At 42.2% G+C, this 144179-nt stretch overlaps 5 protein-coding genes and 1 non-coding gene across 8 annotated transcripts; 4 read left to right on the plus strand and 2 right to left on the minus strand.

Moving 5' to 3' along the window:
* Positions 1–38069: 38069 nt before the first annotated feature.
* Positions 38070–43304, minus strand: LOC122784295 (allantoicase-like). Its single transcript, XM_044049500.1, has 11 exons — positions 43212–43304; positions 42946–42996; positions 41259–41346; positions 41062–41181; positions 40766–40845; positions 40506–40638; positions 40256–40411; positions 40096–40169; positions 38838–38946; positions 38643–38761; positions 38070–38325 (listed from the first exon to the last, which is right to left on the minus strand). The coding sequence occupies exons 1-11, from the start codon at positions 43302–43304 to the stop codon at positions 38167–38169; spliced, it is 1182 nt and encodes a 393-aa protein (XP_043905435.1). The 3' UTR covers positions 38070–38166.
* An 11137-nt stretch (positions 43305–54441) lies between these two features.
* On the plus strand, positions 54442–82949 carry vta1 (vesicle (multivesicular body) trafficking 1). Of its 2 annotated transcripts, XM_044049232.1 has the most exons (9): positions 54442–54662; positions 56232–56326; positions 60873–61000; positions 61443–61518; positions 61865–61982; positions 66846–67085; positions 67519–67578; positions 68041–68213; positions 82930–82949. In XM_044049232.1, the coding sequence occupies exons 1-8, from the start codon at positions 54572–54574 to the stop codon at positions 68184–68186; spliced, it is 954 nt and encodes a 317-aa protein (XP_043905167.1). In that variant the 5' UTR covers positions 54442–54571; the 3' UTR covers positions 68187–68213; positions 82930–82949. The 2 variants fall into 2 exon arrangements, with proteins under 2 accessions (XP_043905167.1, XP_043905166.1); XM_044049231.1 differs by lacking the exon at positions 82930–82949 and having other exon boundaries at positions 68041–68894.
* LOC122784524 (adhesion G-protein coupled receptor G6-like) lies at positions 68965–88597 on the plus strand. The gene is made up of 13 exons (XM_044049826.1): positions 68965–69071; positions 69463–69616; positions 71915–72003; positions 80636–80983; positions 81371–81510; positions 81744–82023; positions 82107–82280; positions 82403–82450; positions 83267–83332; positions 85681–85776; positions 88008–88085; positions 88224–88401; positions 88504–88597. The coding sequence occupies exons 1-13, from the start codon at positions 69044–69046 to the stop codon at positions 88595–88597; spliced, it is 1773 nt and encodes a 590-aa protein (XP_043905761.1). The 5' UTR covers positions 68965–69043.
* Positions 88598–88821: 224 nt separating this feature from the next.
* Positions 88822–90976, minus strand: LOC122784525. The gene has a single exon (XM_044049827.1). The coding sequence runs from the start codon at positions 90974–90976 to the stop codon at positions 88916–88918; it is 2061 nt and encodes a 686-aa protein (XP_043905762.1). The 3' UTR covers positions 88822–88915.
* Positions 90977–109679: 18703 nt separating this feature from the next.
* On the plus strand, positions 109680–128368 carry gopc (golgi-associated PDZ and coiled-coil motif containing). Of its 2 annotated transcripts, XM_044049485.1 has the most exons (8): positions 109680–110127; positions 118674–118838; positions 124744–124767; positions 125605–125780; positions 126201–126366; positions 126448–126543; positions 127886–128050; positions 128132–128368. In XM_044049485.1, the coding sequence occupies exons 1-8, from the start codon at positions 109867–109869 to the stop codon at positions 128351–128353; spliced, it is 1275 nt and encodes a 424-aa protein (XP_043905420.1). In that variant the 5' UTR covers positions 109680–109866; the 3' UTR covers positions 128354–128368. The 2 variants fall into 2 exon arrangements, with proteins under 2 accessions (XP_043905420.1, XP_043905421.1); XM_044049486.1 differs by lacking the exon at positions 124744–124767.
* Positions 123943–124015, plus strand: trnac-gca. The gene has a single exon. It is a non-coding gene; the product is annotated as a tRNA-Cys (tRNA).
* Positions 128369–144179: the final 15811 nt, after the last annotated feature.

Consider the following 144179-nt stretch of genomic DNA (forward strand, 5'->3'; position numbering starts at 1 on the left):
GAAAGCTGAGAAGTTGCAGGTCAAAGCCCAAATGTGGTTATTATGGTAGTTTCACTCGCGCTGCTGCAGGAAGCCGACAAATCAGCGTTTGTATCACCAGAAAAGGAAAAAGTTGGAAAAACACCTGTACATAGTATAATGTATTTTAAATATGTTTTGCAAATTTGAAATTTAACACACAAAATCTGGTGCTCAGGTTCAACAACTGTGTTTTTAAAATTGTTAATACACTACAATAACTGCCAGATATTGAACATTATTCAGGGAAAAAGGGCAAAAGCGCTAACAGTGTTACAGGGTTAAAGTGCTTAAATGTAAATGGAAGATCTCATCAAGTCATTCTCACAATAGTGATTTAATTACCTTCATTTAAAAGCTTCAGAATTTAAGAGACAACTTTTGTCACTGTCATAAAATAAAATGTTGTGTGGTTTTTTTGAGTGGGCCAATGTGCTCCTTGTTGCTTTTGTTCACCTGAACCATTTCTACAGAACTGACGTTGTGTTACCATCAATGTTTCTATTCAGCGTGAACACAGATTTCATGCACTGTTACCTGGCGTCTGAGGGCCAAGTCTAATGTCAAGACGCCCCTGTCTTGATTGAGTTTACCCCTTTTTCTTTCCATCCATCCAGCCAGTGAATTAGACTACAGCAGCTGAGGCTATGCAGAGAAGCTAATTGCTTCATCGCCTCAGCCAGAGTCATTGCTTGATGGAGAATCCACCGAGAGCCAAGGAAGGACTTGCCATCTGGAGTAGTGGGAGTGTTCCCGGTTGACTGACAGGCGTAACATCATGACATCTCATGTGTCCGTCAGCCTCTCTAACCCTATGGTTGCCTTTGTGAACAGTGTTTTTGGTGACTTAACTACATTCTGCATGAATTTGGACTCATACATTTTTGTGCCTTCAGGTTGGAGTCATAAGTATATTTATGCCTCTTCCCACACACATGACAAAACCCACTGTGATTGAGCTGCTGAGTTTACTCAGGTAAAACGAGCAGCGACCCTGTCACAAGTGTGCACACAAACACAGAAACAGACACACTCACACCCTCCCCTCCGTCCTCATTCCATCATCACAAACTTTCTCAACTCAAGCATCTCTGAGTTTCTTTTTTCCTGTATGTTCACACTTTTTGTGTTTTTGTAAATGTTGACCTTGGAAGGCAGGTTTACAGTAAATTACCCTTAAGGTATTTTTCTGTGCTGCTGACCTCAAAGTAAGCTGGAGAGAAGCCTGTGACAATCTGCAGATTATTCTGATGGTTTAAGTTGTTTTTTTGTGGAATGAGATGACTCTGTGTGAACTGTTGGGGTGACAGTGGCTGCTTAGTTAAATGTGAATCACAATTCAGTCTTTGTTTTTTTGAGTATATGTTCTCCATGCACCCTGATGGTGTTGAGCATAAACACATTACTCATGCCAGTAATAATTAAACATCCTTGAACATAAATATTTTTATGGGCTGAGTGTGCACTTACTACAACAAATATTTATTTTTTTATTACATTAATATAAATGTGCTGCTACAAGCACCTCCTGCCCTGTAGCACAGAGTTGAAGTGCAGAGCCTCTTTCTTTTTTTAAAGTGTGGCGCACAGTATGTAGCTGTGCAAGAACTGATGTGATGATAATCTGCACGGCATTATAGCAAAGATTTGTGTGAGGATTCCCATTCCCACTGGTCATAAAGCCTGTGTAATTCCAGGTTTTACATCGTTTTTTCCATCCATGGCTGTCTCTATCAGCCTCTGCTGATATGCAATAATTGTTCTGCATCTGCAACTTTTATTACAATTATGATTGTATTTAATCTATCTGATCAACTAAAAGAGTGATTGAAAGACAAAACAAATAGTAGCCATCTTAACAGTGCCACTGTGCTGCATGGTGTTGTTTTTTTCTGGCACATCAGTGACATTTCAATTTCTGCACCAGATGATTCAGGGGAGAAAAATACACCAACCACTGGTAATTGGTTGGTCTGCCATCATTATTATTATTATTATTTTATTTTTTTTCATTTTTTGCAGCTTCACCCCGGTTCAAAAATCCTTGGTACACTCACTAATTTGTATGTGAAAAAGCATGTAGTGTTATTGGCTTTCTTTGGAAGTGAACTGGAGGTTATGAATGAACAAGTATTATCTCTGTATATATTGCATGAGCTGTTAAAGTAAAGGAAAAAGTTTAAAGCTTGACACAAATACCCAGCTAGTTTTCACTTGTTTATTTTGAGTCAATCTTTTCAGCTTACTGTCATTATCCATTATCTGACTGCAGCACAGAAACAAAGCTTTTGTTTACGGATGTTCTCAGGGGCAGATTATTGGCAAGTATTTAATAACTATGCCTCATTACAGTTGAGTAGTCATGTGTGAGCTCTCTATGAAGCTCACCAGCACAACTGGGACATGTCGAGTTGTCACAATCTGGGAGCAGCTTTGTCCTGATATGACCACGTCCAATACAAACCAGTCCGTCAAGTGATATGGGATCACACCAGCTGCGATGCCTGTCACCGCAGTGATGTTCTGACCCATGAGTGTGCTGCAGTACCCTGGAGTCATCATTATTACCCGCTGCGACAGTGGGGCTTGTATTGTTTTCACCTTGTGAGCCTGCGTGTCTTTGTGTGATCAGAGGAAAATGTGGTCCTGTGAGACAGCTATTGACGACATCGGCAGGTGTTTATCTGCCTGCTTGTCTGTCTACGGACAGATTCTGCCTCTGCAACAGTGTCACAACTTAGGTGTCTCGCGGCCAAGTTGCAGACTGGATTCATTTGCTTCTTAAAGCTTTTGCTATACCTGAACCTTTTTTACAGAGTGGATGTCATGATTTTTTTTTTATTTTTTTATTTTTACCATCAATGTCCTCGGCTTGTGAGGATAACAGAAGTTCATGTTCATCACTCCATCATGCACCTTGATTTCCGTCGCCCTCAGCTCGACTTTTGTTCATTTATACTCAGTTCACCCCCTTCCCCGGCAACTCAGACAAGCAGGACTCACAATAGGAAGTGAGCATATTCTGCATGAAAGCCGAAAAGGCTGACTCTGGCACATGTCGAACAACTTTCTGCCGTGTTATTGAGTAAATCGGTCCAAAACTTTTTATTATCAAACTGAATTTGACCACAATTTTACTTTTTTCTGTGTCTGTGTGCGATCATGGTAAAATGTGGTCCTCCAGGACAGCCCTTGTAGAAGGCACTACTGTAACTCACAGGCGGCTTTGCCGACCTTGGCAGGTGTTTATCTGGCTGATGTGTGTCTTTGGACAGATTTTGCCACAGCGATACAGTGTCACAACTGTGCAAGTTGCAGTCACAAAACATCTCAGGTGTGTAGCTAAGATCAAAATGAAGGCTGAGCTCTTGTGGTGCCACCTGCAGTGACAGGAACTGTCCACAGACAGATGGACGTGTAAACACCTGCCATGGCAGTGAAAGGCTTTCACTGCTTTGTACTGTTGTCACTGCACTAGCTGCAGGGACTACATACAGTGGAATGAAAGGTAAAACTGGCAGTAACAGGTTAAAAAAGGGGGGTTAATCAAACCTAGCTGAGCTGGTTGCCTGAGTATCAATCACATGCTGTGATTTACTGATACCATCAACCTACAGCAGTGATAATATAATGTGTTTTCTTTCCTTTAAGAGCTCTGTCTAGGATCCCTCTGTTCAAAACAGCATGCAGATTGAACACTGTACAAACCTATTAATCAACCCTTGTCGGTGCTAATCATTATAGGTCAGTTCGGATCAATCGGGTTTCCGTTCACAATGCCAGCAGCCTTGGCATAACAGAACCACATTTATCACTGCATACCCTTTCGAAAAATGGACTAAGAATTAAGAAATTCAAATGACTTATTCATAGTCCCTTTTCTACTTTATAATTAGCTGATTTATTTTGGCTTATTATTACAATGCTCTGTGAAAAGTCATTTTTGTAATCAATTCTATTTCCTGGTGATTCCATTCCATTTTTTTTTATAGATTATATTTTTGTGTTATGATGATGGTGGGAAATGCTGTTTATTATACAGCAGGCCTGCGTAAAAATGTAATTTTACTTACAGCAGCAAAAATGTGAAAAATGGATCCTACGAACCCTCCCAAAAAAGAGGCTGTTTGATAAATAACCTTTGCAGTCTGCTGGTCAGGTTGAGAGCTAATGTAAGCATTATGCTGGGGACGGAATTAAATATTGTCACATTTAAAAAAATGCAATTTCCTCCACGTCACACTCTATAACAACATTTTCCTGGGTTGCGACTGTAAACGCCTGTGGTTGGATTTGTTTTAATTCAACATGCTAAGAAACGTTACAGTTACAGTGACGATCATGTGAGATGGCCAGTGGAGCCATAAACACAAACACTGTAAGTGTTCCTCAGGGCGATTCCTGAGGCACCACAGTGCTACAACATACCTTCTCATTTTTCAAGTACTGACAGGAAAAAAATGTCTTATATAAAATAAGTGCAATGTTATTAAGTCTACAATATAATGTTATATAATGTACCATTTTTTATTAGCATAAATGTTAGAGACATAATAGATCTATTACCAAACAACAACACCTGACAGTGCTCACATTTTGGGATTTACACATAGTTGGGGTTTGGGGATTTACTTGTCATGTAAAAGGAGACATCATCATAGGGCACTGCATATCTGATAACATCCATCTATTGCCTACTGCTTTATTCTCCACAGGAGTGTCGAGCGGGCCGCTGGTGCCAATCCCAGCTGACATAGAGAGAAAGGCGGGGTACACCCTGGACAAACAACTATTCACTCTCACAGTGAAAGCTGATAACAGCTGAGGTATAATACATTTAAAAATGTGTTTACCTGTTTATGGTAATGATGGCTATATACATTCAGTGCCACACACAAACGTCTTTACTGCCACCTCTGAGGTTCTTTTGATCAAGAAGCTGGCATCGTCTTCACTGTATCATCCTTCTTCGCTAATTGGCAAGGAGTCAAGAGTGAAAGTGCACTTTGTCCCGTCTTTAAAACAGACACACATTTGTACCACCGCAGTGACAAGTGAGAAGTACAAGATGGCCAATTTCAAACAGAGAGAAGTGTGAAATCCAATAACTGCTCAAACACTGAGCAGAAAACTGAAGATTTGCTCACAAGTGTGTTTTCCTGCATTCACAAATGTTTATTCATAATTGTCTTTTTGGTGACTGAGTTCATTATTGTGACTATTCATCTGTAAATATGATATCAAGCATTTGCATTATATATTTTGGTTTTTTGAATAGTGCATCCCCTATTCTATCAAGTGAGAAAAGGTCCAATACGCCGGTTCTGCTATGATGAAGGTCTAAAAAAAACGCTATCGCTGCCTTGATCTTATAGCCGACACCTGGCTGGGAGGCGTGTGTGTGTATATAGTCTCATAAAGCAATTCTTGTTTCTCGCGGGACCCAAGACTTAACGAGACCTCAGATTTTGGGCCTGCGGCCCTGATCTTGCAAGGCTGTTTTTCTGCTAATAGACAGAAGGGGGAATGGAAACAGCGCCAATCTCCCCGCAACAAGCCATTAAATCATCGTTGTTAAATTAAGGTAAAAATACTGCATAGTTCTGCTTTAATATTCTAGCCACAGCTTTGAGGACATATTCTACTTCATATTTCATCCTGAATGTGATCTAAATACCAGTGTTTAAACACATTTGGCTGGAGATTTTTCATGAAGGTTACAAAGGGGTTAAAAAATGACATATCTCTCATAATGGCTTGTACAAAGATGTTAATTAATGTCGATGACAGCCACTGAAAGTGAAGGAATTTGCTTAAGGTTGTAAAGCAACATATATCCAGATGACCTCATTAATCAAGAGATTTTGATTGGTGATGAATAGGCGGTGGAACACAATATCCACAGTCCACAGGTTCATATCACGCTTTTAAATAAATTTTTTACACTGTAGAAATACCATACGTCAGCATTAGATGTATAGCTTAATAATCCACCATTTACAGATTTAAAAAAAAAATCAGCAATCATGCAATTATGCAAAAACTGAAAGAAATGGGGCCGCTTGATTATTACAACAATCCTAAATCAAAGACGATGGGAGATGTTTTAACAGGAAGAGGGGAGACATTGTTACATTTGTACACGGAGTTTTTCTCACTCGATGTGAGGGTCTAAGGACAGAGGGTGTCACTCACTGTAAATTGTGTTTGTGTAGCTATATAAATAAAATTGACTGGATTTGAATATAAACTGTTCTGAAAAACCTTAAAAGAACAGGTTTTCTTGTCACTAAAAAAAAAAAACAGACCGACAGCAAACACTGAACAGACTGAAAGATAAACACCCCATTGCTTTAGTCATGGCCTTTGCCCTGTCTGACGTCTGGCTGTTTAAATGCTGCGCTGAGTAGAAGTTGCCCTTTCTTACCCCAGTCTCTCCTCCTTATGCTGTCAATTGTCACACTGGGGTGATGTCTCCATAGATGAGCAAACACATTTGAAGTCTTGCCAGTAGCATAAGTAACATGTTGCACAGTGCTTGCATACAAAGAGGGTAACAAGTAGGTAACAAGGAATCCAAACGATCCTGCTGGCACACCCTCTAACTCTGGCCCTTTTCTTGTGACTTCTCGCCATTTCTACAACTGACTCGCAGCACTCAACACTCCACGCCTCGGCTCGCCTCGGACCAAATGAAAATTAAATAAATAAATGAAATGAAAATGAAAACTGGGTTACTAGCACAAGGTGTAAGACCATTTATACTAAATTTCTAAACGTTTATATCCCTCTGTCTGTCCCAAATGTAAAGTTGCAATTGCTTTAAGACAGCAAGTGAAGCTCAGCTTCCTCTAAAAGGTTATCAAATATGAACCGTGTTGTATTTACATTTCAATACATAAGTGTGTTAGAACGCAATTAGAATGTGACACTCGTTCGTTCAGAATCACCTGTTTATCACAGATGGTGGATCGCCTTACGTGATTTTCATATTCCCGTATCAGCCTCCGCATTAAAAACCACTTGAAGCTCAGCTTCAATTGTTCTCTATGGGACAACACAGAAACGTTTTATTCACTGTGAGCTCAACGATGATTGGACAAATGTGGCGAAAACAGGACTTCCTGGGAAGCTCAGCTTCTCTCGGACACTGGGCTTTTGCATGATGATTGGAGAAACTGTCTGAAAGGCGGAACCAGTTTTTGATTGACAGCGTTGCAGGAACATACACAACAGCGGAGCCTTTTGTGCCACAGTGCTGTGTGGATTATAACCAGTCATTGTGTGTTATTCACTCGAGAATATAACCCATTTTAATTTGTACATATACATGCACTGTAAATAAAAACACTATTATAGCATTTCAGTTTTACATAATTATCACCTTTGTTTGCATCATTTCTATTATATATTATATATATAATTATATATGTGCAGTATAAATAACTGGGCCTGAAATGAGCTTCCCCTGATTCAAGGACCAGCAACCGTCATTGTTATTATTATTATTTTAATGTCCTGTTGGTTTTAAGTTGGTCTTAGTGTTTTCGTATGTTGTTTTATGTCGAACTGTACAGCACTTTGGTCAACTTTGTTCTTTTTAAATGTGCTTTAGAAATAAATTTGGATTGGACTGCTCTGTCACTACCCTACATGCCTCTGTGCGTCTTTTTGTTGGTATGGACATTATGTAATGACCGAACGGACCGAACAATACACACATGCCCCGAACCATGACATACTGAGTGGGACCATTCCACCCCCAGTGATGAAGTGTTCGGGCTTTCAGAGATTTTGTTTCGCTGATAACAAACCCTGAGCTTTGCAGGCAGTTTTTCCCTCACTATCCAAAGTCCAATTCCCAAGTCCATTACATCTGTCCCGGAGACGTAAAACTCTAAAGGCAATTAGCCTTCGCCTCCCGGAGGATTGTCCCCATAGGGACTGACATATGTTTATGTTTGTTACAGTCTTAATGTGGAATTGACAGAAATAAATTAACTGTGTGCACATTTTAGGTCAGAAACACAAGCATTGTGTAATCTCAAATTATCTAACTCCTCCTATTCCTCAGCAGTATCAAAGCCTTTTTCAGACTTTGATATAAAGTTTTAATTGGCCTCATTACTGCATTCACTGTCTCCTGAGTTGTATCTCAAATCAAAACTCTAAACTTTCAAACTGGATAAATGCCCACATATTGATTTTATTTCTTTCCTATTTAATTCCTCTGATAGTACTTCAGCAATTTGCGTGTTTGACTTTCCTCTAATATACCCAATGATTTACAGCAATGTCACTGCTCTGCACTGCAGATATACCACTGTCTCCAAGTTAACAGGACTGTGTGTAACAGGGCTATTCAACACCAGCAGGTGGGAAATAGCTGGCGGTTTGTGGTCCACAAAGAATATTTGTCAAAACAACAAACAAACAAATAATACAATTAATTTGGCTAAAAATAACAGTATAATTATAGCAAATATATTGCTGCAAGGAATACATACAGTATATACCTCATCTTTCACTTTATTCTGGCAGTAAAATGGACTGGCCATTTTACCAGTAGGACAGAGGTGGACATTCAAGAGACGTGCAAAAGTTAAAGCCCATGCCAACGGACAAGAATATGAGGCATTTTAAAAAGGTCCATAACATTTGCAAAATTAGTCAAATAAGTAAAGTCAAAAAATGGTGCCATACAGACCAACAATAAAGGAGCCTGTTCATAATGCTACTTAAACAATTTCAAACAAATTTAAAGACATTTGAATCAAAAACCGATCAATAATCTTTGAATTTTAAGATATCATTACATCAAGAAAAAAGGAGATATTAAGTATTTTTGACAGGTCTTTATGAACAAATGTAGACAACAAGACGAAGATAGTAAAAAGCAGGTAAGCCTGTTCACAATGACACAAACTGTAACATAGTGATCACCACTAAGTAAACATCTTCAAAACATCAGCTATTTTGAGCCTATGAAAGAGGAATTATAGTGACTGACACAACGTCACTGTGTTGAAATGATGATTTGACTTGTATTGCACTTGTAATGCACGGTGTGGTGCTTGTATGCGCTGGTAAAGTAAATAAATATTTCTTTCGCTCTGGAACTGAGGATATTAAAAGTCAACTTTGCGTCGCTTTAGCTTGGAGATCGACATTGGACTCACTTGAGTGTCTGTGACCTATCCCGCCCACGAAGAGTGCAAGCGCAGCGTGAGTGACTGTGCATCCACCTCCATTTCTTCAAACAGATCTGGATCACAGCCCAGCCCTACGTTACACGCGTAACATCACATATAGTCGTACCCAAATCAGGTGAGCGCCGTTGAGACTCCGTTCAATCTGCTCAGAGACGAGTTTTATCATGTCAGCTTAATTTACGGAGAGTTTGTAGGCCAGAGGAAAATTAGAAAGGGCTGTATGTGACCCCCGGGCCGCTATAATCTGCAAGGGCACTTAAAGGCAATGTGCACACCAAATCCTTTTAGAGGCATCCGTCACATCAGACATGGGGAACCTTACAGCTTGTGCCATCCTGAGAATGTCATAAAGCTTGAAAGTCGTACATTGTGTGGGACAGATTATTTCATTTTGTTTACTTTGTGGGTTGCTGTATGTGCATGATGTGACTGTGGATCTCTCTTGAGCTCTTGACAATTACATGAAACAGAGCGAGAGATTCCGGGTGTGTCAGAAAGTTTGTGTTCTGCACAAAAAAACATAATTTTTTTGCTTCAGATTAAAGTGCCATTAAAATGACAAAGGTTATTTTTTTGTTAACATTATTACACGGTCCTGTAAAATTTGCATTACACCATGAATTGTATTTTACTTCATCTAAATGCAAAACATGTCAATGAATAGATGATGTGGGAGTGGTGAGAGGATGAGAAGAACACCATTGGAATAAAGTGCGTGAGACTTAAATTCAATGCATTCATGTTCACAGGCCACATGTGGATGGCAGTCACATAATATGAGGTTTTCTTGATCACTTCTGAAAAGTCGGATTACTGCAGCCTCACTGCATCTTTGTTGTGATGCACTGGAGTGAACTTCACCGTAATTTCACAGGTTTTCACCCCGCATAGAAATCAATTAAGCAGCGTGCACTTACATTATCTCCTCTAAGACAAAAAAGTGATGAGACCATGTCCCTTTAATAATTCATGCTAATCAGACCATATTCACTCGAGGAGGTGACTGTTGTGCCTCGATGTCACATCAGACTCTAAACTCTAAAGAACTTTGTCTCTTGGAATTTTCTTTTAAAGTATCTTCTCCACCATGACATATCACTGGCTTGCACATCATACTTACATGTGTTCAATGAACGACTCGGCTCGGCGGAACTCATGACAACATGGCAGAGGATGTCTTCATGTTTCCATTATTTATTTCTCAACACAAACACAAGCGCAATCAATCACACCACTGTGAGTCATCCCTGAAAGCCACGTCATGTCCTCCTGTCCCTCTGTTGCCTTGGCTGTATGTTCATTTAACAGAAGGCATGGTCTCTGCATTTGCATATTTTATTTATAGAGCCAACTAAAGGAATAATAATAATCAAAATCAACAAACCAGCAGTATCACAATGAAAATAATGTGTTAGGAATCAGTTGTTTAAAACAAAAAAGATCAAATATGAGCAACAATAGGGTCCAATGTGAGAAAATTTAGAGATTTAAATGTATTGTTTTCTGAGATACAATTCATTTAAAAACTGTTTGAGTCTGTAACTTAGTTAATGGCTTGGCACCACTGCTCAAACACCACTAGTTTGTGATGTTAACTTTTAATGCAAAGGCAGCTGCAGATGAAATGTTTAATTTGAAGTTTTGGAACTATACCGAAGAGTTTTCAGATAAGTCAAAATTGAAAAACTGGAATAAGTCAAAAAGCCCCTTACCAGAGAGACAAGAAGATTTTGTACAAAATAAAATGCTGTACTGAACTATTGCATTGCTGGAACTCTCTACCCTCTATATACTCAAGCTTACACTTTTCACAAGTAGACAGTCGCCATAAAGAGATGGAGGGAGGAATTAAGTGCACTGAGAGTCACTGGCCATTAATCAAACCATGGACCTTATCATAATAGAGTATGTGACTTAACCACAAGGCTGCACATACAACCAAATGTTACTATTAAACTGAGCGGACATCACAACCAGTTACAGCAGGATCTGCACACCAAGCACTAAAGTCTGCTGTGAAGTTACTGTTTACTCCTCTAACACGTGATGAGTTTATACATGCACATGTCATTATTAGGGCTGTCAACAGATAAAAAAACAAACAAAAAAATGTATCTCACATTTTGAAATTCGATTAAAAGTTTGCTTTTCTTCTAATGACTAAATTAGATAGAGCTGAAACGATTAATTTATTAATCGATTAGTAAATTAATCAACAACTATTTTGATAATCGATGAATCAGTTTGAAGCTTTATTCATGATTAAAACAAGATTTTCAATTGTTTAAACCTCTTAAATAGTAGAAGAGTATTTTCTTCATTTCTTTGCTCTGGATAACAAAGAAATCATTAAAAGTCCATCATTTTGGTTTGTGGACGAAACAAGACATTTGAGAACATCATCATTTCCAGGTTTTACAAACACCGATCAACATTTTTTAAGGTTTTCTGATATTTTATGGACCAAATGATTAATCGAGAAAATAATCGACAGATTAATCGATTATGAAAATAATCGTTAGCTGCAGCTCTAATGCTACAAGAACACGTGTTAACATCACAACAACAAAAATCCACCTGAGAATGTACTCAGACATTCACATTTGTCATGAGTGAGAGACAGAGACAGAGACAGAGAGCACAGTCAGCCACGCAGGGTAGGTGTCCAAATGGAAGTCTCCGGGCAGCTGCGTTACAGTAGTTCATTTGCCACTTACTTTCCACTCGTTGGCGATGTGGAAGAATTCCTCAACAATTAGTCCCGCTTGTTTTTTGACAGTCAAGGCAAAGGGTCGCAACTTCCAGTCATTGTCAATAAATGACTGCGGTGCGGTGACACCCAGGTAGTTGTCATACTGCATAAAACATTTGTTTTATCGATGGTTCTGTCGCTCAGCTTCTTAAAATGAAACCTTCCGCCCAACAATCCCTCACCTACCATCTCAGTCTCTCCTACAGTGACTGACTGACTGCAGGCAAGTGACTGTTTTGTGTGGATAATTCCCGGCTTTCATGTCGGAGGTCAGTGCACACCACAAGTAAACAAACTTGCTGTATTACTGTATTAATACCGATGATTAACAGCTCTAGTCTTTATACATGAGAGAAAGAAAGATACTACAGTACTTCGGTAAGTTACATGTGGTTTATCCTTTTTACTCCAGCATTACTTGTCGAGACTGCATCCACAAAACACAGGCACAGTTTTTGTGGGTCAGGGTTTCTCAGTCCTGATCTTGGTTTAAATATTTCCCTGCTCCAACACACCTGATTCAAATAAATCAGGTGTGTTAGGGGAGCATTGTTGGTGGAGCGTGTGATATTTTCAATATCACACAATCACTCTAAAACCGTGATCATGCTAAGAATACAACTGTGAAGTCCTCCTAAAACACCTAGATATATTTTTAACAGTAAAATCCACCTCTGAAACCTTTCATGGGCACTTCATGGTCATAGTGCTCTGCGCTTCTTCCGTTTATTCCTTATATAAAATGTGTCAATCTGTGTGTGGCGTGTTGCAACATAGCCACAGACACGGAGACAAAACAACCGAAAATACACATGTGGAGCTGTTTGAACTCATTTTGGCAATGGTTTGAATGAAATGCATTTTTTTTATATATATATATTTGAAGGTTTCAAACTGCAGCTTTAACTGTTCTGTGACTAAAAACTAAAAACAGGCCGTGTGAGCATTTGAATCAAATAGCGTAGTTAAATCCACACTCACAAAGCACTTCAGGACGGTAAAAAACACCTGCACATCAACATGTGGATGTTCACTGCGCTGCTCCTGTCACTGTCATATGAAGTGCTCCTGCCAGCTGTGCATCTCCGTACCTGCGTGTAAAGTCTCTTTTCTTTGTCACTGCTTACTTACTATGACTGAAAACAGAGCTTAGTTACAGTAAGTGATTTGATTCTGCAAACAAACTAACATGCGACAGAGAACTGGTCAAAACTGCATGAAGGTTGGTGAAATACAAATCTGTGGTTCAAAAGTCCAACAAACCTTACTTTATGAAGCTCTTAAAACTGTAGTAACTTTACAATAATGGAGCTGTGGTTGCATTAAAGTTAAAGGGTTAAAGTGACAATTTTGTTCCAGCCACTCACTCATGTCATATCACTCATGTCACATGATATCTTAATATTATCCCAGCCTGGAGTAAATGATAACAGAGAAAAAACTGAATATTATATCATAGAAAAGTTTAGGTCATTTCCACTTCTACTGTGACCAGAATGTTGACTTTCTTAATATGCAAATTGACTAGAGTTTGAAATTAATTCATCTGTGTTGGTGATTATATCTGCAATATTCCAAGCGGCCTTCACTCCGCAAACCGTAAATGACTATTTTCTATGCAGGCTTTGTATTTGATTAACACGTTTATCTTGGGAACATGCAATTATGAAGCCTCCATTAGCTCCCCATTGTCTTCCCCTTATTGAAATGGATTTTTCTCCTAACCGTTCGTGTGGTGACCGATGCTTAATTTAATCTGGACGGTGAAGTAATATGAAAACATCAAAGGTCTCTGAGGCTGTAGCCTGCTCCTGGTCAAAGTAAAGCCATGCTAACTCTCTTTCGAAAATAAATGCCCCTCAATATAATTGGTGACTGAGGCTCCGGCTCATGCACACTCTTTTTTTTTTTCCTTTCTGCCAGAGCCTCCCCTGTGAAAACAAATCCTCCATTCCCGAAGCCGCATTACTGCATAGTCACTGCACCAGAATCCCCATGGCAACAGACATGTGCAACAGCCTGCTTTTCCCTCTTTCCCTCCGCCACAGAGCTCTTTCCCACTAAGAAACTCAGTGAGCTCGACAGTGCAAATGCACAGCATCTTCCACAATCATGTACAGAGGTGGATGCAGGAGAAGGGAGGCAAATATATCTCTCATAAGAATCTGTCAACTGAAAAATCTCTTTTAGTTCAGCTGGTTGCTATTGGAAACTGCATGAGGACACGGAGTAAGAAGCAACAAGCATTGCAGGGCTGGAACGGTGGTATACATTCACTGTGACAAGGAGACACAGCCTCTTGTTTTTAAATGGTAACTATCTGCATCACTTCAAACTTCATTCAATGTGTGTTACCATAAACTTACTGGACGACTTCATGACACATACACCCACAAGTCCATACCTTCTTATTCTGCCTGTATCTCTGTCATTTTCCTCCCTTCCTTCCTTCCTTCCTTCCTTCCTTCTTTCCTCTGAGTCTGACCTTAACTATAATAATGATGCAAATCGTGTTTGGTGCAAATGAAGAAGTCAGGCTGGCCGGCAACCCCTATTTCCTGTTCTCATAGCACCTCATCACAGTAGAAAAGACAGATGCTTTTTCAATCTCCACCTTGCAGAGTCCCACTTATGCTGCTGGTTCTCGTGTAGAGCTCTGAAGCAGAGTTCTCTCGTTCTTATCTCCAAATGAGCTAAATGGCATGAACAGAGATTTGTATTGTAAATGGACAATGAGGCAGTCAAATGATTCTCATAATGTCCACATCACTGGAGGAAGGGTGCAAAGTAAAATAAATAAATAAATAAATGAATAAATAAATAAGACAATCAACTATTCTTTCTCAAATACATCATTTACAAACTGCTGTATCAGCCTCTATTCTGGCCTCTATCATTTTTAAAAACACAACAAAAGACAGCACTCAGCAGTGCAAACTTTGCCACTTCATTTCCAACAGTGTCAGTGCAAGGTTAACAGGTGTGTTAAAAAAAAATTAAAAATCCTGAATTTGGATGTGTATTTGGGTCGCTACTTCATCCCAAGGTAATTTCATCTGAATTCTTCCTTTACTTTGTTTTATGCTGCTCACAAACGAGACAGCCAAACACAGATAAACACAACCTCTCTGGGGGATGTAATAATACAACAATAATTATCAATTCAAAGTAATATATAATACGCATTATATGTCTTGGATTATTAAATATATTTGTGGTAATTTACCCAGCATACACTGCTCAGAATTGCTATACATCTATACCTTTTTATATTGCAGTACAACTTCAATAAGCTGTATTTCAGCCGAGTGACCCACTACGTTATGTGCAAGTGACACAAAAGCCAAACGCCCTTGAAAGTGGTGGATTGCCCATTGTATCACACTGGATCTCTTTTTTTCTTTTCTTGTGCAGCTTGATTTAAAGGTACCAGGATCATCAAGCTGCAGGACATCCAGTTCACTAAGCCTCTGTTCAGACCTGGTATTCACATTCATCCGGAGTGATCCAACCACATTGCAGACAGAGTAAAGCACTATTGTTCACACTTGGCATTAAAATGCATCCTGTAAACACATGAGATCAGATCTGGCTTCTCCTGCCCTTTACATGGATCAAAATTGTGTTTTTAACCAGTTTGACTGTACAGACCAGTATGTCAACGTATTTCTGTGTCTGGTTATCTGTGTGTGTGTGTGTGTGTGTGTGTGTGTGACAGTTAGAGAATCAGGAGACAGCCAAGAGGAGCTGAATGGATCAAATCCCTACTTGAGCTGCTGCTTTTTACTGTGCATATATTGTGTCTTATGTAACATAAAACAAGATTTTAGATAAGATTTTAACCATGAGAGGAAAAAAGCTTCAATATTGTGGTTATGACTAAAAATAAATGAACATGATGAGTGGGTGCTGAAAAGCCTAAAAAATGCTGTGAAACTGCAACAGGTCAGAGGACATGAGCCGAGGAAGGACTGTGTTCATGCATGATCAGGAATGTGGTCCAAATATGTTTTTTGTAAACAGATCTGAGGGCAGTGTTCAGACCTGGACTTAGGGCTGTCCACATGTGATCACATCACTCAGGATGAATGTTAATACCACGTCTGAATGGAGCCTATAGCGGTGATTAATAGGAGCACTAGATTACTTCGGTTAGTGTATAATCATCTCTGGCATTAGAGATGAACAGACTGACAGCTGAGTGATTCTCAAAAACCATCACTCTCACGTCCAGCACTACCAAAGGAGCACTGCCATGTGCTCCTTTAGGGCGTTTCTGTCCGTGACGTTACAGTGCACACCACTTACAGTACATCACTGTCCTCACATGCCATTTACATTTTCCATGTCATTGCTGACATATGACCGCCACTTCTGGTTCATCGCAACAAAATGTCAAATCCCATGACAACATAAAAGGTCACTAAAGAGCAGTTTAGAGACTGTATTTGAATATAACTGGGACTGGCCGTAAGCTGACATCATCAGCACAGCCAGAAAATAAATGATATTACGGAAGCAGTGTCCAGAATGAGACGTTGATCAGTGACCATGAGTAGATTCATTGCAATTATGAATTTACCTTATTCAGTATTAATTAATCAACCAACATCTGTTTTATTTCATTTGTGTCCCTTTTCTGGACCTCATTGTTATGATTTATACCAGCAGACGGTGTGAATCAACCACAGCACTGATGTAATTAACAGAAGAAGAAGTCAAAGTACATGAACACGAATGTGAGACATCATAGATTAAAGATAAAGTGGATTTCCACCGAGGCCAACCACAGCCACTGGTTGCAAAATGAAGTCAGTTTGAATGCCTAATTCTCACTTAATTTACAATGTCAGTAAAAAATGTTCCTAAGGGGTTAATGGTCTCTACTTCTAGTATCAGGTCTTACACAATAGCACACACACACACATATATATATATATATAGATATAGATATATAGATATACAGTATATACATATAAATGAGTCAGAATGATTGTAATTCCCATCGTTTGGTGACCTGGATCAGGGTTGCTGTTCAGAGGCAGAAAAGTCAAAGGCATGACAGATGTTTTATACTTATTTTTTTATTTTTCATGTGCTTAATTTACTTCTTTTTTTGTTGTTTGAACTGTGCATTATCATACCCCACAGCTGTCATTTTTACACGTGCAAGCCTTCACTAAAGAGCAAATCCTGGGAGCTTGTACACGCACAAATGCAATTCTACCTCAGTCTTCCGACAGATTTACTTTGTTGCACAGAAACGAATGAAAGGATAAAGAAATATTTTGGAGCACGATTCATTAGAGCAGACCCCTGTGGATTATATGTTGTTTTTCCAGATGTCATTCCAATTTAGGAACAGCCAAAATGAGAATTTTTTTTCTCAATTTATTTTTATTAAAATGTCATGCAACGTATAAATCACAAAGAATACGAGTGAGGTAGGAGGATAAACGAAAAAGTAAACAAGCAGCAGGTCTAATTTTCAAAATCTCCACCACAACGTAATCTTTCTCAGCAAGGGATCGCTTGTGCCAACAGGGTTCCTCTCCAGCAACTATGAACATGTTTTGGTTGATCTCTCCCACATTAGTTGTAATTTGGAGGCAGAAGAAACCCTATGCCCCCAGTAACCTATCTTTGGAGATGCTATCTCTGCCTATTTTACTAATTATGTTGTCTTTTCATCACAGGGCTCTCTTCTTACACTGTCAAAAATAAACAAGATGAAACAGCTTTTTATCTGTGCTACACTTTAATGACAGGAGTACAGTACTTTACCCGTGTAAAATGCAGAACAACATTTAAGGAAGGAAATAATATGCAGATTATGTCCCTGTGCGGTCTTTATTAACTTGTTGAATCACCTCTGCTGTTGTTTATAAATAGGCCAGGCCATTTACTCATTAAAGCCCATTAAATTTGCTGCCCAGCGCTTTGTCTCTGCTAGAGAGTTTACAGCTTAATTTACCAACATATCAGCTCAGCTTGGCTGGTTTGATTCCTTTGCACTTCCTTGTCATTAGTCAGACGACATGTGACCGTATGACTCAGCTCGTAATAACTAGACTTCACTGGTGAGTTCAAAATCATAGTTTTCACTTCAGGTTCCTGTTGATTTGTCTGTTCTTGTGACACTTCCTGAGCCATTTGCTCAAATGCCTCCTTAAATCTTCAAGAGTCAAAATGAGTCACAGCCAAACGATACATGCTTTATGTTGTGCGCGTTTCTTAATCAACACAAATGATCAGTGTGACTCAATAGTGATTATAACTGATCACTTTTAAGACTGATTACGGGATGCTACAGTGAAGAAGGTGACCTTTGTTCAGGTCTACTGATTCAATTTAAAGACGCGATGCATTGCTGCAAATCTCTGTCGCTTTACTTTGTGTTTGTCTCGGTGACAGAATGGTAACTATTACTCTTGAAAAACATTCTTTCAAATAGAGAATGTCATACACAATTATGGATAATTGAATGACAAACACAGCCACAGTTGCCTTTTGTGTCTCATGGCTCAATGTATATAAAGGATTTCCTTGTTCCTTTACTTCCACTTCCAAGTTCACTTTATGTGTTTGTCATCTTGATTATAGACTGGAGGATTATAATTGAATATTTATTGGTCTTTGTCCATGCACAACTCAACATTAATCATGTCTCTTCTAATCCAGCCTGTCTTTTATCTTCCCACAGGAAGGAGAGTTAATCCCTAAATCCCTGTTTATAGCACATAGCCATTTCCCCTGCTGACTTGGTGAAGTGCCATTGGCTAGTTCTGTCAGGTAATGATTGCAAGACACGTGGATATGCACAGTAATGGACGTTCATTTTCAAACCGAAAATCTGACAATCGTTAATGGCTTGCAGTAAAATCAACTTGATCCAGTCGACAAGTGAGTTTTCTCTCTTCACATTCAAATGTATTCGGTGTCCTAAAACAACTGAGCTTCATAGAAGTCTATGCACACACACTAATCAATATCTGGGATAATGATGCAACTTTTCAGCGCCTCTCCATCATGTGGGATAATGTAAGCTTTAGGTGTGCATTTCCCGAGCTTCCAAAAGGAAAGGAAGTGAGTCGAATCTGGCCTAAAAATTCATGAGTGCTGAACTTTTGATCCCGCTTTCAGGAATCCTTTTTTAACAGTTTCCTTAACCAGGGGAAGATGTCTGTGCCCTTCAGTATTCAGCAACGCTTCAGAGCCGTTCTAGGAGACGTTTCTAGAAGGATGATGAAGATAACGCAAACATGCAGACGCAGTCCCACAGGTGAGAAAGTACAACGTAGAACAATATAATTAAAACTAAAAAGGCCCCTCAAGGCTTCTTGATGGATACAAACTTAATACAGCTGAACTGCAGGATTACAGTAATTGTTTCTTAAAGGATTAAATAATCTCTCACCACAAAATGTGAATCAGTGTTGATATTGAGTCCGATGATGCCAATCAACCATGCAAGAGTTTAAAATGAAGATTTACCTATACAGTATTGCATACATTAACAACGCTGACTTTGGTCCAGTAAACTCATCTACCTACACAAACTCAAGCCAGTGACATGTTATCATCACACTGTGGATACAGTAAATTGTGGGTATTTGGATGAGTTGCATCTCTTTGTATTACTGATTATTGGCCTTCTCTCTTTGCACTGGACAAATAATTACATTTTCCGTCTGTCGTTTTCAAGTGCATAGGCAATATGATTGGTCCAGTGTGAAACTCTGGTTGAAATTATGTTCATGTTGCAGAAATTGAAGATGAAATATTTATACTTGAGGCAGATAGTTTGTATGAATTGTTTTTTTTCAGCCTTTTACGCTCATATCAGGAGCTATATCAGCTCAAAGAAGGTCGCCATAAAATAGCTCACAATGAGGAACAGTAAACATCTTTTGAGTTTTGATACTAACTGAAGGTTTCAGTTCTCCAACACACTCAAAAAGCGAATGGTATGATGAATGTCACTAACACTGTGTCAGTACAAGATTTATGTTTTCCTTTTTACAGTCACATGACTCTGACACTATCACACTCCACCTGGATTTGGTGTTAATGGTTATACTGTGGCGAGCTAAACTTCTATTATATTTTACATCGAACCAGTTCAAATTCATAACACAGCGGTTTTCATATCCGTCGTCACAAACGAACGCTAGAAGTCTGAATAAGCACTGCAATGATCTAGTTTCCCCTCGAGCTGGTGTAGGTCATGTTTTGTATGTAATTGGCTGCGGTGATATAGATATTAATGATATATCACATGTGGATATTCTTAACCTTGTGAGTTATAAATCATAGAGCAGAAATAGACTTGGAGGAGCAGGCGGCGATGGTGGGGGTGGTGTGTCGTTGTCTGTTGATTCAAGGCTCTCTGTAAATATTTATAATGACCCAGTTATTGGAGACGGTCAATCAGATTGGCAAAAAAAACCAAAAACCTTACTCTAGAGTGATTAATTAATCCCACACTCTGACTTTGACGCTTTTTAACACTACACTGGATGATGTTTCACATTGTGTATCTTTAATTGTGAAGAGGACAGACAGCTGAATGGTTATAGGATGCATGCCACGTGGGTTCATGTGCCTTGAGCAGTAAGTCCCGGTTTGACTCATTTACTGCACATCAAACCCCACTCGCTCTCTCTCTTTCACTATCTCTGTCCACATATAAAGACATACATATACAATCAGATTCTGTTAGAGGCTCATAAAATAACCATTGTGTTATACTTTTACAAGTTATCTTGAGAAACTACATATTTAAACGTGTCATGTCAAGGTCCAAAAGAATTGACCCCCACTAATATTCTTTTTACAGCTTTCTGGAGGTCACAGAATGCAATATCCTTCATGGTGCTAGTATAAAGTAGAGTGCACACAAGCTCAATGAGATTCAGTGACTTTGTGCTGACTTACTGTCCCTCATGTAGTCATACATAAAATCAAAATATCTAATAGTGCTATATGTATGCATTTGACTGTGTAGAAGGATCATGACAACACCATAAAAATGCCATAATCTATGTCTGTTTTGAAGCAATAGCTGCTACTCAACAAACTCTTAAAACCTGAACAGCTGTGAACATCAGACCTTGATACTTTAATGCGCCATTATTTCCATTTAATACCAGGCTGAAACACATTGGGACTGATGGGATAGATATTTCGAGACATGCTCCAAATATGTTGTGTGTGACTTGAGTTATTCTGTTCTGATCAGCAATGAAATAAATGAAAAATATGAATGAACATTTGAAAGTGGCTACAAAAGCTCAACATACAATTGTTGAAGTGACCTTAACCGCGCTGATGCAAAACCATCACAAAAGAACTCACGACTCTCATTCCAGTGTGCGTGACTTCTACATTCATGCAGAGACAGCAAGAATGAAAATGAAATAAAGCGTTGGTCAAGGTCACAAAGATGCGTAAGAAATCCCAAGGTTGCTAATGCAAGAAGATGATTTCTCATTTCTTTTACATGTAAAGGTGATGCGATCCTTGAATGCGTTTGAACATGATTCAAATACATTTTTTTTGTAAATATGCAGCTCAACATGTCTCTGGATATATCGAGCAGCTTTTGCAGATTGTTCAGAATACATTGCTGCTAAACCAAACCCCTGAATGAACTTGCAGCAGCAGCAGCATCAGTCAGTGGTGCCAGCGATGGCACGCTCTCCAAAGTCAGAGGAAATAGGTTTGGCTGGTATGATCTGTTTTGACTGCCCAGGTTCTTTCCCCCCTAGCAAATACTCTGTTATTCAGAAGCTTCAGGTTGGCTTTTTTGTTTCAGACTCATGCAGTCTCTTCTTCACTAAATCTACACTGCCGTGTTAAACCACTGTTGCTGAGATTTTAGTGACTCATTTGTGGAGCCTGTTTGGAGTCAATAAATACAAAATCTTCTCTTTCTGATTTTTTAAAAGAAAATGACAAAGGGTTCAGACGGTTACATCCTTTTCTGGGTGTAATTAAAAACGAAAAAACAAAAGCACTTCTTTGAGGAGTAACTTGATAGATGACAGGGTGCCGTCATTCATAACATTACTGCCAGAAAGACAAATCTTATCATAACACTCGAAGCTGATGCACAAATTAAACCCAAACTGAGAAACTGTACAAGCATAAAGCTTGGACTCATCCTGGACTGCAGTTACTTTGCCTCTCTGTAAATATGGACTTACTGTAGCGTGCACCATTCACTACAGGAGACTGATATTGTCACTTGATTAACAAACTAGTCAGAACGAACATCTGGTAGCAATTAACCTTCAGACCTGCGTTCATGCCCATGGACCAGCATGCATCAGTGGAGCTGGGCTAAGCTCCAGTTCTCTAAAGCCCGTTTCTTTCTACAACAACGGTTACTCTTTAACGACAAACACAGACACGGGTCAAGGTAATGCAAGGGTTTGGCTGATGGTAGAACTGGAGGTCAGAGGCCATTTCCCCTGAGAGCCGGATAACATTCCAAAAACCAAAATCACACAATTATTTATTTAATTTAACATTTATGAACAGCTGTTCGTGTATCTTTAGAAATAAGCAACCTTATACAGAATCCGCCCCCTTCAAAGCAGAGACACTGACGACCACACTGAATTAAAAATGCCCAACAATTAGTCATACTGCAACTCCTTTGACCTTGTTGCCATAGAGGATGATTTTGCCAGGCTAGTACAAATCATGCAGCTCCCAGCGTTTAATCTTGCCATTTCAGAAATGCTGTGTGTGCACGGTACGCCGAGTGGAATAAACAACATCACTGACGCTGCCATCTTTATCCACCTGATCCACTATTGTGCAGCCATAGCCTTGTAGCCATACACGTATACACAATTCTGAGAGAGTTGTGTGTAATATTATGTAGGTCCTCTGTGTCAGTGGGTGCACATGCAAAGCTTGTGTGCTGGCAGCCAAAAGACTCTGGAATCACAAGCAAAACTATCACATATTTAATTTTAGAAAACAAATAAGAGGTAAATGTATTTACTATCCATGAAATGTATGTAGATTTATCTATATTGATTACCTCTGCCAAGGAGGTTATAGTTTTGGCCGTGTTTGTCTGTTGTGAGCAGCATAAATCAAAAAGTAAAGGACACATCTGAATACATTTTCTGGGAATATACTGAATGGCCAAGGAAGAAATTATGTGGTCGTAGTGATAAGGAAATCAATTCAGACTCAGGATTTTTTTCCAAAATAATTGTTTAACTTGTGAGATAGGGGAGTAGGGCTGAGTATCGCTACTGATTTCCTGAATAGATTTGATTCCAATTCACAAGGTCTTAATTCTATTCTACTTGCAATTTGCTTCCATTCTATACGGTTCAATATCAACTAATTTACAGCTGTTTCAGTTTCCATAGCAATTTTGCTTGGTTATTAAAGAGATCTTCACAGATCTAATGCTGTAAATTGGACATAATTTGGGTCTCACCATTAAAAATATTACTGTTTACATTACAATTTGACCTCAAAGTAATTACATTAATGCACTTATATTTAATTTGACGACACGGTGTAACACTGCACTAAAGTCAAAGGGGATAATTCAAACTTAAAACCACTGAAATGTTGTTGCCCATTTTTTCAGAATAGCTTTCAATATCTCGCAGTTCTTTACAATTTACTGCAATGACCTGCAAAAATGAAGAATAACAAACAAAAACACTGTAGTTGAACATGAACACCAGATTTTGCGTGTTAAATTTGAAATTTGAACCGTATAAAACATATTTAAAATAAAAAGACGCTGATTCGCTGGCTTCCTACAACAGTGCGAGTGAAATTACAGTAATAACCACATGGCTTTAACCTGCAACTTCTCAGCTTTCAGAAACCATCGGAATTTTTCCGATAGCACAAACCATCACATAATTACCAAATGATATATATATATATATATATATATGTATATATATATGTATATATATACATATATATATATACATATACATATATACATATACATATATATATATGTATGTATATATATATATATATATATATGTAAATATTTGCAAATGAGACACTGCCTCCAGAAACAGGATGAATGGGAAAGTATAAGCAAAGAACCAAGCAAGGTTGAAGAACTGCTTATGTAATTTACAGAGGAAAGGTCAAAAAGAGGGCTGATTTCAAAAATGTATAAAGCACTACAATATTAATATGGATGTTACAGAAAGATGGTAATTGGAACATCTGATCTATGTTGGAGGAATTGTGGCATGGTGGGCGATTTCACTCACATATTTTGGGATTGCCCAAAGATCATACATTTGTGGAAATGTGTGAAAAGAGAAATGAAAAGAATTCTGGGTATTGACCTACATCTTGACTCAACCATGTACATACTTGGGATATTACCTGAAGATCTGATAGACAGAGAATGTAGATTCTTATTGAGAGTCCTGCTCTTGATAGCAAAGAAAATGATCATGATTAACTGGTTGAAGTCACGTCCCCAACATAGTGCAATGGACAGAGTAAAAAAGGTTTTTATTATGGAAAAAACTACTGCAAGATTACAACAGAAATTAGAAACATTTCAGAGATGATGGAAACCAGTAACGCAAGCAATACCAGAGCTCTAAATACCTCTTTTTTTGTTTAAATTATATTTATTTTGTTCACATGTGTTGCTTTTTGATTATTTATTTTTATATAACCAAAATATATTATATATTACTGTATAAGTATTTTCTTTTTCCGGGTGTGATTTTGTGCACATCATCATGTGTTTTAAAGCTAATGTGGAGTAAATCAAAATTTAAAAAAAAAAGGGCTGTGATTTATCAGGAGGGCGAATCGGAGAGCACGCGTCAGTAACGTACACAGATCCATGAAGAGCAGCAGACATCAGTGACATAAAACACTCGTCTTGACGTAACAACACTCTGAAGTTTGAAGGTTGTCTTAGAAGACATTGACTAAAGAGATGAAAAAAAAACCCCGATCTTTTCATTTTGATGTGCAACAGAGTGGTGGATGTGCTGTAATGTTTCCCAATAACCGACTGTAGTCTGTATTATCCAAACAGACCTGAACAAACAGCACAGCACCCTCAGACCTGGAGTTCTGGATCTATTCCAGTCCAAATTGAGCTACCCATCAGCCATGGAGTGCAAGGAGCAGCACTTTATAGCTGCAAATGCTAAAGATACACTGAACCAGATCTAACAGCTAACCACTAAAGTGGTGTGTCTTTTCACTGTGAAAAACAGTTTACACAATATAAGGTTACAGGCACCAGAGAGCAAGGAAACCTTAATAATAACAGACGCGAGGAACAAGTTTCACGGGGAGAGTTGGTCAATTCAGAGAATTCCAGACGCTGAAAAGAAGAGAAGCAGCAGAAATATCACAACATATGTCATTTTCTTCTCTACTTTATGACAATGTGTGTTTTGCTTTGACTGGGGCTTTTGTTGAGCTATGAGTAAGAAATACATGCTAAACTTGTTTTGTGTAAATTTGAAAGTTGTCAGTATGACTCAGCCTGAAGTGTTCCCAGGATTATTTGCATTACATGAATCTTGCGTTGGTGGTTTTGATTGAAAGTGAAGAATTACTGACTCGGTTTTGTCTCACTGTAGAATATGATGACTGTGCATACACACCTGTGCACACCTGTCCTTGTACAGGGACAACCTGCTTCCTATTCATTTAAGTTTTATATATATTTAATGACACATAGATTAAAAAAAAGGTTCATGTCCAGGTCAGAGCAGCACCTTTGCTTTGACAACTCAATAGAATTGAATTCATCAGAATGTAATGTAAAGGCTGCTGCTGCAAACATGAACCTCTGTGGACTTGACTGTACAGCCCGTGGCTGCTAATAATGGTAGATTATTTATTTGACTGGAGCACACTGAAAAGATCTTTGAAGCTAAGTCACAGATGTCAGTTCAATTTTTATTTGGCACCATCTCTATAAAATGTAAAATAAATAAATCTACTTTTACTGGATGTGCAAGCATCACTCACACAGCCTCAAGTGCACACTTGGATTGTAAATACATCGGGACTGAAGCCACGATGAAAGTTAGGTGCTCTAAAACATTTTATGTTAGAACTGGAAATTAGAATATAATATACAGTGCATTTCATGTTCTACAACCAAAAGCCATAACAGCTGCAGTTATAATACTCATTATCTGAGGGGTACAAGGTGCAGAAACTATTTCTTTCTTTGCCTGCAGGTGTCCACATCAACTTGTAAAAAGCTGCAGTTATGAGCTGCTGTCGTTATGTAAGTTATAGGCGGCGACAGAAAATGTACAGCTTCTATACTAGCAGTGAATCTGCATCTTAATAATGACTAGTTTTTGAGCGTGTGATGCATTAGTATGCACACAATAACACTAATAATAATAATAATTAAAAGACAAAGGTTGAGGGAGGAATGAAGGGTTTACCATTTCCCTTTGATTGGATTCATGCAAATAAGGGTTGGACATTGTAATTGTAAGAAACGACAGGCTAACGGCTTCCAGTAGCCAAGATAATAAATTCAGAAATCCATATTCACCTGCAGGTACCCTACAGGTAATCATATGGTTTTCTCCATCTAATTTCCAAAACCCAATTAGTTTTTTCTTCCCTCCGAGTGCAACATCTATTTACATGAAACATTATGCACAGGATATCAATGAGAACCTGCTCCTCATTTTTCAGACTGTTTAAGCTGCTGTGACATACACTCACATTTTCAAGTACACTCATTCTTTCTGGATGGGAAAAGCGTCGACGAACAGATGGCTGCAGCAAATGAAATAAAACACTTTGTCTCCCCTCACAAGTTTGATTACCTGCTTTGCGTAAGGATCATGGAAAATGTCATGACGAACAAATGGAATTGAAAAGAGAATTCGAACTAAAGCTACATTTCTGATACAAGCACATGGAGACAAAAAACAACAACAACAACAACCGCCATATGATTAACTGTGAGTGTTTAAATTTGGCCACCATCACTGATTAGCTGTGTCCTTACCCCCCCACCTTAAACACTATCTCTAATGAAGATGAAAAACAACAAATGAAAAGGGCAAAAGAAGGTGAAATAAATATGTTCCAGTTAATTCTATTAGATATAAATAACATAAAAGTCTTGGGGTTTTGTTCTTTTTCCACTTCATTTAATGTTTTGAAGGCTGCTGATGAATATTAAGTGTGTTTACTGGCTTCCTTTTGTGAGTGGAAATGGCTTACCATAATGACACTGCCAAGATTGTGTTGTTCTATTAATTTGGTAAACAAAAGCGATTCATCATTGTTAATCTGCATCTATCAGGCTATTTAACACACAGGTGTGAAGTAGAGCCCGATAACAAAGAGATGTGTTCGTCCACGTTAACAAGACATTTCAGAAGGTCTGTCATTAACGTGACGTCATACTGTACAGAGCGACAGCCTTCAACCTCCACAATAAAACAACAACATAAGGACAGAAAACCTGGAGATGTTTTCTAAATATTACTCCATGTGGAGAGAGGTTCCCGCTGTTGCTCTGAGAAAACAATTTCATTTCTGCAAATACTAAACTTTAGGAAAAGCCAACGAACAACAAAAAGCTCATAGTTAGGCTGCTGGTGTTGATGTTAACATTCTTTCCAGTCTCTCAAAGAGTATTCGATGCCTCCTCACATTCTAACGCAGATTTCCCTTTATCCTTCATATCCAAACCAAATCAATATTACCTCAGTTTCTTTGAGAATGTGCTCTCCACACACATCAACCGAGTATCAGTGTCTCAGAAGCACAAAGCAAAAATCCTTAGTGGAAGTCTTTGCTTGTGTTGGCATCTCAGGTGTATTTCTAAGGTGTTTCAGATTTTAAAATATACAGAGGAAAGAGGGTTGTGTCATTGCACAAGCTGGTTATTTAGTGGTGTTATCTGCGTATACTCCCTTGATGCAAAGAACAAATACCTCTCTCTTAATGCACAACCATATCGAATATCAAACATTTAAATCGTCCCATTCTTTCATTATGAATGAATTTCCTGAAGTTTCGCCCAATGTCTTGGTGGTAATTATTAATGGTGCCTTTAATGGAGGTCAGTGAGGTCAGTTCAAACCATTAATCTAATTGTGTGTCATTTAAATATCATAAATCAAATTGTACATGTTTACGTTTGACATTTCTTTGCACTTAACAGTGCAGTAATACATTTTCTTGCTCCCTGTAATCATCAGTGCATGAATATTGATGTGGTATCTCTCCAGGCCCTTCATTTAAAATGAATGAAGACGGGCCTCCAGCTCAGACAGGTCTGCATAAACATGGCATGCTCATTAAAGACCAACTGTATAATAATGTGCACCTGTCTGGAGAAACAAAAGCCTGCCTTTTGACTGAATTCTACAGTGCACGCACATTTACATAAATAAGTTTTCATCCATTACATGAGCAGTGGCTGTGCCAGTTATTTTTAGTTTTTCACAGGTATGTGCAATTAGCTTCATGCTGAATGGTATGACTTAAGGGGGGAAACAATTAAATGGGTTTAAGTGGTCATTGGTTTCCTACATCACAATAAATCAAGTCACAATTCAAGCCTTCACGACAGAACTGATCACACCAAAACATATTATTATACATATTATAAAACTTAACTTAGACTTAAATGATGCATGTTTTGGTGCAGCTTTATATTTCTGAATGCAGGGGCCACAGAAATAAAAAAGTATGTATATATATATATATATATATACACATATATATATATATACACATATATATATATATATATATATATGTATATATATATACACATACATACATATATACATATCTATATAATCAGGCATGCAATTACTGTCTAAATAAATGGTTTGGTTCAGACCTTGATGTGCTGAACCACAGTAAAATAATCATCGCAAGCATAGAAGTAATACTTATAATAAGAGAGAGCGTTTGTTAGCGTTTACTCCGTTCTCTCGGTTGTGCACGTGTCAAGGAATTGTGTATTTTACATGACTGTGGTTTGTCTTATCTCTCTCTCACAGAGATGAGACGAGATCGGTTTGAAGTGGCAAAGAAAATGATGTTTGTTGGCGTGTGATCTTATTCAATTTACACATTAAACTTTACATTTCAAATGTCACATCACTCAGTGTATACAAAATAAATTACAGACAGGTTACTGGTAACATTCGAATCAGAATGACCTGATTAAATGTTTTGTGCAAAAGACATGTCTTTGAGAGTGTTCCTGCACCAGGTCCCACTGTTGTTTTTAGCTTGGTTGTGAGTTTGTAAATGTTTTTGTGTGACAGTATTGTGAACGCTGTTTGTACTCATACCACAGAAATATAATATTAGCTCAATCTGAAACCAAATGATTAACTATTTTGACAAGAATCTCTTTTTTTTTTTTTGACAATGTGTGAAATTTTAAAAGCTTTTTCGTCGCAACAAAACACTGGAAACACGTTTTATTTCATATCATTCCGCCTGATATGTGCAAATAGTCTGCATCTGTTTGTTTCACTGTCATGGATAATTCTACTTCCATTAATGAAGCCGTTCATCTCAGTTCATCTCATCAGGGGCCTGCTCATGGTTGTTAACCTTGTAAGAAATGCATATACCCTTCAGAGGACGAGTCTCTCAACTAACTGTCTGGTCTTTTGTACTTTGCAATGTGTCTAAAGGATGATGTTACATTACAAACTTAACTCACAAACACATAAACTAACCGAACAGCTGCTGTAAACATTTATTTCACTGGTCAGTCTGGTTCAATGTCGTGCTCGCTTAAAGAAACTGTAGGTCACATGTGTCAAACCCAAGGCCATACAATTAGATTCGGCCCACAACATTATGTCTTTCCTGCTCCTCCACTGACACACTTATAAGTACCACATATTAAGTTACCTCGCCTGTAAAAGAAATAAACAAATTAAATGTGGACTTTGAAAGCCCAGAGGGGAGGTTAGGAGGTGGCTCAGCGCCTCATTTGTATTTTGCTCCTTCTCGTTCAGCTTTATATGTCAAGTGTCAAGGTAAAAATTATGAAGTACAGCAAAGTGTTGGCTAAAAACATGTATGTGCTGTTTTACTGGAATACAGCAGAGGAAAATCAGGTAAGACCCATGGAAATTCCATTAGTATACTTCAGCAATTAACACCTTGTTTTTGTTCGTTTGTGAGGTCTCCAACTTTGAAACAGTAGTCAATTAGGTGATCAATTAATCGGATTTTATGAAAAAACTATCCATTGTACTCACTAATATATCTTAACCTCAAACATCTTTCATTTCAAATTTGATCTCTGATTTGTTTCTTTATTTAATCTATACGCTTGCTTTGTCTGGCCCTCGACCTGGACACATTTCTTAAGTTGGTCCCCCTCTGTAATTGAGTTTGACACCCCTGGTGTAGGTGATGCAGGAATAATATAAATTGTTTTATATAAACAGCTTTCAAGAAGCACTCAGGCACAGCACTAAACTCATAACTTGAATTATATTTTCCACTGCAATAGAGATGCTGCAGTCTGTGTTCACAACGCTCATGGTGACTGATAAAAATCAACATTTCTGCATCAGTAACTAGTCTTGTCTGCTACTGCATCTGTTCTGTTGACACAGTTCTCTTTGAAGCTCACTGAGTACAGGCTGTACCAAAATGCTATTCTTCCTTTATTGAGCTTCTTATCACTTTCATTTTTTTGCTTGGAGACTTTCCAAAGAGCTAATTCTTTTTTTCTGGATGGCTGAAGGCAGTCAAGCCAATCTCGTGGAGCAGCTTCTGCCATGCTGCACTGCACCTACTACAATCCAAATAGGGTCATGACTAGAGGGTATCTGCATGCTGTTGAAGTGACATTCCTTTCTGCTCAGTTGATGTGTGTTGTACGATTCCTGCAGCTGTCTGATGTCAATGTTTTTTGGAGGCCATGGCTCAGGACGCCATAATAAACTGCTCAAAATAATCAGCCATTTTCTAAATGTGAACGCTCCAGACATATTTACTTTAAAATACTGCCCATTACATACAGTATACGTACTAAGTCCGGACCGATGTTGACAGATTTTGTACAAGCAGTGTACCACTACAGTACAAGACATGAAGATTTGGCAGGAAGAGGAACAGAATTTAAAGATTTGATAGTGTAGTTATGATTAAAAGGATTTTAATATGGATTGATGCCTTTTATTTTGAAGGACGTGGTTCAATATTTTCATAACTTTTTTTTTTAATGGTAAGCAAATTCAAAACTATGTACATTAGTATTTTGGGACTAGGTTTCAGTTACAATTTGTGAAAAAGCTACTGTGCTGTAGTGTTGCTTGCATGACAAAATTGTAGCATGGGGCGTTTGGTGCCTTTAAAGCTGATGGAGTATAAAAATGGCACATACTGACTCCATCCACTAAGGCGCAACAGTCTCCTTAATTTCAATCACATTTTTGACAGGTAACAGTAGGAAAAGCACAGGTGTACATAATTAAAGGACAGATGGTGGATTTAGCTTCCTTGGTTTCTGGATGCATGGTGGTTCACTGCCACACTGTACTGACTAATATGAACAGAGCACGGCCGTCGTTAATTTTATGAGTCACACCTGTGGTTTTCCATCTAAAACATGTAAAAATGTCTGCCGTGAAAAAAGCCATCATTAAAAATGGCCCATCTTGCAATGTCAAATATAATGTTCATGTAAAAATTCTTGCATCCACTGTCTGCACCAAATATTCATTTGGTCCAGTGTTGTTTTCGTAAACGATGAAATCATTTCGCTGACGTCGCTTTTTTTTCATGGCGATAACGAGACAGTGGCGAGATAGCCATGGACCTTTGATGACTAAAACATGACGAAACGTGTGTGAGTTTTTGTTGATGAGACGAGAATGTTAGCGAGTGGTCTGTCAGACGTTCAAAATGCAGGACATTTCTGCTTATTAGGTGCCTGCAGCCACAAGGCATACTAGTCAGAACCCTAGGGTTCTCACTAGAATGCATTGTGCTGCGAGCACATCTTGTTATCCCAACGGCGTTTATTAGGTGCCTGCAGCCGCAAGGCATTCTAGTCAGAACTCCCTAGAGTTCTCACTAGATTGCATTGCGTTGCAAGCATCTATTGTAATCCTACGCGTTTATTCCGTTTCTTCTTATTATTCTCGCACCCTCCCAAAAGTTTGCCGCGCTACTCCTCCCGCAGTTTTGAGAAACCCCCAACACAAGTTACATCAAAACGTGCGCCTTGACCGGGAATCGTGTGCTATGTCTTTTCTAAGACTTTCGAGTAACCATGGCGACACAAATCGCGAAAAACTGCGATTAATTTCCACTCACACAATAATGGGAAACGGCCAAAATTTTGAGAAAAACCAAGCCCGCTTTGGAGCATCACAGTGTCGTCATACTTTAACGTAGAAACGTGGTTGAAACTTTAAACGAGTCACAAGACTTGGGACTTTTCTGACCCAAGTCAAAGTTTTGATACATGTTACGGTTTTTAAACAATCGCAGTTTACGTTTTGTACTTTTTTTCGACGCTTTCTGATTTTATAATGATTGTGTGAGTGGTTTGTGAAGTGTGTGGGCGGATCGCTAGAGTGGCCCACTCTAGCGAGATCCAACAAAATAATCACCAAAAATCTCTAAACAAACTCCTCTCCTGCCCACAATTTCCAACCTACACTGATAATTTTTACATCAAAACGTTGCCATGGGTGTCGTGTAACCCTGTGTGTGTTTTCATGTTCATATGACTTGTAGTTTTTCTTCAAATCACCTCAAAGCGCAGAGAGTCATGGTCACACTCTCCATTGACTCCCATGTTAAAATGTCTGCTTTTGAGTTCTGGAAAAATCAAGACGAGGGTGATTTTAAAACTGTGATTTCTCTGTCAATTCACGTCCGTTTGTCACCAATTTAAATGTGGGAGTTGCCGAAAGCCTCCTGACGCTCACAAACCAAAAATTGTATCTCTATCATCAACCGTTCTTGAAATATGACAATTTTAAAACATGCTGTTTTCTCAGCTTTCTCTGCTGGTTTTGGAGAGATAGAGACAGAGTGTGTGCGTGTGTTTGCGTGTGTGTGTGTAAGGAGCAGAGGGGACTTTGGGAGGGGCTTGTCAGTCTCTCTGTATTCTTCCACCCAAAACTTTGACGTCTAACTCCTCCCACAGTTTTGAGAAAACCCCCACACATGTTATATCAAAACGTGCGGCTCGACCGGGACTTGTGTGCGATGACTATTTCTAAGCGTTTCAAGTAACCATGGCCACAAAAATCGCAAAAAACTGCCATATAACTTCCACATACACATGAATGGGAAACAGAGGGGCTTGTGAATCTCTCTCCCCCTCTCTCCTTTAAAACTGGGTGACTCCACCAAAAAGTACTTCCAAGGTGGATTGGATCCAAATCATATAACTTCCACATGCCGCAAGAACTGCAGGCACCCTCGAAATTTCGGCACGGAATTGCCGATCTAGTTAGGTGCCTGCTGCTGCAAGGCAAACTAGTCAGAACCCTAGGGTTCTCACTAGATTGCATTGCAGAGCAAGCATCTATTGTAATCCTACGCGTTTATTCTTCTTATTATTCTCGCATCCTCCCGTTTTTTGCCGCGCTTCTCCTCCCGCAGCTTTGAGAAAACCCCAACACAAGTTATATCAAAACGTGCGCCTTGATCGGGAATGGTGTGCTATGACTTTTCTAAGACTTTCGCGTAACCATGGCGACAGAAATCGCGAAAATGTAAAATAATTTTCACTCATTTCCACTCACACAATAATGGGAAACCGAAAACAACCAAGCCCACTTCGGAGCATCACAGTGTCGTCATACTTTAACGTAGAAACGTGGTTGGAACTTTAAACGGGTCACAAGACTTGGGACTTTTCTGACCTAAGTCAAAGTTTTGATCCATGTTACGGTTTTTAAACAATCGCAGTTTACGTTTTGTACTTTTTTTTTACGTTTTCAGATTTTATAATGAGTGTGTATTGCGTTGTGTAGGCGGCAGCTAGAGTGTGCCACTCTAGCGAGATCCAGCAAAATAATCACCAAAAATCTCTAAACAAACTCCTCTCCTGCCCACAATTTCCAACCTACACTGATAATTTTTACATCAAAACGTTGCCATGGGCGTCGTCTAACCCTGTGTGTGTTTTCATGTTCATATGACTTGTAGTTTTTCTTAAAATCACCTCAAAGCGCAGACAACTCCGGTCACACTCTCCATTGACTCCCATGTTAAAATGTCTGCTTTTGAGTTCTGGAAAAATCAAGACGAGAGTGATTTTAAAACTGTGATTTCTCTGTCAATTCACGTCCGTTTGTCACCAATTTAAATGTGGGAGTTGCCGAAAGCCTCCTGACGCTCACAAACCAAAAATTTTATCTCTATCATCAACCGTTCTTGAAATATGACAACTTTAAAACATGCTGTTTTCTCTGCTTTCTCTGCTGGTTTTGGAGAGATAGAGACAAGCGTGTGTGCGTGTGTTTGCGTGTGTGTGTGTGTGTGCGTGTGTGTAAGGAGCAGAGGGGACTTTGGGAGGGGCTTGTCAGTCTCTCTGTATTCTTCCACCCAAAACTTTGACGTCTAACTCCTCCCACAGTTTTGAGAAAACCCCCACACATGTTATATCAAAACGTGCGGCTCGACCGGGACTTGTGTGCGATGACTATTTCTAAGCGTTTCAAGTAACCATGGCGACAAAAATCGCAAAAAACTGCCATATAACTTCCACATACACATGAATGGGAAACAGAGGGGCTTGTGAATCTCTCTCCCCCTCTCTCCTTTAAAACTGGGTGACTCCACCAAAAAGTACTTCCAAGGTGGATTGGATCCAAATCATATAACTTCCACATGCCGCAAGAACTGCAGGCACCCTCGAAATTTCGGCACGGAATTGCCGATCTAGTTAGGTGCCTGCTGCTGCAAGGCAAACTAGTCAGAACCCTAGGGTTCTCACTAGATTGCATTGCAGAGCAAGCATCTATTGTAATCCTACGCGTTTATTCTGCTTATTATTCTCGCACCTCCCAAAAAGTTTGCCGCGCTTCTCCTCCCGCAGCTTTGAGAAAACCCCAACACAAGTTATATCAAAACGTGCGCCTTGATCGGGAATGGTGTGCTATGACTTTTCTAAGACTTTCGCGTAACCATGGCGACAGAAATCGCGAAAATGTAAAATAATTTTCACTCATTTCCACTCACACAATAATGGGAAACCGAAAACAACCAAGCCCACTTTGGAGCATCACAGTGTCGTCATACTTTAACGTAGAAACGTGGTTGGAACTTTAAACGGGTCACAAGACTTGGGACTTTTCTGACCTAAGTCAAAGTTTTGATCCATGTTACGGTTTTTAAACAATCGCAGTTTACGTTTTGTACTTTTTTTTTACGTTTTCAGATTTTATAATGAGTGTGTATTGCGTTGTGTAGGCGGCAGCTAGAGTGTGCCACTCTAGCGAGATCCAGCAAAATAATCACCAAAAATCTCTAAACAAACTCCTCTCCTGCCCACAATTTCCAACCTACACTGATAATTTTTACATCAAAACGTTGCCATGGGCGTCGTCTAACCCTGTGTGTGTTTTCATGTTCATATGACTTGTAGTTTTTCTTAAAATCACCTCAAAGCGCAGACAACTCCGGTCACACTCTCCATTGACTCCCATGTTAAAATGTCTGCTTTTGAGTTCTGGAAAAATCAAGACGAGAGTGATTTTAAAACTGTGATTTCTCTGTCAATTCACGTCCGTTTGTCACCAATTTAAATGTGGGAGTTGCCGAAAGCCTCCTGACGCTCACAAACCAAAAATTTTATCTCTATCATCAACCGTTCTTGAAATATGACAACTTTAAAACATGCTGTTTTCTCTGCTTTCTCTGCTGGTTTTGGAGAGATAGAGACAGAGTGTGTGCGTGTGTTTGCGTGTGTGTGTGTAAGGAGCAGAGGGGACTTTGGGGGGGACTTTGGGAGGGGCTTGTCAGTCTCTCTGTATTCTTCCACCCAAAACTTTGACGTCTAACTCCTCCCACAGTTTTGAGAAAACCCCCACACATGTTATATCAAAACGTGCGGCTCGACCGGGACTTGTGTGCGATGACTATTTCTAAGCGTTTCAAGTAACCATGGCGACAAAAATCGCAAAAAACTGCCATATAACTTCCACATACACATGAATGGGAAACAGAGGGGCTTGTGAATCTCTCTCCCCCTCTCTCCTTTAAAACTGGGTGACTCCACCAAAAAGTACTTCCAAGGTGGATTGGATCCAAATCATATAACTTCCACATGCCGCAAGAACTGCAGGCACCCTCGAAATTTCGGCACGGAATTGCCGATCTAGTTCTGCTTATTATTCCTCTTCCTCCCGTTTTTTGCCGCGCTTCTCCTCCCGCAGCTTTGAGAAAACCCCAACACAAGTTATATCAAAACGTGCGCCTTGACCGGGAATCGTGAGCTATGACTTTTCTAAGACTTTCGCGTAACCATGGCGACAAAAAACGCGAAAAACTGCGATTAATTTCCACTCACACAATAATGGGAAACGACCAAAAACCAAGCCCGCTTTGGAGCATCACAGTGTCGTCATACTTTAACGTAGAAACGTGGTTGAAACTTTAAACGAGTCACAAGACTTGGGACTTTTCTGACCCAAGTCAAAGTTTTGATACATGTTACGGTTTTTAAACAATCGCAGTTTACGTTTTATACTTTTTTTCGACGCTTTCTGATTTTATAATGATTGTGTGAGTGGTCTGTGAAGTGTGTGGGCGGATCGCTAGAGTGGGCCACTCTAGCGAGATCCAGCAAAATAATCACCAAAAATCTCTAAACAAACTCTTCTCCTGCCCACAATTTCCAACCTACACGGACAATTTTTACATCAAAACGTTGCCATGGGCGTCGTCTAACCCTGTGTGTGTTTTCATGTTCATATGACTTGTAGTTTTTCTTAAAATCACCTCAAAGCGCAGACAACTCTGGTCACACTCTCCATTCACCTCAATGTTAAAATGTCTGCTTTTGAGTTCTGGAAAAATCAAGACGAGGGTGATTTTAAAACTGTGATTTCTCTGTCAATTCACGTCCGTTTGTCACCAATTTAAATGTGGGAGTTGCCGAAAGCCTCCTGACGCTCACAAACCAAACATTTTATCTCTATCATCAACCGTTCTTGAAATATGACAATTTTAAAACATGCTGTTTTCTCTGCTTTCTCTGCTGGTTTTGGAGAGATAGAGACAGAGTGTGTGCGTGTGTTTGCGTGTGTGTGTGTAAGGAGCAGAGGGGACTTTGGGAGGGGCTTGTAAGTCTCTCTGTATTCTTCCACCCAAAACTTTGACGTCTAACTCCTCCCACAGTTTTGAGAAAACCCCCACACATGTTATATCAAAACGTGCGGCTCGACCGGGACTTGTGTGCGATGACTATTTCTAAGCGTTTCAAGTAACCATGGCGACAAAAATCGCAAAAAACTGCCATATAACTTCCAAATACACATGAATGGGAAACAGAGGAGCTTGTGAATCTCTCTCCCCCTCTCTCCTTTAAAACTTGGTCTTTTAAAGGGTGACTCCACCAAAATGTCCACGTACTTCCAAGGTGGATTGGATCCAAATCATATAACTTCCACATGCCGCAAGAACTGCAGGCACCCTCGAAATTTCGGCACGGAATTGCCGATCTAGTTGTTAAATGTTGTTTATGTTCAAAGAGTGAACGAATAAATGACATTCATGTGTTAGTTCTAAATTAGATCTATTCATTTTTATCACTTGTGGCTCACAACGGTTCACCTTTGACCTGTCTGTCTCTGTGTCTTTGTGTCTCCATGTCTGTCTCTGTGTCTTCATGTCAATGTCTGTCTTCATGACTTTGTGTCTCTGTGTCTTCGTGTCTGTGTCTCTATGTCTTTGTGTCACCGTGTCTCTGTGTTTCCATGTCTTTGTGTCTCTGTTTCTTCGTGTCTCTGTGTTTCCATGTCTTCGTGTCTCTGTGTCTCTGTGTTTCCATGTCTTTGTGTCTCTGTGTCTCAGTTCAAAGAAATAAACCACGCTTCATCTTTGATTGTCCAGCTTTATTTCTCGTCATCAGATCTTGGATCATTTTTGCCACGCCCCTGTTTGATAGACAGGTCATGTGACTTCCTGCTAACTTTTCTAACGCGTGGATGCTAGTGTCTCGTGATTGACAGCTCGTCCCCACAGTCTCAGCCGGCTCACGCCTCCGTCCGGAGCGATGACCAAACGAACGTGAGTGATGGGGTGGGTCAGCGTCAGTGCCGCCGTGTCGTACACGTGTCTGTGATGAGGGCGGAGCTACAGCACAGAGCAACACCCATGTGAGGAAAGTGATCGCCATGACAACCACACTGAAGACAGATGAAGATATGGAGACAGACATGGACATGGAGACAGACATGGACGTGGAGACAGATGGGGACAAGAAGACAGATGACAGGAGACGGACGAGAACATGGAGACAGACGAGGACATGAAGACAGACAAGGACATGGAGACGACGAGGACATGAAGACTGACATGGACGTGGAGACAGATGGGGACAAGGAGACAGATGACAGGAGACGGACGAGAACATGGAGACAGACGAGGACATGAAGACTGACAAGTCCTACTTTCTGAGAAGGAAGAAGAACCTCCCACTTCCCAGAATTCCACTTGGTCCTGACGCTCCGCCCCTCATCCTCAGGGGTCAGTGCACATGCCTCCACTCTGCAGGAATCTGGGAAGTTACCTGGAGACACAAACATCGAGTCAAAGGTCACATTTGCGTAGAAATTGTCTCCAGATGATCTGAGATGTTTCTCCACCTCTGAAGTGGTTGGTGTCGACCTCTATGCTGCTGATCACTCCACAATGACCTAGACCAAAAACTGCCCACTCACAGCCAGGAACCTGCAGGACCCCCTGTCCGTCCACCTGCAAGACCAGCACCAGTAGTGAGACCTGCGTGTCGGGTACATACCTGTGTGTGTCAGTCACATACCTGTGTGTGTCAGTCACAGACCTGTGTGTCAGTTACAGACGTGTGTCAGTTACAGACGTGTGTGTCAGTCACAGACCTGTGTGTCAGTCACAGACCTGTGCGTGTCAGTTACAGACCAGCCAGTTACAGACGTGTGTCAGTTACAGACGGTGTCAAATCACAAGCAGACGCAGGCCGTCACAGACGCGGCAGGTGTCAAGTCACAGACATGTGTGTCAGTCACAGACGCGGTGTGTCAGTCCCAGACCTGTGTGTGTCAGTCACAGATGTGTGTCAGTCACAGACATGTGTGTCAGTCACAGACGTGTTTGTTAGTTACACACGCGGTGTGTCAGTCCGCAGACCTGTCAGCCACAGATGTGTCAGTTACAGACGGTGTGTCAGTCATCAAGCAGATGTGTGTGTCAGTCACAGATGTGTGCCAGCGGAGGACCCCGGTGTGTCAGTTACAGACTCAGGCCGCTACAGACGGTGTGCTCAGTTACAGTCGTGTGTGTTAGCTACAGACGTGTGTGTCAAGCTACAGACGCAGTGTGTTAGTTACAGACGGTGTGTGCTAGTTACAGAGGTGTGTGTTAGTTATAGATGTGTGTGTCAGTCACAGATGTGTGTGTCAGTCACAGATGTGTGTGTCAGTTACAGACCTGTGTGTCAGTTACAGACCTGTGTCAGTTACAGACGTGTTGCTGGTCGTGGTGTGTGTTAGCTACAGACGGTGTGTCGTGTTTGCACGGTGTGTGTTAGTTACAGAGGTGTGTGTTAGTTATAGATGTGTGTGTCAGTTAAGCAGACTTGTGTACAAGTTACAGACGCAGGTGTGTTAGGTTACAGACGGTGTTAGTTACAGACGCGGTGTGTGTCAGTTACAGACGGTGTATGTTAGTTACAGACATGTTTGTGTCAAGCGCAGATGTGTTGGTTACAGACGTGTGTGTGTCAGTTATAATCATGTGTGTCAGTTACGAACATGTGTGTGTGTTAGTTACAGACGTGTGTGTGTTAGTTACAGACGTGTGTGTTAGTTACAGACGTGTGTGTCAGTTACAGACGTGTGTGTGTCAGTTACAGACTGGATTTTGAACCTTGAGTTTTTTGGGTCTGTCCAATCGACGAGCTGTTTCCCACCCGTCAGCCATGTTAGCAGCTCGGCCCAGGCCTGTAAACATAGCACACAGGGGTCAGGGGTCAGGGTTCAGGGCTCAGCAGGGTCAAGTCTAAAATGTGTACATCTGTTAATCGAACCAATCATGTTGCGTGGATGACCAAAGTGGGCGTTGCTATAGCCGAGACACACTCCTCCATTGGTCAAAGCCACCAGATCGACATCCTGGTGAAGTGAGACGGACGTCCAGTCTGTCTGTCCAACACCGTACACCCTCATTCTGGAAATCCCGCCATCTGAGGACACACACGTGTGTCTGTGTGTGAGTGTGTGTATGTGGGTGTGTGTCTGTGTCTGTGTGTGCGTGTGTGTGTGTGTGTCTGTGTTTACCTGGGTACATGTTGAGGCGCAGGTGTGTTACTCGTTGCTTGAAGTTGACTTTAAAGTAGTTGTGGCAACAGTCTAAGTATCCAGGTTTCAGCTCTGACACGCCCACCAGCTCTGGCCAAGCCTCCGAGTGCAGCTGTCAATCAGTCAAAGCCATGTGATCACAGTGACCAGCTGATTGCTATGGTAAGTAACGGTCGCACTGTGGCCTCTTCTCTCTCTTTGTTGCCATGGTGATCACACAAATAAATAAATTGGGTTACCTTGGCGACAGCAACTAGCTCTGCATGGGAGGCAGCCACGCCGGTTCGGTCTCCCTCCAGGTTGAAGGTGGGCGGTTCCTCTGGTGAGAAGACGGAGGATATTTCCTTGTCACTTGTGTTTCCATGGTAATTGTTGGTTGTTTGTCTTAAATTTACATCACAATTAATTGTCATGAATTACAGACCCGCCCCCTACTTGTCACCAGTAGGTGGCGCTGTAACTCTTCCTCTACAAGCATCTTTAGAGACATGAGGCTGCAATGTTTGGACTCTTATGAACATCTCATGGATCGTACCCAGGTGTCCGGCCTGGACAGAGACAAAAGGGGGGTGATTCCCAGTGAAGAAGGACGTGTCCACATCCACGCCATGGATCCGTCCTGCGACTCCAAGTTGAATGATGCACCAGTCGTGACCTTTGACAGAAGAAATAGATGAAAAAGTAAACTTTCCAGACGCCGCCGACGTCAGTATTTCTGAAGCTAACGCTAACCAGGTGTTCTCTTCCTCCTCGTCTCCCATCCGTCCATCCACTTTCCAAACTCAGTGAATTCGTCAGCGATGAACTGTGGTGGCGCTCTCTGTATGAACATATGGACACAAATGAACTGTCTGTTTGTCTGTCTGTCTGTCTGACAACTGACTGTATGTGAAGCCACAAAACTGATGTGAGTCGGGAGTTTAGCACTTCTCTGACCTCACGGTCTCCCTCACTCAACTGTCTTCACTTTTATTTTCTAACTGCTAACTAACAGTTACTAACAGGTCACTAACAGCTAACTAACAGTTTACTAACAGCTAACTAACAGCTAAGTAACAGTTCACTAACAGCTAACTAACAGCTAACTAACAGTTACTAACAGCTTACTAACAGACTAACAGCTAGGTAAAAGTTCACTAACAGTTCACTAACAGCTAACTAAATGCTTACTAACAGTTCACTAACAGCTAACTAATAGTTCACTTACAGCTCACTTACAGCCAACTAACAGTTCACTAACGGCTTACTAACAGTAAACTAACAGCTAACTAAAAGCTTACTAACAGTTCACTTACAGCTTACTAACAATAAACCAACAGCTAACTAAATGCTTACTAATAGTTCACTTACAGCTAACTAACATTACTAACAGCTGACAAACAGCTTACTAACAGCTAGCTAATAGTTCACTAACAAACTAACCATTACTAACAGCTTGTGAACAGACTAACAGCTAACTCACAGTTCACTTACTAACAGTTACTAATAGCTAGCTAACAGTCCACTTACTAACAGTTACTAATAGCTAGCTAACAGTTCACTAACAGCCAACTAACAGTTCACTAACAAACTAACCATTACTAACAGCTTACTAACAGCTAGCTAAAAAGTTCACTAACAGTTCACTAACAGCTAACTAACAGCTTACTGATAGTTCACTAACAGCTAACTTACAGTTCACTAACAGCTAACTAACAGCTTACTAACAGTCCACTAACAGCTTACTAACAGTTCACTAACAGCTTACTAGCGGTTCACTAACAGCTAACTAACAGTTCACTAACAGCTTACTAACAGCGAACTAACAGCGAACTAACAGTTCACTAACAGCTTACTAACGGTTCACTAACAGCTAACTAACAGTTCACTAACAGCTTACTAACAGTTCATTAACAAACTAACCATTACTAACAGCTTACTAACAGACTAACAGCTAGCTAAAAGTTCACTAACAGTTCACTAATAGTTACTAACAGCTTACTAACAGTTCACTAACAGCTAACTAACAGTTCACTAACAGCTTACTAACGGTTCACTAACAGCTTACTAACGGTTCACTAACAGCTAACTAACAGATCACTAACAGCTTACTAACAGTTCACTAACAAACTAACCATTACTAACAGCTTACTAACAGACTAACAGCTAGCTAAAAGTTCACTAACAGTTCACTAATAGTTACTAACAGCTTACTAACAGCTAACTAACAGCTAACTTACAGTTTAATAACAGCTTACTAACAGTAACCATATATACCGTTAACACTGAGCAGTGACCACTTTATGAACTTTTTTGTGAATAAAATAACATTAATTGGCTCATCCAAAGTGAGCTGATCTAAGGTCATGATTGATCAGCGGTTGATCAGCGGTTGATCAGTGATTGATCAGTGATTATTGATGATTTTTGATGATTGTACCTTGAGCAGGTTAGCAGCAGGAGCGAACCACTCATCTGTCGCAAAAATCACCTGAAAGAGAGCAACGTTTTTATCATTACCTAATAATCAATATTTTAAAGGAACAGTTTGACATGATACATGATCATTTAAGGGATAGTTCTGATTCTGTGACGCGTGGGTGTGGCTGGTTGGGAACAGTGTGCTAACATGAAAGCCATGATTCTTTTGTACGACGGTAACGCGTCACATGTGGACGATGAAAATAAAGTTGCAGAATGTCTCACCCTCCCTCCGACCGTCTCACAGGCCAGATCATTGAAGAGCAGGAAGTCTGGTTCTGCCGCCGGTGCCGTCAGCGCTGTTCTCCTCTCTGCCATGTTGGACAGACTTTTCTGAAAACGTGGTCCTGCAGAAATGATCTTTTTTTGTCCTGAAGGACAAAGTCCATCAACCCCTCGCTCACTCACACACACCAGGGTGGGGTTAGTGACCTCATGAGTTAATGTCAACATTTGATCCAAACTTGTATTGATGGCAATAATAGAGGGTTGTTTCTGTCGCAACAGGTTTTTGTGGGAAATCAAAAATGATTTTTGACTTTTCCCACGCCCCCCAAATTCAGAAAAGACAAATTGAAACTGAATTTGTCTCACACACACACACACACTTGGTCAACCCTGCCAAGAGATGGGTGTCTAAACTGTGTCTCAACATCTTAGCAGACATCCTTGAATCACTAAATGACAGACTGAGATCAAGTGTGTTGGAACACTTCTTTTATTTTGTCTCTAAATCTTTTACAAAACATCAGCAAGTAAGCACTAGAGGACAAGGTTTTTCAGGAGAGCCGTGACATTACCACTGAGTCATGTTGATGACTGAACTGGGAGCCCCTGTTGCAGGTGAGCCCCTGTGTCGCAGGTGAGACCCTGTCGAAGGTGAGCCCCTGTGTCGCAGGTGAGCCCGTGGCAGGTGTGGCAGGTGAGCCTGTGTAGGTGAGCCCCTGTGTCCAGGTGAGCCCCTATGTGGTGAGCCCCTGTGTGCAGGTGAGCCCCTGTGTGCAGGTGAGGCCCTGTGCAGGTGAGGCCCTGTCGCAGGTGAGCCCCTGTGTGCTGGTGAGCCCCTGTGTGGCAGGTGAGACCCTGTGTCACAGGTGAGCCCCTGTGTCGCAGGTGAGCCCCTGTGTCGCAGTTGAGACCCTGTCAGGTGAGACCCTGTGTCGCTGGTGAGCCCCTGTGTGGCAGGTGAGACCCTGTGTGGCAGGTGAGCCCCTGTGTAGAGACCCTGTCGCAGGTGAGACCCTGTGTCGTAGGTGAGCCCATTGATAAGATTTAACTGCGTCTATGAAAATAAGGCGTACGGAAACAATCGTTAAGTCCTTCCCTTTTTTTTTTTTTTTAGAACTTTTTATTTACAACACATGAAGATGTACACAAAATCACACCAACGAGAATACATATAAACATAATAACAAATAGATAAATAACCAAAAAACAACACATATATAAAATTAATCCAAATTGAAAACAAGAATGAGGTATTCAGAGCTCTGGTAATGCTTGTAATATTCGTGTCCATTTTCTCTCAAATTTTTCTAATTTCAGTTGTAATCTAGCTGTAATTTTTTCCATAACTCAAACCCTTTTTATTCTGTCTGTCCACTGCAATATGGTGGGGGGATGAGGCTTCAACCAATTCATTGTGATCATTTTCTTTGTTATCAAGAGCAGGACTTTCACTAAGTAGCTACATTCTCTGTCTATCAGATCCTCAGGTAGTATCCCAAGTATGTAAAGGGTTGAGTCAAGATGTAAATCAATACCCAGAATTCTTTTTATTTCTTTTTTCACCCCTTTCCAAAAATATATAATCTTATATATAAGAATAATAATAATATAATCTTGACTTTCCAGTAAAACTCCCTCCATGTTGGACTGTTAATTTATGACCTGCTCTGAACGTTTCCTCCCAATTTATTATTATTATTTTTGCTTCCAATTCCCATTTTTCTTTAACATCAATATTATTGTCCTTGGATTAATATTGTAGTGCTTTATACATTTTTGAAATCAGCCCTTTTTTTGACTGTTCCTCTGTAAATGACATGAGCAATTTTTCAACCTTTGTTGGTTCTTTGCTTATTCTTTCCCATTCATTATGTTTCTGGAGATAGTGTCTCAACTGCAAATATTTATACAAATCATTATTTGGTAAATTGAATTCCTGTTTGAGTTGTTCAAACGTTTTCAAAATTTGCCCTGTAAAAATTTCCACTAACCCTTGGGTCACACGGTGGTATAGTGGTTAGCACTCTCGCCCTCCAGCGAGAAGACCCGGGTTCGAGCCCCGGTTGGAACAAGGGCCTTTCTGCATGGAGTTTGCATGTTCTCCCCGTGTGTGCGTGGGTTCTCTCCGGGTTCTCCGGCTTCCTCCCACAGTCCAAGAACATGTAAGGTGGGGATTAGGTGAATTGGACACTCTAAATTGACTGTGAGAATGAATGGTTGTGTGGCCCTGCGATGGACTGGCGAACTGTCCAGGGTGTACCCCGCCTATCGCCCGATGTAGCTGAGCACAGCTGGCACAGCACCCCCCGCGACCCTCTGGTGGAGGATAAAGCGGTAGATGATGACTGACTGACACGAGCCCTTTCTTCGACCATTTCTCAAATCCTGCATCCATAGTACGCAGTAATAGTTTTTGGCTATTTTGTAGCTTTACAGAGCTTGAGACATTTATTTTCTTTGTATTGTCCTCTTGTGGAAAAGAGGACCAGAATCTGGACCTCTTGTGGACCAGATTCTCATTGTTTCTGTAATCAAATCATTTCGAATTTTAAGCTTCTTTTGCACCAGCCTGGTTACAAGTGGTAGTCCTTCCCTTTTATTGAAGAAGGTGCAGGATTCACTTTAAAACATGTAACAACTTCTTCTGGCGTGTGGGTTTCGCCGGCTAACACGAAAAAGCTAACGGAGCTAAAAACACAAGGCAACGACAACTTCCGGGGCCGTTCTTCATCGGCGGTAGAAAAAGGAGACACCTGTCGAGGACAACATTCTACATGCAAACGATGCCACACAGTGGCTGCAAGTGTACACTGCAGGCGTGAACCAAACTACAAAAAAAAACACAATGTATTACTCTCTTTTAACCATTACTTAAATAATACTAATTCAAATCAATAAGCGTGAAAGTTACAACATCCTCCCCCCCAAGAAGACTGCTCATGTGTGAACTTCAAAAGGATACAGAAGCTGAACTGGTCTTCTTAATGTCGTCCCATTTGGCATGCGCACAGCACAGGACCTTACTCGTCCATCTCTTCCTTGGAACAATTCTGTGATTAGACCAGTTCTCTACGTCAACCATGGCATCTTGTCCTCTCCAATGAGAACCACGTCTCCTTCCTTCAGCGGGGTCTTGGGTGTGAGCTGACTTCAAGTCCACCGACACCGACTCCAAAACTCTGTGATGAGTCATTCCATCGTCAGGTCAGCTCCTCCCTGTTGCCGTTGGTTGTGTGACCTGCAGCAGCAAAGGGCTTTGGTGGCAAGGAGGAAAGTCTTTTTCCTATCAGGAAATGGGCTGGTGTAAGAGGCTGGGGTTCCTTCAGATCACTATACACAAAGGTGACAGGTCGTGAATTGATTGTTGCCTCCACTAAAAAAGATCTCAACTCCTCAAAGCCGGGTTAGGGTTAGTGACGCTCTCCCATCACTCTATTTAGACAAGCCTTGACTGATCTAACTAGTCCCAACCCACCACCAAGAATTTCCATACAATGCCCTTTGCTGAGAAGTATTCTCGAAGCTCGGGCTCCTTCATTGTTTTCCGAAGCTCTTTAAGACCTTGCTGGGCCAGTTTGAACGTCTGGGAATTGTCCGAATAAATTATTTTACAGAGTCCTCGTCTGGATATGAATCTTTTTAGAGCCAGGAGGAAGTTTTCTGGTCGACAGGTTTGACACCAGCTCCAGATGCACAGCACGAGTCACAGCACATGTGAATAATGCGACATAGGCTTTCTCTACAGTCTTTCTTACCTTCACATATAGAGGGCCTGCAAAATCAACTCCTGTGACTTCAAATGGGGGTGACTCTGTGATCCTGTCTCTAGGCAGGGGTGCAGTTACCTGTTGGGCAGCCTTAGCCCTGAATCTGTTGTAAATGGTGCAAGCTCCAATGCATTTCTTCACTAACTGTCTGGCACAGGAATCCAATACTTTTCCCTCAGTTGTACAAGAGTGTCTCTCATGCCTGAATGCATGACCTTTTCGTGGCTGTATTTGATGATCATTTCTGCAAATCTGTGATTTGGGGATAACAACCATGGGTGCTGCTCTCTGAAGCGCAGGTCTGACTGATGCAGCCTTCCTCCCACACAGATTAGTCCATGATCGTCACGAAACGGTTTAAATTCCCTGATTTTTGAACCTTTGTGCACATCTCCTCCAGCCTGTCGGCTTGGACCTCACATATCCAATATCTTTCGGCCTCTGACAGCTCCTCTGCTGTCAATTCTCCTCTTCTCTTCTCTTTCCTGCGGCAGTTGTAGTTAAACCTTTTGATCCATGCTGTAACTCACATTTTGTAATTTAGAGTCTCCTGCCATGCTTTCAGTGTTGCTCAGCTGAACTGCAACATGGCTTGACTTGAGCTCAGTCCTCACAACTTCATCTGAGAACTCTTTATCAGTTGGCCTTGTGGGCTGTCCTCCTGATTTTAGGAAAGGAGGTCCCGACCACCAGAGATCTTCTTCTCTCAGCTTTGAGGCTGGTTGACCAGTGCCTGTATTTCCATGACTCGATTGGCAACAAACTGCTTCCATTTTTGGGCTGAGCCACGAATCCAATGGATTGCGATCATAGTGTCTGACCACATGCGAAGTTGGCCTGGTTGCATGTGAAGAGCATTTCTTAGAGTGCTTCCCATTCTCGCTCCAACTAGAGCGCCCATCAACTCAAGGCGTGGCAGAGTTATGGTCTTTATAGGTGCCACCCTTGACTTGGATGCTACAAGCCTGGTCACGGTCTCTCCATCCACAGTCTGTCCTTGCAGATATGCCACTGCTCCATAGGCTTTCTCACTTGCATCGGTGAAGACATGTAGAATTTGACTCTGCTCCCCCAACCGCTTGTCTGCACCATACCACCTGGGAATGACAATTTGGTGAATCTGAGGCAGCTCCATACACCACTGCTGCCATACTACGCCACATTTCTTGTAAGGGACACTTTACTCTTATGGTAAATGGAGTCAGGAACCCTATGGGGTCGAATATTCTTGCTGAGGATCTTAAAACACTTTTTTTGTGTTTTCCTTTCCCTTTAGGATGTCCATCAGGTGTTTAAGGTCAAAGATGAAATCGTCAGTGTCTGGTCTCCATATCTCCTCACTTCCACTGATGATGCCCAGTGACTCTATTTCCCAAAACGCATGTATCTGTTTCGTCAGCATGTCAGTATTTTCACTTATGCCAATGTGCATGCAGCCAGCTTCATTCATGCTGGACATGGAGACGGATTCTTACACTGCCCAGCCAAGCACAGTTTCTACAGCAACCAGCACTTCTGAAAGTCTCAATTTTGCCAGTCACTATCTTCCAATAGTAGTCGGCTCCAATCATTATTGACAGTTATGGGTAGTTGGTGTGAGAGAGGGGGATACAGAGAACAGGGTGAGATGGAGGAGGTTGATTCGCTGTGGTGACCCCTGAAGGGAGCAGCCGAAAGGAAAAGAAGAAGAAGAAGATGGGTTCTCTCCGTTGCCTGCTGAGACGTCTGCTAATGCCAGCCCGTTTTCCTCCATTTGTTGTTTTTCCAGGGACCTTTATGACTGCAGTGCATATTTGTGGTGTCTGAACAGCATTGATCTTGATGATCTGTTTGTTGTTACAGATATTTTCCAAAACCACCCTTATGACATTGCGCTCTGCGATCACTGGGGTCTGTGATCCAAACGTATGTAGCTTTAATCTCTCCCTTCCCAGCGTTGGCAATTTCAGAGCCTTCACATGGCCCTCATGGATGAAACTTTGTTTGCAGTAGCAATGTCCCATGTTTTCCCTGATTTGCTGTTGCTAGATGAGGGATCACAGAAGAAACAACAGCATCACTTACTTCTGGTGTAGCAACATCTGAGGGTACTGGTTGCTCACTCTTATCACACAAAACCATGTGATGTCTCCCTGCACACACAGTGCATGACACATTTCTAGTCTTACAATATTTGGCAATGTGTCGTGGTCCCAAGCATATGAAACATCTCCCCATATTGTTTAATTTCTCATGGTGACAGTGTTCTCCTCACACAATGTTGATTTATGGCTTGGGCTGTCACATAATTTAGACATATGTGCACTCACAACAAGGTCTTTCCTTCCAAATCTCTTCTTCAGCATGTCAATAGCTGTGTCATAGTTGCTGTCTGTTATTTTCAGACCAGCCACAGCTCTAGCAGCTGGACCCACCAGGTATGACTTAAGGTAAGTGAACCTTTCCGTTTTGCTGAAGTCCTTATTTTCATGAATGGCAGCTTCAAACTGGTCCCAAAACTCTTGCCAGATGCACACTTCTCCATCGAAAGAATTTTTACTTAGCTTTGGGAGCCTGACTGATGGTCTGTTGTTGGTAAATTGTCGGCTCACAACGCTCGCTCGCCCGAGGAGAACGTATATCCGCTTCTTGTTGCGTCTTTTCCATGGCTCTCGTTGCTCGGGTCCGCCATAGCATGGCGTTATCCTGGCATTCCAGCGTTCTTGCAATGTCCGCATCTAATTCTTCGATCGGTATTTCCAGCTCGATTTGCTCCTTCACCGACAACATCAACAGAAGCTCCATCAAACGATCGCAGTTCACATTTTCCTTACATGTTTCATCCTGTACGACTTGCAGCGGCTTCGTGGCGGATGTCCGTAACACCGTGTCGCAGGTGAGCTCCTGTTGCAGGTGTTGAATAGTGACTGACTGGTTTTCAGAGTCCTGATTGTCTTGAGATGCAGTTGGTGGTGGTGGAAGTTTGGGCGGTGTAATCCAACAGTCTGCGGGTCAGGGTTCAGCTAACCCAGTACTCAGTCCACTATAAAAACTTTGCTCTCACAAATGTAGTTTCTCTGATCAATGCAGGCAATGTCATCCCAGTTTCTAAAGGTCTGGTCTGTCCTTTCATTTAACTCAAACACAAGAACAACGCAGTCTGCTCCCTCCAGGGACGAATCATGTGTCTGGTTGTCTGGTTGACCATTGACCCAGTACTTCTTTGAAGGACGTTTGCCATTGACCCACTGGAAGGCCCCCTCTTGATCCATGTCATGCAACCCAATCCATGTTCCGTTGAATTCCACGTTAGATTTAAACTTTTCCTCAGTAAGATTGGTAAGAAACTTCTGGTCTCCCTCACTCAGAACTACAGCCAGGTCACCACCCTTATCAATACAGTACGTGCGTGCATCTAACCATTCCTTTGTGTCCGCTGATAAGAAGAAGCATCGTGAGTTGTGCTCCGTCCAGCCTTCCATACAACGTGAACATGTCAGTGTGGTCATGTCACAGTCTGTAATGTTTGACAAGTTAGAAGAGCTAAGAATCAATCGAAGCTTTCCATTTTCTTCATTCAGGGTTGAATTGAGTTGAAATGTTTCGTTCACACTTTCCTGACATTGTTTATTTTGCTGAGTCAGGTTTGAATTGAGTTGATTCGTTTCGTTCACACTTTCCTGACATTGTTTATTTTGCTGAGTCAGGTTTAAATTGAGTTGATTCATTTCGTTCACACTTTCCTGACACTCTTCATTTTGCTGAGTCAGGTTTGAGTGTAGGTTTTGTTGTTTTTTAGATAATGAGCTGAAATGTTGATATTTACGCAGCAACTTCTTGTATTTTTCCATTAATTTTGTGTTGTTACTGATTAGCTGTTGAACATGTTGATTTTCACTGTAATTGTTTAACAGGTATGTTTTTCTTTGGCTTTTCAGGGGTCCAATGTCACTAGTATAAAATGTTAGAAATCCTAAAGAAAAAAAAATGAAACCAAAACTCAACGTGTGAACACTCATGTTTGTGGCATTTTGATTCCTTTCAATAACAAAGCAGTGGAAGCATTCATGTACTCAGCAATGACACTTCCTATGATGTCGTTTCTATCCTTTGAAGTGTTTTCAGTGTAATGGGATCTTTTGAACGCACCTGACTTGTATAGTGCCAGGTTTGCAGGTGAATCTCAGCTCTGTGGTTGATGTCAAATAAAGTGAAGCTACTGATTAGAACTTAATAATACAAAGACAAATCCTTCTTGCAATAGAGGTCTGTGTCTCAACATCTTAGCAGACATCCTTGAATGACTAAATGACAGACTGAGATCAAGTGTGTTGGAACACTTCTTTTATTTTGTCTCTAACTCTTTTACAAAACAGGTAAATACATGTTTCTATTGGATTAACATTTCAAAAAGGATTTTTTTGCCACGTTTCCTCATCACTGTTGACATTTGAACGTCTATTTTCTACCAATCAACTGGTAATTGACTACATGATTACCTACAACCCTCACCATTTCTCTCCAGTAATGACCCATTACATGGACGTTACATGTATTCACACCTGTCATTTAAGGTCTTTGGTGCTGCCGTCCCAGAACTCTGTCACCAGGCAGGCGAGGAGATGTGGCAATTTTAACAGTTGATTCAAAAAGGTTTTAACCAACGTGAGGGAAGTAGTTAAGTGCCGGTCATGGAGGCGGCGATCTGTTCCAAACAGCAGTGAGGCGTCAAACAGCAGCATGCACACGAGAGAGAGCTCTTTACACAGGAGAGCACAGGAATGAGCAAAGAGGCAAAAACAACAAGCAGCGAGTAAGCACTAGAGGACAAGGTTTTTCAGGAGAGCCGTGACATTACCACTGAGTCGTGTTGATGACTGAACTGGGAGCCCCTGTGTCGCAGGTGAGCCCCTGTGTCGCAGGTGAGCCCCTGTGTCGCAGGTGAGCCCCTGTGTCGCAGGTGAGCCCCTGTCACAGGTGAGCCCCTGTCGCAGGTGAGCCCCTGAGCCCTGTCGCAGGTGAGCCCCTGTGAGGTGAGCCCCTGTGTGCAGAGCCCCCTGTACAGGTGAGCCCCTGTGTCAGGGTGAGCCCCTGTGTCGCAGGTGAGCCCCTGTAGCAGGTGAGCCCCTGTGTCCAGGTGAGCCCCTGTGTCAGCAGGGTGAGCCTGAGGTGAGCCCCCTGTGTCGCAGGTGAGCCCCTGTGTGAGGTGAGCCCCTGTGTCAGGGTGAGCCCTGAGGTGACCCCTGTCGCAGGTGAGTCCCCTGCTCCAGGTGTGTGCAGGTGAGCCCCTGTGTTCCAGTGAGCCTGGGTGAGCCCCTAAGCCAGGTGAGCCTGTGTGAGGAGCCCCTGTCGCAGGTGAGCCCCTGTGTCGCAGGTGAGCCCCTGTGTCGCAGGTGAGCCCCTGTGTCGCAGGTGAGCCCCTGTGGTGGTGGAAGTGTGGGCGGTGTAATCCAACCGTCTGCGGGTCAGGGTTCCGCTAACCCAGTACTCATTCCATTATAAAAGCTTTGCTCTCACACATGTAGTTTCTCTGACCACGGCAGGCAATGTCATCCCAGTTTTTAATTGCCCTGTCTGTGCTTTCATCTAACTCAAACACAAGAACAACGCAGTCCGATCCCTCCGGGGACCAACCAGGTGTGTTGTTGTCTGGTTGACCATTGACCCAGTAGTCTGTTTCTTGTCCAGTTTCGTTTATGTATTTGGCAAGATTTTTGCCGTTGATCCACCGGAAGGTCCTCTCTCGTTGCATGTCGTGCAACCCAATCCATGATCCGTTAAATTTCTCTTTGGATTTATAATTTTTCACAATAAGTTTGGTAAGAAACTTTTGGTCTTCCTCACTCAGAACCACAGCCAGGTCACCACCCTTATCAATACAGTACGAGCGTGCATCTAACCATTTCTTAGCGTCACCTGATAAGAAGAAGCATCGTGAGTCGTGCTCCGTCCAGCCTTCCATACAACGTGAACATGTCAGTGTGGTCATGTCACAGTTTATCTTGTTTGACTTAAGAGAGCGAAGAATCGATCGAAGCTTTCCATTTGTTTCTTTCAGGTTTGAATTGAGTCGATTGGTTTCGTTCACACTTTCCTGACACTGTTTATTTTGCTGAGTCAGGTTTAAATTGAGTTGATTCATTTTGTTCACCCTTTCCTGACACTCTTCATTTTGCTGAGTCAGGTTTGTCTTTATCTTGAAAATGTTTTGCTGTTTTGAGCTGAAATGTGGATATTTACACAACAACTTCTGGTATTCTTCCAGTAATTTTGTTTTTCTACTGATTAGCTGTTGAACATGTTGATTTTCACTGTAATTGTTTAAAAAGTATGTTTTTCTTTGGCTTTTCAGGGGTCCGATGTTACTAGTATAAAATGCAAGAAATCCTAGAGAGAAAAAAATGAAACTAAAACTCAACGCGTGAACACTCATGTTTGTGGCATTCTGTTTCCTTTCAATAACAGTGGAAGCATTCATGTACTCAGCAATGACACTTCCTATGATGTCATTTCTATCCTTTGAAGTGTTTTCAGTGTAATGGGATCTTTTGAACGCACCTGACTTGTATAGTGCCAGGTTTGCAGGTGAATCTCAGCTCTGTGGTTGATGTCAAATAAAGTGAAGCTACCGATTAGAACTTAATAATTCAAAGACAAATTGCAATAGACGTCTGGTAGCTGTACAGTGCCCTCCAGAAGTATTGGAACAATGAGGCCAATTCCTTTATTTTTGCCATAGACTGAAAACATTTGCAGGGTTGATCGTTCTCCTGGTCAACCCTGCCAAGAGATGGGTGTCTAAACTGTGTCTCAACATCTTAGCAGACATCCTGGAATCACTAAATGACAGACTGAGATCAAGCGTGTTGGAACACTTCTTTTATTTTGTCTCTAAATCATTTACAAAACATCAGCGAGTAAGCACTAGAGGACAAGGTTTTTCAGGAGAGCCATGACATTACCACTGAGTCGTGTTGATGACTGAACTGGGAGCCCCTGTGTCGCAGGTGAGCCCCTGTCGCAGGTGAGCTACTAGCCCAGGTGAGCCACTGTCCCAGGTGAGCCCCTGTCCCAGGTGAGCCACTGTCCCAGGTGAGCCCCTGACCCAGGTGAGCCCCTGTCCCAGGTGAGCCCCTGTCCCAGGTGAGCCCCTGTCCCAGGTGAGCCCCTGTCCCAGGTGAGCTCCAGTCCCAGCAGACCCACAAGGATGATCAGCAGGTACACACAGAGAGAGAGAGAGAGGGGGACAGAGAGACAGACAGAGATAGAGAGAGGAAGGGACAGACAGACAGACAGACAGAGAGGGAGCGAGACAGTCAGAGAGAGATACTTTTTGGAAAAGTTTTATTTAAATATTTTTATCATTTTTTTAAAGTAACGTCCGTGTTTTTTGTTTTTGTTGAGAACCTTTTTTTATTCACGTCAAACGTCACGGAGGCGGGACCACCTGAAAGGCCGGTGACGTCACCTGTCCCATGTAGGCGGCCACTCCTATTGGATAAACACGCGGAAGTGAAGAACAGTCGAAGCTAATAACAACTTCTCCTCCACCGTCGCTGCTGCTTTTGTTGTTGTTCTGGACCCTCTGGACCCTCTGGACCCAGACGGACCATGGCGCTGCCGGCTCAGCTCAGATCCATCCAGCACCACCTCCGCACCGCGCAGGAGCACGAGAACCGGGACCCGGTGGTGGCGTACTACTGTGAGTCTGCTGTACTAGCTGCTGCTGCTAGCTGTAACCTGCTGTGTTTACTTGCGCGCACACACAACTGTTAGCTGTTAGCCGTAAACCCTGATAAGCACGCGCCCACAGACGAACACAGAAGCGGTTTGTTCCGGATTAAAATGAGAGAACACTCTGGGACGTTAGCATGGAGCGAGCTAACTTCCGGGCTATCGCTTGTGAGTTTGTGTGTCAGTGATGAGGACATGGCGTCTCTGTGAGGACTCAGTCTGTCTCTAAGCTCAGTCCGGGTCCAGCTGAGTCCAACATAGTCCAACATAGTCCAGCAGTTTGTTCTGGTTTTGACCAAACTCTCCACAAAGTCACGATAGAGAAGAATAAAGTTCTGACAGCAGTGACTCAGCACACACACACACACACGCGTGCGCGCGCGCTCAGACTCACTCTGTCACACCAAACCTCATAGAGAAAATCAGTGATTTTAACATCACACACACACACACACAGGAGTTGCCTCCATCACTAAGTTTCAATGTCTTATTTTTTGAATATTTCATTTAGACTTGACTCAGTGACACAAAGTGACCACAGGAGGCAGCAGAGGACCAGCAGCTCGTGTGTGTGTGTGTGTGTGATGTACAGCAGATAATGACACATGTTTGAACTCAGAAACCTGATAAATGTTACTAAATGTCCATGGAGTGAAATCATTTGTTGTGTCCATGTTTGTCTCTCAGTTTTTAATTTAATATCAATTTATGGCTTCTATTTTTTGGATGTTTGGGCTGATGAAGGATAAAAGCAGCAGTCAGAAGAACTGTGATTCAGGACTTCAAACTGTAGAGGGCAGCATTTCACCTCCTGCCATAATTTGTTAGGAGAAGAAGAAAATTGGTGACTGCAGTGGACAGAAGGATGCAGTCTTGACTACTGAGACACAGCTGAAGACAAAGGACTGATACAGCTGTAGAGCGGGGCTTAGCCTTAATCATTACCTTTCCTGACCAGCAGGGGGCAGCAGCACTGTCTGACTTCCTGTCATTGTGTGTGTGTGTCTACAAAGACACTCTTTGTCACTGAGCGTCAGTGACCACCTGCTGGTGAACTGCCTCACTACACGCCTGAAGCCCCACCCCCCTGTCAAACAGCTCATTGCTCTGTTGTCAGTGTACAGTGACAGTGAGTAGGTAACCTACAGCCCTGTGTGGCCTGTTGCCAGGCAACAAGTGAGAGTAGCTGAAACAGTCAACGTGAACGTTGGATTTCAAACACTGAAGAGACAAAATAAGACATTTGAATTTAGTGATGGAGGCAGCAGTGTGTGTGTGTGTGTGTGTGTGTGTGCGCGCTTCACAAACGTCTCTCACAGTGAGATAAAGACGTGATCATGTGACGTAGACTTGTGTGAACGTGCTTGTAACCAGCCTGTTTGTCATATTGTGTGAATCTATGAGCAGATGTGATTGACAGATGAGGGATTGTGGGAGTTCTCACGGCATCTTCTCAGCAAAAAAGAAGAAAACAGCTGGGATTTGTGTGTAATGATTTACTGAGCTGTAAGCGGGTGTCCTCCTGTCCTCCCTGCAGGTCGTCTCTATGCCATGCAGACAGGTATGAAACTGGACAGTAAAACACCAGAGTGCAGAAAGTTCCTGGTCAAACTCATGGACCAGCTGGAGTCGGTGAGTTCCAACAACAGTGATCTGCAGAATATATGTATATACAGTTATGTTCATAATAATAGCAGTGTGTTTAAAAAGGTGAGTAAACCTCAAAATTCTTCAAATAAATTGTATTCTAATGAACACAAATGCAGTGGGGACACTGCACATTCCATTTCAAAGCAAGAAAATAGGAAAAAGTAATTGAATTTGATAATATTTTACAGGAAGTCAAGAAATATAATGTTCATAAAAATAGCAGTGTTGACATCTTTCTTTACAAACTCAAAAATGTACTGTATAAACTAAGAGATGCTTGAAGATTCAACTTTCCTGAGAATGATAAACTAATATTTAGTTGCATAACCACAGTTTCTGATAACTGCTTCACATCTGTGGTACATGGAGTCGACCAACTTCTGGCACCGGTCAACGGGTATTGCAGTCCACTACTATGTTCCACAATTCCTCTGCATTTCTTGGTTTTGCCTCATGAACAGCATGTTTTATGCCAGCCCACACGTTTTCTATGGGATTAAGGTCCAGGGATTGTGCTGGCCACTCCATTACTTGAATTCTGTTTGTCTGGAACCATGATTTTGCACGCTTGCTGGTGTGTTTGGGGTCATTGTCTTGTTGAAACACCCATTTCAAGGGCATTTCCTCTCCAGCTAACTGATGTACTCAAACTGATCCCTGGTATGTGATACATGGGACCAACACCATAGTATGAGAAACATCCCCATATCATGATGCTTGCACCACCATGCTTCACCGTCTTCACTGTGTACTGTGGCTTGAATTCAGTGCTTGCAGGACGTCTGACAAACTGTCTGTGGACCCAAGAAGAACAATCTTACTCTCATCAGTGCACAAAATATTACGCCGTTTCTTTTTAGGCCAGTCGATGTGTTCTTTGGCAGATTGTAACCGCTTCAGCACAATGGGACTTTGAGTGGGCTTCTTGCCGGTAGCTTGGCTTCACATAGACGTCGTCTGATTGTTACAGTGCTCACAGGCGATCCATGATCTTCTTTGGCTGAGCCTTTGCCATTTTGGTTATTCTCCGATTCATTCCAATAGTCGTTTTTCTTTTTCTTCCTCACTTTTCTGGTTTTGGCTGCCATTTTAAAGCGTTTGATATAATTTTTGCTGAACAGCATATCATTTTCTGCACTTCTTTAAAGGTTTTCCCCTCTTTTATTCATTTCTCAATCAAAGAACGCTCTTCTTCTGAACAGTGTCTTGAACGACCCATTTTACTCTGTTTTTCAAGTACAAATGCACAGCCAGCATATGCAGCATCAGTGGCCTTGATCCTTAAATAAGAGCCACCTGTTTAACACCTATTTTGTTTTACATAATCAATGACCTCACTAAATGAACTCGGCACTGCTATTTTTTACACGTAAATGGTTCAGTTTCACAGAATCAGCAGCATGCACGTCATGCCTGTTGGGTCTGTTGGTTTTCTATACCTTTACTAAACCCTCTAGAAACTTACTTGCAGTGTAGAAGTTGAAATTCTAACAAAAACAGTGATTTATCTTGCTAGTGATGTGGGACACATATATATGTGTGTATATTTTATATATATACATATATATGTATATATACATATGTATGTATACACGTATGTATGTGTATATATTATATATATGGGTATATACGTATATGTATATATGTGTGTATATATATATATATATCTTTATATATATATATGTATGTGTATATATATACACATGTATGTATGTGTATATATGTATATATGTATATATATGTAAATATATTTATTATCGTGAATCACTTAACAACAACGATGTCTAAAAAAGCCTAATGATTCTATATAACAGTTTATGTAAACATCAATGTCAGTCCAGCTGAAGCATATCTGTTGTGTTAATGGTCACGTGTGCACACACACACACACACACACACACACACACACACACACACACAGCTCTCGACAGGAGCCGCTCTAATGAGCTTTTATAAGCTCATCAGGAGGAGGTGAAACTGACGTCTCCACAGGAGTCAAAGAAACCAGCCTGTTTCCTCAAGGGTCTGAAGGAGATGAGAAGCAGCTGCAGACTCTGACAGTCTCTGTGGACTATAAGGGTCCAAAGAGTCCCGGGGGGGTCTGACAGTGCTGTCACTGGACCTCGTTAGCAGGTTTCACGGCCCAGCTGCTGAGAACCAGCCTGAGACTCTCTGCGTCACATGATCACGTCTTTGTCTCACTGTGAGACACACTGCTGCTTCCATCAATAAGTTCAAATGTCTTATTTTGTCTCTTCAGTGTTTGAAAGCCAATGTTCAGATTGAGCTCAGTGACACAAAAGTGACCACACGAGGCAGCAGAAGAGCAGCAGCTCCTGTGTATGTGTGTGGGAGAGTGTAACAGAGAGATAAAGATGTGATGTAGAGATCGTACAAACTTAAACTGACAGAGATTTTATTCCACATGTCTTAAATTAAAGTGGATTATAATCTGTTTTATCTCACCTTATCATTATTACATTACATTCCATATCATTTAGCAGACGCTTTTCTCCAAAGGGACTTACAATAAGTGCATTTAAACATTTGTGTACAAACAAGTCAAACTATAAAGAGCTAGTCATAAGTGCGAGGTATAAGTAAGTGTTTTTTTAAGTCGAGGTAGACTCAAAAGAAATGTGTTTTTAGTCGGCGGCGGAAGATGTGGAGGCTTTCTGCTGTCAGGATGTCGATGGGGAGCTCGTTCCACCATTTGGGAGCGAGGACAGTGAACAGTCTGGAGTTCTGCGAGTGCCTCTGTGATCCTCTCAGTGAGGTAGCAGCGAGCCGGTTTGTCGATGCAGAGCGGAGTGGGCGGGCTGGGGTGTAGGTTTTGATCATGTCCTGGATGTAGGCTGGACCGGATCCGTTTGTAGCATGGGACGCAAGCACTAGAGTCTTGAAGCGGATGCGAGCAGCTACAGGAAGCCAGTGAAGGAGCGGAGGAGCGGTGTAGTGTGGGAGAAATTTGGTAAGTTGAAGACCAGTCGAGCTGCTGCATTCTGGATGAGTTGCAGAGGTCGTATGGCACACGCAGGAAGACCAGCCAGGAGGGAGTTGCAGTAATCCAAGCGCGAGATGACAAGAGCCTGGACCAGAACCTGTGCTGCCTTCTGCGTTAGAAGAGGCCGAATCCTTCTGATGTTGTGCAACATGTATCTGCAAGATGGAGCTGTTGCAGCAATGAGTTGGGTGTCATGGGCGTAGCTGTGATAGGAAAAACCATGAGAGTGAATAATGGAACCAAGAGTGTTGGTATATAGAGAGAAGAGGAGAGGGCCCAAGACAGAACCCTGAGGGACCCCAGTAGATAGAGGACAGGGTTCCGACACGGAACCTCTCCAGGTTACTCTGTATGTTTGGTTTAGAAGATAGGACGAGAGTGACAGCAAGAAGTGCAGGTTCGGTTGAGTGAGCTGCCTTAAAACCAGACTGAAGAGGAACGAGAAGGTTGTTCCGGTGAAGTTAGGAAGAGAGTTGATTAAAGATAGCATGGTCCAGAGTTTTGGAGAGAAAAGGAAGAAGAGAGACAGGTCTGTAGTTATTTACTTCAGACGGGTCACTCTGGGTCACATCAGGGTCATCTGTGCAGGAAAAATAATGACCAACATGTGCTTTTCATAAACAGACTCACAGGAAGCACACACGCACACACATCAAAGCAGCGGATGTGAGTGTGTGTGTGAAGGTAATGAGTCTCTGGTGTCTCCAGGGGACAGCTGTGTCCACTGTCTCTTCTAATTGGCTCAGAGTCGTCAATAAAGTCACTAATTAAGACTGTGACCTGTTTTCGTTTTCGTTGTTGTTTTTGTCGCTGTCCTCTCTGAGATTAGCACAGCGCCCCCTGTGGTAGAAGACGGATGAATACATGAAAGCAGAGAAACGGAGCTTTGCTCTCATACATTCGTCATTACGGTACAACCTCAGGACTTCAGAGGAACGAGCGTCCAATCACAGACGAGCTTCAGCGTCACGTGTTTGTGATTCTTAAATGTTTGAATAAAGTTCTCTTTGAAAAACGTTTTAGACAATTCTACATAAGAGGGTTGTTCTCAGGATGAACGCATGAACTGAGGATGACATCGGGATGAACTGAGGATGCCATTGGGATGAATGGATGAATTGAGGATGAATGGATGAACTCAGGATGACATTGGGATGAATGAAGTCAGGATGAATGGATGAACTCATGATGAACGGATGAACTGAGGATGATATTGGAATGAATGGATGAAATTGAGGTGAATGGATGAACTCGGGATGAATGGATGAACTTGGGGTGAACTCAAGATGAATATATAAATCTGGGGTGAATGAAATCAGCATGAATGGATGAAACAGTAGAGAGGTCAAAGATGGTGAAATAAAGGGATAGTTCAGGTATTTTCTACTGTGTGAGGAACTGATGATGATGTGTATTCATTCATTCATTTATTCTGTGTCTCGTCTCAATACTGTGTGGTTTCATGACATGATCTGACTTTTTCACTGTCAGCCTTGTGTGTGTGTGTGTGTGTGTGTGTTACAGATGAAGCAGGAGCTCGGTGACAATGACTCCATCAGTCAGGAGGTTGTAGGAAACGCCCACATCGAGAACTACGCCTTAAAAATGTTCCTGTACGCCGACAACGAGGACCGAGCAGGACGGTTCCACAAGTGAGTCCTCCCTCCTCCTGTTCGCTCTCTGGTCCCACCCCCCAAAACACCAGGAGTGGTAACATTGTTTGTAATGTTTATTCTAAGTGTGTGTGTGTGGTAAAGGGATAGACACACACACACACACACACACACACACACACGAAATAAGAACCTTCCTCCAACAAAGAGGCCATTCACTCACTCACCTTAAGTGTGTGTGTGTGTGTGTATCAGAACACAGCTCATATGTTCTGTAACCAGTGTATTTAGGGGGGGTCAGAGGTCATGGGGATGACTCAGTGAATCATGTGCTGAGGCAACATGATTCGTCTCCATGACAACCTGACACACAGGTGGATGAAAAAAGAGTGTTTTCTCTGTTCACATCTAAACCCCACATCCTTTCTCCTCTTCTCCTCTTCTTCTCTTCTCCTCTTCTCTTCTCCTCTTCTTCCTGCAGGAACATGATCAAGTCCTTCTACACGGCCAGTTTGCTGCTGGACGTCCTGTCTGTGTTTGGAGAATTATCAGAGGAAGTAAGAGGGAAATCATCACGTCACGTCAAATCACATCACGTCAAGTCTCATATCAAATCACATTAAACTACTGTAGAGACTTTTCACAATAAAACATCATTGAAGCTTTATTTAGTTTTAATAATATTATTTAGTCATCACAGTTACACAGTTATTATTACTTTTGTCAGATTCAAGTTATTTCCGTGACCATTGTGAGTTTTTCTTTCATTAACCGAAGGGTACCAACAATTTTGTCCGTGTGTGTATTTTACTGATTATGGACCATAGGCTCCGCCCTTTAACGATTAAGATTATTGGGGCATGAGCACTCACACACTGATACTGACACGACATTTGTCTCCAGAACATTCAGCACAGGAAGTACGCCCGCTGGAAGGCCACGTACGTCCACAACTGTCTGAAGACTGGAGAGACGCCGGTTGCTGGACCCATGGCCATGGAGCAGGAGGACGGAGACACAGGTGAGATGTTACCTGGTGTGACCTGGTGTTTGTTAGTTTCATCCCATGTGACCTGATGTTTCTTAGTTTAATCCTGTGTGACATGGTGTTTGTTAGTTTAATCCCTTCTGACCTGGTGTTTGTTAGTTTAATCCCATGTGACCTGGTGTTTGTTAGTTTATCGTGACCTGATGTTTCTTAGTTTAATCCTGTGTGACATGGTGTTTGTTAGTTTAATCCCTTCTGACCTGGTGTTTGTTAGTTTAATCCCATGTGACCTGGTGCTTGTTAGTTTCATCCCATGTGACCTGGTGTTTGTTAGTTTAATCCCGTGTGACCTGATGTTTCTTAGTTTAATGACCTGTGTTTGTTAGTTTACCTGGTGTTTGTTAGTTTAATCCCATGTGACCTGGTGTTTGTTAGTTTCGTGTGACCTGGTGTTTGTTAGTTTCATCCCTTGTGACCTGGTGTTTGTTAGTTTCATCCCATGTGACCTGGTGTTTGTTAGTTTAATCCCTTGTGACCTGGTGTTTGTTAGTTTAATCCCATGTGACCTGTGTGTTTTGTTAGTTTAATCCCTCTGACCTGGTGTTTGTTAGTTTAACCTCCCATGTGACCTGGTGCATCCCATGTGACCTGGTGTTTGTTAGTTTATCCATGACCTGTTGTTAGTTTAATCCATGACCTGGTGTTTGTTAGTTTAATCATCCCGTGTGACCTGGTGTCTTAGTTTAATCCCATGTGACCTGGTGTTTGTTAGTTTAATCGTGTGACCTGGTGTTTGTTAGTTTAATCCCGTGTGACCTGATGTTTCTTAGTTTAATCCCATGTGACCTGGTGTTTGTTAGTTTAATCCCATGTGACCTGGTGTTGGCACTGAGCTGCTGACCTTTGATGCTGTAAACTGTAAATTTGACCTTTAGTGGAAACAAATGTTGGGAAAACAGAGCAGCCGATAAATGTTAGCGTCACAGTCTAAAGTTCACATGTAAGTGAGAAGCTGAACAGGAAGTTAACCTTTGTGTTTAATGCTGCTGCTGCTGCTGCTGCTGATAACCTTCCGGCGCCTTTCTAGCAACTCCGTGTGTTGTCCTACCTTGAAGGCAATTCTCTTGGTTTCTATTGAGTATATAGATATATATATATGAGTATATATTTATATTGAGTTTCTATATAGTATATCCCATGGATATGGATTATTTCACGCAGAGACTCATGTATTTAAGCAACTTTTTGCATGCTCTGAGAGCAAAGTCGGTGCATCGGTGTGGTTCCGTGTTTACCTGTGGACGTTAGGAAGCCGTACCGAGGCTTCAGAGCCGGCACTAGGCTAAAAGCTAGGCGGCTAGCTAAGAAACGGAGATTCAAGCCTCCGGTACCTTCTATGATCATGGGGAATGTGAACTCACTACCAAATAAGATCGACAAACTGGCTGCGCTGACAAAGAACCTCAAGATCTACACGGAGTGCAGTTTACTGTGCCTAATTGAAATGTGGCTAACGGACAGCATCCCAGACGCTAACGTGGAGCTACCGGAGGTCAGCACAGTCAGAGTGGACAGAGAGACAAGACTCTGTGGAAAGCGTTGCCACAGCGCTGTGGCTAAACTACAAACACAGCATCCAGAGGCTCTTGTGTTAATCACTGGGGACTTAAATCATGTTACTCTGGACAAAATACTGACCGTCGACTGCACAACTGAGTATATTAATTTCTGTATGGACATTATGGGAAGGGCAATTCAGTTAAACCAGTTCTTTAAAGGAGACATATTATACCCTATTTCCCAAGTTAAAATAGTTCCCTGGTGTCCTAATGAACATGTCAGTGACATGCTTTGGTCAAAATACCATAAGGATGAAGCATCATAGCAGTTCAATAACCCTGCTAAACCCGCCCCTTTCAGAACGCTTGGTTTTGTGCATGGTCCCTTTATATGCAAATGAGACACAGGCAAACACACGCCCACTTCTTCCAGGGGGTTTCTGATTTGTCCTCTTTACAGAGCTCACTCGCTCAGCTCCTGTTCCCTCCCCTCATTCCTCTCCCCCTCCCTCCACTAGTTCTCTGACAATATCAACATGACAGCGTGAGCAGAAAACAGCGAGAGTGCCGTCACAGGAAGAGACGTCCTACATAAGGAACGAGCCGAACACTGTCCAACTGTAAATCAGTTAAAAACACTTAGAGACAGCACCACTGATCCACCGCTGATCGCTGCATAAACAGCTGCTGTATGTGATTGTATCAGACTGAGTCTGTGCTCCGGTCATGGAGGACGTACTGAACAAATATGTTTAATTAGGACGTGTCAGAATGGTCAGTTATGACCTCTATGTGACCTTTTCTTAACAATGTGTGTGTTTGTACGTCGCTGACTAAATACGGCGACCGCTGGCCGCAGTCTGATGTGAAGTGGTGCGAACACACGAACACACGTTTGCTGACTTTATCCGGCACATTAGCTTCATATATAAAATCCTCTGTAAAACACTGTGCTCCACTGTGCAGCCACCAACAGCACACTTGTCCCTCCGCGTTGACATAATACTGCTCTTCCTCCCTCGCCTGCACTCTCGCAGGGACAAGGTGGAGCTAAGGTGGAGCTCTCCAAGTAAACTTACTGGTGGGGCGGTAACATTCGCGGTGAAATGCGCATGCTGTCGTCATAAGTGCAGGGAATTCAACATTGAGCGTTTTATCGCCTATACTTACACTAAGGGGGACCACGAAAAAAGTCTATCTATCTATCTATCTATCTATCTATCTATCTATCTATCTATCTATCTATCTATCATCTGCTCACTCTCCTGCACCGAAGTCCACAGAGAAAATGAGTAATTTTAACATCACAGACACACACTGCTGCCTCCATCACTATGTACAAATGTCTTATTTTGTCTCTTCAGTGTTTGAAAGCCACCGTTCAGATTAAAATCAGTGACACAAAGTGACCACACGAGGCAGCAGAGGAGCAGCAGCTGCTGTGTGTGGGAGAGTGAGTGGTTTCCCACTGAGATAAAGACGTGATCATGTGACACAGTCAGCTGTGACTGAACTCAGCCTTTAAACTCCTCAGCATTTGGAACCATTTTCTCACATTTCTTGTAGAAACTGTGTCAAATCTCTGGAGACGATAAGCACACAGACCACGCCCACCTGTGACACCGCCCTTCAGCAGTGACATCAGTAACACACACACACACCCAGCCTGTGTGTGTGATTAGCTGTTCACTGGTCTACGATCTTCATCTTTTTCTTGTTCATAAAGCTTTAATATGAACTCGACACCACTGCAGTACACCTGCCAGGCCTGTGGGCGGCGCTGTAACACTGCCACAGACCAGGATGGTGGGCGGGGCTTTGACATCATTGTTATCTTAAAGTAGTACATCGGGCGTATTCACTTTCCTCGTCAACGCCCTCTTGTATGAACGGGATTTGTTTGTCAAACACTGGCTCAGGACCCACAGATGGGTCGTGGGACCCAAATGAAATGCAGAAATAAAATAAAAATGAAATTCTGTTCACGATTTCTTCAAAAAAGAAATGCTAAATCACCACCGCACAGTCAAAGGGCCACAGCAGGATCCTCCGCTGCCCCCTGCTGGGCCTCATCCTGCCCTGTCCTCTGTGGTCTGCTCGGGAACGTTTACGACATCCCGTGATGTAAATCTTTCATACTTTAACAACTGAATAAATAATATGTTTATTGTTGTTTATCCAGTGATTGTGTCAGTGATGCCTTTCATCTTTGTCCTCTCTCGTCAAACATTCGTTAAACGTCCGCCGTCAGCGCTCGCAGCGTTCACTGTTAGCGGCGACTCAGCGCCCGCGATGTCCACTACTGAATGTGTGCGTTGAATAGTGGCTGAAGTCTGTGGAGACATGAAGCTGTGAGTGGGTTAATTAACCTCTGGGGGAGCACACACACACACACACACACACACACACACACACAGAAAGACCATTGTCTCGCTGCAGCTCTGACTTTTCCACAGACTGGGAGGAGAACAAGTTTAGCAAGAGGAAAGGAATGGAGGGTGTGTGTGTGTGTGTGTATGTGTGTGTGTGCGCGTGTGTGTGTGAGAAAACAACCTCCAGAGCTCGGTCGTTAAAACATGAATGTTGTGTTCACTGACTAGGTCATCATTGGAAAATGTGTTTTCTCTGATATTACAGGCATTTGATGTGAATGTTTTTTAGTTGATCTTAATTTAAAGCCACACTATGTAACAATTTAAAGCTACAGTATGTAACAATTTAAAGCTACAGTGCTACACAATTTAAAGCCACAGTATGTAACAATTTAAAGCTACAGTATCTAACAATTTAAAGCTACAGTATCTAACAAGTGAAAGCTACAGTATGTAACAATTTAAAGCTACAGTATGTAACAATTTAAAGCTACAGTATGTAACAATTTAAAGCCACACTATGTAACAATTTAAAGCCATAGTATGTAACAATTTAAAGCTACAGTATGTCACAATTTAAAGCCACAGTATGTAACAATTTAAAGCCATAGTATGTAACAATTTAAAGCCATAGTATGTCACAATTTACAGTATGTAACAATTTAAAGCCATAGTATGTAACAATTTAAAGCTACAGTATGTAACAATTTAAAGCTACAGCATGTAACAATTTTAAGCTACAGTATGTAACAATTTAAAGCCACAGTATGTAACAATTTAAAGCTACAGTACATTTAGAAACAAAAAAATGTTGTTGCTAAACATAAATGATGCTTTATGAAACGCATTTCTTTGATTTTTCTGTCTTTTTGATCAAAAAGTCCAGGGTCCATCAAAAATCCCCTCCAGGTTATATCATGGTAAGAAAACCCTGACTCCTCCTCTTTGTTCTCACTCTGCTATAGATGAGTTTGGAGCTGCGGGTTACTCAGGTTCTGGCTTCACCCACAGTGGATCCTTCAAAGGGGCTGGTCCTCCTCACCAGGACCAGGACCAGAGCTTGGATCCAGGTGCCACCCCTGGGATTGGGTTTACTGCGAGTCCAGGATCGAGGCCGTCGTGTTCCTCCAACGTCAACAACATCCACATCCCACCAGGAGCTCACGCTCCAGCCAACACTCCGGCTGAGCTGCCGCCACCTGCAGGTATGGAGGAGAAGTGCACAGGACCAGTCACATGACAGCATAAATGTAAACATGAAACATCTGGGTTTGATCTGTGTCAGAATAATTGGACTGTGTTAGTTGGATTACCAGAATAATTGGACTGTGTTAATCAGATTAACAGAATAATCTGACTGTGTTAGTCAGATTAACACAATAGTATGACTGTGTTAGTTGGATTAACAGAATAATATGACTGTGTTATTTGGATTAACAGAATAATATGACTGTTAGTCGGATTAACAGAATAATCTGACCGTGTTAGTCAGATTAACAGAATAATATCACTGTGTTAGTTGGATTAACAGAATAATATGACTGTGTTAATCAGATTAACAGAGTAATCTGACTGTTAGTCAGATTAATCAGATTAAAGTGTGATGTTAAATACTTCTGTGACGTGTTGTTTTTCCAGCAGAGGGAGTTAAACCTGTGCCTTTACCTCGATCAGTGACCTCTGACCCCTCACTGCAGGGTGAGGACACACACACACACACACACACACACTCTCTCTCTCTTTTCCAGCTGTATGTTTTTAGTTTCAGCAGCGTCGACTGTTAACACAGCTGGATGTGCGTGCGTGACTCTCGTCTTTTGCTGTAATAAAACCTAAAAGCTAAACGACTTTTCTCTCTTTTCCATCACACAGTTATAACTGGACTCAGTTTAGTCTCAGTCTCATTGTTTTCAATGACGTCGTAGCTCCTCCTCCTCCTCTGTGTGGGCGGAGTCATCACAGCATGGCTGCGACACAATTATGTGACGCGTAAAGCAGTTGTTTTGGGTCAAAGTGAATCACTAGAATCACTAGAATCATGAGTTGAGATGAGTTGACAGCATGGTTCAGTCCTTCAGTCACTGTGAAATCCCAGTGAAAGTGTTGTCTTTGACGTCTTCCCTCCCCTGTCTCCGCCCCCTCCCTCTCTCCCCTCTCCAGGTGGTGTCCACCTCACACCTGAAGATTTCACCAAAGCTCAGAAATACTGTAAATATGCCGGCAGTGCACTGCAGTACGAGGACGTCACCACGGCGATTCAGAACCTGCAGAAAGCTCTGAGGCTGCTGACCAGCGGGGAAGAATGAGCGCTCACACACACACACACACACACACGCGCGCGCATGCTCGGTGAAGGAGACACTTCGCTGTGAAACATGTTTTTTTTATTAAAGATTATAAAATGTCCACTTGGTGGCGCTACATGAAGTGTGATGTAATGAAGTGTAAATCATGTGTTCATCACAGCGCTCTTACTTCCTGTCGTCAGCAGGTGGCGCTGTGACTGCGATCATTAAAACAACATCAGTGAAGATTCATCAAAGCAAATAAAGAAACGATTGGTGTGTGTGTGTGTTATGTTCCTGACCTTTGACCTCAGACAGACTCAATAATCCCATACTAATCAATGCTCTTATTGATCTCAGATCATAAACTGTGACATCAGCGACAGTGTTAGCTGTTCTGGTGTTAGAACAAACGTTAGCTTAGCTGCCTCACGTTTATCGTCTGTTTTTAAAAAAAGTGTTTTACGTGTTTTTTTTTCTCCGTTAATTCGCAGCTTGTTGAGCGGAGGAAAAAGAAACGCGACTTTGTTGTTCATTGTGATGCTAGTGCGGTTTGCTAGCACTAGTGTATTTCTACAGTCAGGCTTCAGTCCTGACGCGGTTTACTTCTGGTTCTTGTCTCAATGTTCATAAAGGTGGAGGAAAATCAAACGCTAATATTTGACCTTATTTAACTTTTCTCAGAACTTGTTTTTCTGTGAGTGATTCGAATAAAATGTTGAAAATGAAGTAGATTCTGTTTGTTTCACTAATGTCACACGATCGTTATCAACGCTACAGCGTCACTGTGACGTCATCACATTCACACGTTCACTCTTCATTCATATGTATTCATTACAGTCACATGACTCACCCTGTGCTGCTGAGGAGGAGGAGTCATGTCCACGATTCATGGAGGACATTCAGGTCAGTAGCCACGCCCACCCTGTGGTTTATAAAAGTGTCACTTTTACACTTTTACACACTATTTGTTTTTTTAACTTGAAAAGTTTCTGCCTCCAGATTTTATTTTGACAGGCTGACAGGAAGTGAGACAAAACCTTCTGTGTTTCCATCTGTGGGTCACACAGTACCACAGCTGTCCAGGTCAGGAAAACCAACGCACCAATCAGGAGAGCCCCTCCCTCCCTCTCTTTCTTTCTAAACTTTTTTCAGACTTGTCTCCTCCTCCTCCTCTTGTTCTTGTTCTCCTGAGTTCCTCTGAGTTTGTGTGGACGTCTTGTTGTAGACACTGTGGACGTCTTGTTGTAGACACTGTGGACGTCTTGTTGTAGACACTGTGGACGTCTTGTTGTAGACACACTGTGGACGTCGTGTGGACACTGTGACATCTTGTTGTGGACACTGTGGACAGAAGGTTTTTGGGACAATGATGACAAGGACGAGGATGATAAAAGTGTGGGGTCTTCATCATCATCATCATCATCACCAGCTGCTCTGCTGAGAAACATGTAAGTGTGAAGCTTTCATTCCTTCATTCATTCATTCATCTTCTAAATAAACTTTATTATTTATTAATTATTGCTGAGTCACTGAAAGTTTATTTTTTAAGTGTCGTGTGTGTGTGCATGCGTGCGTGAGTGTCGTCATGACTCGGCAGTTTGTCGAACAAAAAGTTCTTAAATCAGACAATTAAAGAGGAACAAACTTATAAAAATCAAAGCTCTAAATAGCTCACATATATAGATATCATATAGATATCATATCAATAAAACACTCACACACACACGTCTTCAGAATATTTCATTTAGACTGAACGCAGTGACACAAAGTGACCACACGAGGCAGCAGAGAAGCAGCAGCTGTGAGCCACAGGCCACGCCCACAGGAGTGGCTCTGACGACAGAGTTCGCAAAAAGAACGCGTCAAAGACGAGGAAAAATCATCGTGAATTTGATGACATGATTAATTCAGAGCCTTCCTGTCTAAAAATCTAAATCTCATACTTTATTAATCCCCTTAAGGAAATGATTTCTCTGTATTTGACCCATCGTAGGATTAGGAGCAGTGGGCTGCCACACTGAGTAGCACCTGGGGTACCTTGCTTAGGGGTCCCCAGCCCTGTTGAGGGGACTTGAACCGGCGACCCTCCAATTACAAGCCAAGTTCCCTTTCCACTTGGCCACGGGCTGACCTATAAAAAGAAATTACAAAAAGTCTCATTCATTCACAATGTGCACAAGAAATATGGACAACTTAACTTAAAGATCTGCGATAAAGACACATCACAGTGAAAGCTGCTCTCTCTGTCTGTCTGTCTGTCTGTCTGTCTGTCTCTCTGTCTCTCTGTACTGGTGTAAAACCACAAAATGGCCGTCTGTGGGCGTGGTCTCTGCTCACACATGAATCAGTGTCTTTATGTGACGGCGTCCGTGGCCTCGCTCACTGACCCTGCGCCGCTCCTCATTCATGCTGGAGTCAGGGGGGGTGAGGGGGTGAGAGGGTGAGGGTGAGGGGGGAGGAAACAGACGCACAAGTGGACAAAGAGAGAAGTTTTCTTTAATGTCAGCAGCTGCATGAAAACATGAATGTGAGGAAACTTCAATATTTATGATGTTTGAAAAAAACACACATACACACTCATGTTGAGACTAATGCTGACTCATGTTGAAACTCATGCTGACTCATGTTGAGACTCATGCTGACTCATGTTGACTCGTGCTGACTCATGTTGAGACTCATGCTGACTCATGTTGAAACTCGTGCTGACTCATGTTGACTCATGCTGACTCATATTGACTCATATTGACTCATGTTGGCTCATGTTGACTTATGTTGACTCATGATTACTCATGATGACTCATGTTCAGACTCATACTGACTCATGTTGACTTATGTTGACTCATGATTACTCATGATGACTCATGTTCAGACTCATGCTGACTCATGTTCAGACTCATACTGACTCATGTTCAGACTCATGTTGACTCATGTGACTCATGATGACTCATGCTGACTGATGTTGACTTATGTTGACTCATGATTACATGATTACTCATGATGACTCATGCTGACTCATGTTGAGACTCATGCTGACTCATGAAACTTCGTGCTGACTCATGTTGACTCATGCAGACTCATGTTGAGACTGTTGAGACTCATGTTGACTGCTCATGACATGTTGACTCATGCTGACTTATGTTGTTATGTTGACTCATGATTACTCATGATTACTCATGGACTCATGCTGACTCATGTTGACTGACTGTTGACTCACTTGACTCATGTTGACTTATGTTGACTCATGATTACTCATGATTACTCATGATGACTCATGATGACTCATGCTGACTCATGTTGACTCATGTTGAGACTCATGCTGACTCATGTTGCTGACTCATGTTGACTCATGATTGAGACTCATGTTGACTCATGTTGACTCATGTTGACTCAGACTCATGTGACTCATGACTCATGCTGACTCATGTTGAAACTCTTGTTGACTCATGTTGAGACTCATGTTGACTCATGTTGAGACTCATATTGACTCATGCTGACTCATGTTGAAACTCTTGTTGACTCATGTTGAGACTCATGTTGACTCATGTTGAGACTCATATTGACTCATGCTGACTCATGACTTGACTCATGATGACTCATGATTACTCATGCTGACTCATGTTGAGACTCATGCTGACTCATGTTGACTCATGCTGACTCATGTTGAGACTCATGCTGACTCATGTTGACTCATGCTGACTCATGTTGAGACTCATGCTGACTCATGTTGTCACCTTGTCTTTCATCAGGGAGTTCAGTACAGGGCAAGGAGGAAGAAGGCAGAGCCTCCGTGATTTTGTCCCTGTCGTCCTCCTGTTGTGGATGAATGTCACACACGGTAAAATTATCTTCACTCATTTGCACGAACTCATTCACCTTCACTCATTCACTCATTCACTCATTTACCTTTACTCGTTCACTCATTCTCTTGTTTTCTCTTCATTTTTAGCCTCATTCTGTGGACGAGAGAGACAGAGAGACAGATGTTAGGGACATGTTGGAGACATGTTGGAGACATGTTAGAGACATGTTAGTGACATGTTAGAGACATGTTAGTGACATAGTAGAGACTTGTTAGTGAGATGTTAGAGACATGTTAGATACATGTTAGTGTTATGTTATAGACATGTTAGGCATATGTTAGAGACATGTTAGGGACATATTAGTGACATGTAAGGGACATATTAGTGACATGATAGAGACATGTTAGGGACATGTTAGGGACATGTTAGAGACATGATAGGGACATGTTAGAGGCATGTTAGAGACATGTTAGAGACATGTTAGGGACATGTTAGAGACATGTTAGAGACATGTTAGTAACACGTTAGGGACATGTTAGTGACATGTTAGGGACATGTTAGAGGCATGTTAGGGACATGTTAGAGGCATGTCAGGGACATGTTAGAGGCATGTTAGGGATATGGAAGGGACATGTTAGTGACATGTTAGGGAGATGTTGGAGACATGTTAGTGACATAGTAGAGACTTGTTAGTGAGATGTTAGAGACATGTTAGATACATGTTAGTGTTATGTTATAGACATGTTAGGCATATGTTAGAGACATGTTAGGGACATATTAGTGACATGTAAGGGACATATTAGTGACATGATAGAGACATGTTAGGGACATGTTAGGGACATGTTAGAGACATGTTAGGGACATGTTAGTGACATGATAGGGACATGTTAGAGACATGTTAGAGACATGTTAGAGACATGTTAGAGACATGTTAGTAACACGTTAGGGACATGTTAGTGACATGTTAGGGACATGTTAGAGGCATGTTAGGGACATGTTAGAGGCATGTCAGGGACATGTTAGAGGCATGTTAGGGATATGGAAGGGACATGTTAGTGACATGTTAGGGAGATGTTGGAGACATGTTAGGCAGTGATGGGCTGTCAGGGCCAGCAGGGCCTTCTCTGCGGCCCTGACAATATCAAAAAAATATTTTACTATTATTATTATATTATTATTATTATTATTATTATTATTATTATTATTTTAATAATAAAATGAATGTGTTTCTGAATGTGTCTGAATTCAATTACTTTTTAAGTAATTGAATTCATGTTATGATTATATTTCCAGAAAGAATATGGTTATTTTTAGTGAAGCTGAGCTGGATTTTCCTGGATGTCATTAAACGCATCATAGCTCCGTGGACCTGCTCTCGTACTATTGCTGGCCTTTCGTTGAAGCTGCCATTTCCTATTTGGTTATAACTTTGACTGACGTGTGTCGTCAGCCAATCCAAATGTGATATCATAGTGACAGAACGCCCCAGGCCCAGCGATGTGTCATCCCGCTGTTGTCATCAACACGTTTGAACCTTTTGGCGGGTTTTGAAGTAAACTATGATCACTGCATTAACACCACTGATCCATCATGTGTCTGATCTCCTTTGTGTGCACTTTTCACGGCGATCGTTTGGAGAAAAGTTTTTTCAAGAGGAAGACCTACGCCGAAGAGGTACATCATTTACGGTAGTTCGAGTGTTAATGATAAATTGATAAAATTTTTTAGAAGTGGTGAGGACAAAACTGTTGATCATAAATAGTGCTGGGGACGTGTTCCCCGCGTATCTGACGCCTATGCTTATGTGGAAGCTTGTTTTTGTGTCATATAGTGGTTTGTGAAATTGCGGTTGCTGAGTGACATAAAGGAAGATGTGGTGGTAATGATGCAGTAGCCTATAGATGCACAGTGGTGTGTGTGCGCTATGGTTGTTGCAGATCAACTGTCTCGTGAATATAGTGCATAATAGTGTGTTTTGTATGTGGTTGTGTTTTTTTTACTGAAGGCCCTGACTGAAACCCCACGGTACACTACTGATGTTAGGGACATGTTAGTGACATGTTAGAGACAGTTAGGGACATGTTAGACACATGTTAGTGACATGTTAGAGACATGTTAGCTGTTAGCACTGACCTCTCCCTCCATCATTCCTCACCCTCTCATCTCCTCCCTCGTCTGGATGCCACTTTATTATCTACTCATGAAAGACATGAGGATGAGAGATGAAGGAGTGAGAACACCTGGACGAGTGAGTCAGCACTCGTTCACCTGGAGAGAGAGAGCGATGTTTTAACAGGAGAGAGAGAGAGACAAAGACAGACAGACAGAGAGAGACAGAAAGAGAGATGTTTTAACATGAGCGAGAGACAGACAGTGAGAGAGAGAAAGAAAGAGAGAGAGAGAGAGTGAGAGATGTTTTAACATGAGAGAGGGAGACAGACAGAGAGAGCGACAGAGAGATGTTTTAACATGAGAGAGGGAGACAGACAGACAGACTGACAGAGAGACAGAGAGATGTTTATGCCGTTACTGAGACAATAACAATAATAATAATGTTACACAGACGTGCTGTACAATCATTGCGACAACATTTAAAATATTTAAAGTGAAAATATTCACTTTAAATCATTTAGGGATTTTTTCAACAGTGATTTAAAACATTAGCATCTGCAGCTACATTAGCACTCTGTCCTTACGTCATGAGAAAAGTGAAAGGTGAGCTCTTATTTTATATTGTATATTATTGTATATTATGTGAAGATGAAAAAATCAAACTCATTAACATTCCAGAATAAATGTTTCTATAAAAAAACATCAAAGTGGATTTGTTTGTAAAAATAACAAAAATAAGAGGTCCTTGTTCTGAGCTGGAGAAGAATGTGAAGAGGAGAATATGAGGAGAAGAGGTGAAAACCTCAGATCTGCTGAAGAATCAGTGAAATCTGACATGAATGACCTTTGACCTGGAAAAGACTGAGAAACAGGCGGAGCCTCCTGCCGAGCACAAACGTCTTCACAAAACACCTGAACACGTCACAGTGTCTTCAGTGTGTCCCTGAACGCGTCACAGTGTCTTCAGTGTGTCCCTGAACACGTCACACAGTGACACCTGTCACCTGACATCAGATTACGAATGTTTCCTGGAGGATTAAACAGATTAATCTGGAGTGTGACTGTAGGACTTTAATCCTGTGGATCATCTGTTACCATGACAACATCAGACATTGTTTGTAACAATTTCCCTTTTCACTTTAAGCTCAGTGTTAACAATAAACGCACAAGGAAATAGGGAATGAATCGCACAGTATAAATAAAGCTCCACTTTACTTCACTACATTACGCGTACTCTGCGCCATGTATTAATCAACCAAAATTATCAAAATGAAACACAAAACCCATACATTTCCCCAACCCTTTCTCAGTCCACACACAAATCGAGGCCGAACAGTGAGAGGTGTCTATGGCAACGTACGTAGCTGCCGAGGAAGGTATGAGTATCGCTCTGGACAGGGCATCAGGCACAATATTGTGTAGCCCTTTTCTGTACTGCACCTTAAACTGGAACTGTTGGAGCCACAGGATCCAGTGGGTAAGTCTCGAGGAGGTTTTCGGACAATTGAAAGCCCATGTTAACGCAGCATGGCTGTATAAATGGTGAACTCGCCACCCTCGAATTAATGTGTCCATTTCTCAACAGCCCACACCACAGCAAGACACTCCTTTTCTGATGTTGAGTAGTTGCACTCAGCGCCGCGCAACCCCCTGGAGGCATAGGAGTTCACCCCCTCCCCATCATCCGTCTTCTGTACCAGCACTGCGCCCAACCCCACATCACTAGCATCCATGTGGACCTCAAAAGGAAGTGAGTGGTCTGGCTGCCTCAGGATCGGGGCATTTACCAGTGCCTTCTTCAGCTGGTCAAAACTTTCCTGGCATTCCTCTGACCAGTTCCATTTCACATCCTTCCTCTTCAGGTAATTCAGTGGGGCTGCCAGGTCTGCAAAATGGTCCACAAACTTGTGGTACCAGCCCACTAGACCTAAGAAGCGCTGCAGGGTTTAAAGGTTGGTGGGAGTAGGATAGGAGGTGACTGCTGAGGTCTTCTCAGGGTCTATTTGCACACCCTACCCTGATACCACATGACCCAGGAACTTCAGCCCCAGCTGGAAAAAGAAGCACTTCTTCAAGTTTAGGGTCAAGCTGGCCTCATGGAGTTTGCGCATTACAGTGTCCAAGTCTTTAAGATGTTGGTGGGGCGTGGCTGAATACACAATGACATTGTCTATGTAAACACAGCAGATCTTCCCCCTAAGCTCAACCAATACCTTCTGCATTAATCTCTGAAATGTCGCCCCGACAGGCACCTCATTGGTAGTCAAGATCCTGTGCTCTTCAACTGTGGTCTTCCCCAGTCTTCCTGAGCACACACTTGGCCAAGCTTGCAGCAATTCTCTGACCTCTGGTGGATAATCAGAGAACGAGGGTGCTTCGACCGTTCTTGAAGGAGGTAGGGCTGCAGGCATCACTGATGGTACGGCCACATACAGTGTAGTGGTCTGCTTCAACACATGCTCAAGGAGCAGGGAGACGAAGGGATGGAAGGTATACTCCCTGGGTCCTTTCATCCCATATGTTTGTTCACCCAGATTCATGATAGTTGAGATCTTGGGCAGGAAATCCAAACCCAGGATGATGATCGTCAGCCAATATGTATGTTTCAAGTGACCAAAGCATCTCATGCCAGCTGTATAGGATCTTAGCTTTCCCTATGGCACCATATGTCTTTCCATCGGCAAGGGCAACGCTTTGGTCGTCACATGCCTTCAAATTTTCGTCCTTCTGAGCCACCTCCAGCCACAGGCTTTGTCTCATCAGTGAGTAGGTACGTCCGGTATCAAATACAGCATAACACAGCTTCCCTCTCACGCCAACTGGAACATGCAGGAGAGACGGTGGATCCTTGTTTTCCTGACTAACCACTGATACTGATTTACCACGTCAGCAGGCTTCTTGGCATTTTCCAGGGTCTTCTTTTGACCCTTCTCTTTTTCTTTGGCCTTTTGCTGATCCACCTTTCCCCAGTATTCCTTGAATGAGGTGTAGTCCTTCTCCACCAGGGTACCAATCTGGACAAGTTATTCCACGTCAGATACAGTGCCTCTTAGACAGCCAGCGATCTTAGATTTGCAGTTATTGAGGATTTTCCTCACCAACTCCTTCTCTGTAATTTCTGGCTTCCACCGGACACAAAGAGCTTGGTAATCATAGGCAAAATCCCTCAAACACTGTTCCGGCAACTGAACCATGACCCTGAGCTTTTCTTCTACCTCTAAAATGTAGTCAGGAGGTAGGAATGCAGCCTGAAAAGCTTCTTTAAACTCGGGCCAATTGTGTACTTTATTCTTCTCAACACTCCACCAGGTGTGGGGTGGCCCTTTAAGAACACCAGACAGGGCACCAATAAGTTCAGAGTCTGACAATGGCCAGACCTTGTGAAAGGTTTCACAGCGGTTAATATAATTAAGAATGTCAGACACCTCTCCCGATCCATTGAAAGTGGGGAAACCCATTTGGATAGGGGGCTTAAACAAGACAACATTAGGTCTGGCCATAACCTGGCTGTAGGTAGCCCCCAAAGGTGTGGAGAGGCTTGTACTAGTGGTCAATGGGTGCATTAGTAGCTGAGTTTCTGTCACAGTGAATGGTGTGGGTCACCGGCACTGAGAGAGGAGATTGGCCTTGGTCATTGGATGTGGTAGGCGGAGCAGGAAACTGGACAGCGTTGGCAGGTAGGTGCTGCTTCAGGAGAAGGCATGGAGGAGATAAGATATGTTGAGGATTTTCCAGTAGATTTTGGTTGAATGGAAGAAAGAGGTGCATGACTGTGCGAGCTACCCCTAGAGAAATCTTGGACGGTATGGCTACCATGAGAAACATGAGAAACTGAGGAATGACTATGGGAAAGCTGGTGTGCATGGGGAGCTGCTGAATAGCCATGAGAAGCATAAGAAGTTGTAGAATGGCCTTGAGGAGGATGGAGTGTATGGTAAGGCCTGGAGACAGAAGCAAGACTGGCGCGCTTCAGGCCTTGTAGTTCTGCCTTCCATTGTTCATCTCTCCGTTGCAAGCATGCAACTAATTTCTCCTCAAACTGCTTCAGATTTGAAATTGTGCTTTGTTCTATGGCATCTAGGCTTTTATCAATGTATTTGGTTCTTCAGCATTCTCTCCGTGATTCGGGGTTGAGGCCTGGGTACCCCCATCTGAACCATCTATCTCCTCTTGGGACTGTTCTAAATCCACAAGGAGCGATGCTCCATGTTCAGCCATTAAATCTAAATCCTATACTTTATTAATCCCCTTAGTAGCACCCAGGGAGCAATGGGGGTTGGGTACCTTGCTCAGGGGTACCGCAGCCCTTTTGACCTGGTGGGGACTTTAACCAGCAACCGTCCATTTACAAGCCAAGTTCCCACATGATCACAACAACAGCCTGTGTGTGCTACTGCTATTTCTGAGGCTACGAAGCCGCACAGAAAGCGCAAGTTAGACATTAGCACCAGGTTAGCTCATCCTTGAGCCGAGCTGCTAAAACAACATTATTTCATAAACCAGCGCCACCTGTCGACTTTCAACAGCCTCTGTTTGTTAATTATACCCCAAAAACCAGCCATGCCAAGCTAAGTACGTCTGCGGGGCCGGTCCTCGGGCTCCGTGTTTACCTGCGGGACGAGTCACTCACCCTGTGTGGGTTGGGCTAATCCAAAATAGTGAAAACAAGGGGGTGTTCTCTGAAGACACGCTGTTGCCCGTGAAACACGGGTGCTCTGAAAACACCCCCATGAGCACTTGGTACTTTCCTCCTGATGAATTAACCATAGACTGTATGAAACTAACATGGAAAAAAATCTAATATTCTTATGTTGAAGGTTAAAATTGATGTCACCCATTGGTTAATAATAAATGGTTCAGATTTTCTCATACCTACTGTTGCTGACTATTGTTCTCTGTTTAAGTAATATCACCTATTCTAACATTCCACACTACAAAATAAGTCAATAAAGTATGTATGATCCGTGCTGATATCATATCGGATCAATATCGGTATCGGCCAATACTCGAGGCTGCAATATCGGTATTGTATCGGAAGTGAAAAAGTTGTATCGGGACATCCCTAATTACTACTCTGTTTGATGTTTTCCCAATACAAATACGCTTTTTAAAGGTAAAGGATCACTAATGCTGCCTAAACAAAAGGCATATTCAATGTATATATTTCTTTAAATGATAAAGCAGAGTACTGCAATGGCACATAATGATACTCAGTGAAACAGTTCAGTGATAATGCAATGTAAATTCAATGACATAAGAATGATGTCTAAATACACGGTCATTCAATGCAATAGTTCAAATAAATGCATCAAAAATACAATGACACGAGAATGTCTAAATGTATTCAATTCAAAATAAACGCAGACCGTTTCTAATAATGTTGACAACCATGTTAGAAATACAAAATCAACACAGCAATTCATCACCCACCACCTTACATACAGTACACAGGAAAGTTAACATAGACCAAAGGCAATATTAGTACATATCTTTTCATACATACATCATATGTCATTTTTAATAACCTTTAGGAACTATTAAGTTTGTCTTTCATTTAAGGATAGTTCATTAATGTGACGGTGTCACATGTTTCCAGTTCAAAGGTCAACGTGAAGAAAAAAATGATCAATGTGATGTTGAGAGAAAAAGACAAACTATTGTGATTGTGTGAGTAGTTAGTTTGTAGTTGATGGTATGCCCTCTGCTGGTGAAATCATTCATTCATTCATTCACTCACTGCTATGTTAGCGTTTCTCTGCGTGTGTGTGGTTTTTTTCTACTTTGACGTGTTGAAACGTGTCCACTGATTTTCTGTCCAATAATCCGTGAGTCTCATTGACGAGCTAACTGCTCCACTTTTCTTGTTTTGTCCTACTTCCTGCCTTGAGTCTCCTTGTCTCCTATGACCTTTGGTCTTGTCTCCTGATTTTTTAAAGACCTTGAAACCTTTGTCTTCTCGCCTCCCTGACGCTTTGATCTGAAGGAATCAACAGCGATGCTTGTAAAGCGCCCTCACTACTGCCCTCTTTTGTCTAATGGTAGTAGGCGTTTGTCTCCTTCCTCATCGCCTATCCTTATTTTCTTGTCTCCTTGACTACTAGCATCTCACTGCCTGCGTGATCTTTCCGTCTTTTGGAAGTTTGCAAACGTGTCGTCCGTCTTTCTTCTTGAAACTTTTTCCTTCCTGCCATGAGTGCAAGGTTCCTAACCAATGTGTCCTTGTCCACTAGCGTGATAACTCCTTCCTTTAACATGAGCATGTTCTTCCTTCTTCTTCTTCGTCGTCTCTAATCCCTCCTCCTCTGTCCTTCACCAGGTGGACGTCTTATGTGGGTCATGTGCTACTGTTGTTTTCTAAACTGTCTTTGTCCTGATTCCTTCCTCAAGGGCAACCTTTTTGTCTCACTTGGCTGTTGTCTCCTGAGTCCTTCTTGAAGACCTGATCTTCATCGTGTTTGCTTGTTGTATCTATTGCCCCTTTCCTTGTGTCCTTGTCGATTAGCGTGTGACCTTCTATGTGACCTTTCCTGACTGTCGTCCTGCCGTCACCTGCAGCTCTGGACTGCGGCTCCGCAGACTGTGACCTGGTCCTGAAGGAGGCTCTGGGCCAGATCTCGTCGCCCTGTTACCCCGACAAATATCCCAACTCTCAGTCGTGTCGCTGGGTTCTTCAGGCTCCGGCCGGCTTCGTCGTCCAGCTGTCCTTCCTGGACTTTGACCTGGAGGAGGCACCAGGCTGCATCTACGACCACATGTCGGTGAACACGGGCGACGCAGACGTGAAGTTCTGCGGCCCGACGGCCGATGGGCTGACGCTGAACTCCACGGGGAACGTGATGGAGATCACGTTCTCCTCGGACTTCAGCGTGCAGAAGAGAGGCTTCAGTGTGAGCTTCAGACACGGTATGACCTCATCATCATCATCAGCTGATGTTAGATTCATCACAAAGTGTCAGATGTTTCCTTCAGAACATCTTTGTTCTTCTTCTTCAGTCCATTTGTATCCCAGCATGCATTTCACTATACCTCACACAGAATGAGGTAAATACCAGAATCCAGTCCCGGGCCCAGTCCTGTTTCTGGTCTTGGTTCCGATCCCGGTTCTGGTCCAGGTTCCAACCCAAGTTCCGATCCGTTCTGGTACCAGTCCAGGGTATGGTCCTGGTCCTGGTCCTGGTTCTGGTTCTGGTTCTGGTCCTGGTCCTGGTCCTGAAAAGTTGAAGAATTGTGTGGTGATTTTTTTTTGTCCTCTTTTCTTTCATGGTCCTCGGTTCTTGTCTCCATCTCCAGTTGCTGTAGCGTTAAGGAACCAGAAGGTCCAGATAACTAGTGGTAATGGCCAGGTCACCATGGTCGCCAACTCTGTTACCATGCCGACGCTCAGTCACTTCACCCTGTGCTTTGAGGTGCAACGCAACTCCCAGAAACAGGTAGGACTCGTAAATCTGAAATGCAGACCTCGTAACGTCACTGTTGCTATGGTTCTGCCTGACGGTGCTTCTCATTTTATTTGGAAATATTGTCTTGATAAACAGAAACTTTTATTTTGAAAACTGCAGGGATTGTTTAGAAACGTTAATTTTGAAAGTTTTTGATTGTCTGGAGTTAGTAATAATATATGGTCATGTGGGCGGAGCCTAAGAGTTTTACTGTCTGTTTACAGAGGGAGTGGCTCTTCACGTACTTCGACCACAGCAGAAACATCGTTCTCAGTCTGGGCTCCGCCCACTCCACTATGTCCATGATCGTGGACGGAGTGTCCTGCTCCGTCACGTCCATCTTGTCCTCCGCTGACTTCACCTCCTCCATGAAGACGCTCTGTTTGACGTGGACGTCGTCTGACGGTGTGGTAACGCTTTACTTTGAGGGACAGTACCAGACCACGTCCTGTCCCGCATCCAGAGGACACTCGATCCCAGCTGGTGGACAGTTCCGGTTAGGAGGTCAGCCACACACAGACGTCACCTGTAACTCCTCAGTCACTCTGGTGTCATGTGTTGACTGTTGTTGTTGTGTGCGTGTTCAGGTCAACATGCCTTGGACGGCTTCCTGTATAACCTGCGGTTGTGGGACTACGCCATGACGGAGCAGCAGCTGCGGGCGCTCACCTGCGACACGACAGGAAACGCCCTGGACTGGGACAACAGCCAGTGGACGGTCCCGCCCACTCTGGCCCAGACGGACGCCACGCTCAGCTGCAGTGAGTACATCAGTCCACCCCTGAAAACAACCAGGACCAGGACCAGGTCTTTGCTGAACATATTAACTCATTAACTGTATGAAATGATGGCTTTGACAAACTGACTCTGCTTCTCTTCACAGTCTGTTTCCCTCATTGCATTCATTTAACTGCTGCTGCGCCATCTGGTGGTGAGTGCTGCTAACATGCTGTGTGTGTGTGTGTGTGTGTGCTCTGGCTTAGCTACAGCGCATGTTTGTTTGTTTGTTTGTCGTCAAATTTAAAATCTTCAGTCAAAGGATTAACCTGAGATTTTAATTTAAACTAAACACATTTTGTCAAATGTTGTCTTAACCATGGTGACTGTGTCAAGGCGAGACGCCAGTCATTGTCCAGCTCTGTCCACTAGCGACCGATTCTGTGGCCTGAGTCACATGATCTGTTTGAATTTAAAAAAACAGCAGTGAAAACAGTGTCTGTCTGATGTGGACATGGACACGTGGACACGTGGACAGATGGACACGTGGGACAGTTTTAAATCAAACAGAGTCTGAGTTACTTTTCCACATAAAAAGGTCACATGACGTTAAACACTCAAATAAAACCTCAGACATTTTCCACTCGTCGTCATGAACGTTTGAAATGTGTGATCCACGTTAAAGGGGCAGTTCACACACACACACACACACAGAAATGAGAGAGAAGGTGAATGTGAGAGAGTGAGTGAGTGAGTGAGCAAGCGAGTGAGCGAGTGAGTGAGCGAGAGAGTGAGTGAGAGCAGGTGAAGAAGAACAAAGGACAAAAGGTGGAGGTAAAACATGAGGAGGAGGCGTCACAATCCTCACCTGCTCTGAACCATGTGACGTCCACTGAATTCCTCTGTGTGTGTGTGTGTGTGAGCCCTCCCCAACCCAGTGCATGCTGGGAAACACTTGGCAGGAGTCACACATTGTTGTTTGAGTGTCAGGTCATCAGATTAACCTGAGTTGACTCCTCCCACTCTTCAGGTGTGTCTCCGCCCGGCAGCACTCCGCTCACCACCAGCTGTGACTCACCTGGACTGGGCTGCCCAGGTAAGGAAAACAAACCCTCCTGTGTCCTGACCCTGACGTCGTCACAGTAAACACTGGTGAACAGCTGTCCTCCTCTAGTTACCATGGAAACTGAGACAAAAATGTGTCGAAAGAAAAGTTTGTGAAGTTCTTTCATTCACAAACTTGGGCTGAAGAGAAAAGATGGACTGACCACAACTAGTGACCTTTGCTCCTGAGCTCATGTGAGCAGGAACAGTAGCTGGACGTGACCCCACCCACTTTCTTGCAGTAGTCTCACAGGGACATTTTCAAAAAATCTCATTCCCACAAAAATAAAGTTTCATCAGGATCCAGCTCCAAAGTTCAGTCATGTATTTACTCGTCTACACATGGTTTTACCCTATCCATGAAGACATGAGGAGGATTATAACCAGTTCCTGATCTGTGTCTCTAGTCCTGGTCTGTGGTCCCTGGCCCTGGTCTCTAAGCTATGGTCCTGGTCTCTCATCTGCTCGCTGGTCTGTGCTATCTGGTCCTGGTGTCTGGTGTCTGGTGTCTGGTTCTGGCCTCTGGCCTCTGGCCCCTGGGCTCTGGTCCTGGTCTCTGGGTTCTGGGCTCTGGGCTCTGGGCTCTGGTCCTGGTCTGGTCCTGGTCTATGGTCCTGGTGTCTGGGCTCTGGTCCTAGTCTCTGGTTCTGGGCTCTGGTCCTGATAATGGGCTCTGGTCCTGGTTTCTGGGCTCTGGGCTCTGGGCTCTGTGCTCTGGTCCTGGTCCTGGTGTCTGGGCTCTGGTCCTAGTCTCTGGTTCTGGCCTCTGGTCCTGTCTCTGACCGCTGGTCATGGGCTCTGGCCTCTTGTCCTGGTCTCTGGTCCTGTCTCTGGTCCTGGTTCTGGTCCTGGGATCTGGTTCTGGTCTCTGGTCCTGGGCTCTGGTTCTGGGCTCGGGTCCTGGTTCTGGTTCTGGTTCTGGTTCTGGTCTCTGGTTCTGGGGTCCTGGGCTCTGGTTCTGGGCTCTGGTCCTGGACTCTGGCTCTGGGTTCTGGTAATGGGCTATGGTTCTGGGCTCTTGTCCTGGTCTCTGGTCTCTGGTCCCTGGTCTGGTCCTGGTCCTGGTCCTGGTCCTGGTCCTGGTCCTGGGTTCTGGTTCTGGTCTCTGGTCCTGGGCTCTGATTCTGGGCTGGGTCCTGGGCTCCTGGGCTCTGGTTCTGGGCTCTGGTCCTGGGCTCTGGTTCTGGGCTCTGGTAAGGGGCTATGGTTCTGGGCTCTGGTCCTGGTCTCTGATTCTGGTCTTGTTTTCCTGATGTCAACCTGTATAACATTTGAAAATAATTCAGTGTAAAACATGAACGTATAAGCTGCTGCTTCTTCATCACATCATCATCATCATGTGACTCATGACTCTTTTCCATCACACAGTTCTAACTCGAAACTTTAGTTTCAGTCACGTTGTTTTCAGTGACTTCATAGCTCCTCCTCTGTGTGGGCGGAGTCATCACTGCACAGCTGCGACACAAACATGTGACTTGTACAGCAGTTGTTTTGGGTGAAAGTGAATCATTAGTTCATATGAGTCGTTCAGTCACTGAAGTGAAATCCCAGTGAACGTGGTTTTCAGCACACTCAGACCCAGACTCAGACCCAGACCCAGACTTAGATGAACACATGTTTTCAGCATGTTTAAGTCTTTTTAACTCTGATCTACAGTTGGTCATTGTTGGCTTTGACGTCGCACTCATGACTTTTCAGTGACGACACTCTGACCAATCAGAGGCCGGCGGTCTGATGACGTCACATTTTAGTATCCCTCAGTTGAACCGTCAGAGCAGGAAGTAAAACAAACAGCAGGTACCAGGTTCTATCACTGATGGAGGAGAGGACTGTTTGGTGGAAAAGCATCTGTGCCACTAACACCATCACCAACGCTGAGAAACCCTCACTTTCTTTGTGTTCTTTTTCTTGGGATTTCAGTTTCAGTGCTGATTGTTTTTTTGTTTTTTTTATCTTTTTCTTCTTGATGTTTGGAAAATCAAGACTATTTGCAAATGTGGATGCACTGATTGTGCTGTTAGCACCCCCTGCTGCTGAGAACCAGCCTGAGACACAGAGCTGATGTTTTTCCTTAAAAGGTTAAAAACATCCAAACACTTTCCTAAATCAGTCAGTAATTAATGGAGCCGTTGATTAATAAATGTTTATATTCTCATTTTCTTATATATTTAATATACATGTTTTATATATTTTCAACATGCATTTTTATTATTTATCTACTTTTAAAAAAGTTAGATATAAAAAGTATATTTATAATGTATAGTAAGTGAAAGTACCAGCAACATCATGTTGTTTTCCGTCTGTGCTTCCTCTCCTTCTTCTCTGTTTGTCCATCTCCAGTCCTCACCTCCACCACTATCATGCTACTAACCTCAACTATTAGCAGCAATGCTACCAGCACCAGCAGCCTCTCTCCCAACAGCTCCTCCTCTCCTGGTAAGGCTTCTTCTCTTTCCTGACTAAAACTGTCAAACAGAGACAACAGGTGTGTCCTAAAGGAGCAATGTTTTTTAGGTTAATGTCCCCACAACACAGGTTTGTTTTAAGGTTAATGTCCCCACAACACAGGTGTTTTTTTATGTTAATGTCCCCAAAACATACCTGTGTTTTAAGGTAAATGTCCCCACAAACCAGGTGCATTTTCACATTAATGTCCCCACAACACAGGTGCGTTTTCACTAAAAGGTCCACATAACACAGGTTTATTTTCAGGTTAATTTCCCCACAACACAGGTGTGCTTTTAAGGTTCATGTCCCCACAACATAGGTGTGTTTTAAGGTTAATGTCTCCACAACACAGGTGTTTTTCCATGCTAATGTCCCCATAACACAGGTGTGTTTTCAAGTCAATGTCTCCACAACACAGGTGTGTTTTCGCTAAAAGGTCCACACAACACAGGTTTATTTTCATGTCAGTGTCCCCAAAACATACCTGTGTTTAAAGGTTAATGTCCCCACAACACAGGTGTGTTTTAAGGTTAATGTCCCCACAACACAGGTGTGTTTTAAGGTTCATGTCCCCACAACACAGGTGTTTTTCCATGCTAATGGCCCCACAACACAGGTGTTTTTTCACGTTAATATCTCCACAGCACAGGTGTGTTTTCACTAAAAGGTCCACATAACACAGGTTTATTTTCAGATTCATTTCCCCACAACACAGGTGTGTTTTAAGGTTCATGTCCCTACAAGACAGGTGTTTTTCCATGCTAATGTCCCCACAACACAGGTGTTTTTTCACGTTAATGTCCCCACAACACAGGTGTGTTTTCAAGTCAATGTCCCCACGAACCAGGTGCATTTTCACATTAATGTCCCCACAACAGAGGTGTGTTATCGCTAAAAGATCCACCCAACACAGATTTACTTTCAGGTTAATTTCCCCACAACGCAGGTGTGTTTTAAGGTTAATGTCCCCACAACACAGGTGTGTTTTAAGGTTCATGTCCCCACAACACAGGTGTTTTTCGTTACTACAGGTGTGTCACAACACAGTGTGTGTTAAGGTCTGTCAGGTGTTGTTTTTCAATGTCCCCACAACACAGGTGCAAGGTGTCACAACACAGGTGTGTTTTCAGGTTAATTTCCCACCACACAGGTGCGTTGCTTCATGTCCCCACAACACAGTTGTTTTCTTTAATGTCCCCACAACACAGGGTTCATGTCCCCACCACAACAATGTCCCCACAACACAGGTGCGTTTTCCCACAACACAGGTGTGTTTTAAGGTTCATGTCCCCACAACACAGGTGCGCGTTTTAAGGTTAATGTCCCCACAACACAGGTGCGTTTTAAGGTTCATGTCCCCACAACACAGGTGCGTTTTAAGGTTAATGTCCCACAACGCTGTGTTTTAAGGTTATGTCCCCACAACACAGGTGTGTTTTAAGGTTCATGTCCCCACAACACAGGTGTTTTTTCACGTTAATGTCCCCACAACACAGGTGTGTTTTAAGGTTCATGTCCCCACAACACAGGTTTTTTCCGTTAATGTCTCGTTTTTGGTTAATGTCCCCACAACACAGGTGTGTTTTCAGGTTCATTTCCCACACAGGTGTTTTAAGGTTCATGTCCCCACAACACAGGTGTGTTTTAAGGTTCATGTCCCCACAACACAGGCTTTTATTCATGTCCCCACAACAGCATGTCCCACAACACAGGTGCGTTTTAGGTTCATTTCCCCACAACACAGGTGCGCTTTAGGTTCATGTCCCCACAGGTGTTTTTAAGTTAATGTCCTACAACACAGGTGTGTTTTAAGGTTCATGTCCCCACAACACAGGTGCTTTTCACAGTCCCACAACACAGGTGTGTTTTAAGGTTCATGTCCCCACAACACAGTTGTTTTTTCACGTTAATGTCCCCACAACACAGGTGCGTTTTAAGGTTAATGTCCCCACAACACAGGTGTGTTTTCAGGTTCATTTCCCCACAACACAGGTGCGTTTTAAGGTTCATGTCTCCACAACACAGGTGTTTTTTCGCGTTAGTGTTCCCACAGCACAGGTGTGTTTGTTCAAAGTTGCCATTTCAAACAAAAAATGGATCAATAACAACAATAAAAAAGAACATTCAGGGGTTGGACATGACCGCCACCTACTGGTGTATATTTTAGCTACAGCATGTGTCCGTCACACTGACACTCACACTGTTGTTACTTCCTTTAGTCCAACAGACTTCCAGCAGCTCAGCAACTCTTTCATCTGCTTCCACTAACAACGCAGATACTAACCACATGACGTCGGGTAAGATCAGCAGTGACGACTTTTTATTTATTGTTCATGTTCACTGAAGTCATTATTCTCAGTTTACGTGCCAAAGCTTTAACGCTCTGTTTATTTTATTGATCATGTGTAACCTGCTTGTTTGATTTGCTGTGTCAGTGGAGACAGTGAAGCAGAAGAAGACCAAAGTCTCAACGGCTCCCCCTACTGCTGCAGTTCCTCATCAGCTGCAGCAAACCACTGCTTCCTGGTTGGAGGCGTGGTCTTCTGGCTCATCTGCTCACATCAGGAGATGGAGGCGTGTCTTTGGACCTGCGTCTCCTGCAGCTGCTTCCAGGTCTGCGTTCATTCCCGTCTCTGCTGGAGGGGGAGGAGCCTCTCGTCATCCAGCTCCTCCTCCTGCATCTTCTCACCCCGGACCTTTCACTTCCTTCCACAGACGCCGTCATCGCAGCTCTAAAACACAGCTGGGTTACATCTCCACGCCTCTCATCTGGCGTGGACGAAAGAGGCCAATCAGAGAATTGGCATGACCCAACCAGGGAAGCTCCAATGGCACCACGTCTGTCAGTGACAGACAGGTCGAGCTGTGCTGGGGCACCGCCCCCTTCATACTATCACAGCCGCCCCGCCCCTCAAAATCATTCAAGACCGGTTTCTTTCCGTGCCTAATGCAAGAAGGGGCGTGTGGTGAAACACCTCACTCTGTTATCAAAGAACCGGGGTTACGTTGAGTAACCCTTCATTCTTTTTCTAACTTCGTTCGGTGTTTCACTATGGGAGATATAGACCACTCCCGGATTGCATATGACTCCCGAAGCCTAACTACCACAAAAGGTTGAGTGACAACATCACTCCAACCCCGGAGCACCGGCACCGAGCACCACTTGGGCCAAAGAAGGACCAGAGACATCTAGCCTGTAAAACTTGACAAAGGTGTGAGGCGTAGCCCAGCTCGCCGCAGCACAAATATCCTGAACAGACACCCCTCTAAACAGAGCCCAGGAAGCAGCTATACTCCTGGTGGAATGAGCATGCAAACCCTGGGGCGGCAGCAAACCTTTGCAACTGTACGCCACAGAAATGGCCTCCACAATCCAGTGAGACAGCCTCTGGCGGGACAATGGCTTGCCCTTATGGGTAGTGGACCAGGAAACAAACAGCTGGTCAGTACGCCTGAAATCTGCCGGCCTACTCACGTAGGACTGCAGAGCCCTCACCGGACACAAAGTGTTAAGCCTCTGCTCCTCCGTCGAGGAGAATGGAGGCGGGTGAAAAGCCAGCAACTCTACTGTGGGACACCTGTAAGCTGACTCCACCACCTTAGGCACAAAAGCCGGATTGGGCCGCAAGCAAACCTTGGAGAGTCCCGGACCGAACTGTAGACAGGAAGGGCGGATAGACAACGCCTGAAGGTCGCTTACGCGCTTCGCCGTAGACAAAGCCAAAAGCAGAACCGTTTTCAGAGACACAAACTTCATCCCCACAGCCTCCAAAGGCTCAAAGGGATGCTGAGAAAGGGCATCCAGCACCACCAGAAGGTCCCACAGTGGAACCAGGTGCCTAGAAACTGGGAGCTTTCGACGTGCACCTTTCATAAAGCGACAAACCAGGGGGTGCTGTCCCACCGGTTTATCACCAAAACCCACGTGACATGCTGAGATGGCAGCGAGGTACACTTTTACTGTGGAAAAAGCTCTTCCTTTATCCACCAGCTCCTGTAGAAAACACAACAGGTCCACAACTGAACACTGAAAAGGGACTGTGAGTCTAGACTCACACCATTCCTCGAAAACCCGCCATTTACAGCCGTACAAAGCACGGGTGGAGGAAGCCCTTGCACTCTGAATGGTGTCTATAACCTGCGGAGGCAGTCCTGCTGCGTCCAAATTAAACCTCTCACGGGCCAGGCCCAGAGCGCCACGCGGTCTGGGGGGGGGTGGTAAATCTCCCCGCGTGCCTGGGACAGGAGGTCTCTGCGTATGGGCAGAGGCCAGGGGTCGCCCGCCAACATCTGAACTATTTCCGCCACCCAGTGTTTGGACGGCCATCTTGGCGCCACCAGTATGAGAGACAGATTCTGCTCCCTCACCCTGGCCAGGGTGGGGGAAATCAGACTGAGGGGAGGGAATGCGTAGAGCAGCACGTTTGGCCACGGGTGAGCCAGAGCATCCACACCGAGAGGTGCAGTGATGTCCGACAGGGAGAAAAACAGCGGACAGCGGGCGTTTTCCTGCGAGGCGAAGAGATCTACGGCGGCTCGGCCGTATCTCTTCCAAATCTGGTCCACAACCTGCGGGTGCAGAGACCATTCCCCGTACAGAGGATTCCCACGAGACATCAAGTCCGCCCCTCTGTTCAGAACTCCCGGCACATGTGTCGCCCGGAGTGAGAGGAGCCTGGTGCTGCTCCATAGTATCATCTCCCGAGCCAACTTGTGTAACCGTAGTGAGCGAGTGCCTCCCTGACGGTTGACATAGGCTACCACAGTGGAGTTGTCTGTTTTCACCAGAACATGACGGCCTCGGAGAAATTGCAGGAAGTGTTTCAGCGCTAGAAACACTGCCCAGAGCTCCAAAACATTTATGTGAATCTGGGCCATTTCTGGACCCCAGGAGCCATTCACCGCTCTGCCTGACATCGTTGCTCCCCACCCTGACAGGGAAGCGTCCGTTGTCATGGTAACCCTGGACGTCACCGTCCCCAGCGGGACCCCCGTGGTGAACGCCCCTGCGTTCCTCCACTGACGGAGAGACTTCACACAGGTCCGAGTCACTTTCACTCTGCGGTTGAGGTGACGGCGCGGGCACAGGCGCAAAGCTGCAACCCACCGCTGAAAATCTCTCATCATCAACAGACCTAAATGCACTACAGCTATCACTGATGCCATCAGGCCGAGCAGACGTAGGCATAGTCGAAACGACACGACTCTCCCCATCTGAAAGAGGGAGAGACACTGTGTGAGAGATTTTATTCTCCCGTCTGATAGCGTGACGCGATATGACAGGGAGTTTATTTTCAGACCCAGATACTCCGCACACTGTACGGGCTCTATCTGACTTTTCGTCCAGTTTATACTGAACCCAAGATCCCTGAGATGATTTATCACCACAGCAGAATCCATGACCGCCTGCTCGTGCGAGCCAGCGCATATCAGATAATCGTCTATGTACGAAAAAATTCTGATGCCTTTGCTCCGTAATGGAGACAGAGCCCCCTCCACACACTTGCTGAATACCCTCGGAGCTAACGACAGCCCGAATGGGACAGTTTGATACTCGTAGGTTTTGCCTTGGAAAGCGAACCTGAGATATTTTCTGTGTGCAGGGTGAATGGCGATGTGAAAATACGCGTCCGAGAGATCGATCGTTACAAACCAATCTCTCTGACGGATAGAGCGACAGAGCACTTTGTGTGTCAACATCCTGAATGTGTATTTCCGTAGGTGTTTGTTTAGCACACGGAGATCTAGGATGGGGCGAAGGGCTGTGCTTGCCTTCTTGGGAATGAGGAAGTACCGGGAGTAGAAACCCTGTTGTGACTCCGCGGCCGTGACAGCTCTGATAGCTCGTTTGCTCAGTAAAGACGTTATTTCGTCTTCCAAAACCCGTGCAGCGTCCCCCTTGGCCACTGAAACTAACACACCGTTGAACCTGGGTGGTTTCATGGCAAATTGAAGTCTGTATCCGTGAGATACAGTGGATAGAATCCATGGGTGAACTGCGCATGCGCGCCACCTGTCCGCTCTGACAGAGAGAGGTCCTGTGTCGAGCTGTGGTGACGTCACCCCCACGACTCGGTGAGAATCGTGTCTCGCCAGTGGAGCGTGAGCTCCCTCTGGTGGCGAGGGGGGTGCATGACATTGATTTATTTTTGTGTTTTTTATTTTGCATCTCGCCCTTGGCTTTGTGCCTGGCTGCGAAAATGCTGTTTTTATTTGCAACAGGTTTGGACAGGGTGGAAGTGTTTGGTGACACATTAACTTGGAGAACCCCTGTGTCTTCTCCCCGTGGGCCTGCCACATGGGAGACTGAACAAGGAGCCCTGGAGAACAAACAACAGCCAGGGTTCCTGAACCACACATGACGGGGTCCTGGTGGTCCCCCTCCATGACTCTTAACTTGACCGGAGGGGGAGATGGAGAAGCTGGGGTTGTTAGGACGCCCGCTTCTTCTTTCCGTCAGTGGGGTGAGACGGGCGGTTCTTTGCTGCGACCGCTGCAAAGGAGTGTTTGCCCCACGGTCTCTGGGCGTCAGACCTGGGCTGCTGGTTGCCCTGCTGACCAGTCTGCCTCTGAGGGCGGGCACTGCTCTGACGTCTCCTCACTGCGGCAGCTGAGGCTGCAAAGGTGGGCTTGGCGGCCTGAGGGGGGCGAGGGGCTTGTCTCCTGGGCAGACAGAGATCAAAGGCTTCTCCCTCCTGCTTTCTGAGGGTGCTGGTTTCCCTCATCCTCTCCAGAGCTGGGCCAAACAGACCTTTGGTGGGGTCGTATGCGGCATCCATCACATCCGCCTTCTGTGCATCACTCAGGCTCGAGTGGTTCAGCCACAGGGCCCTCTCTCCTGAGACAGCGAGGCCCATAACTCGGCCACTGCCCTGCACTGCTCCCCGTGAGGAGCGCAGGATGAGATCATTCACCACACAGATCTCGTCCCAAAGAGCTGGGTTTGGTGCTCCAGAGTCCAATTGGCGGCCCATCTCCTCCAAAATCTCAGCCAGGTACGCAGACAGCAGTGTAACTGCATTCAGAGAACAGACTGACTGAGCTGCATATTTATACATCCTCTGGAAGATGGAAGATGTGACGCGTTCCATCTTACTAGGCAGAGCGATGTTAGAGGAGGCCGAGACAGAGCGGCGATCAGGGTGAAGGTGGTGAGCTACTGAAGACTCCACCACTGGGGGTTCGGACAGCCCCAGTTCCTTCATCCCATGGATCTCCAGTTTAGAACATCCTTTGGTGGGGAGCTTGTTCTTAAAGGGACAGGACCAAAAACGGCTCATTTCCCTCATGCACGCAGGCACGGCTGGAAGGAGCTGTTTGGCTGGTGGTTGAGCTGGTGGAAGTCTCTTACCATCATAAAGGTCCCTCTCAGTGCCACCTGCGTCCTGAACTGCAGGCCACTGTATGCCCAGCTTAGAAGCAGCTCGTTTACAGACCTCGTAAAGGCTGCTGTCAGCTGGAGGAGCAACATCAGATGCACTGGAGGGGCGAGAAGGCACTGGAAAAGTGGCATCGTCCTCGTCCTCCTCCATATCATCCAAGTTGAGAATGTCTGAGTTGGCATAGCCCTCAGCATCCTCCTCTGGCTCTACGCCAGGGAGCTCCTCAAAGAGTGGCGGCATGTCTGTGTATTCCTCCTCCATCATATCCGCCCAGCTCGTGGTAGCTCGCGGTACATGGGGAGTTTTAGCCACAGCGGTTTCTCCCGACAGACATGGGTCCTGAGAATTAGCGACCGCCACTCTCAGTCTCCTCTCCAAAATTTTCTCTGGCATATCCGCGCAGTGTGGACACGACTGCGGGTCAGCCAGAGACGCCTGTGCGTGTTTAGCACCCATGCACGTAATACACATGGGATGAGGGTCCCTGCCTGAGATGGATGAGCCGCATGACGCGGGACACAGGCGGGATGCAGCCTCTTTGACCTTCGAAACCGGCCCTTTGGCGGGGGTTGCGGTCGAGGACAAGGCAGCGGGCGAAGAGAGAGACATTTCGTCGCGCACGGAGATCGCTCACCAAGCACCGTAAAGTCAGCTCGCCGTAATGCGTTAGCTTTTCTCTCGGTGACTGATGTAGCTTGTCGGCTAAGACACCGTGCACCCGGCAGATTAGCTGTGATGCTAAGCCCTGCTCGGTAATTAGCGTTAGCACCCGGAGTTTAAGGTCCTAGCTAACGAAACACCTAAGAGTTAGCTCGCCGCGACACGTTAGCTCCGCTCCCGGTAAACACACAGTTAACAAACAAATGTCAACCGTATCCACGCTGACTCGCCGCAACGCGTTAGTCTGTAGATAACTGATCTACAGTTAACCGACCCCCGGTAGATAATACAGGGTGGTCGGTGGAGCAGCTCGCCTTGACGCGGACACTACACCAAGATCAAGTGGAAAACTTCTTGCGAAGAACTTACTCAGCAAATAAAGGACGTAAGCCAGGGACTGCGTTCGGCGACGAGGACCTTAACGGCGCGTCTGCGAACAGTTTAGCAACACCAAGCTAGCCCGAATAGCTGAGGGAGCTTCCACACAGTTTCTTCACGGGAAGAAAGCGAGAATGATTTTGAGGGGCGGGTCGGCTGTGATAGTATGAAGGGGGCGGTGCCCCAGCACAGCTCGACCTGTCTGTCACTGACAGACGTGGTGCCATTGGAGCTTCCCTGGTTGGTCATGCCAAGGCGATATCCCATAGTGAAACACCGAACGAAGTTAGAAAAAGAACCCCTGTCGTGACACCTCTCCCCTGCAGGACAGATGCTGGGGGGCCGGGCTGAACCTGCCGGGTATGTTTTGGATGGTGTGTTCATTGATTGCTCTACCCCTTGTGGATAGTTGAGTCCAAAAATTGTTTGTCTAACCCCTAAGCAAATCCACTGTAGCTGGACACACCACAGAAGATATTACAAAAAGATCACCTGGACCCAAAGCTAAGTCATAGGTAGAGTTATTTTAATGCAAAATGTCACCCATTTCAGTGCTGCCTTGTTTCAGTATCATGTTGGGGCAGTTTTGTTTGACAGTATCAACTGAATGGTTCAGATAGAACCACTCATGATTCCAAAGTGCTTCTCTTTGGAGTTGTCTTGGTTGTGATGGGATCTGCAGTTGAAAAGTCAAAATGAACTATCCTGAAATCCAATGTGGAATTCAAATATTTATTACCTGCATTACCCTTACACAAGCACAGACTTGAATTTAAAATACAGTAAGTGCTATTTGTTGGGGTAGTGTTGGTGATTTTTTGAGGTCATATTTGTGTAATTTCAGAGGATATTCTTTTTGGATACCATGTTGATAAAACACAACCTCTGACATTTCTTGTAAGTCTTTACAATTACCCTAACTTTAGAATTGACTTGAGTGTTTTTTTCAGTAAGTGCTACTTGTTGGGGCAGTTTTGTTTGACAATATCAACTGGGCCAAGGAAATGGCTGTGAGCTTCCAACTCAGATCACTTCAGAAGGAACCACTCATGATTATGGACTTCATAAGTGCTTCTCTATGGGGTTGTCTTGGTTGTGATGCATTCTGCAGTGGAAACTTCTGAATGAAATATCCCAAAATCCAATGTGGACCTCAAATATTTATCACCAACATTACCCTTACACAAGCACAGACTTGAATTTAAAATGCAGTAAGTGCTATTTGTTGGGGTAGTGTTGGTGATTTTTTTGAGGTCATATTTGTGTAATTTCAGAGGGTAGTGTTTTTGGATACCATATTGATAAAACACAACCTCTGACATTTCTTGTAAGTCTGTGCAATTACCCTAACTTAAGCACTGACTCTCTAAGTAAAAGCCCTTCTTCTTCTTCTTCTTCAGGAATTGCAAAATTGCCTTGGAGATCAGTTTAGGGTTCCCACAGTGACCAAGCAAAGAAAAAACAGAAAAAGCCTGAACTCCAAGTCCTAACAGTATGTCAAGCAATATTTGTCTTTCTGTTCTGTATTTTCTGCACTCCAGAAAAACATGTTTTACTGTCTCAGGACTCCCACACTCACATAAACCAGACACCTCAATATTCTACTGCAGAGATTGGAGCAGACTCTTGGGATCACAGGTGCTGCCTTCTGCTGGTTTAAATCATACTTATCTGATAGATTCCAGTTTGTTCATGTCAATGATAAAGCCTCACTATAAACAAAAGTTAATTGTGGAGTTCCACAAGGCTCAGTGCTTGGACCTATACTTTTTACCTTATATATGCTTCCTCTAGGGAACATTATTAAAAAGCACAACATACACTTTCATTTTCACTTTCAGTTATGCAGATGACACACAGCTATATTTATCAATGAGGCCGGATGAAATAAATCAGGTTGTTCAACTCCAGGGATGTCTCAGAGACATTAAGTCCTGGATGACCTGTAACCTTCTACTTTTAAACTCAGAAAAAACTGAGGTCATTATACTCGGCCCTAAACACCTCGGAGAAAAACTTTCTGATCATATTGTCACTTTAGATCACCCTGGCTTCCAGTTCCACTGTGAGGAACCTTGGAGTTACTTTTGACCAGGAAATGTCATTTGATTCACACATAAAACTAATTTCCACAACAGCCTTCTTCCACCTGCGGAACATTATGAAAATTAGAAACATTCTGTCTTTACAGGATGTTGAAAAACTAGTTCATGCATTTGTTACATCTAGATTAGAGTACTGTAACTCCTTATTATCAGGATGTTTCAACAAGTCTGTTAGAACCCTTCAGTTAATTCAAAATGCTACAGCACGAGTTCTGACAGGAACTAGAAAGAGAGACCATATAACTCCAGTGTTAGCTTCTGGACACTGGCTCCCCGTACAGTTTAGAATTCAATTTAAAATCCTCCTCCTCATGTACAAAGCACTTAATGGTCAGGCCCCTTCATACCTGAAAGACCTCGTCTTACCCTATCATCCTAATAGACCACTTAGGTCACAAAATACAGGTTTACTTGTGGTTCCCAGAGTCTGTAAGAGTAGAATGGTAGGCAGAGCCTTTAGTTACCAGGCTCCTCTCCTGTGGAACCAGCTCCCAATGATAGTTCGGGAGGCGACACTCTCTCTGTATTTAAAGTTAAACTTAAAACGTTCCTTTTTGATAAAGATTATAGTTAGAGCTGGTTCAGGGAAACCTGGACCAGCTCTTAGTTATGCTGCTATAGACCTAGACTCCTGGGGGATTTTCCTGTGGTGCACGCACATTCACTCTCTCACAGAGACTTTTTATATGCCATTAACCTTGTCTCTTTCTCTCCCTAGTTTGTGTATTTCCTTCCTTCCCTCTCTCGCTCTCTGTATTCTCATCATGCAGGTTGCGGGATCAAGATCCAGTTTTCAAGGCTACCCATATCATCACCATTATTATTGTGCTATAATTAAAAAGTCGATATCATTGACTGTATAAACTTGTAACTTGATACAGTTGTTGTGTATCTGCTCCTGGTCTCTCTCTCTAACTTCTGTCTCTACCTCATCTCCCTCTTGTCCTTTCTCTCCCCCCATTTTCTGTCCCCCACCTCTCCACTGTCCCCTATTTTTCCTTTCACCCCAACCGGTCGAGGCAGATGACCGCACATCTCTGAGCATGGTTCTGTCAGAGATTTCATCCTGTTAAGAGGGAGTTTTTTCTCTCCACTGATGCCAAGTGCTTGCTCATTGTGTGAACTGTTGGGGTTCTCTGCTCTCCTTGATGTTGTCTATGTACAGTGCCTTGAGATAATGTATGTTATGATTTGGCGCTATACAAATAAAATTTAATTGAATTGAATTGAATATTAGACAGCTTCCTTTTAAAGCCAAATACTATATATTTAGACTTAGAGGTAGATATTTTGAAACCCCATGTGTTCCCCCGTTCCTCTACTGACACTAATGCTCTTTGAATCTGCTTTAAAATAAACTCAACATTTTGCCCTCTTTTCCAAATAGCCCCATCATCAGCAAACAAGGACAACCCGAATGCTCCCTCTACTTTGCAGAAAATGTCATTTATCATTATATTAAATAAAACTGGACTAATAACACTTCCCTGTGGGGTTTCGTTCTCTATTTCTACACTCTTTGAGATGACACCACCCACTATAACTTGTATAGTTCTATTCATTAAAAAATTCTTAATCCAATTAAACATCCGCCCCCTCACTCCTCAAACATTTTAATCTTTAAACCCTCTTTCCACAAAGAATCATATGCCTTCTCAATATCTAAAAATACACTAACCACACTTTCCTTATTGTTAAATGCCCTTTTTATGTCCTGATCTAAGATTGCAACTGAATCCATTGTGGACCTCCCATTTCGGAAGCCATTCTGATAATCAACAAAGGGTCCTTTGGTCTCTAAAAAGTACACTAATCTATTAGTAACAATTTTCTCCATAATTTTACATAGTACTGCTGTGAGTGCGATAGGCCGGTAAGAGCTAGGGATAGATGCCTCTTTGCCTGGCTTCATGATAGGGACCACAACCGCATGTTTCCATTCCTTTGGCAAGAAACCCTCTGCCCACACAGTGTTAAACAAAGCCTTGATGGCTTTGAATGTCCTCGAGTACCATATCATCCAGATGTTTATATAACTCATACGACAACCTATCTCTCCCTGGGGAAGTATTTGCCCGAGACATAATTGCGTCTTTCAACTCTTTAATAGTAAGGAGCAGATTAATGGGATTAGCGTTATCTAAACTCACCTCCAATTTCCACTTATTAGCTGCCATCAACTCTGTCCTCTTCCTACATCTCTCAACTCCCAGGCTCTGAACTGTGTACTGCTTGAAAACTTTCAACAAACATATCTGCTTTTTCTCTATTGGAAACTGCTACAGTCTCTCCTTTCCGTAACACTGATATTGATCTGCTTTATATACCCCTGATTTTATGTACAGCTGACCACAACTGCCTTACTGGAGTAAGAATATCATATCTAGTTGGCCTTCCATCATTTATCACTACCAGATCATACTTATCTACAAAATCTTCTATTGTTGCACCATTACTATCCCTGTGATCACTGCCCCATAGAGGATTATGCGCATTAAAATCTCCAACCCATATAACGGGAAACCTTACCTTCTCCATTATATGATCAAAATCTGACAATATCACAGGTTTACATGGATTATAATAATTTAACACAGTTATAGAATTTTGACTGCTCCAAACCTCCACAGTCAAACACTCGCTACAAGAATAAACATCAAATTTTCTATATTGCAATCCGATCTTAATAAAAGTTGCACAACCCCCACCTGATCTGGGAATCGGCGAGCACACCTGCAGATGGATCAGAGACTTTCTAAATGAATGCCTGCAGTCAGTCAGGCTGGGGGACCACCAGTCCACAATCCTGTCTGTGTGCACCGGGGCTCCCCAGGGCTGTGTGCTCAGTCCAATGCTGTACACCCTGTACACCCATGACTGCGCACCAATCCACTGCAGCAACGTCCTCGTGGGGCTGATTGAAAACGGTGATGAGACGGCCTACAGGGAGGAGGTCCTGAACCTTGCTGCCTGGTGCTCCCTCAATACCCTGGCACTCAACTCCTCAAAAACAAAGGAGTTGGTGCTGGACTTCAGGAGAGGGAAGGAGGTTCTTGCTCCTCTTCTCATTGGGGGAGACCTGGTAGAGAGGGTCAGTGACTTAAGGTTTCTGGGAATGTACATCTCTCAGGACCTCACATGGGGGACTAACACCAATGCCCTCGTGAAAAAGGCACAGCAGTGCCTGTACTTTTTGAGGTCACTGAGAAGAGTCAACATGTCCCAAGACCTGCTGGACCTGTACCCCTTCCCTGAGGACAACAGTGAGAACAGGCTGTGCCCAGTGTGTGAACTATCACAGGTGATGCTGGTGGATTCCAAGTGCAATAAGAGTGCTTAACACTAAGTAACTCTTCCAATCTGTAAGTGCAATATTCTTACACTTCTTATCAGTGCAATATACACACCCCACATGCATCTACCGTTGTACAGTATGTATGTACTGTATTGTAAACGTGCAACTTTCCTCTCCTTTTACCAAGTGCAATATATAAAATAACATCCATCCACTCTGCTGTACAATGTACAATGTACTGTATGCACTATCGTATACTGCATATTTCCCTTACTGGCTCCCACTGTAAATACTTTGAAATACTTTTTTACATATCTTTCTATTTTTTATCGAAGGTATTGGTGCACTGTTTTGTTGTTTCTTCTTTTATTCTTTTATCTCTTCACTTGCACTACTAGAGCTGTCCTTTAATCTCGTTGTACACTGTATAATGACAATAAAGGTGATTCTGATTCTGACAAACTAAATGGACAATATTCAAGACCAGTTAGTTGATTGAGTAGAAGAAAACAGGAACATGGACAGATCGCTTTGACTGTAGCTCCCACTTGTTTGTTTTTGTATTTTTTTATAATGTTGTTTTTTCACCTGTATAAAAGAAAAACTGTTCATAAAAACTAAAGAGACAAAAAAAGGAAAAATTAATGGGTGAGATATAATCTGCCAGATATTAGCCTTGTGAATGAAACCAACAGATTTTGAAGCAAAATAAAAACTTTATATCACAAGGAGCTGCAAATGAGCATTTCATGGGTTATGGACTCCCCTCTTCATTTGAAAAGTACATTTGTTATATGGAAATTAATGAATATTTGGTAGTTTTGAGGAGGATTGATGCTGTCCTAAAGTATTCTAATGTTTTTATTACAACAATTCTTGGAAGTGCCATATACTCAAATGTATGGTGAAAACAATGTTCAGTGTTCTGTTGATCTATTAAAATGTTTACATTTGAATTCCAATTTGTCACATTAACTGTGTGTTTTAAGCATGGAAATGATTGTCATAAAAAAAATGAACACACCCACACTGTATCAACCAAGCATACAAAGTGTACACAATGTAGAACAATGCTTAAGATATGATACAGTTTTCTTTTCCCCCCTTTCCCCCTCTCCTCCAATACACCATCTTTATCCCTACATGGAGTCCCACACCCTGATGCCTGTTCCTAGGTGACAGACACAATACAAAAAAGGGGAAAACAGGACCAAAGAAAAGTGAAACCAAAAACCCAACATACAGTGAAAAGAAAAGAAAAAATTAAAATATACATATATGTACATCTTAGAATTGGTGGTTAGTTACAATGTAAATCTAAACAACTTAATTTCACTCATCAGGCATAATGTCTAGGGAGTCTATGATGGAGATCAAGGGACTCCAAATTTAATCAAATTTCCTCAAGGAGCCTCTGAGGGAGAATCTTAGCTTCTCAAGTTTTAGATTATATGGGACTTCCTTAATCCATCTGTCATATGACGGAGGCAGGGCCTGCTTCCAGTTAAGTAGGATTAAGTGCCTGGCAAGCAAGGTGCAGAAGGCCAAATAGTGTTGTACTTCAGCTGTTAGAGTGTTGCCATGTGGTATACCAAAAAGGGCAGACAAGGGATGTGGGTTTGTTACACAATGGTAGGCTGTGTGAAGAGTGTCAAATATTGTTGACCAAAAGTCAGCTAGTTTTGGACATGACCAAAACATGTGAATGAGGTCTGCAGGAGACTGGTTGCACCTATTAAAGGCATCTGCAACATTGGGGTAGAACTTGGACAATCTGTGATTAGTGTAGTAAGTCCTATGTATATGTTTACATTGAATTAGTCCAGGCACAGATGGAGGAATTGTGGACTAACTCCAGAATATGGTCCCATTGGTCTTCTTCAATATGCCCCAAGTCTTGCTCCCATAAGTCTCTTATTTTTTGGGGGAAATCAGAAAAAGTGGAGTCAAGGGCTTTATAGATATGAGAAATAGCCCCTCTCTGATTGGGGTTTACTTTGAAAAGTGTGTCTACCAATGTCTCCGGAGGGAGATTTGGAAAATCAGGATAGTTTCTTTGAACAAAATGCTTAATTTGAAAGAAGCAAAAAAGTTGAGCAGATGGAAGTTGGAATTTGGTTGGCAGGTCAGTGAAGGACATGAAGGCACTTGACACTTGATGACCATCTCGCCCTCACTGCCAACATTGCTGCAACAGCTAGATCTTGCAGATACATGTTGCACAACATGAGAAGGATACGGCCTCTTCTAACCCAGAAGGCGGCACAGGTTCTGGTTCAGGCTTTTGTCATCTCACGCTTGGATTACTGCAAATCCCTCCTGGCTGGTCTCCCTGCGTGTGCCATACGACCTCTGCAACTCATCCAGAATGCAGCAGCTCGACTGGTCTTCAACTTACCAAAATTCTCCCACACTACACCGCTCCTCCGCTCCCTTCACTGGCTTCCTGTAGCTGCTCGCATCCGCTTCAAGACTCTAGTGCTTGTGTTCCATGCTACAAACGGATCCGGTCCAGCCTACATCCAGGACATGATCAAAACCTACACCCCAGCCCACCCACTTCGCTCTGCATCGGCAAACCGGCTCGCTGCCCCCTCACTGAGAGGATCACAGAGGCACTCGCAGAACTCGAGACTGTTCACTGTCCTCGCTCCCAAATGGTGGAACGATCTCCCCATCGACATCCGGACAGCTGAAAGCCTCCACATCTTCCGCCGCCGAATAAAAACACATTTCTTCCGACTCTACCTCGACTAAGATGACAACAAAAAAAAAACTTGTACATCGCACTTATGACTAGCACTTCATAGTTTGATCTACTTGAAGCTCTTACTTACTTCTAGCTCTTATTTGTACCCAAATGTTTAAATGCACTTTTGTAAGTCGCTTTGGATAAAAGCGTCTGGTAAATGACATGTAATGTAACATGTAATGAAGGTACCATTGTCATAGAAGTCTTTGATAGATTTGATACCTCTGTCACTCCAGAGTTGAAAGGAAGAATCCATAAAAGATGGTTTGAAACTATGATTATGGGATATTAGGGCCTGGATAGAGGAATGTTGCAGGCTACAATGCTTTCTGAATTGCATCCATAATTTTAATGACTGAATGACTACAGCTAATATCAGTAGCTGACATTGGAAGCTGGGAGCATAACCATGATTGTAATGAAGTCTTAGAGGAAGAAAATTCTAATTGGACCCAGGCCGGCTGATTGGCAGCGGTTTCAACTGTCCAGTATAGGAGTTTTTGAATGTTAGCAGCCCAGTAGTAATGTTCTCTTGCGTCTTCCCGCTCCACGTCATCACATACACACGTCATGACACACAGACTCCGTAGCAATGCATATCCATTACACCACATGTCCTTTTTCTAAAATCAATGGGTAGACTACCATTGATTCAGCAGTTATTCTGCCCCTGTGGCTGAAAGGTCTGCTGCTACCTGAATCCTAAGACATTCACCTCTCAACAGACACACACAGCTTAACTTTAGCTTAGGAAAATAAATAGCAAATACAATACGAAACAATCCTGTGCTGTCTGTCCTCACTCTAACCCTGAACATTTACATTCCAATAGTGCAAAAACACAAAATAGCTCAATCACAGTATCAAACACATTTAAAGTTAACAGTCATACATTTTAATGTCTGCAATGAGCAAAATTATAAGTCCAACCGGGTCGGTCTTATCACAGCTCTCCCAGACCTGGTTCTGGGAGTTGGAGTAGATGGTGGTTCTGGAACATTCTGCTGCGGTGACGTTGCTGCAGGTTGTTCCACTTAAGGTCTTTCCAAAACCCCTCCCCGAATCTGCTCAGCTACACTACAGCTGTTTTGCTCTGTTGAAGGCTGCATAGCGATGAGATTGCATCGATTTCGCCTGATGATCCCGTGGCGTCCCTCCACCAGATACGAACGAGGTGTGGTGTGGCGTGGCTTCTGTGACCCACACATCCTGTCCAGGAGTGAGCCTGTTGAGGTTTCATGCACAGTGACGCAGATTGTAGCATTTTGCGTCTTTCATCTTCCTCTCCTTTTCCTTCAGAAGTACAGCCTCTCCATCAGAAAGATCAGGTTCTAACAGTGCCGGAAGAGTAGGCACGGTGGTACGAAGCCTCCTCCCCATGAGAAGTTGAGCTGGACTGTATCCATTTTGAAGTGGGGTAGCCCTATATGCAAGCAGAGCAAGGTAGGGATCCTCCCCTTCACTGTCTGTACTACATGTTCAGCTTCCACATTTCCCTGGGGGTATTTTGGGCTGCTGGTCACATGAAGGAAGCCGTAGGATTCTGCAAACTCAGCAAAGGCTGCTCCTGCGAACTGTGGCCCGTTATCTGTGACAAGAGTCTCGCAGATCCCATGACGTGCAAATATCGACTTCAGGTGGTGGATCACATCATTACACCTTGTGGGGGTTAGCAGAGCAATTTCCACATACCTTGGGGTATAACAAGCCTTTCTCCTTTTACAGGAGACCATCCTGTACCGTGAGGAGAGCACGTTCAGTCCAATACAGCTTGAGTGCATGTTCATTGGTGCCATGGGCAGGCCATCCTTCTGCACACAGCTGCATCACACGTGCACACACACTATCTCTCCGCAGCTGGTCTCTCAGCTCCTCCAGGTAGGCAGTGCTCGCTGGGAGGTTCTCCATTACCATGTCGACATAGATGTTTGTGTCTTCAAAAAGGTCCTTGTCAACCAGTGTTCCTCCTCCTTTGACTGGTGTACGTGACAGCGTATCTGCTGTGTGCGTATCTGCTGTGTGCATATCTGCTGTCCACAAGCATTTCCCTGCCACATGAGCAACGCCCACAACATCAAGTGGACTCCTGCCCAGTCCCAGGAGTGGCTTGGTTGGTTTGCGTAGCATGGGTGGATTATTCAGAAGAATCAGAATCAGAAGTATTAGTAGTAAGAATCAGATGTATTCTTGTACATCTCCAGAAACATAGCACGTGGTAGAACCATGACGTCGGCACCTGTCACCTGGCACCTAAACATCAGACTGCCGTCATGGATGTTGATGTCGACCATCCAAGGATCGGCGTCTGTCGTGATGCTACAAAGGAAGATGACCTCCTCCTCCTCTCCTTCAACTTCATGTACAGATTTTGGCGCCCTGCACACATGACTAAAATGTCCCTTTCTTCCACATGCATGACATTTAGCTTCATTTGCAGAACACTCTCGCTTAGAATGTGATGTGAGAATGTGAAGAACTGCCACATTTGTGACACTGCGACTTTTTTTTGCTGTTCTGTGTATTGTGTGACTTATTAGCATACTGAGGTTTGTATGTAGCAGGCTTGCTGTTCTTGAGCACTCTGACTCTATCCACAGACTTATCATCACTTGCCTGTGCTATGGTGTCACCCCGCAGAGAAACTTGCTGTTCTTTTACCTCCTCGCTTTGACGTACCATCCTGACAGCTTTATCCAAGCTAAGCTCTGCATCCAGCTGCATGCGTTCAGACAGCCCCTTGTCCAACAGTCCAACAACGAGTCTGTCTCTGATTAGCTCGTCATGTAGTACCCCGTAACTACAGTGTTCAGCTGGCGCATATAATGCAGTGACAAACGAATCCACTGGCTCTCCTTCCTTCCGTTTGTCCTTGTTGAATTTAGCACGCTCATATGTAACATTTTCTTGACTACGAAGAAACTTTGAAAACCATCATGTACCCTCTTGTACGTGTATTTTTCAGCAGCCGTTAGAATGAGCCCTCGTAAGATGTCATCCGCCTCGTCACCCATGCAGTATATCAACGTATTCACTTGATTCTCTTCAGAGCTTATACATTTAGATTACTTGTCAGGCGAAATCTTTCAAATCTTCGGATCCTTTTGTCCCACTCTTGCAGCTTTGAAAAGTCGAAGGACTCCGGAGGCTGAATATTGAATGTAGCGCACAGCCCTGGCCCCACAGCGACTCACTGTCCTCTCCTGGGCTCATCCTGTCCCCATCCTGTCCCCACTCACTTTTCTTCCTCTGCCAGTGTAAACAGTCCGTTTCTTACTCACGCCAACTACAGAACTGACACCATGTCGTGTTATTAAAACACACATGTGAGTCCACTGTATGTATAACGTGAGTTGTTTATTTTTAGCTCTCAACAAACGCTGCTATCCCTGCTACTCTGTGTTCCTGACTGGCATGGCTCTCTCACGTCTTTCCGCTCCATGTCTGAACTGTTACACATAATTTTTATATTTTTTAAGTTTAAACAGTTGGTTCTTTCTTTTTTGTTTTATTGTTGGGCTGAAATTTCATTCTGACCTCATGTCTTAATGTGTGTTGGAATGAAAATAAAGAAATCTTGAATCTTGAATCCTGTACACTGGGGAAAAACTTCCTGAGTATTGGTCCTGCAACATCTGCAATATTATCCAGTGCATATTGGATGCTGAATCATTTGCTTGTGAGCGACCTGGACAAGCACGGCTCTCAAGTTATCTTGCGTTGTTATCTTGTTGCACTATTTTTACTCCCATGCGATCCATAAGATCCTCATCATCACAGACAACAGCCTCCTGCAAAGCAGTGGACAAGAGATCTTGCTCAGACTGACTAAGATACAGAGCTAACAGTAAATCTGGTGAAACAGAGTGTTCACCAAATAGGTTTTGGTGAAATATGTTCCTCCACTGCCGCGTTTTCCGACTTGTCTGTTGTCATGCATCCACCCTACAAAAAGTATACATTAGACATGACACAGCTTAAACTATATTATCTCCAAGACTGTTTACTTATGTGCTAAATTCCAGGACAACTAATTATAAATGCCTAATGCAGATGATAACACAATGGACAGTATGAGACGGTACAAAAACAGCTTTTGCTGGCAATAATGTAGTGTGCCGTTATAAACATCAGACATTTATTCCTTCTGCTAAGTTTATAATACATCAACAGTAACTTGAAAGTGTACTTAATCCTGTTCACCTATTGTTTTAGTTTAGTCATGCAGTTGCTTTCAAATGCAGTCAGATCACTCACACAGTGTGCGAGGACCTATTGTAATTCTAGTTATCATTTATACTCCATATATTCGACATGTTATGACACAAATAATTAAACACTATAAATGTTACAATGTAAATAATTTTTAAAATCAATGTAGCTGGAACAAATTTCCTGCATGCTGCATTTTCTGAATACTCTCCTCAGGAACACCTCTGTTGCGATGAGACCATCATCTTGTGGGAGGCCAGGGGTTGAGGATGTAGCCATTGCTAGCACTGCAAAAATGTAGATAAATACGGGGTGCCGTTTGTAAAGTGGCTCACGCTGAAAATAACAGCAACATTTTGTCACATTTAGCTTCAAACAATGTTTAAAAAAACCGGTATGAATTTTTGAGGGTCACTTTTTTGCACATTTACAAAAACCTTTGTCAACTTAGAGATATTTTAAATAGCCACTATGTACCTGGTCGGGGGCGGGCGGGGATAGGCTCTTGCTGGCCTTTCATAACATACATTATCTCAAGGCACTGTACATAGACAACATCAAGGAGAGCAGAGAACCCCAACAGTTCACACAATGAGCAAACACTAGGCATCAGTGGAGAGAAAAAACTCCCTCTTAACAGGAAGAAATCTCTGACAGAACCAGGCTCAGAGATGTGCGGTCATCTGCCTCAACCGGTTGGGGTGAAAGGAAAAATGGGGGACAGCAGAGAGGTGGGGGACAGAAAGGACAAGAGGGAGATGAGGTAGAGACAGAAGAGAGAGACCAGGAGCAGATACACAACAACTGTATCAAGTTACAAGTTTATACAGTTAATGATATCGACTTTTTAATTATAGCACAATAATAATGGTGGTGATATGGATAGCCTCGAAAACTGGATCTTGATCCCGCAACTTGCAAGATGAGAATACAGAGAGAGAGAGAGGGAAGGAAGGAAAGACACAAACTAGGGAGAGAAAGAGACAAGGTTAATGACATATAAAAAGTCATAATCAAATGCTGAGTGTGAGAGAGTGAATGTGCGTGCACCACTGGAAAATCCCCCAGCAGTTTAGTTCTATAGCAGCATAACTAAGAGCTGGTCCAGGTTTCCCTGAACCTGCTCTAACTATAATCTTTATCAAAAAGGAAAGTTTTAAGTTTAACTTTAAATACAGAGAGAGGCTCCGCCTCCTTAAACACACATTCACAACAGCTCAGTTAAGAAATGAGAATAAAATAAAATAAAACAATAAAATACAATATAGTAAGAAAATTACAAAATAAAAATGACACTCTAATATAGAGTAAGTATCAGGGGTAAGTAGGAAAGTGAGTGGACATTTACGGCGAGAAGTTAAATAGCCGAACAGCAGTGGGGATGAAGAACTTTCAGTCGTAAGTACAGTATGTATGAGCTGCAGCTGATCTACTGCTGCAACAGCTTTGAACTCATAGATGGAGGCAGCAGTGGAAAAAGTTTGTTTAACAATGAGATAAAAGACATCATAGATTACATGTGGCAAACAGAAAATACACTTTGTTCCTCAGGGTTCCACTTTGGGTCCTAAAATATTTAGTATTTACTGTAAGTGTGATTCTTCAACTATGGTGATTTTGTGTCCCTGGTAAAAATAAGAAAAACAAAAACACATTTCTTATTTTTTACTTTTGTCACATTTACCTCACAACAATCCACATTTATTGTAGTCATTTATGTGAGTGAGTGATTTGGCTTTTGCTGTATTTCCTTTGTCCCTGTGCCAGATTTTGGACATTCACTCCCTCTTAATATTTAATTAAAATGTGTTTAAATATTATCTGTATATACAAAAGACATATAAATTCCTACCTTACAGAAATGCATTGTGTGTTGTAAGATGTATTAGTATTGTATGTCTTTTTTTCATAAAAAAAAACCACACCACACCTTGAGGGCACTGTCATTATAAAATGCAACTTTTTTAGAGTTTTTCTTAGGGTAAGTATAATTGCAACCACAGCAGTAATCATGTGACGATTACTCTGCACATGATTACTGCAGAGTTAGCTGCATGACAGGAGAAAATCAAGGTACATTTTTGCTAAATCAAGAATATTATTGTTTATTGGATGTCATTTCCAAACAGCTCATATTTCCTTCGAATGGGTTAGGGTTAGTTCTAATGCTAAAACCTAAGTTAGCATGCTAATATGTAATGAGATTTTTTTTAATTTTTTTTTTAAACGTGAAACAAAGTAATTTCCACAACAATCAGTTCCATCACTTTTTATCGAGATGGAAATGACAATGTCAGCATTATAAATGCTTTCCATTTGGCTAATATCACTGAAAATACTGCCTATTAACTTAAAAAATTATACAAAACACGTAGAACTAATTCATATTGTAGTGGCAAACGTACACTTAATTCCAAAGCCACTGGAAGTTGTCAGCTGTAGGCAGGTTCCTATGGGCTTGACTGATAGATACCATTTTAATTCATCAATCACCAGGGCAAGAATGAGTCATATTAAGAGTTTGCACATTTATTTCCACTTGCCGTACATCCAAGTTACATTTCTATCCACATGTATCCAAGCTTCTTTAGGATTAACAGCACATCCAAATATTCCCTTGATGTTCCAGCTTGTGAATGACGATCTATTAATTTAGCAGTAATATAACGTACCCATAAGCCAATCAATCACACAATCATAGAAGAAGAGACTCGGCAATCAGTGATGTGCGGATCAATACGGATCAATACTTTTGATACTTCAGTCATTTGAGGTAATGTATAGCTCGGCTATATTGTAAATGAGGTTGCTACCTCAATATAGGCTACAAGTTTAAAATAAATAAATTACCATTTATATTTTCTATTCTTTAAGAAGCTATGATTTGAAATACAATATCTTTTAAAAATTTACCAGACATATTAGGTGTATTTGTACAATATATCGTTATCAGATCCGTATCGCAGATACCAGCCTCAATTTTAGGAAATCTGTGGTATCGAAAATCACTATCGGCAATCGGCTGATCTACCCTGCAGGCAGACTAAAGAAGTTGCACCACAGATGTAGTCAGACTCTGATGCAGGCACTTCCTGGTCAGACTCTCTCTCTCTCTCTCTCTCTCTCTCTCTCTCTCTCTCTCTGCTTTACTCACCTCATTCACAGTCCTGTCATTGGGTTTCTGGTGTTACTTCCACTCACCTTTCAGTGGCGGTTCACAGAGAGGAGACACTGTTACCTTAGTGATATCACAGTTAGCTTGAAAGCTAAAGCTAACGGTAAGGCTGTGCTGAAGCCATGTCCGCCTCGGCTGGATGCTCCCCGGCGGGCCACAGCTCGGGCCTGGGCCCCGGTATGTCCATGTTCCGATGGTTAGAAGTGCTGGAAAAAGAGTTTGACAAGGCCTTCGTAGACGTGGATCTGCTGCTCGGAGAAATAGACCCGGATCAAGTCGACATCACGTACGAGGGTCGGCAGAAGATGACCACCCTCAGCTCCTGTTTTGCTCAGCTGTGTCACAAAAGCCAGACGGTTTTCCAACTCAACCACAAACTGGAGGTGAGTAAGCCAGTGCGTGTTAAAGTGCACTTCATGTGAACAATCATTAACACGAAGCACGGCAAACAAGGAGACTCCGGTTCAGGCGGAAGCGTAACTGAGGTTGTTAGTAAATCTGTCAGACTAGTGGCTTCTGACGCTGCCTGACAGGTGATGATGATGATGTTTGGACTGTCACCATGTTTTCATTAGTCTTTTTATTGGTTTTATTGGCATATATTGATGCTGTGAAACTGTCATGTGACACTTAGAGTATTAGATAAATTAGATCCTACGGTGGCTGACATGGGCAAACGCAATGCAACGACCCAAAACATATGCAGGAGGAGAAACGAGCTGCATATTCACAAATGCTGTGAATTCCCAAAACGCCAGCAAGTCCCAAAACATTTGCCCCTCTCGGCCGACAGAAACGACAACGGAAGCGGACTCAAAAACGGAAGTGCGATGCTCTACTTAATTGTTACTTTATTGAAGGCCTTTATTAAGTGGTTATCCTCCTATAACCCTGCAGTTTTTATGATCAGTCTTTCAATTTGGCAGTAGTTCGCTCTGGGTGTAGAAAAGTATTATTACATCTCAAAGTTGATAATAATTTTGTAATAAGAGAACAAATATGTCTTTTAATTTGAATTTTTTCAAATGACAGTACAATTACATTATACAGTACAACTGGTTTACAGTACACTATCAGATATCAATGATATCAGCTGCGAGGAGGTGTGCTTTCAAACGTGTAGATACGGTGATCTGAGTGTTTTATTTTGAAAACCGGATGTCGATGTCCTTAATAATCAGCTTGATGGCAGGCTTTTTTACTGTAAATCCCTTAGTAATTCAGGTGTTAAAATCCTGCATCAGGTAGTTTGACTACAGAGAAAAGATTGTCGGATAGCTTGACGACAATCGGATAACCTCTTGCCCATGTCAGCCACCGCAACATCCCAACATTTTGAAATCCTTGATATCAGGCTTATAACATACAGTGTACACAATATAAATGTAAATACAAAAAAGAACAATATGTCATTCTTGACCTAAACGTTGACTGCGGTCAAGCCAGCCGTCACTTGGCTTTCCGTGGTCGAGCTATAGTCTTTCATCTTGTTTTTATATGGTCTCACTTGCACATTTCTTTGCACATTTGTAATACTATTTATATAATTATATATACAGTACATATATACATATATGTGTATATATATATGTCTGTGTATATAATATATGTATATATATATATACACATATATATAGCTACTATACATTTTTCGTGTGTTTGATTTGATGTAATTATTTTACATGTAATCACTATAATATGACATAATTGTTTTGACACATAATCTAAGCTTTTTCTTTTCACTACTTTGTAATCGCTTTCGATAGGACTTTAGAATTTACATAAAGGAGAGACGTAATGGAGAGAATATCTGCGCACTTCACATTTAGGAGCGGCTGATTTGACCATGGAAAGCCAAGTGACCACTGGCTTGACTTTAGTAACGTGTAAAATGAAGGTGCACTGATCTGGAACGGTCAGTCTAAATTGTTCAGACAGAGTCGATGTGTTGCACACTGTTATTGAAGTTAGTTAGTTTAATTCTGTCACAGGTATGCACAAAAAAAGCAGATACAATTGTGTTGACACATATTAAACATATTCTTATAAATGAAATAGCAGCATTATGCATGCTGCATATGAAGAAATAGACTTTTGGTTTAGGCTTTTGTTACCCGTCAGCGTGTGATTTATAAAACAAACCCCCATTTTCAAAACAACAAAATCAAATGAATCAAAGTAAACCAAGTTTGAATTGTTTTAAAAGCATAAAAAAGTATAAAATTAAATTAAATAAATAAAATTAAAGTATTTAATTCATCTGTGCAGCTGTTCCATAGATCCATACCCTTTACAGTTTTTCTTGATATTTGTTCTAAATACTGTTGGTTTGTTTTTACACGTTGATTGACTTTCTCTGGTTGTGAACAGATTCTGTATTATTTTTGGCTGAAGGTCCTTTTTTATTTTAAACATGAATTTCCAAGTGCACAGGTTCATAAAGTCATAAAATGTGAATGTCTGTAGGTTCAGGAATAGTGCTTTACTTGGTTCAATATAAGTAGAATATGCGATGATTTTGAATTTTGTCTTAGTTTTTTAGGTGTTACCCCCAAACTTCAGTACAGTAGGTTATATATAGTTTAATATTATTTATATGTGATTTCCAAGTGAGCTTATGTTCAATTATTATTCCCAATTTTTCCTATTCTATTGTGACATTGTTTAGCATTATTTGTACTTGGTGTTTAACTTGATTTTTATCAAAACATAATGTTATTTTATGTAACTCTCTCTTTATTGTTTGTTACAGCTAGTTTAGGTTTTTACCTTGAGCAATTATTAGGTGGTATCATCTTCAAATAAAACATAACGGATCAGACATGTTATGTTACTTACAGCTAATGCATTTGACTGGAAATATTTCCTGCAGTGATCGTCATGTCAACAAAGCAAAGTTTAGTCTACTGTGTGGCTCAAGTTTTCCGTGATAGATAAGTTTGTTTAGTGTTCTCTCCACCACACTCACGTATGTTCCACTGCCATATACCACTGTTTATCATCAATGCATATATTCATATGGGTTGCAAAGGTAGACAACCACTATTTGTCCAACTCCTGTTTTAAAACATTAAAACAGAAGAGGGATTTGGGTGGGTTATAAATAAATGCAGATGTGTACATAAACACCCACATCACCCTAAGACCAAACGAAAATAAGAAGACACTATAGTGTCTGGAGGGATGGAGTGGGTTATTGTACAATGATATACAGTATAGCACTTACTTAGGATAATGCTTTTGCAGATAATATACAGTTAGATTTCGATTGGATAAACAGATATTGACTTTGACCTTCACTACTCCTGACCTAAATGTATTGGCTGCTGGAGAGTCACATAGAAGGTGGACTCGGAGATCTATGCCCTTCACATTTGTGCCAAGATCGGTCAGTCAGCTCACTTTTCATTTTAGATTAACAAGAGGAGGTTTTGCCTTGTGGCTGGATAACTGGAAACTAATTGTGTTATTCTGGTCAGTAAGACTGTCAGTTAATGTTACTGTTTTTAATGTGAATACTATGTCAATAACTATTTCTAGTATGGATAAATATCTGTTTATTGCTATTTTTGACAACCTGTGCCTTTACTATGGTGTCCTGCTGTGTGTCACATAAACACACCACTCCACTCATGTCACGGGTGCTTCTTTTCTTCCTGTAAAACAGTTCTTACTGATACACTGATAGATTAACAGGCTGTAGCTGCTCCTGGAATATTCCCAGTCTGCACCATCACTTACACACATTACATGTCATTTAGCAGACGCTTTTATCCAAAGTGACTTACAATAAGTGCATTTAAACATTTGGGTACAAATAAGAGCTAGAAGTAAGAGCTTCAAGTAAGCCAAACTATGAAGTGCTAGTCATAAGTGCGATGTTTTGGTTTTTTTTGTTTTGGTTTTTTTGTCGAGTAAGAAGAAATGTGTTTTTAGTCGGCGGCGGAAGATGAAGAGGCTTTCCGCTGTCCGGATGTTGATGGGGAGCTCGTTCCACCATTTGGGAGCTAGGACAGTGAACAGTCTCGAGTTCTGCGAATACCTCTGCGCTCCTCTCAGTAAGGAATAAGCTGATGCTCATCAGGGGTTACTTGTGCAGACTTTGTAAAGGATTTGTCACAGCTGCAGCTAAATTAGATATTCAAAATATTTTCCTATGAGAGAAAACCAGTTGAGGCATCTACCTTAACTGGTTTGACTGGTAGGAGAAGTGGTGGGGGTATATGCGTGGATGGGTGAATGTATGGATGATGCATGAGCATTGAGCGGTGTGAATTTTGGAAGCTTGTGAAAACATGAAACTTTCAGAAATATATATATATGTGAAAAAATATATATATATGTGTATACATATATATGTATATACATATATATGTATATATATATATATATATGTATATATATATATGTATATGTATATATATATGTATATATATATACATACATATATATATATGTATATATATATATGTATATGTATATATATATGTATATATATATACATACATATATATACACACACTGACACACAGCTACTGCAATGTCACAAGATTTATTTCCGCATTCATTTTTCACCAAGATCTTGTATTGATGATGGGAGTGTCAGGCCACTGGGCAAAGCCTTCTCCAGCACATCCCAAAGATTCTCCCTGAACCTTTCTCTCACAATTTAAGCCTGATGAATCCTGGCATTGTCATCTTGGAATATGCCCTCATATGTCATCAGGGAAGAAAAAAAAATGCATTATTATGTTATGTTTTATTGTAAAGCACTTTGTAACTAATTTTTGAAAAGTGCTATATAAAGTTATTATTATTATTATCATTATTATATATATATACATATATATATATATATATGTATATGTGTATATATATATGTATATATATATAACAATATAACAAAATAAACATACAATGGAAATCAAATATTCTGCTGAAAGTTCTTCCCAACTCTGTTGCAGAAGTTGCCATAAATGTGTGGCACTTGTAGGTTGCTTTGCTATCACTCTTCTGTCCAGTTCATCCCAAACCAGCTCAATGGAGTTTAAGTCTGGAGACTGTGCTGGCCACTCCATGCACGCGGTGGTGTAGTGGTTTGCAGCAAGAAGACCCGGGTTCGAGCCCTGGTTGGAACAAGGGCCTTCCCCGTGTGTGCGTGGGTTCTCTCCGGGTACTCCGGCTTCCTCCCACAGTCCAAAAACATGCAATGTGGGTGTATGAGCCATTTCTGTGTTTGGGTGTGTGTCTGTGAGGGGCCAGTAGGTGTCCTCAGTGCACCAGGAAGAGGGGTTACAAAGGTGGGAACTAGTGTTTCCGGGTGCAGGTGTTGCTAGTCGGAAGAGCTAACAGTTTTCGACCGCTCTGCTCCGCCACGCTACGGCAGGCGAGTCAGTATTGGGAAATGGTGCATGATGGACCTTTGTTCACACCGTTAATGGATGTTGCGTATGATCGTTATGGTGAGAAAAATAAAGAAGCATGCAAAGCACCAAACCAGGAAGTCGTCTGTCTCCTTCAGTGGCTGGCAAGCGCGTCAATCTTAAGTTAACCTGTTCTAGCAGCCCTCAGTGGCTTTAAGCTTTAGGTTTAGCCTCTACAGTGGGGAATAGGTAAATTGGACACTCTAAATTGACCGTAGGAGTGAGTGTGAGAGTGAATGGTTGTTTGTCTCTATCTGTGTGTGGCCCTGCGATGGACTGGCAAACTGTCCAGGGTGTACCCCGCCTATCGCCCGATGTAGCTGAGATTGGCACAGCACCCCCCGCGACCCTCTGGTGGAGGATAAAGCGGTTAGATGATGATGATGATGTCCTGCTGCAGAACCAAAGTTCGCTTCAGCCTGAGTTTACAAACAGAGCACATTCTCCTTCAGGATTTTTTGGTAGGCAGCAGAATTCATGGTTCCGTTTATAACAGCAAGTCTTCCAGGTCCTGAAGCAGCAAAACAGCCCCACACCATCACACTACCACCACCATATTTGACTGTTGGTATGATGTTCTTTTTCTGAAATGTGGTGTTACTTTTATGCCAGATGTAATGAGACACACACCTTCCAAAAAGTTCAGCTTTTGTCTCATCAGTCCACAGAGTATTTTCCCAAAAGTCTTGGGGATCATCAAGATGTTTTTTGGTAAAATTGAGACGAGCCTTAATTTTCTTTTTGCCCAACAGTGGTTTTCGTCTTGGAACTCTGCCATGGAGGCCATTTTTGCCCAGTCTCTTTCTTATGTTGGAGTCATGAACACTGACCTTAACTGAGGCAAGTGAGGCCTGCAGTTCTTTAGATGTTGTTCTGGGTTCTTTGGTAATTCTTGTCGGCTGGCCACTCATGGGAGGTTGCCCACTGTTCCATGTTTTCTCCATTTGTGAATAATGGCCCTCACCATGGTTCTCTCGATTCCCAAAGCTTTAGAACGGTCTTTGTAACCTTTTCCAGACCGATAGATGTCAATTACTTTGTTTCTCATTTGTTCCTGAATTGCTTTAGATTGCGGCATGATGTCTTCCTTTTTTGGGATCTTTTGGCCAACTTCACTTGTCTGACAGGTTCTATTTAAGTGGTCTCTTGATTCAATAGGTCTGGCAGTAATCAGGCCTGGGTGTGGCAATTAAAATTTTCCAAAAAATGTGACTAATCACAGTGACCTGATGATTTTACAAGGGGGGCAATTATTTTGATATCAGCGGTGGCGATCAGCAGTGGCGATCAGCGGTGCTGCACTCTCTGTGTCACCGCTGATAGCCAGCGGCAGTTTAGGCAGATCGCCGCTCGCGATCAGTGGTGACACAGAGAGTTCTGTTCATAAGTGTTTTTAACAGATTTACAGTTTGGCACTGTTCGGCTCGATCCTTATGTAGGACGTCTCTTCCTGTGACGGCACTCTCGCTGTTTTCTGCGCACGCTGCCATTGTCAGAGAACTAGTGGAGGGAGGGGGAGACGAATAGAGCTGTAAAGCGCTGTAAAGAGGACAAATCAGAAACCCCCTGGAAGAAGTGGGTGTGTGTTTGCCTGTGTCTCATTTGCATATAAAGGGACCATGCACGAAAACCAAGCGTTCTGAAAGGGGCGGGTTTAGCAGGGTTATTGAACTACTATGATTCTTCATCCTTATGGTATTTTGACCAAAGCATGTCACTGACATGTTCATTAGGACACCAGGGAACTATTTTAATGGGGGAAATAGGGTATAATATGTCCCCTTTAAGTGTGACAAAAAAAATAAGAAATCAGGAAGGGGGCAAACACTTTTGCACACAACTGTGTGTATATGTATATATATGTGTATGGGTATATATATATATACACATATATATGTATATATATATATATATATATACACATATATATGTATATATATATATATATATATATATATATACATATATATATACATATATGTGTATATATATAATAATGATAATAATAATTATAATAACTTTATATAGCACTTTTCAAAAATTAGTTACAAAGTGCTTTACAATAAAACATAACATAATAAGTTAAAAATCCTGAAAAGATAGAATATATAAAATAAGTTAAATAATTACAACAATACCAACAATTAAGAAAAAGCCATAAGATGAAAGTGAGTTTTAAGAAGGGTATCGCCTGCTGATACCAGAGTAAAGTACGTCACAGTAGTCAAGTCTGGAAGAGATGGACAGGAATGACCTGATCTTTGTAGCTGTCTCAGTTGGGCAAAGCAAGACTGCACCACTTTACTCACCTGAGTATCAAAAGATAGACACCGAGATTGTCAAAGATGACACAGAGATTGCGGGCCTCTTTATGAACATTGTTAGATAAGGCGCCCAGACTAGAGGAGAGATTGGTAATGTCACTAGTGTTGGGGCCAGAGGGACTCATTATAACAATTTCTAATTTGGAGTAATTCAACAAAAAATTTCTGACATCCAATTTTTTATCTTAGCAAGGCAGGAGAAAATACGAGAAACACCACTTATACATAGAGCTGCATATCATCTGCATAACAGTGGAAATCAATATATTGTCTGCGTATGATTTGCCCCAGGGGTAATATGTAAACAGTGAATAGGAGGGGACCCAAAATAGACCCCTGAGGGACCCCACAGAAGAGCGGGGCACAAGAAGAGGAGGCTTCTCCAAGCCTTACAGAGAATGACCTGTTGGACAGATAGGAGATGAACCAATCCAGAGCCACATCACTGATACCAACATCATTTTTCAGACGGCTGATTAAGACATTATGGTCCATTGTGTCAAAACTGAGGTCAAGGAGAATTAATATTGAATAGAGGCCTGAATCGGCAGCAAGCGATAGGTCATTGGCGACCTTGACCAGTGCAGTCTCAGTACTATGAAAGGAGCAGATACTTTTTTTGAATTTTTCAAAAATATGATTGTCATTCATATGAGAAATCAGTTGAATGGAGACTATTATGTGACTATGTGAGTTTCAATATTTCAATAATAATATAATATATTTAATTTATTTTGCCAATGGGTGTTGCAAATTGGCCCATAAGGTTAGCCTTTTAGTTGCAGACATACCAATCATGTCAAGACAAGCAACAAAGTGTCTTGGAGCCATATCCTACCTCCAGCAGGAAGTTGACTATTTTGAATGCATTTTTACATCCAGATGAAATTTCCAAAGGCCGATGAGGAGGAAATGACATCTTTCTTATTTTTACTATAGAAAACTGGAGTAGAGTTTGACACTAAAACACCAATTTGCAATATCTGACATCGTAGTTGTGATCACAAGTTGTGATGGTGATATTAGAGACTTGAATTGTTTGGTATGTTTTGGTTCCTTGCCTCCTGAAAGACATCTCCACGTGTTACAAGACTAGTTGTATCTACTGCTGGTGTCCTTCTCATTAAAGCCATTTTTCCACCATTCTTTTTTTCTGTTTCTACATTGTCCCCACCTCTCCAGGCTCAGCTGGTGGATCTGCGTTCTGAGCTCACTGAGGCTAAAGCAGAGCGGGCAGTGGTAGACAGGGAGGTCCACGACCAGCTCCTGCAGCTTCATGCTCTCCAGCTGCAGCTTCATGCTAAACAAGGTCAAGCAGAGGACTCTGACACCATCAAAGACAGACTGGTAGGTTTGGAGGTGGAGCAGCTGTCTGTAACCTTCAAAATGTGTGAATTCATGTTTTACATTCAGGTATGTTTTAGCATGGGTCTTTAACTCCCTGAAAAGTACCCTCACCCTACCCTGGAGAACTTAAAACAAATAAAATAGTGAAGTTGGTAAGTGTTGGTTTCTGTACCTGATATGACGTGATCACTACACAAGGTGAAAACGTCTTCTATGCTTGATGCAAACACGCTTTATAGCAGTGATTTACCTCTGCTGTCTCTCAAGATCTTTGGTGATTTGGTAAAATACTCTCCTTTTCACTTGTCTGTTAGGTTATATTTATGTTGTTAGGTGATATACAGTAAATGTTGTTAGGTGATATTTATGTTGTTAGGTAATGTATATGGTGTTAGGTGATATATAGATTTTTAGGTGATTTATACAATATATAAATACACGGGAGTGTGGTGAGGTGAGGCAGGGATGAGCTGTGTCGATAGAAATGTTGAAATACATACAGAAAATTTGGTTATTAACATAACCCCGAGAGCTAAGTAATATGAGTGAGATGTCTTACTATGGGATACACACCCCTGCTGTAGCCTTCCGAAGCATCAATCTCATCCTACACCAATTCTGATGGCTGGTGAATATGTCCGTCCGCCTCAGGTAGTCCCACCTACCATAAATACCGTATGCGGACGGCACCACATCATTCAAGATAAGCACCTTTTCTCACTCACCCAGGCAAGAAGGATTGTATGGGATGTAGTAGCTCCAGTATTGCCAGACAAGCTTATCAAGCGTCCACCAACCCACAGGGAAAAGTACTCTGCTCCTATGAGGACAGTAAACCGTGCGTGCCAGGCACGGAGTGGAAACGTCCAGCATATAGAAACGAACAAAGGTGAAGACCAACCCTGATTCGTATATGCCAAAGCAATCGCCTCCACCACCCAGTGGAACAGGTGCTGCTTTTTGACAGGTTTCCCCATATGAGGATTTGTCAATCAGGTCCTGCAGGAATGACAAATTTACTCCCATGGGACACTGAAAAGGAACGTGGCCATTTCTGTGACACCAACTCTCGAACACTCTCCACTTGCAGTCATATAGAGACCTATCAGAATCAGTGTGTGGCCGTGCTCACTCACTCTGGACAGAGTCGGGGGAACTAAGGCCAGTGGGGGCAATGTGTAAAGGAGCTCGTGCAGCCAGGCGTGCGCTAATGCGCCTACACAGAGGGGAGCATTCACGCTGCGCAGAGAGTAAATCCGCGCGTTTTCTCCCAATGCGAACAGACCCACCACGGCCCGACCGTAACGGGCCCATATCTGTTCCACAACCTCCGGGTGTAAAGCCCACTCCCTGTACATCGGTGCGCACCTGGACAACAGCTCCACTCCCGTGTTCAGGACTCCCGGGATGTGCGGGAGGGAGAAGAGACGACCGCAGCTCCACAGGATCAGTTTGTGTGCCAGCATATGCAACTGATGGGAGCTTAACCCCCCCCCCGGCGGTTGATATATGCCACTGTCCGTCCTCACCAGGACATGATGACCCATGTGAGATGGAAGGAAATGTTTCAGGGTTAGAAACACCACTGAAAGTTCCAGAAAATGTATGTGAGACCGCTAGAGGTCCACACTGCAGCGGCCCCTCGCAGACCGGCCCTCGTGAATCCCACCCCAACCTCAGGCAGGTGTCCGTAGGGACCACCTTCCTGGACAGGACGGAGCCCATGGGCACCCCTTGTGTCAGAAAAGTCGGGACACACCAGCAGAACCCTCCGCTATCAGATGTCCTGGCTCATCCTGGCATGGACCGTGGCAGCTGGGAGATGGGGGCGTGGGTGGCCCCTGCTCGCTTGCTTGCAAGCCAAACGGGTGATGCTACCGAACTTCCAGCTGCATCACTGGTGGAGAGAGGAGCTGTCAGGCCGCCCTTTTCTTCTTTGTGGCCTGGTGTGTGTGGCGGCTGGCGCTGGCTGTGCCCACGTGACGGGGTCCTGAGTTTGCCCAAAATCCTCGCATAACTTGGCCTGATAAGCCATGAGCAGTGAGAGGACATTGAGTGCTCTGGCCGAGAGCGCCGCCACCTTATAAGCTTTTTCAGTCAGGGCTGACTGGAAACGGTCAGACTTGGACGGCAGGTTGGGGCTTCGGGAGGACACCACTGAGGAGCAGACCCAGGCTCTCGCTTCACAAACTACCACATTGTCACTTTAGATGACATCACCCTGGCTTCCAGTTCCACTGTGAGGAACCTTGGAGTTACTTTTGACCAGGAAATGTCTTTTGATTCTCACATAAAACTAATTTCCAGAACAGCCTTCTTCCACCTGCGGAACATTATGAAAATTAGAAACATTCTGTCTTTACAGGATGCTGAAAAACTAGTTCATGCTTTTGTTACATCTAGATTAGATTACTGTAACTCCTTATTAGCAGGATGTTCTAACAAGTCTGTTAGAATCCTTCAGTTAATTCAAAATGCTGCAGCACGAGTTCTGACAGGAACTAGAAAGAGAGACCATATAACTCCAGTGTTAGCTTCTCTACACTGGCTCCCCATACAGTTTAGAATTAAATTTAAAATCCTCCTCCTCACGTACAAAGCACTTAATGGTCAGGCCCCTTCATACCTGAAAGAGCTTGCCAAATATTTCACGCCCCACTTTTCAGTTTTTTATTTGTTAAAAAAGTTTAAATTATCCAATAAATTTGGTTCCACTTCACGATTGTGTCCCACTTGTTGTTGATTCTTGACAAAAAAATTCAATTTTATATCTTTATGTTTGAAGCCTCAAATGTGGCAAAAGGTTGAAAAGTTCAAGGGGGCCGGATACTTTCACAAGGCACTGTATATGTGTATGTATATATATGTGTATATATGTATATATGTATATATATATATATATATATATATATATATATATATATATACAGTGGGTACGAAAAGTATTCAGACCCCTTTAAATTTTTCACTCTTTGTTTCATTGCAGCCATTTGCTAAAATCAAAAAAGTTCATTTTATTTCTCATTAATGTACGCTCAGCACCACATCTTGACAGAAAAAAAATGTATTAAAAAAAACTGAAAATATCACATGGTCATAAGTATTCAGACCCTTTGCTGTGACACTCATATTTAACTCACATGCTGTCCATTTATTCTGATTGTCTTTGAGATGGTTCTGCTCCTTCATTGGAGACCTTACAGCTCACAAATGAGAATCATGAGGTCAAAGGAACTGCCCAAGGAGCTCAGAGACAGAATTGTGGCAAGGCACAGATCTGGCCAAGGTTACAAAATAATTTCTGCAGCACTCAAGGTTCCTAAGAGCACAGTGGCCTCCATAATCCTTAAATGGAAGAAGTTTGGGATGACCAGAACTCTTCCTAGACCTGGCCGTCCAGCCAAACTGAGCAATCGTGGGAGAAGAGACTTGGTGAGAGAGGTAAAGAAGAACCCAAAGATGCAGCAGAGATGCAGCAGGGAGAAAGTTCCACAAAGTCAACTATCACTGCAGCCCTCCACCAGTCGGGGCTTTATGGCAGAGTGGCCCGACTGAAGCCTCTCCTCAGTGCAAGACATATGAAAGCCCGCATAGAGTTTGCCAAAAAACTCATGAAGGACTCCCAGACTATGAGAAATAAGTCTCTGGTCTGATGAGACCAATATTGAACTTTTTGGCGTTAATTCTAAGCAGTATGTGTGGAGAAAACCAGGCACTGCTCATCACCTGCCCAATACAATCCCAACAGTGAAACATGGTGGTGGCAGCATCATGCTATGGGGGTGTTTTTCAGCTGCAGGGACAGGACGACTGGTTGCAATTGAAGGAAAGATGAATGAGGCCAAGTACAGAGATATCCTGGAAGAAAACCTCTTCCAGAGTGCTCAGGACCTCAGACTGGGCTGAAGGTTCACCTTCCAACAAGACAATGACCCTAAGCACACAGCTAAAATAACGAAAGAGTGGCTTCGAAACAACTCTGTGACCATTCTTGACTGGCCCAGCCAGAGCCCTGACCTAAACCAATTGAGCATCTCTGGAGAGACCTGAAAATGGCTGTCCACCAACGTTCACCATCCAACCTGACCGAAATGGAGAGGATCTGCAAGGAAGAATGGCAGAGGATCCCCAAGTCCAGATGTGAAAAACTTGTTGCATCATTCCCAAGAAGACTCATGGCTGTACTAGCTCAAAAGGAGCTTCTACTCAATACTGAGCAAAGGCTCTGAATACTTATGACCATGTGATATTTCACTTTTTCTGAGTGTACATTAATGAGAAATAAAATGAACCTTTTTGATTTTAGCAAATGGCTGCAATGAAACAAGGGGTCTGAATACTTTCCATACCCACTGTATATTTTCATATATGCATAAAAAGGTAAGACCATACATGATTTTCAATTTTAATTACAAAAAGGGAGATCAGCCAAAAAAAAAATTAAATATTAAAAAATCGAATTTGATCTTATGTTAATAAATATTCTTGTTATTGTATTGTTGAACAGTATGGAATTGATTAAAGCATAATTAAAAGCTTTTGAAAAAACTTAATGTTTCAATTAAGTATGTAATATGTATGTGTATATATATATATATGTATATGTGTATATGTATCTATATATATGTATATATATATGTATCTATATCTATATATATGTATATATGTATATACATATGTATATATATACATATGTATATATATATATGTATATATATACATATGTATATATGTATATGTATATATATATATGTATATGTATATATATATATATATATATATATATATATATATATACATATGTATATATGTATATGTATGTATGTATATATATGTATGTATGTATAGAGAGAGAGAAAAGAAGGCGGGTCTACCTCCTGGGCTAAAAGTGACAGATGATCTCATAGGAGAGGAGCTGGATGTACACTTCGTATTAAAAACAAAAGTGTTAAAGAAAACGAAAACTACTATATGTTGTGTTTGAAGTATTTCCTTTTTTCACATGTTTAGAGTCTGAGGGGATTTTTTTTTCCAAACATTTAGGCTAGGTAGGCATTACAGCCCTTCACCCCATTCATGCCTTTGTCGGTCTATGTGTTTAACAGACTCTGTGGCGCAGTGGTAGAGTGTCTGACTGCACATCAGAAGGTTGCATGTTCAAATCCATGCCAGGGTCACAAATTCTAACAAGCCTCTGTTGCTCATATTGCAAGCAAGTGTAGAAGCGCACACACATAGAGCCGTCAAAAACAATACTTCACTCCCACTTTGTGGGGACAAGTAAATATACTTTTACTGCCATTTGTACTCTTAGATACTGTAAATACTTTGCCACTTGCTGCAAAACTTTTCTACAAGCAAAACATACAGCAGTGTGTCATGTCCAGCATCATCTCTGTTCAATGATGTCCAGACAAATATGACAAATATTGCTAACTTCCCAAAATGACTAGAAGTAACTGTAATGTGATATGCTGTGCAAAAAATGCATATTTGCATATTAACTTCAAGCAGTCATATAATTGCTTGATTTATTCAAATTATTGTTATTATATTAATTATTTTAGTATCAGTCTTCTCTCCACGTGATCCAGGATGTAGTTTGCAGCAGAACTACCATCAGTGTTGTGTTCAACACAGTGAAGTTCTGCACTGAAGTCAGAAAAGAGAGTTTTAGCACTTTCATGTGTGAAGTAGCTGATGTTGCTTTGGCGCTCGCTACTCCTGCTTTCTTATCACTTCCAATGTTTACGGTTTCATTGTTCCAAACTCTGAGGTGCATATTGCTTAATAATACTGTAAATCTGCCATTTGTATTGAATGGTTAACTTACTCACTGTCTCTGTTGCATGAATTTCTCTAATCTCTGACTTCTCTGCTCATGCTCTTCCTCCTTTCTCTAAAGCCTACGCCAACACTGGACGAGATGGTAAGTGTGCGTATAAAAGTCTAGCACGTTAAGGCTAAACATTTCTGTATGTTTATTTGAAACAGAAACCTAATGCTGTGAGTGTCAGTGAACCATGTAGAGTGGAATCTAAATTCCTGTAAACCTCATTAGAAATGATCCTAAAGTAGAGTAGCAAAATGTCACTACATACTATTATTGTTTAGAATTTTAAAAATGCAACGGTTAGTCTTTCTGGGTTCATGTTTTTTCTTAAATTGCAATGAGTGATGCAGTACTCGTCACCTCACTGAGCTCAGCAGTTAAATAGTTGCACATAGGCTCTGCTGTCGTGTTCATGAGGTCCTGTGTCCTCCATTACAATAGATTTGCTGTAATTTGCTGGTACATAGAGCAGCAGTAGGTAAAACCACTCCAGACACACGTGACATGTGTTTGAATGCAAACTTTAGATTTATGGCATTGATGACTTTAAACCTGTATTTTGTTCACGTAAGTTCAGCTGTACGAAGCCTTTGACTTCATGCTTTTTCATTCATGGCCTGAAACTCTACTGTGAGTCAACAGCTTCTGTTGCAGAATTGAACCCCCAACTTTCTATTTGATGATATGAAACAAAGGCACACTCTTTTAAATTGATAAATGCCATGTTCCATTTTGTCCTTGAAATGCTGCTCTTTTTTCCCCTTTACTTTTCATGGTTTTCACGGTTTTCATGGTTTCTGCTATAACTTAACAATGTATGAATGGAATGAAAAAGTTGTAGCTAGTGTCCTGTAGAAACACGGTCCTGTATTCATCAACAAGCCTCAGACTGTGCTTGTTGTGTTGTTCTTACATGTGATTTGCTTCTTCAAGGAGCAGGAGCTGGAAGCCAGTAAGAAGGAGAAGGTAACGGAGGCAAAGCTGGAAGCAGAGGTCAAACTATTTAGGAAAGAAAATGAGGCCCTCCGCAGGCACATGGCAGTACTGCAGGCTGAAGTGTATGGCGCCCGACTGGCTGCTAAGTACCTTGACAAAGAACTGGCTGGCAGGTGAGAAGCTGCTGAGGACATCTTATTAGGACAAGTGATGACATGAACAAATCATCAAATAACTACTGATGATCATCTGTACAATGTGTAACTGCATGGTTAAATGTTAATACATTTAGTTTTATAGTTCATAAATCACTCAAGTTGATAAATATATAAAAACAGGGGCCACTAGCATAACTGCATATCATACCATACATGGTGATGACCCACCCATCTCAACTCTCTCACCAACCACATACTCAGGCACTGACCCACAGTGACCAGTCCCTGATTCATTTACAGCCATATGACACACACACACACACAACATATTTGAACCAATTTAATAGCCAGAAGGGACAAAGAGGTCAATTCTTCTTCTGTTCTTGTTGTCATATGACCCAGGAAACCTGTCTTTCTGTCTGAATTGTCCTCTAGGGTGCAGCAAATCCAGTTACTCGGCCGTGACATGAAAGGACCAGCACATGACAAGCTGTGGAACCAGCTGGAGGCAGAGATTCACCTTCACCGCCACAAGACTGTCATCCGAGCATGTCGAGGTCGCAATGATCCCAAGAAACCTCTCCCCTCTCCTGTGGGACATGTGAGTGTAAAACTACAGAGCAGTTAAACTGTCGGACAAATAGAGTAGCTTTCACAGTGGAACATGTTTATGTCCTTTCAGGACCCAGACACGCTGAAGAAAACCCAGGGAGTCGGCCCAATCCGAAAGGTGGCGCTGGTCAAAGATGATCATGAGGGACTGGGAATCTCCATCACAGTAATAAGTCACAGTTTTTCTTTCTTATTCAGTGGCTGCGACGGAAGCATCTACAGCAGTCATGTCAAAGTCAAATACACGGGGGGCCAAAATAAAAAAAATGGTACAAGTGGAGGGCCGGGCTGGTTCAATGTTTATTAAAACTCGCAATTATTGCACATATTGAACCAATACCAATATCACAGCCTATATTGCACTTAACATTAATCATTAAATTAAATTAAATTAAATTAAATTAAATTAAATTAAGCAAAACATAAATAAAATCAGTTACAATATTTTCTCAAGGCTCTTTGAGTAACAAATTGATAACGTTTTTTCTTCTTTTTTTTAACAGGTAAACAGCAAAATGTCATTTTCCTTCAAAGCGCAATGGCAAGATAAATGCAAAAATGAAACAGCATGCATTAAAAACAAATCAGTGTGCAGCTCTGATCCTCACCAATGTCTGCCTTTTATAATAAAATTAGAAAGGTTAGTGCAAACTTAATAATTAATTTTAAAAAAATTATAATAATTCCCTTCAAAGAAATATCAAGTGCAAGTCCTTTCTGCTCACTTGTCTGAGGTTGAGCTCGATACTTGGTGTCTCATCTTGAGTACAAGTTCATTAATATTTGGCGTCAGGCTCTGAGCTGAGGAAATCCTCAGGATTGAGTTCAGGTGTTCATCAGTAAGACGACTCCTATATGATGTTTTGTTTAGTTTCATCAATGAAAACAGTTGTTCACACAGGTATGTGCTGCCAAACATAGACAGCGTGCAAGCAACTTGGGTGCGCAGCTCAGGCATTGTGTCGGGGATGAAACGCGCAAACTCAGCAGCACTCACGGACACTGTGACTGTGCTGCTGCTCATGAAGAGAAGACGCGGGATCGCGCCCGCTTGCGGGCACTCGGTACGCGCCAATGCACTCGCAGTGCATCTTGGGATTTGTAGTATTATGGTGCTGCGGGCACATAATACTGCGGGCCGGTTTTAATAGTAATTAAATATCATCCCGCGGGCCAGAGATAACTCATTCACGGGCCGGATCCGGCCCGCGGGCCTTGACTCTGACATATGTGATCTACAGTATCCTGTCAAACTGATAAGCCACTGAGTTTTAGATTGTGACTTCAGCTTCGACCAATGCATGTTAGCAATAAAAAAAAAGGGTCTTGTCCAGGGACACATCCGCGGGTATGTGTTGCCATTTCGAGGGTTGCAGTGAAATAAATAATTCTTCCATCCACTGTGAGCCAGGATTTAAATGGATGCTGTTCTGAAAGTCATTGGCTGAGACGTTATAGTTTGTCCATGTCTCATCTTCAGTCTCTTCTCTTATGTCTGTGCTTGTCAGGGAGGGAAGGAGCACGGTGTTCCCATTCTTATATCAGAAATCCATCCAACTCAGCCTGCAGACAGATGTGGAGGGCTGCATGTCGGAGATGCCATCCTCGCCGTAAACAGCATCAATCTGCGAGATGCCAAACATAAGGAGGCTGTAACCATTTTGTCTCAGCAGGTAAACGCACGCACACACACACACACACACACACACACACTGTGTTTGTGTTAAAGTGCTCCCTCCTGGTGTCTGTTACAGCGAGGACAGATTGAGTTTGAGGTGGTTTATGTGGCTCCAGAGGTGGACAGCGATGATGAGAATGTGGAGTATGAAGATGACAATGGCCATCGCTACCGACTCTACCTGGATGAAGTGGAGGATGGCAGCACAGCGCCAACTAGCAACAGCTCAGCATCACTGCAGGGTCAGAGTGCTTCATTTGTAAAATACAAAATAATTAGTTTTTCTTTAACAAGATAAAGAAGGCGCATACAGCTTTACCCTGAAAATGTTGCATTGTTAGATGGTGTAGTAGTACAGTCAGATTATATCTGTTCACTATACTACAGTCAGATAATGTCTGTTCACTATACTACAGTCAGATAATGTCTGTTCACTATACTACAGTCAGATAATGTCTGTTCACTATACTATACTATGACTTTTTTAACCCATTTTGGACGGCATACTAATCTATGACTTTTTAACCCATTTTGGACGACATACTATAGTATGACTTTTTTTTCAAATTTGGACAACATACTAACCTATGGCTTTTTTGTCAAAATTGGGACGGCATACTATACTATGACTTTTTTGTCAAAATTTGGACGACATGCTATAGTATGACTTTTTTGTCAAAATTTGGATGACATGCTATAGTATGACTCTTTTCTCAAATTTGGACGACATACTATTATATTACTTTTTTGTCAAAATTTGGATCATATACTATAGTATAGGGCCACACGGTGGTGTAGTGGTTAGCACTCTCGCCTTGCAGCGAGAAGACCCGGGTTCGAGCCCCAGTTGGAACAAGGGCCTTTCTGCATGGAGTTTGCATGTTCTCCCCGTGTGTGCGTGTGTGCGTGGGTTCTCTCCGGGTACTCCGGCTTCCTCCCACAGTCCAAAAACATGCAATGTGGGGAGTAGGTGAATTGGACACTCTAAATTGACCATAGGAGTGAGTGTGAGAGTGAATGGTTGTTTGTCTCTAGCTGTATGTGGCCCTGCGATGGACTGGCGAACTGTCCAGGGTGTACCCCGCCTATCGCCCTATGTAGCTGAGATTGGCACAGCACCCCCCGCGACCCTCTGGTGGAGGATAAAGCGGTTAGATGATGACTGACTGACTGACTATAGTATACTTCTTTTTCAAAATTTGGACGAAATGCATGACTCTTTTTCAAATTTGGACGACATATCAACCTATGACTTTTTTGGACGACATACTATAGTATGACGACACACTAACATATGACTTTTCTCAAATATAGACGACATATGGCTTTTTCATCAAAATTTGGACAAGTTGCTATACTATGACTTTTTTGTCAAAATTTGGACGACATGTATGACATCTAAAAACGTGCAAGAAAAAACATCACAAAAACACCAGAGAAACACCAGAAAATCTACAAAAACACACCAGAAAGATGTCTGACAAATCTCCAGATTAACACTGTAAATCAGCAAAGTGACAAAAAAAACACCAGGAAAACACCACAAAAAAGCACAAACACCACAAAAACCACAATATACAAACACCAGGAGAAAAAAGAAATTCATTGCACTTTCATCAATATTTCACATTTCTGCAACTTCTTCCCATGAAGCATCAGTTCCCCTCGTCTCTTGTCATAGCTACTGCTGCTCTTGTCTGAGGTCCTTGAGACGATTTTCTTCTTCTTAATGGAAGTCTTTCAAAAGTTTCATCTGCTTTTTGGACACAATTCAAGGCTCAGCACAGTTGCGAGGCTGTCGCTTCTCTCCGGGTGATGACGAGTGACGGCGTCTGGTTACGCCTTTCTGATCATGCTCATCTTCTACAAATGTTGGTTGTGACAAATTAGGATCAGAGGCTGAAGTGTGAGGAACTGCTATCCTTCAGGTTATTATTATTATATCCATGGTTTTCCGGTCATTTTTGAGGGGGTTAACATACTTAAAAACTCTAAAATTTGGGCCTGGATGTCAGCTCATCGAATGCGATATTGGCATAGGGCACAAACCTGTTCATAGGCCCCAGAAGTCGGGTCATGGTCAGACAAAAGTCACGGGATTGGGACATATTTTTTTAAGAGAAAGTGGCCAAAATTGCGTTAAATGCAACATTTTTTTCTATCATTTCTAAGTCGCACACAGTTGTTCCGATTGTAACCAAACGTGGTACACGTGTTGCTCTTATGATTCCAAAAAAATATCTCATGTACTTCCATTAGCTCCGCCCACCCAGAAGTCAGCCATTTTGGAAAAACCCTATGGCTAGTCTGCACATTTGAACAAACTCGTCCTGGTGTGATTGAGCTAGCCGTGTCAAACTCGGAGTTAGTGATTAAAAGTTATCAAAAGGATTTTCTCTACATCAAAACACGTGGCCTCAGCGCTCCAACAAATTTGACGTTAAAATGGCAGAAAAACTACTTTAAAACTTTTTAGTTAGTTTGAGTTTCTCCCTGGACTTGTAAGACAGTGAGACCACACCCTGTAGACACTAGACGAAACGTCATCACTCTGTATATTCTGCTCTTTGATTGAATTAATCAACTAGGTGCAAACCTCATCAGTGGGGACAGTCCCACCACTCTGAAGTGTAAACATTGTCTTGTTTGAAGTGTGTCTCAGTGCAGGAAGTAGACAAGTCAAGGTGGCTCAATTGTCATGTGAAAAGACCCCATGGTGAGTAAAAGGTCCTCAGAAGGAAATAGCATTCCTGAGTAAATCACAATGGATATGTAAATATAAGGTGTCTGTGTTCTGGTGGGATATCTTGGATATAAGGGACAGAGCTCCCATTCCTCAAAGAGTTTTGGTCTGCTTAACAGAAGCTCCCACACATCAACTGTGTGTCACGCAACTTACTGGCTGTATTTTCTACTACTGGACATTTCAATAAACTGGTATGTTAACCCTTTATTTCTAATATTGCCTTGTTGAGACTTTTTGTTCTAAATAGTTAAGAATCTGTTATTGAAGATTTATTTAGTCTAGTTATATGGTGAGATTTAACACTCCTCCTCCCTCCACCTCTGAGTTGAATAGAAAAGATTGAGTATCATGTCCTGTAAACTGTTGTGTTACATTTCTGACCTCTGAATACTTCAACCCAGGTGTCTCGGCTATTCTTCCATGTTCAACAAGGGCTATACCCTTCACCTCTGAGTTGAATAGAAAAGATTGAGTATTATGTCCTGTAAACTGTTGAGTTACATTTCTGACCTCTGAATACTTCAACCTAGGCATTAGGGCTAATCTTCTATGTGGAAAAAGGTCACTGAGTGGTTTTTATAATATAAACCATCCCTGAACTAGACCGATGTCAGATTCCTTGACAATAGAATTGAATTCTTAAAAGGTTTCCATGTTAAATGATTGGTTAACTTTAATTCCCAACAATATTTAAAAGTAAAGTTAATTGTTGTTTAAATGGAGTCAGATTAAATAAATATTTACTATACTTTACTTTAATTTGGAAAACCTCTTGCTAACGTCGGAAAGACAGAATACTTCTTGGGGAGAGATTGTTACTTGCTGGTAGATATTTCCTCCCCTACAGACTCCATGATTAATTATCATCAATAATTAATATAAATGACCTGTTGTGATGTCACCTCGTTACCTTTCACCCGAGGTTTTGCCACCGTGTGCTCCAAGCGAGCTGCAGAGAGGAGAGAACACAGAGAGTGTGACGGTCAGTCCACACATCAATTTAATCTTGTTAAGTTGAAGAACCTGAAACTGCTGCTGCTCACTGGATGGTCTCTCTTGTTCGAGAACATACTCTCTTCACTGGATCATCGTCAACAACCCGACGGGACTTCGACACGTCTTCACGTCTAAATTCAGTGACAGTTCTGATTACATAACAAACAATACCTAATAAAGTGGCCCGTTAAAGTTGTTTAATTTAGGTTAATGTTGTGCAGTGTCAAAATAAATAGAATAAGACGTGTGTCTTTAATTGTGTGTGTTTGTGTGTTTTCCATGCATGCATGTGTGTGTGTGTCTGCCTTTCTACCTGTATGTGTGTGTGTGTGTGTGTGTGTGTGTTTGTGTCTGAGGCTGAATAAAGGACTATTCTGTGTTTCTCTTATTGTCGGCTCCCTCCTCTCTCCTTTTTCTCTGACCTTCTATTGTGAGTTGCTTGGAGACTGACAGAAAAGGAAGCGCTGTCCGACCCTTCAGTGTGTATGTAAACCCCCCCCCACCTAACCACCCACCTAGCCACCCAACACACACACACACAGACACACACGTCCTGCTTCTGTTCCTCCACTCAGAAACATCAAACGTACTCGTGCTGTCCACCAGTATTCACGGCAGAGTCATCTTCCTGCATAAAGCTGGATGTGTCTGGGTAATGGGACACACACACGCACCCACACACACACACACCCTTTATTCACAGCTCCCCCATTCACTAATTCACACATTGGCCTTGGGATAGTCGCGTGTTAGACCCTCTTTGCCCTGTGAAACATTTGATTTCTCTCAGTCTGCCTCAAGTGTGTGTGGGGGTGTGTTTACGCTCAAATTCACAAAAAATAAAAAGTGGAATTGATCAGCCGCCGCCGCCGTCAACATACACACACAAGCACCAGAGACGGCGCCATTTTTGTATCGATTCCCATTTGTCTTTGGTCCGTGTCGCACCTGTGTCACTGGAGGAACACGGTCACGTCGTGATCTTTCTCGTCCTAACGAGCCAATTTATCAGGTGGCTCCTGGGTTCTTGGGGGAACGTGGGTCTTTTCATGAGTCGGCCTCTCCTTCCCCTCCCTCTTTATCTGCCAATTCAAAGAAAACCTTCAAAAAAAAAAGGAGAAGAAAAACACACACACACACACCTTCCTTACCATAAAAAAAAAAACAAACAAAAAAAACCCCAGAGTAAATGACTAGAAAGGCAACGCTGGCTTTTCTTTACAGCCGCACAATAACAGGAGGGTGAAGATGATTCGTCTTAATTAAGCAGCGCTGAAGATGCCGCTAACGAGGCGGCGCTAATTAAGAGCATCGCGGCGAGGTGACGAGAAACAAAAGAGCGCGTTATTTCAGTTCAGCATGCGAAAAGCGCCGGGACAAAAAATGTGGGAAATGTTCATCAAATGCTTTGATTTTTTTTTTGCTTCTGCATAATCACTGGTTTTGTGCCCGTTTGAATGAATCGCCGTGACTTCTTGGCGACGGCTGCCGCAGTCCCCGGACTCCAGGGCGACGGCGAGTGGCGGAACCTCGGTGTGTTCCGCCCGCCGAGCACCTGGTAACGAGAATGCAGCCGCCGTCCCGCTCTGCCTTTGTCCCCCGAGACCCATTCAGCTAATCAACGACAGGTTAGACAGAGAGACATGAAAGCAACAGGAGACAACGAGGGGATAAGGCCGAGGGTGGATAATTAAAATTAAATGCGTTGTGATCGGAAATCCACACACACACAAAAAAAAGAGCATCCTAATGAGTCTGTTTGGTCCCTGCATTCACTGTGAATTGTCTTGTTTCAGTGTATACGAGCATTCTTAACAACAAGTTGCCAAGTGTTTTACACGGCGTAGATGAAAAGAAAAGAGTAAATACAAGAATCGCCACACAAAGAGGAAACAAGAGATGATGTAAACATGAGTAGAAATGAGTAGAAATCCACTGCAGAGATTCATTTGAAATGTTTTAGACAAAATGGACGCCATGGAAGACTGGAAACCAGTGATTAAGACAATAAACTCCTCAGGGAAACATTAAATTAACGGTATAAAACAAGTGAGAAGAAGAAGTTTATTGTCTCCCATACTTACATAGAGTCTCCCCCTAATGGCCAATCAAGAAAATCCACTTTTTAGGCACTTCAGCTTCAGACTTCACGTTCTAAAACTAAGAGATCACGTCCCTTTTTTAAGTCGTAGCTCATATATCAACAACATAAATTAACTGTGAAGTGTATACAGCTATTTTAACAAGTGTTTTACACAACGTAGATGAAAAGAAAAGACATAAAGAGATGAAACGGAGGCAAGAGGACAGACTCAGATGACGTAAACATGGGTACAAATCTACAGCAAAGATTAATTGGGAACTCTAAATTGGACCATAATTTACAAAATGGATGCCATGGAAGAGCTGAAACCGATGATTAAGTCTTTAAACTCGTCAGGAAAGCAATAAATTAACGTTATATAAAACAAGTGAGAAGTAGAAGTACATTTTCTCCCACACTTACATTGCCCCGAATGGTCAGTTAAGAAAATAAAACATTTTATGCACTTCAGTATTGGCTTCACTTACCCATATATACAACATAAATTCACTGTGAATTGTCTTGTTTGTAGTTTATAACGACAAGTTGACAAGTGTTTTACACAACCTCGATGAAAACATGAGTATTAATGAGTAGAAATCTACTGCAAAGATTAATTTAGACTCTAAATGGGACCTTCATTTAAAAAGTGGGCGTCACGAAAGACCTGAAACTAGTGATTAAAATCTTAATTAAACTCCTCAGGAAATCATTGTTGAGTTAATTTTCTCCCATACTTTCATACAAACCCAGTAGCGTCGCCCCCTGATGGCCAGTTAAGAAAATACAGTTTTTAGGCACTTCAGCGGTGGCTTCACGCTGCCAAGCGTTTTACACAACGTTGAAGAAAATAAAGAATCGTGAAACATGTGTGAAGCAGAAGTTCTTTGTCTCCCATACTTATGTAGAGGTGCCCCCTGGTGGCCAATCAAGCAATGGGAGTTTTTAGGCACTTCAGGATTGGCTTCACCTAAATCATTCTAGAAGCAGAGAGAAATAAATAAATGATATATTGTATTATAACATTCTATGGCTTTAGTTCAAGATACATGAACTCCCTGTGTGTTTACTCTCAACACAAACCCATGAAGGAATCTTAAAGTCGGCAAGTAGGAACTCAGCATCTGTTCACACATCTGTTTTTGTACCATTAATGACCCAGTACATAACATTTTGGAGGGTTTTTTGGGCGTGGCAGAAATGACCTCACACTTACGAGGACCACTAGTCCTGACAAGGTCAGAGTTTATACTGGAGAAGGTGTTAAAGAGGTGACAAAAATATATATACACACACACACACACACATTCCTGTACAGCATGCGTCGTGAGGACCCTTACCCTTACCTTAACCTTAACATCACAACACAGGGCTACACACTACAACCAGTGTTGCACTTAAGTACAAAATTCACATACCTGTACTTCACTTTTACTCCACTACATTTCCTCAAACTATCTTTATTACTACCAAATAAAATCAGACGAAGAAGAGTTGGTATTATGGTCTGTATTTATAGCTTTTCTAGTCATTACACTACATTTTTCACCCATTCATGCAACATGTGCTTAAGTGTCTTTGTTCAAGGACTATAGACTAAAGGCAGGAATTTAACCCACAAGCTTCCAGTTGAAAGACAACGTGGCTGACCACTGAGCCACCATGGTCACTTTTACTTAGTATATTTTATATCAGAAAATGACTTTTGATACTTAAGTGCAGTAAATGTCTTTAACTTTACCCTTTAAGGTAATTTATACAAGACTGTTAATAACATTAATGGAACTTTAGAGTTCAGTCGTGGATGATAATTCAAACTGGAAACCTGTTCAAGTTCAAAATATACATCCTGCAAACGCCATCAGACATTTTAGTAAACAAGTTGTCCAGCATACTTTTACTTAAGTAACATTATATTTTAAAAAGTTCCTTTAACTTCGACCAAAGTCATTTTATAACATTCTTTTAAGGTACTTTATACAGGACTGACGACAACCTGGTCTTAAATAAATAGCCCTTTAAAGTTGTGAGAACCAGACAAAATGTCCTCTCCTCTAATTGGAAAAAATAAATAAGCACACACACACACACACACACACAGGGCCATTTCTAACTTGGGTACATGAGGTGAGCCACATGATTCGTGATGTCACACTGTAGGCAGGTGTCTCTCTCTCTCTCTCTCTCTCTCTCACACACACACACACACACACACAGATGAAAAGAGAGACTGACTTCATCCCTAAACGTTGCAGGAACGGCAGAAGAGTCTTGTTGCCACTTAGTTTAAAGTCTGACTAAAGCATTATCACTAACCGCAACCACTTAACCTTAACCAGGCAACCCTAACCTTGACCTAGATCGTCAAATAAATCTTAGCCCTAAACTTCAACCAGTTCCTCACAAATGAGGTTCTGCCTCATTGGGTCCAGGTTCTGGTTTCCATGAAGACAACTGGTCCTGACAAAGTTAAGTTAAGTTAATGACAGTGTATTGGTATTAAAAATATAAATATCAACATTTGTACCCATATTACCCAACATACATGTGGAAACAATGGTAATAATTGCCTTCTATAATAAGTAAAGTGGGTTTTTGTTTTGTTTTGAATCATTTGGACTTTGAATAAACTGAATTAAACTGTAATTTGTGGACAGTTTGCAGTCAGTTCGTGTCTCTGTGTTTTAAGTCAAAGGTTACGTGGTTGAGATCACGTGGTCGAGGAGATTATTTATAAACTGTTGGAGGTGGAGTCACCTAAACCAACATGGGGCTGTGGATAATTATAGACGGTGCAGAAAGACATGTGATCTGTGTAGTTCATGTTATATCAGTGTACTTTAACTGATGTTAATAGTCTCTTCGTAATGAGTTTCATAACGATGGCAGCGTTTACAAAGAATGACATATTCTAAAAACTAAACTTTGGTCAGTACTGCTAAACATACTCACCATCCCTCGCCTCCCAACACAGCCACAAAAGTCCATAAACAATCAAAAAACTTACAATGTGAACATGTAAAAACCTCTATATTCATCAAAACAGCGCTTTAACCTAAAAAACCCATTTAAAAGTTTCACCCACGTCTCTATGTTGAAGTATGACGACACTGTGAGACCATTTAGACTGTCCTCTATTCATTCCTATGAGAATGTTTTTCCACATTATTTTCAGATTTTTGTTGCCATGGTTACTCAAAATGCTTTGAAAGGTTACAGCACAGCATTCCCAGTTGGTTGTGATGTAAGATTTGTGACGAGTTTTGCAACAAATTCGAAAGAGGGAAGACTATTAAGAAGAAGAACGAGCTAATGTTGTCTCGTTAATTAACTATGCTAGCTGCAGTCAAGCCCATCGTATCGCTAAACATGCTAACTCATGTAGCTGGTTGCAAACTTCCCTCCCCTCCCAACACACACAGCCACAAAACATAAAACTTCAACTGCAAACATGTAAAAAGTGGAAAACAATAGTTGAGTGTATAAATGTTTTTTTCCCAGCAACTATATTTCCTGTGTCAGTGTGTGGGAACCTTTTGGAGTTTTTTTTTCCACGGTGTCTCTGCGTCTTTCCGCAACAATCAGACTGATCCACAGCAAGCGAGCGCAGGCGATTCCGCGTCTCATATTCTGGTGCAGAAACGAACTATGACAGGCTGTGAATTCCTTACACTCGCCGTGGGACCAGAAGTCCTCGTTTAGCCGTCCACACGCTCTGCTGCCGTTCACTCCTCACGAGTGAGACGCCAGCCAGCGGTGGATCTGCGGCAGGAATCTGTGTCACGCAGAACACAATCCAGGAAAAATGTGGCAGAGTTTTAACACCGGTAACCTCAGACAGGGAGAATCTGCGCGGGGGATTGTGTGCCGAACGTCTCCACATTCTGTTACATTCAGTTTACACTGAATGTACACAACTGCTGCTAAGTCCGAGCTAAGCCGCTATCATGTCAGTGATACAGACGTGAAAACTGAGAGAGGAAGGAATTCCAGCCAGATTACAACATAATAATAAACAAGAAAACACACCACACTGTGTTTTAGACTTTACTTTTTGTTTTATAGTATACTGATGTGTGTCGAATAGGAGAAGAACCTAATAAACTAAATGAAAAATGAACATTTAAACTAATTATAAGAAATGAATTAAGGGGAGGGATTATGGGAAACTATTTTTTATGAATGACACAGTTTGAAAACCACTTTAAATCAATCAAATAAAGAGAAACATCTCACTTTTTTTTTACCTAATTAAATTACTTCACTGAAACTAAACATATTTTGGTCCTTAATTAAATGCTTGTGTCTTTTTTTGTACAACATATGCTCAGTTACTACTACAGTGCATATATTTTTTTGCTGTATGTATTGTACATATATATGTATCTTTGTAAAATTGTACATTTCAGTTATCTTATCTCATCTTATAAATCAAAATACAAACTCTAGGAAAGGTTTCTCCGCTTGAAACTGGAAATAAGCTAGCTCTTCCTACAGTTTGTTTACAGTAAAAAGGCATTTTTTTGAGGAAAAAACATACATTTCCCTCTGAAATGTGTCAGAATTAGAAAAGAAACTATGATACATTTGAAAAACATGCAATTTAACAGCTAGCGTTAGCTATAAAACTCCTGTGTGAAACGTTAGCAGTTAGCTAGGGCTACACTTTAGCTTCATAACCACAAAAACAGTGAATGACAGTTAAAATTCTAATTTCAAGGTGAGCTTGTGCGTTAAATGAGTTCTGTGTCTGATTTAAACACAAACAGAAAACGCTTTAACTGACATTTAACAGATTTATCCATATGCTAGCCAGATTCATTTAGCAGGTAATACCAAATGAGCCTCACGCAAAAGAGGGAATTTATTCTGTGTGGGAGACTCCTTGAAAATGTTTTAAGTTTTAACTCATTTAAGATGAAAATGAATCAAGGTGAAGAACATGGGAAACTATGTTTTATGAATGAACCATTTTGTCAGGCACAAAACCACAAACCTAAAAAATATTTTTTTTTATTAACATAACATTGACATTTAATATTTTAGATATTTTCATGCATGTTTATTATTTATTACCGTTACTTTTGACTTGCTGCTGTAAAATGGTATAGTTCCCTGTTGAGGAACTAATTAACTTTGACGTTTGATGTAATTAACTCTGTATAAGTTGCCTGTGAATGACAATTATTATCATTTTTTAAAGGTTATGTACCTCATGGGCTTTATGTTTATGAAGAGCAGCAAACAGTTTTGCCTCGTATGAGCTCATGAGTGAAATGTTTCTCTCCGATAAGTGTCTTTGGATGTTTATGAAAAGAAAAAAGCAAACGCACCTAACACTCGCACCTATTTGGTTCTGACATTTTCACTCTTTAGATTGCCGCCGCCGCGCTGACCCTGTGATCAGTGTGATAACACTGAGCGAGCTCGTCGGCCGGTAGTGCGAAGATTCCCCAGATTCCCCTGCAGCATAGCAGCCGTGCTTGGCGCTGCTCGTGCAGCTTGTTAAGAGCGGGGGATGCCAGGCGTGGCTCAGCCCGTGTATATTTTCATTTGCTCTGAATGCTTGGCACACACCGGGGCGGCAAACGCAGAGGCAAGGTGGGCATAGGCGGCATAGTTACTGTGCACTTGTATGCGATGAGAGAAAACATTCATTAACAGATGTAATTTACATTACTGGGGCTGAGGGCCTGTGATTAACACACACACACACACACAGGTTCATACAAACCTGTTTGTATATCTTAGTGAGGACACATTACCTTACCCTAACCTTAACCATCACAACTCAATGCCTAATCCTAACCGTTAACTTTACACCTGAACCCACTTCTAACTCTAACACTAAAACCAAGCCTTTTAAAGTTTGCGGGGCCCAGACCAAATGTCCCCATCATGATCATTCATTCATTAATGAATAGCACACTTTAAGTCCATGATAACTAAAGAATAGATTTGCTACTTTATCTCACTGTTAGACAGAAACTGGAGTCTGTGTTAGCAATTAACCCTAACCCAGCTAACCACACCAAAGTCCACAGAGAGAATCAACGATTTGACATGCCAGCACAGTGTTTCGTCCATTATCCACTTCCACAAAATACTTTGTTTTGATTTACCTCAGTGACACAAACTAACCAAACGAGACCAAAGTAGACCAGCAGCTCCTGTGACCACGTGAGCTAAAATCGCTGGTTTTCTCTGTGGACTTTGGTGTGGGAGAGTGAGTGGCTTGGATTGAATTGGATAAATGTCATATAGTTTGAGATAATTTGATTTTACTTAAGTAATATTAAAAAAACTTCTCTTCAACTTCTACCAAAAGTCATTTTCTGGTAACACACTTTACTCAAGTGTCACCTTTGAGGTACTTTATACAAGACTGATAAAAATAAATAACGCACTGCAAAGGATTGAAAGTGCAAACCAACAACCCTGCTCCTCATGGCTTGTGTGTCCTTTTGTTCTCCGTGTATTTGTGTGTGTGAGCTCTTCTTCGCCAAGTTTGGTCACTGCGAGGCAGAGCTGTCGCTCAGGGAGTCTTTGGTGGAAATTAATGAGCGACAGCCAAGGGCAAAAAAAAAAAAAAGAGGAGACAGCTGAAGCTGTCAACACTGAGGACAGGAGCTGCTCACTCGCCCTCAAACACCAAGGAGGAGAGAGAGAAAAGTTGTCTGTGTGGTGCATTCTCATTCACGTCAAGTTCTAGCTCCACTCCATCTGCCGTGACGTAAAACCAGTGACATGCAAAGCAGTTGTTTTCGCTGTAACTGAATCAGTCGATGAAAAAAGATTTCTTCCTCTGTTAAAGTTTGACATTTTAGACGTTTCCCTTGCTAAAGAGATTTTTGAGATTTTTAAGTCTTTCTTTAAAGCAGGGGTGTCAAACTCATTTTTGTTCAGGGGCCACATACAGCACAATTTGATCTCAAGGGGGCCGGACCAGTAAAAATAGTAAAATAATAGCATAATAACCTATGAACAACAAGAACTCCTTTGTTTTACATTTAATGAAGGATAATTTTACAAAACATGAAATTTCTTGAGAAATATAAGTGCAATTTCAACAATATCATGCCTAAATTTACTATTTACACAGCACACTGGATCTATAAAGGCACAAACATTTAGTCACGGGTATCTGGAGCATTTGACATTACGTTTAGATTAGTGTGAAATTTTAACAAATTCATCCTGTGGGCCAGATTGGACCCTCTGGCGGGCCGGTTCTGGCCCCCGGGCCGTATGTTTGACACCCCTGCTTTAAAGCATTGTTCGTTTTGTGTCGGACGTCGCGCTCATGACTCTTCCAGTGACGACACTCTCTGACCAATGAATGGCCGGCAGTCTTTGGTGCCACATTTTAGCATTGGCTCAGCTCGCTTGGAACCTCTTTAAAGCAGGAACTAATCACTATCACTATCGCCGAGTCGAGCCGAGTCGTGCTAAAACTGCATCATGGAAAAGTGCCAGTACTTTTAAGAAATGTCGTCACACACATTCCCGTCAAATGAAACCGAAACTTTTAGTCTGATACCCCAAAGAAAGGGTGCCAAAGAATGGAACGGTTGGGGCTGGCTATTTTGGTGCTATTACTAATGGAAAAGCCGAAAATGATGTACCGTACTGTACCAAACCGAGCTGCTCCACGACACGGAAACACGGCCATAGACTTTGAAACATAGATGGCACAGTGGTGGATTGTGTTAAGGACCAAGGATTTTGCTCTGTTTCTTGTATAACACTGATACCCTGAGGACTCGATGTTTACCCCCCTTTTTGCACCAAGTTACGTACTGTACTGCATGTAGGGGGTGAATGACCTGAATTATTATATAACCGACACATTTTCTGACAAAGTTTGGCACAAGATGTTGAGTCACCGCCCATCCTTGCTTGAAAAGACTACATTTTTGATCGTTTGTTGTAAGTTAACCTTCGAGATGGAACCTTCCAGAATAGTCCCGACATGTCTTTGACTGTGTTGTAGCTCTCAAAAATCTCCTCTTTGTACTTTATCTGTTAAATAATGGTTTGAGTGATTTAAAACACTGCAAATGTAAGTTTTTGTTGCATTTTTAAGATTTGTAGATCACTATATTCAAACCCATGTTATTCTCACTCCTCATTTTGTTGAGCCAGTGTTTAACTTTTGTGTATCTTCTCATGTCGGGAATAAAGCGACGGAATAAAGCGACACAATTCTCGGAAAACGCTGTTGAAATGAATTCTTATGTCGAAAATTGGCGTTTTGTGCGGTGAATACATACTTTTACCCATTATTAACTGTACTCTATACCTCAGACGGCCCTTTATGTAACACAGTTATCTAAAACGCCCATCTTTTCATGTTAGCCTTGTGTCAGAGAGGCTCTTTTTTTTCATGCGGCTGGTAATGTTTCCTGTGAAGGCATTCACATCTAATAGCTGTGGGTTCTTTTTTATTCTTCTCTCTCTTTATGACTCAGTTATAAGTTGTTGTTTTTTTTTTATTTAACACTGAAAGAAAGAGACACACAAAGTGTGAATACTAAAAGGACGCAGAGAAACAAAGGACGGGGGAATTAGATGAAGGAAGAAAGGCGCTCTTCAGTCATGATCCATTCAGGTAGGGCCTGTGTGCGTCCGCACTACTGCTGCTAATGGCTTTCGGCGCGCACAGTTTAAAGTGGCGAGAGTGGTTTACGAGAGCAAGGACAGTCTCATAGTCTGCGCGGGTTAAAGTTTTCAAAGAATTTCAGAGATTAACTGCCACGTTTTGAACTTATTTCCTCCAATATTTTCATATTTTGTGAAATCGGACGCTGAAAACCAAAATATAACGTGTGTTTTGTGTGTGTTGTAAGTTTCCAGTGCCGCACCACGTTAATACAGGGGTCTCAGTCTCAAATGCAATAAGCAAGGGGACCGCTTATGAAGAAAAAGTTCAAAAATGACATGTAACAAAACACTAAATGTCATATTGTAAAAAGTATAATATTACATATTCTGCCTAATATTTATACGGGTACACAGGAGCTGCTGGTCTACTGCTGCCTCGTGTGGTAGGTTTGTGTCACTGAGTTAAATCCTAACAAAGGATTTCGTGCCCCGAATTCAAATAAAAGCAGATTTAGATCGACAACTCCTGTGTACAGTTCCCGGTTTACCAAAGAGACACAGACTTCACTTTCCAGTCAGAAAAGGCTGTCAAGTGCAGAGAAAAGGAAAATGAACTTGCTTCACTTCACTTTGATTCGTTCAACCAAGTTCCTTTCAATAATCTGATTTTTAAAGCCGTACTTGTCATTTAAAGGCTGATACAGCCTGATGACACTCCTAACAGTAATTGCTTTTTTTTTCTATTGTGTACATTGTTTTATTTTACATTTTAAAATGTAAAACTGAATCATTTTAAAGTATTTTAACAAGTTATATTCCTCTGGGTGTATTCCCCTTCACTCATTTACTCAATTCTTGTATTTATGCGTCAAATAAACAACAAAATAAACTGCATTCATCCTTAAATATATATTCAGCTGGTGGATGGATTTCTATCCCTGCGACAAAAGCACACACACAAAAAAGTGTGATCCCACCAACCAGCAGTCCCTGAACCTTCAAGGCTTCCTGTGAGGAGGTCATTATTCTATCAAAACCAGCACATAATGATGAAGAAAATAAATATAATAAATGGATATTCAGACACTGCCCTTGCTTTACTTGGCGTGGATAATACATTTTAATGAATTCAAAATTAAACGCTTTTAAATTTGTGAAAGGGTGAGAGGAAAATTCTGTCCGGTGTTTTGTGGACTTGGAAAATGAGAAATGCTCTTTGTGAGACTTTGTATTTTTTTTAATTTTTTTTATTATTTATTAAACGAAAGAAATCTGACATTTTAATCAGCCGGACGTTTATTATTTTTGAATGAATATTCGGGGCGAGTTTATTTAAGTGTTTTTTTGGAACTCTGTGATCGGACTTTCTGTGAAATGTGGTGAAATAACAAAAGGGGAAACATTTATCAGATTTACATTGTTTCTTGTTTTTCACTCCTTTCCCCCCCTCCCGTTTTCTAGTTCTTTTCTTTCTTTTTGCTCTTATTTTGTCTATTCCTCAATTTGTTGCATTTCTTTTACGATTTACGGTCCATTTGTTGTCCGAACCAGATTTTCCAACTCAGAGCTTTGTCACAAACAGTGCTACTTTTACCGTTAATATAATTTCTGTCGCGTTGGTTTCACAGTAAATCAGTTGTCCACATAGTACTGTTTAAATTTTACCCGTAGACGTGCTGCTACGCTGTTTGTCGG

The sequence above is a fragment of the Solea senegalensis genome, linkage group LG17 (genome assembly GCF_019176455.1).
Source record: "Solea senegalensis isolate Sse05_10M linkage group LG17, IFAPA_SoseM_1, whole genome shotgun sequence".
In the NCBI taxonomy this organism is placed as follows: Eukaryota; Metazoa; Chordata; class Actinopteri; order Pleuronectiformes; family Soleidae; genus Solea; species Solea senegalensis.

What these genes read in the sequence shown, in the direction of transcription:
- LOC122784525 (XM_044049827.1), bottom strand. Translation starts at nt 90,976, where the DNA reads ATGCCTACGTCTGCTCGGCCTGATGGCATCAGTGATAGCTGTAGTGCA.
- LOC122784524 (XM_044049826.1), top strand. Translation starts at nt 69,044, where the DNA reads ATGTCCACGATTCATGGAGGACATTCAG. An exon ending in GCTGCTCTGCTGAGAAACAT is followed by an intron (nt 69,617 to 71,914) that starts GTAAGTGTGAAG and finishes GTCTTTCATCAG; the next exon opens with GGAGTTCAGTACAGGGCAAG. An exon ending in TCTCCTGCAGCTGCTTCCAG is followed by an intron (nt 88,402 to 88,503) that starts GTCTGCGTTCAT and finishes TTCCTTCCACAG; the next exon opens with ACGCCGTCATCGCAGCTCTA.
- LOC122784295 (XM_044049500.1), bottom strand. Translation starts at nt 43,304, where the DNA reads ATGGCAGAGAGGAGAACAGCGCTGACGGCACCGGCGGCAGAACCAGAC. An exon ending in TGTCCAGGCCGGACACCTGG is followed by an intron (nt 40,846 to 41,061) that starts GTACGATCCATG and finishes TCTTCTCACCAG; the next exon opens with AGGAACCGCCCACCTTCAAC. An exon ending in GCGCCTCAACATGTACCCAG is followed by an intron (nt 40,412 to 40,505) that starts GTAAACACAGAC and finishes GTGTGTCCTCAG; the next exon opens with ATGGCGGGATTTCCAGAATG.
- vta1 (XM_044049232.1), top strand. Translation starts at nt 54,572, where the DNA reads ATGGCGCTGCCGGCTCAGCTCAGATCCATCCAGCACCACCTCCGCACC. An exon ending in TGAGCTGCCGCCACCTGCAG is followed by an intron (nt 67,086 to 67,518) that starts GTATGGAGGAGA and finishes TTGTTTTTCCAG; the next exon opens with CAGAGGGAGTTAAACCTGTG. An exon ending in CTCTGACCCCTCACTGCAGG is followed by an intron (nt 67,579 to 68,040) that starts GTGAGGACACAC and finishes TCCCCTCTCCAG; the next exon opens with GTGGTGTCCACCTCACACCT.
- gopc (XM_044049485.1), top strand. Translation starts at nt 109,867, where the DNA reads ATGTCCGCCTCGGCTGGATGCTCCCCGGCGGGCCACAGCTCGGGCCTG. An exon ending in ACACCATCAAAGACAGACTG is followed by an intron (nt 118,839 to 124,743) that starts GTAGGTTTGGAG and finishes CTTTCTCTAAAG; the next exon opens with CCTACGCCAACACTGGACGA. An exon ending in GACTGGGAATCTCCATCACA is followed by an intron (nt 126,544 to 127,885) that starts GTAATAAGTCAC and finishes TGTGCTTGTCAG; the next exon opens with GGAGGGAAGGAGCACGGTGT.